The sequence below is a fragment of the Calonectris borealis genome, chromosome 17 (genome assembly GCF_964195595.1).
Source record: "Calonectris borealis chromosome 17, bCalBor7.hap1.2, whole genome shotgun sequence".
In the NCBI taxonomy this organism is placed as follows: domain Eukaryota; kingdom Metazoa; phylum Chordata; class Aves; order Procellariiformes; family Procellariidae; genus Calonectris; species Calonectris borealis.
The window spans coordinates 1,722,991-1,844,886 of record NC_134328.1 but is presented as its reverse complement, the minus strand read 5'-3'; the positions used below and the strand labels follow the sequence as shown (position 1 = coordinate 1,844,886).

The 121,896-nt window shown below is 51.1% G+C and overlaps 4 protein-coding genes and 1 pseudogene across 11 annotated transcripts in view; 1 reads left to right on the top strand and 4 right to left on the bottom strand.

Moving 5' to 3' along the window:
* The first annotated feature begins 417 nt into the window (after window positions 1-417).
* On the top strand, window positions 418-29,586 carry LOC142089593 (uncharacterized). 6 transcript variants are annotated; one of them, XM_075166247.1, is made up of 26 exons: window positions 418-575; window positions 1,602-1,658; window positions 2,354-2,436; window positions 2,915-3,080; window positions 3,800-3,906; window positions 5,211-5,435; window positions 6,027-6,123; window positions 6,613-6,711; window positions 7,693-7,854; window positions 8,169-8,347; window positions 8,795-8,977; window positions 9,915-10,059; window positions 10,324-10,470; window positions 10,656-10,886; window positions 12,946-13,139; window positions 15,314-15,441; window positions 15,646-15,815; window positions 16,597-16,776; window positions 17,897-18,031; window positions 18,365-18,508; window positions 18,958-19,089; window positions 20,535-23,888; window positions 25,800-25,916; window positions 26,339-26,452; window positions 26,620-26,667; window positions 28,528-29,586. In XM_075166247.1, exons 1-26 carry the CDS (start codon window positions 459-461, stop codon window positions 28,813-28,815), a joined length of 7,002 nt encoding a protein of 2,333 aa, XP_075022348.1. In that variant the 5' UTR covers window positions 418-458; the 3' UTR covers window positions 28,816-29,586. The 6 variants fall into 6 exon arrangements, with proteins under 6 accessions (XP_075022348.1, XP_075022346.1, XP_075022351.1 ...); XM_075166245.1 differs by having other exon boundaries at window positions 25,797-25,916; XM_075166251.1 differs by lacking the exon at window positions 418-575 and adding an exon at window positions 1,227-1,304 and having other exon boundaries at window positions 25,797-25,916.
* On the bottom strand, window positions 29,032-41,286 carry LOC142089595 (endoplasmic reticulum-Golgi intermediate compartment protein 3-like; annotated as a pseudogene).
* A 434-nt stretch (window positions 41,287-41,720) lies between these two features.
* On the bottom strand, window positions 41,721-65,194 carry LOC142089594 (centrosome-associated protein CEP250-like). 3 transcript variants are annotated; one of them, XM_075166252.1, is made up of 25 exons: window positions 65,082-65,194; window positions 63,988-64,044; window positions 63,210-63,292; window positions 62,566-62,731; window positions 61,740-61,846; window positions 60,206-60,430; window positions 59,520-59,616; window positions 58,932-59,030; window positions 57,787-57,948; window positions 57,294-57,472; window positions 56,661-56,843; window positions 55,579-55,723; window positions 55,174-55,314; window positions 54,758-54,988; window positions 52,505-52,698; window positions 50,201-50,328; window positions 49,827-49,996; window positions 48,866-49,045; window positions 47,610-47,744; window positions 47,133-47,276; window positions 46,552-46,683; window positions 44,694-44,813; window positions 44,158-44,271; window positions 43,943-43,990; window positions 41,721-42,082 (listed from the first exon to the last, which is right to left on the bottom strand). In XM_075166252.1, exons 1-25 carry the CDS (start codon window positions 65,178-65,180, stop codon window positions 41,885-41,887), a joined length of 3,537 nt encoding a protein of 1,178 aa, XP_075022353.1. In that variant the 5' UTR covers window positions 65,181-65,194; the 3' UTR covers window positions 41,721-41,884. The 3 variants fall into 3 exon arrangements, with proteins under 3 accessions (XP_075022353.1, XP_075022354.1, XP_075022355.1); XM_075166253.1 differs by having other exon boundaries at window positions 44,694-44,810; XM_075166254.1 differs by lacking the exon at window positions 46,552-46,683.
* Window positions 65,195-85,753: 20,559 nt separating this feature from the next.
* LOC142089592 (sacsin-like) lies at window positions 85,754-101,322 on the bottom strand. Its single transcript, XM_075166244.1, has 7 exons — window positions 101,244-101,322; window positions 100,738-100,825; window positions 100,439-100,541; window positions 99,996-100,142; window positions 98,295-99,627; window positions 97,963-98,051; window positions 85,754-97,317 (listed from the first exon to the last, which is right to left on the bottom strand). Exons 1-7 carry the CDS (start codon window positions 101,264-101,266, stop codon window positions 87,158-87,160), a joined length of 11,943 nt encoding a protein of 3,980 aa, XP_075022345.1. The 5' UTR covers window positions 101,267-101,322; the 3' UTR covers window positions 85,754-87,157.
* A 13,193-nt stretch (window positions 101,323-114,515) lies between these two features.
* The window catches only part of LOC142089591 (sacsin-like), a 14,624-nt gene continuing 7,243 nt past the window's right edge, over window positions 114,516-121,896 (bottom strand). The window contains exon 7 of the mRNA XM_075166243.1: window positions 114,516-121,896. This exon is cut by the window's right edge and continues 3,238 nt beyond it. Coding sequence (XP_075022344.1) covers window positions 114,975-121,896 — 6,922 coding nt within the window. The 3' untranslated portion in view covers window positions 114,516-114,974.

The following is a 121,896-nucleotide window of genomic DNA, read 5'->3' as shown; positions in this document are numbered from 1 at the left end:
ACGATTCAGGCGCTTCTCCTCATGCCCTGCAGAACCCCCCTGCAGCGGGTGACCGCCCCTCCCGATTTACGCCCTGTGCCTGGCGCGGCTCATGGCGGGCAGGTGGCACAGACACCCGCCCTGGAGCAAACCGCTGCCGGGCGGACCCTCCCCCGCGGCAGCACCGCAGCCCGGCGCGGCACCGTCAGCGAGGAGCGAGAAGGGAACCGCTGCCACAGAGCGGCCCCGGGCGAGCCCGGCTCTCCCGCCCCGCGGCCCGGCTCCCGGTCGCGCCCGGCGGGCAGGGTGAGCAACTCCGCCCGCCCCGGCAGGCGCCAGGCTGCGTCCCGGGGCCGCCTGAGCGCTGTCCGTCGAGACAGGCCGCGGAGCACCCCCCGCCGCAGGGCCCGTCAGGCGTCGGGCGGGGGCCGCGGAGGGGCGGAGCCGCGCGGGCGGCGGGTCCGGCTGCCGAGCCTGTCATGGCGACGGGGGCCGCGGAGGAGGCGCGGAGCCAGGCCTCTCTGCGGCGCCGGCTGCAGAGCTCGCAGGAGGCGCAGCACCGCCAAGCGGTGCTGGTGCGGAAGCTGCAGGCGAAGGTGAGGAGCGGCGGCGCCCGCCCGGGGGGAGCTGCCCGGGGCCGGGCCGCCGTGGCGGGGCCGGGCTGCCCGGGCCGCCCGCGCCGCGCTGAGAGGGGACCGGGCGGCGGAGATGGCGGGGGCGAACGCGCGGCCCCAGCGGGGCCCTCCTCGGGGCCCTCCCCGGCGCTGCCGCGGGCGGGACGACGCCGAGCCCGGGGCTCGGGGGGCCCCGGGAGCCGCCCGGCCCGGCCCGGCCCGCCCAGGCGCGCTGGGCGCCGGGCGCTGCCGCTGTGCCCCTGCCGCGCCTCTCGCTGGGTCGTTTCCGTACTCGGAGAAAGAGGCCTGGCGTGCGAACCCTTTCTCCGGCCCCGCTAGCAGGGGGCTGTCCCGCGGCAGGGGTCGGGCCGGCGGGGGTGGCTTTGGGCGGCCCCGGGCAGAGGCGGGCAGCTCTGGCCGGGTTCGCCCGGGGCGCAGGAGCGGCGGCAGCGAGGAGGGTGCCAGAGCCGGGCGGGGGGTCGGGGCAGGGGGGTCCTGCCCGGCCCGGTGCCCGACGGCGGGCACGGCGCTGCTGTCGGGTCCTCCTGCTTCTCTTGCCCGTGCTCGCCTTCTGCAGCTGAACGGAACTCCGCGTTCTGCAGCAGGCCTGGGGTCAGAACTGGCTTTGCTTGCTACGTACTGAAAAGCAATTCGGAAAACTCCTTTCTCCAACTTCAGTGACCCACTGGCCGCCTAGCCCGTTGCTTTGGGGTGCGTGGTGGCCGTAGGCCAGGCATGGCTGCCTAAGCCTGTCTCATCACTCTGCTTGCCATCGCTGTCTTAGGATGGGCAGAGCGCGCTACGCGTAAAAGAAACCCTGTCTCACTTTCTTTAATATTAGATAAGGTGAAGCTTCTCTATATCGTAACGACTTCTTGTTGACTGTATCAGCAGCACTGTGAGATGTACTGTGCTTGGGCTGTAAAGACTCAGAGAGAAGCTAATGCAGGAGGAGCCGAGGCTGTCAGAAGCTGCATTCGCTCATCTTCATCCTATGTATCCATCTAGGTACTGCAGTACCGGACCTGGTGTCGAGAGTTGGAGCAGCGGCTGGAAGCAGGAGGGGTGAGTGTGCAGGTTGCTATCTAAAGATAGTGTACGTAGCATTCGTTAACGCAGACACAAAGCTCCCCAAAGCAACGACAGAAGAACACAAGATTCTGCTACCCAAGGGTTTAAAGAAGCGCTGCAAGTTTGCCCATCAGTGTTTTGTCCAGTGGCCATTCTTAGAGCAGCCAGTAGTCCCAGAAATGCCAGTCCAGAAAACCCCATCAAGAAGGATTTTAGTTTTGTGAGAGAGTGCTTTATTGCTGGAGTAACATTTTGTCCGGGGTCTCAGGAGAGGGCTGTACTGCCTGTTGGATTATATGGCTGTCTCTGAAGAAGAATCGGTTGGAAGGCAAGAATGCTGGCGTTCGACACAGAGAGCTGGCTCTGTGCTTTTCTTGCTGCTTCACGGCTAAAGTAAACCTAGGAAACGAAGGGTAGGAGAGCATTCCCAGGCTTCAGGTGGAAGTGAGCACTCGCGGTCATGAGCTGAGGATACCCAGCTGGGCGAGTGCAACCGTGGGAGACTGAGGAGGGCTACTCACATGGAGTAACACCCTTCCCCTCCCTTCCTCCCCGTAGACACGAGACCGTTATGCCTGGAAGAAGCCACAAGCTCCTGAGATGCCCAACAAATGGAGGGAAAAGCGATGGATGCGAACAGTAGTGAAGGGAACCCAAGAATTTGACTAAACATTTCCTTTCTTCTTAAGGGATCCCTTCCGGCCAGGTGGGAAGCCCCAGAAGACCACAGCCTGGAGAAAGCACTGCTTCAGCTGGAAGAGGAGCAGCAAAGGTACAAGGGCGAAGCGTTCCCTCGTACTTGGTATCGTGGATGCTTGTGGAAGTGAGGGAAACCCTGTCAGTGCTACCTAGTCTCCCCAAGGGAAGCGGTTGGGCAAGCCGCTTTGAAAGGAGAAAGGTCCACAATCTGTTTTCTGTGGTGCAGTAGTAGTGTTGTGTGCTGAACGGCTCTGTTTTGAGCGGGGGGTGATTCCGGGTGACCCCCAAAGGTCCCTTTCCAGCCTAAATTATTCTATCGTTCAGTAGAGGAGCGACTCAGGACAATGCGAGAGAAAGGTGATGTGATCAAAAAGCAAGGAGAAGCAAATGAGTTTGCCATCACAGAGAGACCTTAGTTAATCCCAGAAAGCACTTTTACTGCCTCTCAGTTTGACAACAAAGTCCGTGTTGAGGGAGCTGGCAAATCATGGGGATGCTGCTTGTGGATGGCAGTTGTTCAGTGACCTCGTTGCTGTTTCTCCCTGTCCAAGGTGCGAGAATCTGGCAGAAGTGAACACTCTCCTGCGGGAGCACCTCGATAAAGCGAATGAGGTTAACGCAGCCCTTAAAGAAGATGTTGGAAAACTGACGGCGGATTGGATGAGGGCCCGGGAGGAGCTGGAGTTGAAGGAGAGTGAATGGCGCAATGAACGTGAGGTAAGGATAGGCTACGGGAATGTCAGACGTGATGCCCGAGTGGAATGAGAATGCATGTTATTTCTGGCATGGAGAACTTGCTGTGTGAAAGTTGTGGCTCGGTTGAGGATGTGTTGGTGTTGACGCGCAGAAGACGGCTGTGAGGTGGAGGAGTGTCAGCAAATTGTGGTGATGGCAGATGCCCACCTGCTGTGACCATACTGCTCGGTCTCAAAGGCAAATGCTTGCTGTTGCTGGGCTCTGTAGGGCAGTCACACAGGACCGCTCGCCTTTTTAAGAGTTCTTAACTCTCGTCTAGAGCAGTGGAGACCGCAGAGGTCTGTGTGTTTTCAGATTTGGAGTAGGAAACAGAAGATCAAGACAGGCCTCCCTTACCAACAGCCTGTTGTAAGCAAATCTGACCCTGGTCTTGGAGGGGCTTGTTTTTGTCTTCCTCCACCAAGACCGTTAGACACCTCTGCAAGGCGAGGTGATGAATCGTGATCAGTTTGCTTTGCTGATACCGCTCCTGCAGGAGAAGTGTGGATGTTCCCTTCTTTGAAGTCAGGTGGCAAGTCACTGAGGATGCTTCTGTGGTGCCTCTTCAGTCCCTGATGCCCCTGCTGGAATCGTTATGAAAGGAGACCTGGCGATGGTGGTTGTACTCTCTCGTATCTGAAAGACTTGTACAGTGACAGCGAAGGCTGAATTGGCATTTCTTTTTGTCTTTGCACGTTTAGCTTTATGACAGCTACTTAAGGGGTGAACATAACCGTCTCCTCAGCCTATGGCGTCAGGTCGTAACCTTCCGCCGTCATTTCCTGGAAATGAAGACTGCCACTGACCGGTGAGTAGAGGCTAAGGCTAGATCTCTTGCAGAAAAAAAGTAGCTTCCCTTCACACCTGCCTCTTGAGCCTCGATGTTACGTTAGTTGCGGCTAAAGATATGATTTCTCCTTCGACAGGCGGAATCAATGCCATTAAGCGTGCTTTAGGCCATTTTCAGAATCGTTTTGTTTGACGCTGGTTTTCAGATAAAACTGAGGGGCTCGGGCTCTCAGCAGTGCAGAGGCCCTGAACAGATGGACTTGACTATGGTGATGTTTGGGCATGTTAACACGGACACAGGCATATGTGGACACATTGGAAGAGCCTCACCAAAGCTATGCACGCAGCGTGTAGAGCAGTCCTTTTAATAGCATGATTAAAATGTGCCTCAAATCTCACTGAGTTTCTTTTCCCACTGCTCCTGATGGAAAGATCACTCGTGAATATATATATTTTTTTTTTCTTCTCATTTCCAGCTTACATTTGTTCTGGTCAGTTTGTATGCGCTTATTCCTGTACCAACATTGTTGAGAGAAAGAATAGCCTCTCCACCTGCATTTATCCAATTTATTTTGCTTAGTTTGATACCTCTTTTTCTGATTGTTTTCTTGTTCTTGGGCTCTTTGAGGTTCCTTTCTCACAGTTGCCTTCTACACAAACAAAAATAGCGTAGCCTTAATAGTACATTCTTCTGGTGTCAGCATGCAATTTCCAGCTCTGGGTTACTGTGGGCCATTTATCTTATTTGATTATAAGCTTCCCTTAGTGGGAGAGTATGCCTGACCTAGTAGTTAATTCTTGTATTATTTGAGCGTTTTTGTTACAACACTCCCGGCTTATTCTTACACCACCTTCCTGAAACGTTTGTTATGTAGATATTGTCACGAGCCTCTTAGCAGTCCAAGTGCTGATAATAATAGGTCACTTAAGGCTGCTCCCCTAGGTGTAAAAGCTGGGGACCTTGGTAAAATCCCTTATGTCTATTAATGATAATTAGAGTTAATGTTAATAAGATAGAGCAGGAGCAACAATTAATCAGAGTAATTAGCGGTCCCTGAAGCCTTCTGGCTGTGCCATACATTTCTTCTTATCTCTGAGGAGAAAACAGACTCATTCCTCAACTATCCAGTAGGCTCACTGCTCAACTGTCAAGACGTGTCCTGATCCCAAAGTGTCAGATAAATGACAACGAATGATAACATCCCCAACGAAGATGTCACCTTTCCTGCCAGCTTTTACTGTTGGACGATTACGTGCTTCAGAAGTGAGTCAGCTGGTAAAGATGGTGGTGTGAACGTTATCTCTTTCTTTTTTCTTCTGCAGAGATTTGTCAGAGCTGAAGGCAGAGCAAATGAGGCTTTGTGGATCTATACTTGTAAACTGCTCCTGCCTAAACTCTGGTGTACAGCTCTGGGAGTCCGTCACTCTGGGCAGACCCGTCCTGAAGGCTCAGGCACAGCAGGAAGCCCAGGAACTAAGCCAGAAGACACGGGAAGCCATGTACTTACAGGTCAAGGGGGACCAGGAGAAGAAGGAGCTTCAAGACAGGTAAAGGTGTTTTACACTTTGCTATTACCAATATTATCTTTTGTGGCTGCCTCTTGGATTCATAGACGGGCTGTGTTCACGTTTAAAAGAGACCCATTCTGCACAGCCTTGTTTCTGTCCCTAGTCAAACTATTGCCTTCAACAGAAAGGACAGAAAAAACCGTCTGACTGACAGCAGCTCTTCTGAGTAAGACAAGACTGGAAAAGAGATGGCATATTACAATGTTTTTGCTGCTAACTGATTCTTGGTGATAAATTGAGACCAGTGTAAAGAGAGCTCTGTCTCTTGTACAGCCCTTTTGCTACCCAGGGCTGTGCTAAAGGGAGATGGGAGGAACTCGCCCAGGACCATCATAAGCAATGTAGCACCTCTGTCCTGACGATTCCCTTGCAAGACTGAGTGCAGAAAGCCTTTGGGGCAAGAAGTGCCATTTTGCAACATCAAGCCTATTAACCTGTAGAGGTGAACGCTGCCTTTGGTGTATTTTCTGGGTTGAACTTTCTGTGCTATGCTTCTGGGAGCTGCTTAGCTCTTGAACAGGTGATGGTGTGCAATGCTTTTGGAATGGCACGTGGACCTTCTCTTCTCAGGGTGATGGAGCTCTCAGCCTTGCTTGTACAGTCTCAGAAGCAGAACGAGGAGAAGGAGAAGACCATGAAAACTCTTAACGACACTGTGGAGATTCTGGTATGTTTTACCTTTATCTGGGAGATAGCCCCGTGTTTGCTCTCCAGCCCTAGCACAAAGAGGTGTGGCTTCCTCAAGAGAAGGAGTGGTAAAGATGCTAACTGTATGGGAACATCACGCACGTTGCCAAAATATTCCGTGTGTGTTTGGCACATGTGGAGTCTGTCCAGGTGCAGGCAGTGTCAGGGGAGCTGCAGACAGTTCAGATGTTTTCCTCAGGGGGGCTGCACCAATGCTATTCTGCCTGTGACTTGAAGTCTCTAGGGATCAGAGTTCCTTGGAATTGACAGCTTCAGAGCAGTCTCTAAAAACTAGCTGTTGGTCTTTCTCTTCTTAGTTTTAGCGAAGAAGAAATGGAAGATGTGTGGGAAGGAGTATACTGGAATCGCTCGGGCTGAGGCTTATTGGCATGAGAATGCTACTGAGGATGGGAATGCTACAGAGGGGAGCAGCTCTTCCCTGCCCACCCTTTCCTTATTCTGTTTGCAGGAGGCAAGCTGCTTAGAGAAAGAATATGAAGCTTCATTGACTAAAAGTGCCAAAGAGGAGAATCTTTCCCTCCAAAAGCTGATAAAAGATATAACTGAGGTGAGTACAGAGTTGGGACCGCATCCCTGTAAATTGGATTTAGAAGTACTTGAGGAAGGCAACAGACTAGCCCAGGGAATAGATCTATATGTTGTATGCTGTCTATGTTAACTGCTACTGGCTGTTGAATTTTTATACCACTTTTCTGACCTAAAACCTGTCGTAACTTCCGAGTTGGCTGTCCTGCGACACTTAGCTGAGTCACTGGAAGTTTCAGTACCTTTGCCTTCGCCCGCTAAGGTCTCTCTTGGACTGTGCTTTCTGAGTTGGCTACTTGACATTTGTCTTCCAGTGTTGCCTGGGGGCTTCCCCCACCCTCCTTGAGCAATGACTCTGTTGTTCTTCCGATTTTTATAAAAGGTGACTGACTCAGTCGATGCACTTCACTCCACATTCACTGACCATTATCTCCCCAGAATCGCAACTGGTCTCACTGTTCAGGGGTGATTTTAACTTAGTACTAAACTTCACCCTGTGGAGGGGGGTTTAATCATCAGATCTTTTACACAGCCTCTCAAAGTCAGTTCTTTCCCCTTATGTAGTCATTTTTATCCTCTTGTGCTACTGCTCAGAGTAATTATAAACATTAGCTTTTTCACTGCAGTTTTCCAGTATTCATCAGCTTCCTTCTTCCCTGGGCAGCGTTAGTGTTTCCTTTCATTGCTGTTGCCAGTGTTGATCTGGTGCTCGTGTATGTGGCTCTAAGAAGCTGAAGGAGACCAAAATCATTCCTGAGGGCTTCAAGAAACTGAGCGTTCAGGCAGCCTCCAGCCACTTCACCCTTGTTTCTTCTTGTTTATAGAAGCTGTTTTCAGAAATCCCTGGAGTACTTGTGGCCACAGGGACAAAACTTCTTTGTTGGCTGAGGAAATGAGAGCATTGAGTTTTTAATGGCTCTAGGGTGAAGTGGGGGAAAAAGGAGAAATAGAGAAAGCAAGCCCAGTAGGATGAGCAGAGTAACAGCTTGATGTGGTCTTTCAGGTGGTGTTAGATGACAGTGACAGCACGGTCAGCGTTATCTGCACTGACAGTTCCCAGCATGCAGCGTCTGGCAACATCCTCTCTCGTCTGAGCTCCGTTGGTGCAGAGCATGCCTTTGTATTGGTTCAGGAAGCGCTGGCAAGGAGGCGAGGAGCAACACAGGTGAGAATTTCTGCTTGTCTTCACCACTGGCCACAGGCTCAGCTGCTAATGCCTCACTTAGCTTGAAACCTTTCCCTTGACTTAGCCAGGTTAGCCAGTTCTTTCTAGCCTTCCCACTCTTGGTACCGTGTTGCCTTGCCAGTCTCACCAGCTCTGTGTTCTGCTGCTTTTCTCTCCTTGACCTCCATCCCCTCATCACAGCTTTTGCCTTCAGGTGAGCTGCCTCTCTGCTTGCTGCTTCTGCCAGGTACCTGGAGCCATCTTCCCTGCTCCTTACTGCTTGTTTGTGCTCTTTCCCTGCCCGTTCCTTGCAGGCCCTAAAAGAAGAGCTTTCTGCCAGGCAGGACTCTATCAATTTCCTGCAGCACCAGCACAGACAGCAGGAAGAGAAGTGCAGGAAGCTGCAGCAAAGGCTTGAGCACCTGGAGGAGGAATGCAAGACGTCCAGCAGCCAGCGGCAGCACCTCCAGTCTCTGGCAGAAGCACTCAGAAGGTGAGTGTTTCCTCCTTCTGCATTCTAGAGGCAATCTGCTTCCAGTCCTGGGAGTTCAGAGGTGTTATGGGCAAGGACTCGCCTGCCCTGCCACGTGTATGCCTCTGTTTGGCACTTCAGCGTCCTCCTGTCACTGCTTTTCATGCTCTACTGGGAGTCCTAAGGCTGCCTTGGAGATTCAGAGCGATGTCGGAATACAAGGCGCCTCCCTCTCGACATGCTGCTTCTCTGAATTCGGTTCTTTGGGTGCCCTTTCCTAGCCACTGCTTCTCACTGAATGAAGGCAAAAGCCTGCCTTCCTTTCTCTTTCCCTCTTCAGTTACCTTGTGAGGGGAAGAGCAAGTTCTTCCTTCCCGTGCTCCCCACAACTCCATCCTGGAATGATGAAAACGGGGTCCGTGACTCTTCAGGCCTCATCATTCTTCTAACTGAGCCTTGTCTCTGCAGTGACTGTGCAAGCCTCGAGAAAACCAGGGAAGAGCTGCAGCAGCAGCTTGATGTAGCGGAGCAAGAAGCCTCGCGTCTGCGTCAAAGTAACGCTGAACTGCAGCTGAAGGAAGATTCAGCCCAGGGGGAAAAGGTGGAGCAGCACCAGACGATGGAGAGAGCGCGTCGTGACCAGGAGCTCCTGTGAGCGTTAACGCTTTCTCTGGGCAGGGGTGGGCGTTGCTGGACTTTAGGAGGCCCACCGTAAAAGGAGGAGTTTTGCACTTGTAGCATAGAAGGGTGAAGGGAGCAATGGGCAGGTCTAGCTACCTGCTGACATACAGCATAGCTGCCTCCTTGTGCTTTCTTTATGACCCTTTAAAAAAATCATTCCAAAGCTGACCAGAGTAGTTGATGACAGGCATAAGCTGAAACAAGAGAGGTTCAGACTGGATTTGAGGAGAACAAAAAATTGAACCGTGAAGGCCATCATGCAGCAGAACAGGTTGCTCAGAGAGGTGGTGCAGATTCCATCCCTGGACATTTGGAAGACCCAACGGGATAGAGCCTTGAGCAACCTGGACTGATCCCAGAGCTGACCCCAGCTGCTCTGAGCTGAAGATTGGGCTAGAGGCCTCCTGGGGTCCCTGCCAGCCTGAATCATGCTGTGATCCTATGATTATTGGATTGGAAATTCATCCCCATCTCCTCCCCCAACAGATTGCAGGCTCTTCTGTTTTTTCACTGCTGAAGGCAAGAGTGATTGTGGGAATATTAATTTGGACCTCAAAAGACTCTCTTACAAGACTTTCCAAAGTTCTTCTTTGGGTATCCAATGTACCAAAAAGAAGAGAGAGAACTCTCAGGCAGGAAGCTGTTAAGCTGAGAGTACCTGAACTTTTTGGAAACGTTCTGTGATTTCTGGAAGCTTGTTGTACTCTCTCAGCGACGAATGTTTCGCCTCCCTCAATGACAGAGAGTGATGCAGCTCTAGTCAGGAAATTCCAGCATTCTTTAGGTGTAAATAGAAAGCTGTTGGAAGTCATTCAAACTGTCATATCTGGGACATAGTATGTACTCTTGGTTTCGGAATTGAGAATGTTTTGACATACAAACTTGTTTGTCTTTCCCCTTCTCATAGACTGAAGGACTTGGCTGCACTTGAGGGACAACATTCATTGTTACAGAGTGAGTTGGTGGTCGCAAGAGAGGCCCTGGAGGAATCGCACCTTCAGAGGGATCTGCTGCAGCAAGAGAAACATGAGCTTAGCGTGGCACTGGAGAAGGTATGGTCACCCTATTCCTAGGTAGGACCTGTGATAGCACGACCACCGCAGATGCTGTTTCTGGTAGTAGAAGACAGGGACAGTGTTGTTCTCCTTCTTGGAAAATGGTGGTCCGACCACACAGGCTCTTTGGGCTTAGTCCCCACGTGCTCATTGGGAGCGCTGAGCGGGGAGTATGTCAGAGACACACAGGGGATGGGGAGTTGCTGCTTGAAGTCAGGGATTTTCCTGCCTTTGTGTCATGTTGTTCTTTTGTCTCTTCAGGCAGAGCAGTCAGTAGCAGAGTTGGCAGGGGCTCAGAATAAGCTGAGTACTGAAATAGCTGATCTACGCGTTGCAACAGCGAACATGAGCAGTGTCAATGAAGCTCTTGCATTGGATAAAGTGCAACTGAACAAACTTGTGCTGCAGGTGAGCAGAGTTGCCAAAGGTCTTGCCAGCGGTGCGTCTCCAGCTGCTGCTGCTTTTCAGTGTGAATGAAAATACTGATGGTATGACTGACCGAATATGGAAATGTTCCTTTTCCTGTCCAAGCCAAACCTTCTTGCTAGTAAATCTTACTGTCTTTTCTTTCCTCTGTGCTTCTGTGATTGTAGCTGGAGCAAGAGAATGAAGTTCTGTCAGGTAAAGTGGACGAGATGGAGAGAGCAAAGGTCTCTGACCAGGAGAAGCTGAACCTGTGTAAAAGAACAAAGGAAGAGCTCTGCGCAGAGAAAGCCCACCTGGAGCAGCTGCTGAGGAAAGCAGAGGAGCAGCAGGAAGGGCTGCGGGTAGAGCTGAGGATACTGGCAGAGGAGAAGGAGGAAATGCAAGAGAAACTCAGTGAGGTGAGACCAAAAACCTGCTGCTGCTGGGTGGGCATTTGGCTGCTTGGCTCAGTGAAGCTGTATCTGTTGGATTCTGCAGTGTTTTTGTCAAGGAGGCACTTGGTAGTGCTGGAGGTCAGAAGGCTTTGTTTACTTCTTTTTGGAAGCGTGTTGATGCCTTGCAGAGCTGTTCTGCAATTCTCTGAGTTTTCCTCTGCTTCTACAGGTTCTTCCACCTGTCTGTGTTGGCCTCTTTTTTGGCTTTTGATAAGCTGCAAAGAGATGATTGTGTTGTCCTTGAATCTGCGTGGGGCTACTACTCTCACATGCGGCAAAAGAAACAAACTGTGGAGCTCTGAATCCTTTTTCTGAGGCAAAAAACAGGGCTGCACGTTTCTATTTATGTTTTTTGTTGTGAAGTCTGCAACTCTCAAAACTCCATTTGTTTGAGCCTAGAGAGCGGGACAAAGCTGCAAGTCAATGTCTGCTGTCTTGTGCCGCTAAGAATGGGAATGACATCTTGAAATCGTTGAAATTGTATTTTAAGATGTACATGCAACTTTGTGGCTGGAAAGCTGCCTGGGGGAAAAGGACCTGGGGGTGTTGGTCGACAGCCGGCTGAACGTGAGCCGGCAGCGTGCCCAGGTGGCCAAGAAGGCCAACGGCATCCTGGCCTGTATCAGAAATAGTGTGGCCAGCAGGACTAGGGCAGTGATCATCCCCCTGTACTCGGCACTGGTGAGGCCGCACCTCGAATCCTGTGTTCAGTTTTGGGCCCCTCCCTACATGAAGGACATTGAGGTGCTGGAGCACGTCCAAAGAAGAGCAGCGAAGCTGGTGAAGGGTCTGGAGAACAAGTCCTATGAGGAGCGGGTGAGGGAACTGGCGTTGTTTAGCCTGGAGAGAAGGAGGCTCAGGGGAGACCTTACCGCTCTCTACAAGTACCTGAAAGGAGGTTGTAGCGAGGTGGGGGTTGGTCTCTTTTCCCAAGTAACAAGTGATAGGACGAGAGGGAACGGCCTCAAGTTGTGCCACAGAAGTTTAGATTGGATGTTCGGAACAGTTTCTTCACGGAAAGGGTTGTCAAGCATTGAACAGGCTGCCCAGGGAAGTGGTTAAATACCCTGGCGGTATTTAAAGGATGTGTAGATGTAGCATTTAGGGACATGGTTTAGTGGTGGACTTGGCAGTGTTGGGTTTACGGTTGGACTCGATGATCTTAAAGGTCTTCTCCAACCTCAATGATTCTGTGATTCTATGAATTGTTAGAGCCTCTTTAGGCTTTGAGGAAGAAGATGAGAAAGAGGGGATCACACAAGACTCTCCATTCCGGACTGATTTCGGTACCCTGGAAAAAGAGCTTGGGAGGATCATTTCACTGGAGGAGACTAGGGAGTTTGTCATCATTTAAATGTCAGTTTCATAATGTACAATCTTGGGTATTATGGGATAACTTTGAGAGAATTGTTGGTTTCTGATGGTCTATTCTCTGTCGGACGGTCTTAGTTTTGGAGTACGTGGTATGTTTGGGAAATACCCAGCAGAGGTGTTATACTGAAGAAAAAAGCTAAAAAATCACGGTTAATCTTCAAGCTTGAATACCAGCAAGGTATATTAGACAACTTCTTTGCGTAAGACAAGTCAACAGTATTGTTGGCATGAACTACTCTACAAACAGAGTCTACCATCTCTTTGGCCACATCAGCCAGACTTTCGTAAATCACGGAATGACACGGCTCACCGCAAGGGCTGTTGCCCTGCCAAGCATCACCTCATTGCATCCAACTGCTTTACACACTGGAGTAGGTGGCACTTTGAAAACACGTAGTCTGGGGTACGTACGTTTGTCGTGAAGGAGCTGTCTGGCCCCAGGCAAGGGCCTTACACATCACTTCCAAGTTAACAGCGCCAGCGCCTTCCGGCAGCCCAGGGTACTAGTGCGGTATGGAGCAGATGCCCTTGCCCTTTCAGCCCCCAGTACAGGATCTCTGTCTCCTCTAGCTGATGGAGAAGTGGCACCGGCTGGCTCTGCAGAGAGCTCCAGAGAAAGGACTCTAACTGTATTTTGTCCCGCTTTCAGGTTTACCGCCAGCAAGAGTCGGCTAGCAGTGGTCTGGAGCAGTTGCGCCAGGAGTCCTCTCGCCAAGGGCATGCACTGGCCAAGGTGTCCAAAGAGAAGGAATTCCTGGTGCACGAGAAGGCTGCCCTAGAGGTGCGACTGGCAGCCATGGAGCGGGACAGAGAAGGCCTTTCAGAGCAGCTGGCAGAGGCCAGGTAAAGGCAGGGAGGAGACCCTAGGCAGGACGTTATTTAATGTCTGTAATCATTACACGAGGATTTATTGCATCCTGTGTGCTTTTCCAATGTTTTCACTGTCCATGGACAGAACATGGAAGAATCTCGAGCAACAAAAACCCAAGAGCGTACCATGATTGGAATGTTATTTTTCTGACAGTTAAAGCTAGCAAAGCTCTCCTGAGCCTTGGGCTCATGTTTATGCCCCCTTGCACATTCCTGTGTGAAGTCCAAAGCAAGCCACTTGGCTCTGGATTGGGTAATGATTAAACTGTGCAGGTGTTTACTGAAACCTGAAGTTTCTCTCTGGTTTTGGTTCCTTGTTCTGTGCATTTGAACATAGATCTTTCCTTATCAAGTAGTTTGACGTGGGATCTTCAGAATTCAAGGCTATTACACACGGACGTTGTGAGTAGGACAATGCCATTTAGGGTGCAGCTAGAGGCTCGTGCTGAAAATCTTGAGGGCCTTCTGTTTCTAAGCTAACTCTTGTTAAGTGTGGTGCAGGACGTGGGGTTGGTTACAGCAGCAGCAGGGAAACCTCTTTTGAATTCTACCCGTCTTCGGGGATTCTTGCCCATCACTGATGTCGGGGTCCTGTACTCCGTACCAAAGGCTGTTTAGAGACAGACGTCAGGGAGAAGTTATACAGGGAGGGAACAAGATTCTGTGCTTCTGCTGTATCAGGCTTCCAAGATCAAATGTGACAAGTGCTGCTTTTCCAAAAAAAAAAAAAAAAACCACCAGTAAAAGAAAGAAAAGTATCGAGATGTTTGTCCTCCTCTTAGGTGTTTTTTGGAAGACTCGTGAACTTGCAGAGCTGTACAAATAATGTTTTAGAGATTGTTTGTCATGCTTCGTCATGCTTCTTGACTTTTACACTTTACCACTCCAGAGTGTGTTGTTAGCAAGGCTGATAAACCCCCTTTTGACGCAGTGTGTTTCTTGACAGCTGCTGCTGCTGAGAGCTGCTGCTTCTGAGCTCCAGCTTCTCTTATGTGATCCAGCTGAATTATGTTTGGTCAATTATTGGGCTGTTATTAAATTATTAAATGTTCAGGTCCTCCTTCTGTTTTTTTAACAAGAAGGATAAATAATTTTTCTAGAAAGAGATAAATTAGTTATGAAGAACCTTTGGCAATAGATAATGAAAAATCAGCAACTGTTCTTGCCAGATGTTGTTCTCCAGAGGCTTTAGTTGTCACAGTCTTGGACTGTGACAGAACTTTTCTGTTCTGTTTGCGAGACTGACTTTGATTTATCCTTAAAATGGAGCATATTTACTTTGGACTGCCAGGGATTGGCATAATCAGAAATATGTGCTTGTTCTCCTTCTTGAAGATACATCCTCCATTGTCCATCAAAGTAGTGAAATCCTTCTGTTGTGGGTTTTATTGTCGTACCACTCTGGTGCCCCTTTACCCTGCAGGATGTTATCCTGATTGCATCCCGGTACTAGTGAGGCAGGGCTGTGTATTGTAGGAACCTGGCACACGGGACGCTGTGCTAGGTCAGGGAGGCAACTGCAGCTCCTGGTTCCAGAATCCCGTGTGTCATACGCAGCAGTTGGTTGAAGTCTATGGACTTGTTCAGATAAAATCTAGTTCTGATTTCTTACAAATGCTGCTACAAGCATGAGACTTTGCTATATCGTCTGATGTATTTCTTTAGTCCCTTTTAAATATAGGAGTCTGGAAAACTACCTACCTATACCTACACTATGAACAGCATTAAAAAGTCACGCGTCAGCCAGGGAAGTACTCTTATTCTGTCTCCCTGCAGAGCAACTTGGAAGTGCTGATGGGATGAGGGCTGTGAGCAGAGGCTGAGCTTTTGCTTGCTGGCACAGACTTTGTGGGCACAGCTACCTGCGTGTCCTAGATCAGACAACAGCAATTTAAGATTTGGCTATTGAGATCAAATTCGGCTGGGCTTTCTGTGTTATGCTAGGTCATAAACAAAGCCTGGGCGTTCCCTCGGAGGGGCCTGCATTGCTATTTTAAACGGTAGAAATGTGTTTTCTGTACACAAGTTTCCGTGCAACCCATTCTCCGTGCTCAGGTGTAGGGATCTTGAACGACTTCTCACTGGAATAACTCCCTGTGGGCGTCAGGAGCAAGAAACTCATTTCTCCCCGTATTCACCATTTGCAGGTCAGTGAAGGAGACCCTGGAATCCAGCCTGTTTGAGGCTCAGCAGCACTTATCTCGGCTGGAGATCGCCAGGAGTCAGCTTGAAATCCAACTTCACGCAGTCACGCAGGCCAAGGAGGTGATACAAGGTGAGAGCCTCATGTTTTTGTTTCTGGGGATCCCCCTGCCTAGGGAAGGTGGTATAAAACCAGCTCTCTGTCCGCAGTGCTTCTGAGGAGTGAAGGAGCTGGAGGCAGATCCCTCCTGCACTGAAATTCAAATGGCTTAAGGTCAGTAAAGTCCGATCCACTGTTTGCGTAGGCTCTGAATCTTGCCATTTGTCGTGTTTGCAGGGGAAGTGAAGTGCCTTCAATGTGAGCTGGAAGCAGAGAGATCTCTCACGAAGCAGGAACGGGAAAACATGGCGCAACAGCTCTTGCGGACCGAAGAGCAGTATAACAATACCCTCAAAGTTCGGGAAACGGATCATGAAGTGGAAATAAACAGGCTCCTGCAAGACCTGGTAGGAAACAATATGCTTTTGAATTCTTCAAGCAAGCTTTGTGGGCTGGCTTTAGAAGAAGAACAGCCTGAGCGTGTGGAATGGCAGCAATCATCTGTCACAGGCCACACGTTGCTAGGCCAGGCAGCAGAGCCAATGGCTCGTACCTGAAGGCACGTGAAGACCCACAGGACTGGGCTGGGACAGCAAATGCAGCCACAGACTCAGTGTGGGCCTAAGACGAGTTCAGCAGAAGGTTGGGTGGTCCCCAGCCAAAGCCTGGCAGCAAAGGGGTAGGATCTTCCCAGACTCCCGTCTACCATGAAGTAGACTCCTAACATCGCTGCCAACTGCAGTCACGGAAACCTGGCTCCTTTCTTCCTGTCCTTTCACGGCTGATGGAGGTATTACTGTCTTTGGGCTTGAAGCGTATGGAAAAGGCCCCTTCTTCGTGGCCTGCCTTGTGACGAGGGCATCAGGGTGCAGGTCTCTTTCTCGCCCTGCAGTCCATCTGCACCTTTGTGTTGAGGAAAAGGGAGGTGAGCTTTGAAAGTAGAGACTCTGAGAACAGAGGAGAGAGGTGCTAGGAAACAGGCAGCCATCAGAGAGGGGAAGGTAACATCTCCTTTTCTTCCACCTGCTGACCTCCTTTTAAGTTCCGTGGCAGGACATGATTTATGGAGGGCACAAAGCCACTCCTGTGCACTGTTCAGGTGGGGGGTTGTGGGAGGGATGAAGCTTCACATTTCTTTGAGGAGCTTGGCTGGGACTTCATCTTGACGTCTTTTCCTCCCCTCATCAGGCAAGCGAGCGGGAAGGGCACCATGCAGAGCTGCAGGAGATGCTGGAGCAATGGGAAAAGGAGAAGGCAGAGACAGAAGGGGAGCACGAGAAGCTGCTGCTTGATATGAAGCAGAAAGTTGCTACCATGCAAGCTCAACAAGAAGAGGAACGAACCAGAGTCGAAAATGCCAAGCACGAGGTAAAGATTGTGGAAGGAGAATTTGGGTGGGTTTTGGCAAGGCTAGAGCTGTGGGAGATGGCTGGATATCGGGCTGTGAGGAGCATGCCCTACATGGCTTCTGCATTGAATTTGGTGAGGCGAAAGGCGTGCAGGGCTATCTTTGGGACTAGGAATGAGAGCTCTCCTAGGAAGCCGGGCAGAAATGTCACCTTTCAGTTTAGATTTTTGTGCTGCTATTGTAGTCTGTTTTTTTAAGACTTGCCTCAGAGTATCTTCACCGTTCTCTTAAGGGTCCTCTTTTGATGTTTACTGATATGTGTTTACAGCCTTAACGCCATTAAAGACCAAACTGAGTTTGTAGGACCGAATCCCCACGAGGACGGGGGTTTTTGTTGACAAAAGAAAAATCTTTTTAAAGACTACCCTGAAATATTTCTGAGCAGTAAAAGAGAGGTGTCTTCTGGGCTGTGTTTTAAGTCACTCGCTGGTGAGCTGTTTTGTGCCCCGATCTCCCGTGCCAAAGCAACCCTGTCGTGCAGTGTGAGTCTTCCTTGTGTCCTACCCAAAGTCCTGTTTATGCAGACTGCCTAGGGACAGCAGTCCCCCCAACTGTGTCCACAGGTATTGAAATGACAGGGCAGCGCTCAGAGATGGCAGTGTGTCCCCGTAACGTCGGTACTTTACCAAAGTCTACTGAGTACCTTAAAAGTGAAGTAATTTTCACCAAACCCCACTTGGAATACCTGAGTTTTCTGAAGGAGCTTCTAGCTTCAGCCCTCTGGCAGCCTTGCATTTTCTCTACTGCTAACTAGGTGCAAAAGTCGCTCTTGAAAGACAAACAGGACACAGCAGAAGACGAGGGATACCCTCACCAGCAAGGCGAGGCACTTGAGAAATGCCACACATTTTCCTGTTAGATGCCTAAGAGTTTGTTGGAGATTCAATCACAGGTGGACCGTGGATGGACCATGTTTATCCTGCCAATCTCACTCAGGAAGCTGTGTCTCCAAGAGGGCAGATAATGACCTAGGAGACCAGCAGCCTAGTGCTTTGAGAACGTGTGACCCATCACCCTGAGTCTTGCCACACAAATTTTGTATGGGAAGTTTAACCCCGTCTTCTCATTATTTCTGTGCAGGTCCTGCTGGAAAAGGAGCGTGAGAAGGACGCTTTATTAGAGACGCTACTCCAAACTCAGGGAGAGCTAAGAGAAGCCCGCCGGCAGCTAGAGCAGCTCAGGCAGGAGGTGACAGAGCAGCGAGAGGATGGGCAGGCAAGTCTGACTAGTAGGGCAGGTTGAAGGAACAGGCCGCTGGCAACTGGACGTAAGCTGAGAGAGAGGCCGAGAGCGGCAGGTAACAGAGTGCAGGGCAGTAACAAGGAAAAAAAGCATAAGTCCTGCGACTGAGGAGGCAAGGACTGCTGCAGGCACTGAAAGCACAGAGCCTGGTAAGCTCCAGAGATCAGCAACAGCAAGGAAGGGTTACAATGGAAGCAGAGCTGGGCAGAAAGAAGTGGCTGAATGAATGTGATTTTGAGACGCAAAGAGGAAAAAGCAGAACCTGATGGCAGGTCCCGGTAACTTGCTCTCCATTTGTGTTTCCAGAACATCACAGAAAAGCTGCAAGCAGAGCTGCAGGAAACTCGGAGTAAGGTCAAGGCAGTGGAGAAGAGGCACAAGGAAGAAATCCAAACCACCAAAGAGGAAATGAATATCCTTCTTCAGCAGAGGGATGCTCTACAAAAACAGGTGACTGAATCAGCAATAGCTACCCCAGTCATCAGACAGGTGGTCTCTGCCCTTGTTGCCTTGCCATTGCAGAGCAGGCTGGTGGGGGAATGCCTCTGAGTGCCATCATGCTGTGGTCTCCATCTCAGCTGGTCTGCAGGAGACTTAGTGGTCAGCTGCATCTCAGCTGCTGCCCTGGACAGATGGGCTAGTCCTTTTGCCTGTTTGCCAGCAATCATCAGAATGGATTTCTGCTGGCCTGTTCCTGCTAGCCTTGTTCTTTAAGGTGGTTTTTCAGATGAACATGGTGACCCCCTTAGATTTTTAAACGTCAGCTGTACCCATTGTGAGTCTGGTACTCTCAAGATAGGGTGAAATTCAGAGTCGTTCTTCCCCTTTCCTCACAGTACATGAGATGGCTGACAGTGACAAGCTGTAGTCTTTGACCGCTTTGTTATGTTTCACTTGAGGTGGAAGAGTTGACGTCTCAGCTAGCAGCCTCCGAAGAGTCTCTAAAGAAGGAGGCAATGATTCTACATCAAGAGGTGGCGTCTTTGGAAAGGAAACTCGAGAGCACTGACAAGCAAAGAAAGGATGTCCTGGTGAGGCTGGCAGATGCTGTGAAGGGCCATTTCTTACATAGTTGCTGGCCTTCTGTTACTAATTCTAAGGAGCAGCTTGGTTTTTGGTTTAACTTTTCCAGTTGTGTTCTTCTGAATAAGTAGGAAAAGTTCCCATAGTCACATAAAACTCCGTTGTGATTCAGGGTGCTTTTTTTCCTCACTTGTGAAGATTTCTGCCCTTGAAGCTTTAGTCAAAGTAATTTCAAACTTGTCTCTATTTACGTTGCATGGTTTGGGCAATTATTTGTGTCCAAAGCCATATTTAGATTTCTAGGTATCTGGATCTGGAAAAAGGGGTGAGAAGACCAAGTTTGCTAATAACAGAAAGCTGTTCAACATTGTTCAACATGGAGCAGACAGTAGGGAGAAAATAGGGACATTTGAGAAACAAAAGTGCTGCTCTAGCTAAATATGTGTGTCTGCAAGGGGAAAACTAGTCCTGATTTGAAACACAGAATGACAGACTGTGATCCGACCGTTCCTCCTTCAGGAGGGGACAGTGGGGTTCTAGAGGATGGTACCATGAAAACTCTACACAGTAGAGGTCCAAAAAAAAAAAAGGGAAATCAGATGTCTCTTCCCTTCCTCCCTAATGGAGAGAACATCATCATGCCACTGCCTAAATCATGCTTAGTCTGGACTTTAAATCCCGGCTGCAGTCCTGGCAGCTCCTCCCCAAAAGAACACCCTAGAGCCAGAAGAGGTTCAGAGAAGGGCGAAAAGGAAGATGGGACTGGCTGAGTAAGCGGGCAAAGACGCAACCTAAAGAGCGGCGCAGGAAAGGTCTACAACATCCCGAGGGGCCGGGAGAGAGGGGGCAGCGATCGTTCACTCTCTTTTCCAAGAGATGAACAAAAGCCCTCTGATGAAGGTAGTGAGAGCCACGCTGCAAGCAAGTGACAGGAGGTGGTATACTTACAGCAGCGCAGCCCTGTTGAACTCCTTGACAAAGGGTGTTGTAAATACAGCAAGTCTATATGGGGTCAGGAGGAGACTGTGAAAGTTCTCACAAGCTGAAACAGTGCTGGGGTTGGGGAGGGGACGTATCATGTAAGTCTATCCCACGCTCAGGCTTTCTTCCATGGGTATGCACTTACAGGCACCGTTACATACAGGACACTAGCCTAGACAGTTGAGCCAGTGCAGCTTTTCTTACATGTTCATATTTTCCCACTTGTCCATTTACAATGACTCCAAAAATCAGTTTTGGACAGAGTTTGATAAATACAGTACAGTACTCAAATCTTTTTTGAGTGACAGTAGAAAATTTACATCGAACAGGGAAACCAACTGAATAGCTCGAATTTTCTCCTAAAAGCTGAAACTTCAGCCCTTGCCTGCCGCTGGAGCAGGAGTTCCAACCTAGTATGAAAACAAAGCATATGTAGATGGAATTATTGACTCCTTTCCTCCCTGTTTTGCAGCATGAACGGGACAGACTGCAAGCACTTAACGAAAAACTCGTATGGGAGATAAAACTTCTTCAGGAATCAGTCACAGCCTCTGAAACACGAGCAAATGCAGCAACAGATATGAATCACTCCCTTGAACAAGAACTTCAAACTACATTGTCTATCTTAAAAATTAAAAATGAGGAAGTGGAAACACAGTGGGAGAAAATCCAGATGCTACAGAAAGAGGCAGCAGAGGTAAAAGCTTTGCAGGAGAATCTCACTCGTATGACTGCCACCCTGTCAGAGAGGGAGGGAGAAATGAAGTTATACCAGGAAGAGATGAGAATGCTGGAAAAGCAGAAAGAAATGCATAAAACTACTCTCGATCAGGTTATTAAGGACATAACAGAGAAAAACCAGAAGACAGAATCCCAGCAAGAACACATACAGGAGCTGGAGAAGCAGCAAGAAAAACAAAGGATTGCTGTAAGCAAAATGAACAAAGACCTGGAAGAGAGAGACCGGAAGATCAGATCCCAGCAAGAGCAGATACAGGAGCTGGAGAAGCAGCGAGAAATGCAGAGGACTGCTGTCAGCAAGATGAGCAAGGAGCTGGAGGAGAGAGACCAGGAGGTCAGATCCCAGCAAGAAGAGATACGGGAGCTGGAGAAGCAGCGAGAAGCACAGAGGACTGCGGTGAGCAAGATGAGCAAGGAGCTGGAGGAGAGAGACCAGGAGGTCAGATCCCAGCAAGAGCAGATACGGGAGCTGGAGAAGCAGCGAGAAGCACAGAGGACTGCGGTGAGCAAGATGAGCAAGGAGCTGGAGGAGAGAGACCAGGAGGTCAGATCCCAGCAAGAGCAGATACAGGAGCTGGAGAAGCAGCAAGAAATACAGAGGACTGCTGTCAGCAAGATGAGCAAGGAGCTGGAGGAGAGAGACCAGGAGGTCAGATCCCAGCAAGAGCAGATACAGGAGCTGGAGAAGCAGCGAGAAATGCAGAGGACTGCTGTCAGCAAGATGAGCAAGGAGCTGGAGGAGAGAGACCAGGAGGTCAGATCCCAGCAAGAAGAGATACGGGAGCTGGAGAAGCAGCGAGAAGCACAGAGGACTGCGGTGAGCAAGATGAGCAAGGAGCTGGAGGAGAGAGACCAGGAGGTCAGATCCCAGCAAGAGCAGATACGGGAGCTGGAGAAGCAGCGAGAAGCACAGAGGACTGCGGTGAGCAAGATGAGCAAGGAGCTGGAGGAGAGAGACCAGGAGGTCAGATCCCAGCAAGAGCAGATACGGGAGCTGGAGAAGCAGCAAGAAATACAGAGGACTGCGGTGAGCAAGATGGGCAAGGAGCTGGAGGAGAGAGACCAGGAGGTCAGATCCCAGCAAGAGCAGATACAGGAGCTGGAGAAGCAGCGAGAAATGCAGAGGACTGCGGTGAGCAAGATGAGCAAGGAGCTGCAGGAGAGAGACCAGGCGATCAAATGCCAGGAGGGGAAAATAATGATTCTAGAAGAACAGGGTACATCACAAGTGAGAAATCTGCTCGTGGATCTTGATCATATGAAAGGAAACTTGAAGGAGAAAAACGTAGAGCTTATGTCTCTAACTCAGCAGATCCAAGACCTGGAAAAGGAGAGCGAACAGGTGGAATCTCTGCATGCAAGCCTTGAACACCTGAGGGCAGTTCTTAAGGACAGAGAGAGTGAGTGTGATTCCCAAAGGGATCAGTTAAGACTCTTGCAGCAGTACAAGGAACAGCAAGAGGGGCACCTGCAAGAGCTTCGTAGTAAAGTAGAAAAGATGACACTTTCATTATCTAAAAAAGATCAAGAGCTTGAATTGCAACAAAAGCAAATCCAGGAAGCTGAAGGAGTCATGAAAATGCAGTTAAGGACTGTCCGTGACCAACTGGAGCAGACCTTAGAAACCTTAAAAGAAAAGGACAGACTCATAGACATCCTAAAGCAACAAACACGGAACTATGAGGACAAAACAGAAGAAGAGATGAATGTCTTAAATAGAGACTTAGAATACACTAAGGCAATACTGAAAGAAAAGGATTTCATGATTGAATCTCAGAAGCAGCTGATTGAGACCTTCCAAAAACAGGACTCTGAACAGCAGAAGGAAATTCTGCAGCATCTTCAAGTGGCACTAAGGGAACAAGAACAAGAAATTCTATCCCTTAGAAAGCAATGTGAGGTATGCAAGGAAAAGGAGGAAAAGCATGAAGCTGAGCAAACAGATCTTCAGGCAACAAAACTGACTCTGAAAGAAAGAGAAAAAAAGATAGAGGTTCTGGAGGAGGCTATCTCTAAGCTTCAACAGCAAAAGGAGGAGGCAGCGATGCAGACTAAAGCCATACTGCAAAACCTAGAATATGCTGAATCTTCTCTACAAGCTAGAGATCGAGAGATAGTGTCTTTGCAAGAGCATGTCCAGGACCTTCGAGAGCAGAAGGAGTTAGGAGGCAAGCAGGCCGAGAGCCTAGAGCAGGATCTAGACAAAATGAGCCAAATAGTAAAGAACGACCATTTGGAGTTCCTCAGGCAGACAGAGCAAATGAACATGTTCCAGCTTCGTGAAGAAAGCATGAAAGTAGCACTAAGGTCATGCCAGAAGCAAGTGAATCTGCTTGAGGAAGTGGTGAGGAAGAGAGATGAAGACAATGAAACTCTTACGCAAAAACTCCAGCGCCAAGAAGAAGAACTGAAGACCTTGCAGAATCTCCAGCTTAGGCTAACCGAGAAGAATGAAGAGGTTAGACACCACAGAGAGGAAGAGAAGCTCCTGGAAGAAGCCTTGCCTGAGAGGGAACGAGAGACCAAGGCTCAAGGTAAGCAAAAACAGTTAGAAGAGGAAATAAGAGGTCTTCGGGAAGATCTCCAGCATGTTCAGCAGACTCTGACAAAGAAGGATGAAGAGATCAAGTACCAGAGAGACAGAGTCAGGTATTTAGAGGAGACTCTGACGGGGAGAGAACAAGAGCTTAGGAGGCGGAGTGAACTCCTGAAACAATTAACATCAGCTTTGCGATGGAAAGATGAAGGGGAGACCCTAAAGAAACAAATCCAGAAACTCCAAAAATGGGAGGAAGAGGAAGCAGAGAAGAGGAAAGTTCTCCAGGAGAGAGACTGTCTCTTGAAAAGGCAGGAGGAGCTAATCCAACAATTGGAAGATAAGAGGAAAGCAAAGGGGGAAGAATTGGAACGTGTGATTGCTATTTTGAAGCAGAACGAAAGCGGAGAAATCGAATGGAAAGAGAAGGCACAAGCACTGACTCTTGCCCTTACCAAGAGTGAAATGGCCAATGGGTCTCTGAGGGAAGAAATAGCCATCCTGCAGAGTATGGTTTCAGAGAGAGACAAGGACCGGTTTCATCTTCAGGTAGGCACTGTGATTGATCATCAGCCAACTAAAATGTCTATAAAGGATTCTAAAAATGTTTCCCATAAAGATATGGGAATATATATTCCCATAAATATATGACCTGCTTGGCCAAAGAAACCATGATTGCAGCCAGCAGGCTTGCCTGTCTGTATAGCTTCGGCCAGAGACCATTCACCTGCTAGAAAGTTTTCTGTCAAGCCCAGAACTACAGAGCTTGCCGTTAAAATTAAATCAAGTGCAAAAGTTGGGGGTGGGTAATTGGTTCTTTCCTGTCTAGGCAAGTGTCCTGGTGTCGGCTAGGATAGAGTTAATTTTCTGCCTCGTATCTGGTATAGCGCTGTGTTTTGGATTTAGGATGAGAATAATGTTGGTAACACACAGATTAGTTATTGCTGAGTAGTGCTTACGCTGGTCAAGGACTTTTCAGCTTCCCATGCTCTGTCAGGTGCACAAGAAGCTGGGAGGGGACACAGCCAGGAGAGCTGACCCAAACTGGCCAGAGGGGTATTCCATACCATATGACGTCCTGCTCAGTATATAAAGTGGGGGGAGTTGGCTGGGGGGCAGCGATCGCTGCTCGGGGACGGGCTGGGCGTCAGTTGGCATGTGGTGAGCGGTTGCATCACTTCTGGTTTTTTTCCTGGGTTTTGTTTCTTTCTCTCTCTCTCTCTCGTCATTTAACTTTTCATTACAATTTATTATTTTTTTTAAATTTTATTTTATTTTATTTCAAGTATTAAACTGGTCTTATCTCAACCCACGAATTTTCTTACGTTTGCTCTTCCAATTCTCTCCCCCATCCCACTGTGGGGGGGAGGGTGAGTGAGCGGCTGTGTGGTGCTTAGTTGCCGACTGGGGTTAAACCATGACAGCAAGCTTAGCCAACGTGTCGTGGTTAGGATTTGGCCTGGGAAGGAAAGGGCACAGTTAGCCAGACTAATGTACTAAACTTAGTAGAATTTCATAGCGATGGCTGAACAGCAGCTACACTGATGGTGCTTAGAGGATGCTTTCAGGGATGTAGATTTCTGAGGTATTGTGATCTGTTGATGGGAAGCAGAGAAGTGTCAAGGGCAGGAAACGTGAAAACAATGGGCGATTTCAATTGCATCCATATAGTTCAGGTATGCAACAGCATTAGATCAGGTAATGCAGTTGCATCCATATAGATCAGTATAGTGCTGATAATCAAGGCTACATTTATAGATGCTGTCAGAGATTGCTTCAAGGAGCAGTTCATCCAGAAACCCACGAGAGGGGAGGTGGCTCTTGACCAGGTTCAGAGCAGGGCACAGGGCTTGGCTGATAAGGTGATTTTTTTCAAAGAGTAGTTCTGTAATGATGTAACAGGTAAAAGGAATAGAGAACAAAACTGCAGTATTTTATCACTGCAGAAATACGTGCTTCACCTACATCTTGCATATTGTTTGGTCTTCCAAGGACAGCGAGTAGAACCGTAGATAGGAGGATACACAGTGAAGGACAGAGAGGATGACCAAAGATGTTGAATAGCTTCCCTAAGAGGAACATGTCAGTGTGGAAGTCTTCATGATGGATGAGAAATGGCTGAGAGAGGGGGAGCTGGAAATACTACAGACCTTTGTCAAACCGTTAAGTGGCTGAATAGGAAATGAATGCTTCCAGTCTCTCTCAAAACCAGAATGGGGGACACTGAACAAAAGTAGCAGGAAGCATGCCCAGCACAAACAACTCCATTTCTTCAAGGTGATCGGGAGGAGGGCCCCTAGGAAAAGAGTGTGTTGTTTTAGCCTGTGGACCAGGAGGGGAAGAAGGGACTTGGCACTGTCCATTCCCGAGTCCGGTCACTCTCCCCGACGTGTTGATTCTGGCCCTCCTAACCTTTATGTGGCACCAGCTCACGTAATCTCCTCTCTGAATACCCAGCAGGCTATGGCAGAAGGGGAGCAGCGGCTGGAATCTCTGCAGCGAGCAGTTGCCAGGCTGGAACATGAGAAGGCGGAGCTGAAGCAACTCAATGCTGAGCTCAGGAGGACTCTTGAGCAGGTAAAACAGGCTTTCACTGCCTCTGCAAAGCCTCACGGTCCTCTGGAACACAACACGTTTCCACAAACAGCACTTTGGAGTCCTCTGCTTGTTTCCTTCCCTCTCCCACTTCCCCCTCTGGACACACACTTTGTATTTTCTCTCTTCTGGCACCCCATCGCCTTCACAAATGCACATTCGCTCCGGCACCACCCTTCTTGCCCCAGTGTCCCCATACATACACATTTGACTCTCTTGTGTCAGGAGCTGGTCCTCTTGCTCTTTCTCTTCCATGGCCTACAGCAAGTGCTTTTTACCCCCAACGTTCTCTGGTGCAACTAACGGTCTCTGAGCAGACATCTCCTTGCCTTGATGTCCAGAGGTCCTTTTGCTCCTTGTTTGGTGGCAGGTTTCTGTGACCCTTTCTCCTGTCCAACGTGCAGGTGGAACGTGAACGGAGGAGACTGAAGAGATATTGCAGGGGTCGGCCGCTGCCAGATGCGTGCGGATTTTCTCTCTCTGAGTCTGAGCAGCACAAGATGCCTGCTTCTAGACAGGTGAGAACAGAATCTTACTTGGTGGGAGGAGGCTCTGGCCATACGGAGGAACGAGGGCAAATCCCAGTGGCAGCAGCCCCCCAGGACAGACCTAATAGAAGGCGAATACAGATCACGGCCCTGACCAAACTGGAGACCAAAGAGAAATCCTTGTCTTTTCTCCACAGGAGGAGTCTCGCGCTCGCTGCAGTCGATTAGCTGAGTTACAGAACCAGGTGAGGAGCGGGAAAGCTCTCATCAAAAGCCACTCTGGCTGTACTGATGGGCACAACTTTGCATGATGCTACAGCCCGAGTTCTGTTTGGCTGTCAGGAAGTGAGTACCCCAGGCAGTGTCAGTCAGACACATCTGTTGGCCGTGGCCAAACAACATCATTCACCCTGGTCCCGTCTCTGACTTGCCTAAAGGTCAGGCAGGGTGGGAGAGGGATTGGAGGGAATTCAGAAAACTGGAACTCGCCTGAAAATAGAGAATATTCTAAGGATGTTCCCTTTGAGTCTTACTCATCCTGTTGACTGCGTCCATTGTCCCTTGACTTCATTAACAGTGGAGCTTGCATCGTATCAGAGCTCCAGGGATCTGAGGCAGTGCCAGAGCTTATAGCCCGCAGGCAATCGTTAGCCGCATATTGCTATGCTGTGCTAATCATGATCCCAGTATCGGACCGAGTCGGAGACCTAAGCACTGTATGGCCATTTGTGTTACCAGTGCAAGGATGTACGTTCCAGCTACTGAACCCTACCGCATCCTTTGACAGTGGTATTGGCAGCAGCAGCAGTCGCCAGACTTCTCTCCCATCTACTTTTATGGGTCTGGAACACCCTGGTCTCCCTGGGGAGGTGGATCTTCACAGGCGTTCAGGGCAAAATGCATATAATATTTATGTCAGTAAAGTACACGATGCTTAGCTCTGGCCAGTGAGCCGAGACTACTGCTGAAGCCATCAAGGTACATCTTGAGGATGTTTTCACCAGGAAGCCTCCGTGTCTGAAGTTCTGTTGCTACAGATAACTAACTGAACCCCCTTCCCCTTGCGACTGTTGTGTCTGCCTGCACTGTGGACCTACTTCAGCAGTTCAGCAGGAAAATGGAGGTGCTCTGCTCAAAGAATAGTCCTCAGCTGGCTCGTTAGGTCTGGGAAGCAGCGGAACTGGAACTTGATCTCGGAGATGCTCTTAGCAGCAGATGGCCACTTGTCCCACTCAGACCTCTGGGCTACCTACCAGAGCGTGGGAGGGTTTTTCGGGCTCCCAAGCCCAGTTTCAGAAAGGTGCCCGTATTATTTCAGAGAGAAGGTCAGATCTGTCCCTCTCTCCAGCGGTGGTGTGCCCTAGCCTATGCATAGCTGTGAAGTCCCCACCGTCCGTGTGCATCTCCTGCACTCCAGAGCAGGCAGAGGGCAACACGCCAGAGCCGCTGTGGCTGCACTGCACTGCAAACCTAACAGGAGGTGAGAGCAGCTGGGCCTCTCCCACCAAAAAGCCCAGCAGGCACAACCCCGTGTTGCCAGGAAAGAACAGAATTTGAGGAGTTTCAAGGCCTCAGCAGTCCTTTAAGGCTCGTTTTCCCCCGGGCTTTGCTCATCAAATTACGCTCTGCTCGTTTGCAAAATGCTCTCAAGTTAGGAAAAATGAGGGTTTGCTCCCTTTGCATGTGCTAGCTGTCAAGTTGTTAAACGAGACCACAACAGAAGAGTTCTTCACTACCTTGTGTAACCAGTAGTCCTCCTGCTGAGGAAAAAGTGTGGGGCACTAAGGTGTCAGAAGCCCACATCTCTCTTTTGAAAGAAAGAGTTGGGTTACTAAATCCTGTAGGAACCTCTGTCTTTAATATACGTGTAATGTCTCAGTGTTGTACGTGTGAATGGTACACCAGAAAGAAACTTGAATTGTTGATAATCTGAGTGCAGTTCAGGGTCAGTCTGGGAACCCGCTACTTCCCATTCCACAGGGACAAAGCGTCCGTCAGGGCTGGAGTCAGAGGGTGCGTCTTCTTCCCTGACAGCCGGTACCGTGGAGCTACGGATGGTCCTAACAGCGTGGGCTTGTCTGAGCTCGGCCTTTTGCCTCTTTCAGGTGTCCCTTCTGCAGACGCAGCTGGCCCAAGAACGAAAATACAAGCAGGACTACATTGAGTGCTGTGCAAAGACCAGCCAGGAGCTGTCAGACCTTCACCAGGAGCTGTCTTGCTCCTTAGCAGCCGTGGTCAGGGAGCCCAAAGCTGCCGTTCTGGAAGCAGAGACTCGGAAGCTGGATCGGTCTCTGAACCTTAACTCGGCACTGGTATCTCTGGACCATCAGTCTCCTGAGAGACAGCCGTTGCCTTCAACAGCCAGGCCCGCCAGAAGCGACGACCTGAGGTAACAGGACCAGTGTACAGCAAAAGGCCTCAGGAGGAGCCAAGCCGGGGACCTGCTGTAGCAGGTGACGTGTGGCAGGGCCTTGGTTCAAGGCATGAGTCCCGAAGTTAGATAGAAGTTCGGAGCACAGTGTTCACTGCAGGTTCCCCTGCAGAAGCAGTGCTGGGACAAAACTGGTGCTGGCTTGTGTGGATGGGGTCATTTGTTCCTTTACACAGGTTCAGCTTCTCCTGGTCAGAGACCTTTGCTCTCTCCATCTCGTCCACTTTACCTCACAGAACTTCATTCTCTTGCTCCAGCTACAATCACAGAAGCACAGAGGAAAGAAAAGACAGTAAGATTTACTAGCAAGAAGGTTTGGCTTGGACAGGTGTCCCAGTTTCAGCTAGGATAGGGTTAAATTTCTTCCTAGTGCTGTGTTTTGGATTTAGTATGAGGAGAATGTTGATAACACAGAGATGTTTTCAGTTGTTGCTAAGTGCCCTCCTAGTCCAAGGACAGCTCCCGTGCCTACTGACTGAGCTAGGTACACAAGGTGGGAGGGAACATAATCAGGACAGCCAGCCCAGCTGGCCAATGGGGTATTCCATACCATGTGACGTCATGCTCAGTATATGAATGGTAGGCGTGATCCAGGAAGTGCCGATCGCTACTTGGTTATCGGTCAGCGCGGGTGGTGAGCAACTGCATCGTGCATCACTCATTTTGTATATTTTATCATTATTTATTATTACTATTTTCCCTTTTCTGTTCTATTAAACTGTCTTTATCTCCACCCACGAGTTTTTCTCACTCTTACCCTTCCAATTCTCTCCCTGTCCCACTGGGGGCGGGGGGAGTGAGTGAGCGGCTGCGTGGTATTTGGCTGCCTGCCAGGTTAAACCACAACAACAGGAAAAGGAACATTTCCGTATTCGGTCAGTCATACCATCAGTATTTTCATTCACACTGAAAAGCAGCAGCAGCTGGAGACGCACCGCTGGCAAGACCTTTGGCAACTCTGCTCACCTGCAGCACAAGTTTGTTCAGTTGCACTTTATCCAATGCAAGAGCTTCATTGACACTGCTCATGTTCGCTGTTGCAACACGTAGATCAGCTATTTCAGTACTCAGCTTATTCTGAGTCAACTCTGCTACTGACTGCTCTTGTCTCTTCAGGCAGAGAGAACAATTTCTGTGACCTGAGATGAGGAATGAATAGCAACACATGCTAAAACATCTAATAATGATGAAAACTAGGATTAAATATGAACAAAGTCTATGCTGCAGAATGACTTTTCGAATAAAGTGCTCAGCCTCCAATGGTCAGCTGAGAAGAACATAGCATCTCCTTACTCATGAACCAGCCAAGAGGAAAAGCACAGTAGAAATCTGTCTTTTATAGATACAATAGGGGTCAAACTTTATCAATTCTTGAGACTTCCAGTTAGGTATATGGGAAATGTGAATATGGATGGATAAAAAGGGAATTAACCTAGCAGAGGCGGACCTTTCTCTTCAGTTACCTAAAGACAGAGAAACACCCTCCCTCAATTTCCAAATTACGCTTCCTTCTGGGCCTGGGGATTGTATTTAATGACTGTGCAGAACATCGAAAGAACATGAGACCAAACGTTGCATACAAGCATAGAAAAACATCCACACAAACAACAATAAGTGAAGTGAAATCACCTCACCGGGATTTCACATTCATGCAGGCAGAAATAAAACAAAGTAAAAAGGACAAAACTTCCTTACACATGGACAAAGTTCTTTTTTTTTTTTTTAAACACAGTTTTAATTTTCCAGCATTTCCAGTGTTTCTTGTTCCTTCAGAGACATGAATATCGCATAAAGACAGGGAGGAAAAGTGTTAAAACAAATGAAATATCCAACACTTACTCTGCAAAAAAAAAAAAAAAAAAGATTATCAGGAGACCATCAGAGGTCCTTGGGCATAAAGATTACCGTGGTATAAGGATCTTTAAGAAATAATTCTGGGGTCACATAAGATTCCTTTTTTTCTGATAAAGTCTGAGATGTTAGGGGCTTGATTTTTCATAAAAAACCCTCAGGACATTTAGAATGCCAACACAAGTGAAATGTGGTTTGAATCTATTTCAGCAGCTGTTACCCTATGACGAGATAACACACTTGCATCTCCTAAGAGCATGAGATTCATAGGCCATCTGTTTCAAAACTTTGATTCCCTTTAGTCAACATACATGTCTCTATTAAAACACATATACATACGGTATTGTCAATAAATAACTCAGAATATCCAAATGTGGTTGTAACTAATAAAACCTGAGAGTCAGTAGCTCTTAAGAAGGACCTTCATGAGGCTTACCCATTCACACAGTATTTAAAAATGAAAAAAATTGGAGAGCAGTCTGATTTCAGTGGCTACTCATTAGCATTCTCCTGATTAGGAAAGTAATTGAATTTAGCTAACGTTAGCAAACTTCAATCTTTTTTTCCTCGTCTAAACAGGACCTCTGATCTTCTCTGTCTTAATGGAAGGATTTCTGCCAAGCCAAAGAATCGAGGCTCATGGATGTGAGAAATGGGATGAACTCCTCTGGGCAAGGCCGTTCCCTGCCTTTTACCTATATTCCTCTCACATTCAGCTGGTGCTGTCAAACCTCACCTTACGTTCAGTATTAGAATCTATAAAGCAGCATTTCAGGCAAATGATTTCTGGGGACAAGATATGAGTATGCAAGAACAAAAACATAGGCAAGGACAGAGAACTGTGTATGGAAAAGGAAGCCCAAACAAGAAATGAATAATCCCCGAAAAGTAAGATTTCTCTGGGACACATCTATCCTAGGGCAGCTACGCAAACAAAATACAAGGACATAAAGATTGAGCTACACACAATTAAAGCTAACATAACTAAACAGAAATAAAATTGCACCTTATGCAGTGCTGGTTCTGGTTTGCACCTGTGTTAGCCCCATGTCTCCTCTTACTTCTTACTCTACTTTCTGAAAGAAGCCCTTTCAACTTGTTCTACCCAGGAGAGATGTTACAGTTTTGAAGATGTTAACACCACGCACACGACAAAAGTTCAGAAGCTCAGATCAGGATGACATTTACGGTCAGATTAATGAAGTGCTTCTGAACAGGACCTTCACACTGTCACAAACATGCCTGTGCAGACTCCCTCGCTGGAGACCTGTTAAACACCAGCAACCCTGACGATAAGGAGAGAGTAACAGCGCAAGAAACTGAAAAGCTGGTGTGCTAGATTCCGTATTTGAATAGCACCAACAAATAAAAGCATGGACTCGGGTCTAACCATCAGTTGTACAAACGTGGTATGGCTACTCTGACATGAGGCAAGGAGAGCGGTGCAATGGAGCGAACCTTCCCAGTACGGACATTCTTGTTCACCCCCCTACTCTCTACTGATTCAAATCGGCAGGGGCAGGAGCAAAAACACTGTCAGTCATCACAGTTTTGTGCCAAATAGGTCTAGTAAAATTATTCTTCTTACTGGACTGTTAATGTGGTTTATGATGATGATGGTTCAGAATATTCAGACTTCTCTTAGACATTCAACTTCATCCTGCGTGACATTCTGTTCAGTGTATCAGTAGAGGATTAATGTAGACCTTATTAAAGGGATCAAAAATCACATGCACATAAGTTCTTATGTGGAATTATGATCCAAATGAGCTATTTCCAGGGAAACTCACAGCGCTTTGACCAATACTGGTCTAGATCTTTATCTGTCATTAAAGGGGAAAAAACCCTCCTTCTTTCTGTAAACAAGGAAAAAAAAAAAAGATGGATTATGAAGAAGGGTTATACTGAGGCAGAAAACAGTCTCAGCTTCACGTACAAAAAAAAAAAAAGACCAGGCTCTGAGCTGTCCATTTTCTGCAGGGATCAGGGAAAACTCTTTGTGAATGGCTTCCACAAAGAACCATCTGCGCAAGCTGGGACTCTTCAGCGGCGGACAGACACGGCCCGTAGGCTGGCACAGGAAAAGTCTACGACATCCTGAGAGGCACGGAGAGAGCGGGCAGCAACCGTTCACTCTTTTCCAACAGAGGAACAAGGGCCATCAGATACAGCTAGCGGGAGCAAGGAGGAGGGGAGGTGTTTTTCCTTACAGCAGAGCAGACCTGCTGAACGCCTTGCAAAAGGGTGTTGTAAATGCAAAACGTCTACATGGGTTCGTGGTGAGATGGGAAAAGTACCTGAAAGAGAGCCACTGAGGGATCTCAATAGAGGGATCTCAAAAGGCTCAGGAGATCCCGAGAGCTGAAAACAGTTGCACATGGAGAAAAGCCTTTATTCCTCATTATTTAATGTGACAGAATTCCCAGAAAGTGGGAAGTTTGTCTGCCCATCATCCCTCCTCCTACTCCTCTTGACTGTCCTCAAAACAGTAATATTCCTAACTCTGCCTCCAAAAGGTTTGCAGTAACGATATAGTCCTTTCTGGTTTTTACCTGTATCTTCTCCAGTATAAGCCCTTCATTTTTCAATTCAGTTGTGCAAGACTTCGGGGCACGTGCAATTAGAGAGCTATCCTGACCTCACCCCTCCTCGATGTACGCAAAGTACTCGCTCTCAGGACAGCCAGCTTGCATTCCTGCCTATTACAGAGAAGAGATGCAATGCAGAGATGCTTCTCGTTAACTCAGATACATGCTGTGAAGGTGTAAATCCTGGCTGTAGGAAGGCTGCTGTTGTCATGCTAGTTTAAGCACATAAAGCAAGTTCTGGGGGAAGAAGTGAAATATTTCATCAGAACAACTAATACTGTGGGGAAAAAAAAGGCAAGTTTTTGCACAACAGTGCTTCTTCATTTCATCTTTAGAAACTGTGCTCAAAAGCTTGCTGGTTTTTCTCAAAATACACCAGCTACTCTCACAAAGCACATTCACATTCTCCCCCTGACCTTTGCCTCAGTGGTACCGGTTAAACTGGAGTGAATGATAGGAAGGGGAAAAAAATCAGACTGAAACTAAAGCTCTTTCTGAAACCTTCACTACAAACTTTACACTTCAAAAAGTTGATCAAGGGAACTGCAAACACTCCATTAAACCACCAATCTTCTTAACCAAGTTCCTGTTAAAGATACAAAGCATAAACTACCACTATTACTCTGGCCACTGGGCATTTATATGTGTACTTGCGGAAGTCCCTTTAAACCTACATGTTACTCTAAAAGTTCTGAATTGCTTTAAAACTCTTCTGAGAGACTCTCCAAAATATCCCTTCCAGAGATATTCAGGTCCTGGACTGAACACCTTACCTGAGGTTGTTTTACAGCAGAGCAGCAAAGTTTTATGGAACAAGTGGGACTGTTTCTGGCAGTCTCTCATTCTCCTCGAAGTTCTTCCACACCCGTGCGGCAGCACCTCCAGAAACCACTCTTCTATTTGTTCATGATGGTTCTAAACCTCTTCGACAAAACTTCAGCGACGTTCTCCCCACTGAAGCAGTCCTCTTATGGTCAGCAATGCAAAGACAGTCAAAGAAAACAGCCAGATACGCCTGGAAGCAAAAGGCCACAATAAACAGGAAAAGAAAACACCATGTACATGAGATTGTTGGAAACTTTTTCCTGGTGCAAAGTGAACATTTCCAGCTACCTGCAGGAGATAGTAATCTTTCACTAAAAGGTCTGAATCTACATAAATAAAGCAGTTGTGCTGGTGCTTGGATTTTTCAATTTTTGTTTAAACAAGATAGACGCCAAGCAACTCATTTTCTTAGGTGACAATATCAGCAGATGTTGTCCTAAAAGAGGTACGAATTTCCCCTCTTTCTCACAGGCAGTCATGTTGAAAGCCATAATGACATACTGACGCCGATAATAACTGTTTTATACAAATTATTTTAGCGCACATAAAAATGGGAAGAAGGAGGAATTGACTCTACTGGCAGGGAACTGCCTGTTGCTGCAGGAAATACAAAACAGTATCACAGAAAAGGAGTGGAGAAAGTAATGGAGAGGGAGAGTGAGCCGGGCAAAAAAACCCTTAATACAACAAACATCGGTGATCCAATGTATACACCCACGAAAATAAGCTGCATGCAAAAATAAAGCACTAAACCAACAAAACAAAACCCAAAAAGAAAAAGGTGGTTAAAACTTCATCCTGGAATTTGAAAGGGATAGGGATATTAGGTGCCAATCCTCCCTGACGCTTACTAGCAATCACACACACTCTCCCCTGGAAGACCTGAATGTCCCAAACTCACGTGCTACATGACACATTCAATGTCTGGGCAAAACTATTGCTGATGTTAACTGCACGCCTGATGAGAATGGAGATGCGCAAAATTCCAAGCGCATGACAACGGCCCTCAAGAATCTCCCCAGTGACACCCACCCTTGGACCCTTGCTACCTCCAGCGTTCCCCTTTGAATCTTTCCTGTTCATCACACTTTTTTTGACAAAGGATCCCATAATGGTTCGGTACCCATGATGATGCTCAAATCACAATGTCTGGCTTTGCGAGTAAAAGGTTTACTTTCCAGAAATAAAGACAGCAGTCTCCAGGAAGAGTACAGGCTTTTTTTGTAAAAAAAAACAGAGCCTGAATTAAAAAAAATTTAATTCAAGGGGGCCTGACTTCTAGAAGGCACTTGGGTACGCAATTTGCATGTCCAAGTGTTCTGGGTTTGGTAACCCTTCCAATTACAGGGTAGTTACACAGTTAGCTGGTATATCTTGTCCTACATTTTCATACACCAGTTGCAAAAGCCACCTCTCCGAGCATTTTCAGCTTTGACAACCAACTCCAACAGTCTCGCTTCCACTGTTTTTCTAAAGAACGTTTCACATCTCCAGCACCTCTGCTGGCAAGTTGTTGATTACTGTCATCTCCAGCACCCACTGGTGGCCTCTGTTTTAAGACTAGAAGGGCAGGCGGGACAATCTAACCTCAAAGCAGCTGCCTCTCCTCCTCCAGAAACCTCGCCAAAAAGACTCGCTAGCTGGACGGTAGGAAAAGCTAAGCTTCTCCAGCCGGCATGCTTCCCACCAGCCCACACAACGAAACACAGCATTATCCCCTTCCCACCGCTCTTCCCGACTCTCCTGCTGAACCCCTTCATGGCACAAGCACCTTGCTGAGCCCAGGGGTTGTTATATTACAGTCCTGTGAACACCTACAGCTGGAAAAGGAGAGGAACGCCCCGACTCTGCCTTTTCACAGTCATCACCATCATGCAGCAGGTTCACAGCAAAACCCGTCTCTCACCTTGTTGACCTCTAGGAAACCACACACTTGGCAGCCCGTGTTCTTCTGCTCCTGCATTTTCTGGCTAAACCCTTCCCTCTTGCACTGCTCTATGGCATCCGGGTTCTTGAAGGCCCAGCCTCGCCGCCTGTATGCTGCTCTGACGTCGTCACAAGTCTTACACCACCTGCAAAAGCACAAGCACCATCTTACCATCTTTATCGCTATAAAGAGATGCTCCAGCTCAGGACTTGAATCCCTGGCGGATTCTTCTTCAGCAAAGCAGTAAAGCAAACATCAGGGACTGGACCTTGAAAGTTGGCCTAACGCTCCTGAAGGAGCTCGAGCTTCTCGATGTACTTTTTGAGATTTTGGCATGAGGATGCAAGCTGTTTGAATGCAGTGCCTGAGTCTGAAAGGGCTTTGCCTGTCCATTGAGACAGTCACATCACTCCTCGGCAAAGAAATCTCCTACAAAAACGACATCGGTGTGCCACAGTTCTGAGTCGTAGTTTGGAACTTCCCCGTCTGAACAAAGCATCGGCCTGTTTCTGTTCCTCCTTTTCTCTGTTTTTAGGCCAAGACTGTCAAAATGGGAGGGAGGGTTAATGGCAAGCTTTCTTCATTACTTTTCTACCTCTGGGTAACACCTTGGTCACCCAAAAAAACACTTTTCCTTCTTGGTTCCAAGTTTTGCTGGGCCAAAGAAAAAGTTGAAGGCGGGAATCATGAATCCCTCAAGATGGAAACATCTCTGGGGAAGGACCCAACTTGACAGGTGGGACAAACCAAGTTACTAAAGAGACAATAGCAGCGAAGGATAGTCCGGAACCTATGGACTATCACAGATCCATTCTTAGCGGAATCTGCAGGTAGGACAAATGAGAAACACCAAATGACACCCGTTGTTTCTGTGAGCGATGAATGGCTGGTCTTTGCTCCCGTAAGGATGCAAACTGACTTGAGAAGGCAAGGCCATAACCAGGTTTTAACCCAAGACAGCTCACGTAACGGTGAAATAATTTACACAGTTCCTCTCTGGACACCAAATAACCCCAGAAAAGACACAGTTTGCTGAGATACAATCTTTGTGCCACCGCAAAGGCAGTGCAATTTGCCCTTAAACAGAAGGGCACGTAGACAATCTAGACAACCTAACTGCATGTTCTCAACAATCATGAGCGCAGCTTCCAAAGACGTACCAAAACCACAACAGTTCTCATCGTTCTCTGAACACGTGCCCAGGAGAATTTCATTGCACAGACCTTCACAGACATTTGGGAAAAAAACGTGCGTGCCACAGAACTGTATGAATTCAAGCGCTAAGAAGATACAAAAAGGTGTGAAGGTTACCGAATGTCCTCTGACTCTGCCCCGTAACAGCTCTCGCAGCGATCAGCATCCAAAGAATTTGGATCAAACGCTTTTTCTTCTTCTTTCCCCAGCTCCAAAACAAAAGAGGATTCAAAGTGATGAGGCATGTCTGGAAATGCTGTCTTGAACCCTTGTTTTGTTCTACGCACAGTAACTGTTCTACACATGAACGCAATGATTTTGTGTTGGAAGCTGTGCATCCTGCACCCAAAGCCCACCTGAAATGGTACGCATAGAGCCTGCTGAGGTGTGAAATAAGACCAATTAACAGAGCAGCATTTGTCGTCTCACGAACACCCTCCATAGAAAGAACTGGCCATCTGTAAGCCTTCCCGGAGCATCGACCAGATGTTACTTGCGCAAAGGCTTTGTTAAAACTTTCTCTAAAGTAGACCCAATCAGTACACTGTGACTGATACAGGACCTGGTACACAAAATTTTAAATAGTTTTTGGGCCCAGACATTCAACCTGTAATGCCACAACCTGTGAATACAGAAAGGCTGCTGAGTGACACGGCAGTAAGAACACTATCACCACATTCCCACGACAACCGGAGAAACCCTCGTACCTAGCGATTGTTCAGCTCTCGGCTTAGTTTAGCCTTTCACCTTCAACAACAGAAAAGTTAAATCCGAGTGATACAAATCAACAAATTTAGTTTCTGCTGATACACAGAACCACACTATGTCCCAAAAAAATGTAATAAGAAGCTCATGCTTTGGAAAGGAAAAGTCAGGACAGTATTACTGTTAGATGGCAACGCTTTGCCAGAATCGTTTCTGGTTTGTATCGAAGTACAATGATGAGTCATAACATGTAAAAAAAGGAGAGCAGAGTTTTATGTAGCCAAGGACCACTTACTACAACCTGTAACCGATAAATCAACTAAAATATATTTATCGGGTACGCATCAACACACACAAAGTAGATGCAGTAAGGTGCAAGTGTAGGCTTGAGAGTCGAGTCACTGGAGCCTTCCCTGGAGAGAGGCTCTTTCCTCCAACCAGGTCGTCCCATTTGTCAGCCTGCTGTGATTTGAAGATACAACCAAAGCCAAGTTTTGCCAGAACAGCTCCTTGATTTCTAGTAATAAAACACCATTAACTCAGCAGCTCTATTCCTGAAACGCATCCACGAGTCCTTGTCATAATTTCAGAGGGACTAGGCAAAGATTTGCCTCGCAAGAGTAGCAAGTATAATAGGAGTTTGTCTGATCTGCCAGTGTAATAGATCTGCGTGCTATAAACTCTCCAAGGGTTTATGGTGGTTAAATGCTTCTCAGCTGTCGCTCGTTCCCTGAATCTCAAAACAGGCATACAGTGATGGGAAGACTAGCACAGCATCCATGCAAGAAAGGCAGAATAGCATCTTACCATGCCTCTCGACCTCCGGAGTCACACGATGGCCAGCTTTGTCCCAACCTCGCTTAAACGGATTGTGCTCTACATCCAGCTGCTGCTCTCCTGCTACGTCCACGGCATCGATGCTCGAATCTGAAACCCAAAGGGCAAGGAAACTGGTCTATAAACACACATTTGTTATGGCCTGTGGCAGGCTGAGGAAGCATTCAACCAGTGAAAATACAGAATCTTTCAGCCAGGGGGATAAGAACGTGCCAAACTGGAAGAGTGCGTATGGCTGGGGCCAAGTGACGTACAGGAATAAGACGCACGCTGCAGCACCCTAAAAGACCCTTCCAAATAGGGGGTTTGGTCTGGTGTACAAGAAGGACTGTTTCCAACTGCCGCAGAAATCGTTATCCTCAAAGGTAAATACACTTAAGGCAAAAAACCCAAACCAAACCCCTCAAAGCCCATAACCATTTTCACAAACACTGCCTCAGGAGGTAAGCTTAAAATTGGTTGAAAGCCGCCTCCTACCTCTACCCCCTCACCCTTCCCCCTTCAACGCCAGCACATTTCCTTGTGATCCCTTTTCACAAAGAAGATCGAGAAGGTCTGTGGTCTCGGCCGGTACCGAAGCACCGTGATGCACTTGCTGGCTACACGCTCTCTTACAAGACTGACAGCTTCTCGCACAAAACAGCAGAGGCTCCCAGTCTCTCCGGTCTTCCCTTGCCCTTTTAAATGCGAGGAAGGCAAAGACCAATAATATCTCGGGCGGTCAGAAGGAAGTCAGACTCGCTACACGTAGAGCCCAATGCCTTACCCAGAGGAATTACTACAGCAGAACAAGAGGCAGGGAAGATTAGTGGACAGTCGGATAACGTGTACAGCAGTAATACCCAGTAAGACTTGCAAAATTTTCCGTCGCTTCATCCAGCAACTTTGTTTTGAATTTAGTTAAAAGGTAATCAGATTATTCAAGCTCATTCTGATTTTAAAGTTTTGGAGACAGGTTATCACGTGGCATTGGCATTACAGTCAGAGTTTAAGCACAAAAATCACGGAAAAGTTGTGCCTCGTCAAGTAACTTCCAAAGGAGACTCTAAAGCTTTTCAACAACAATACAGTCAAAGCCTGAGTGCCAAGTGAACTCTGTGCCAGCTGTTTCAGTGTTACTGAGCTCCCTGACAGAGCACACCACCACACAGAAATGTAAGTGGGTTTATATACCTTAGCCTCAGTTATAATCTAGAAAAATAAGACTGCCTGACTGGAAGCACTGGTTCAAGCGCCCAGCGGGCCTGGCTGGAATCACCGCGTAACCACAAGGGATCACCAGTTCCTCCCTGTCCGTGGCCCACGCAGCGGTGCAGCGCTCGGAAGCACCAGGCACACTGAGCCTGTCGGGCCCTCGGCAAGTATGGAAATTATCCCCAATATTCAGCAGCCTGACTCACAAGCACAAGGCACACGTGGAAAACTAACATCTAGGTTGATCTTCAGTTCGTGTCCCCTCGATTTGTCAACGTACAATTCCGGATGAACCTAGGAACAAAGGAAAAACAAAGGGTCCTGTCTCACTTGGAAGCCAGTCAAAAGGCCTCTTTCCCTCCACCGCTCTGGCTCAGGAGCTGATTTTTAAGACGTGGGATTTGCGAGACCCCTGAGCTGCTGCCTCCCACCCCTTCCACGGTAGCCAAGCGCTCGCTATTTGTAATACTTTTAAAAAAGGGAACAATTTGGGAATCTTAGAATTCGGGGTGGGGACGGGCTTCCTGCACTCGCTTTCTTTCCCTCGTACTGCCTGCTTCAGACGGCGAGAGGAGATTTGGAGACGCTCTCCTGCGACAGCCTCACGGGAGGCCACAAGCCAACCCCTGCGCCAAGCGGCTTTCGGGGGAGGGCAGCCCGCTCCCGCCGCCAAGGCGACCGGCTGGGGGAGAGAAAAACCCCCCGACAGACCTGCGGCGGGTGAAGCTGCTGCCTGGGCAGCCCGGAGGCGGCGGCGGCGGCTCGGCGGGGGGGCGGGGGCACGGCAGGCCGCCCCGGGCCGCGGGGCCGCCTCTCCGCCGGGGCACCGCGGGCAGGAGGCAGCACCGGGGGGCCGGGCCCCCCCCGCCGCCGCCGCCGCCACTCACCTCCTTGGTGAGGTAGTACTGCAGCTCCGAGAAGAAAAGCAGCACCGCCATGAGCCCGCTGACAACCCTCACTGCCGGGGAGACCAGAACCGCCGTCAGCCCCGCCGGCCGCGGCCGCCCGCCCGCCTCGCCTCAGCCCCGCCTCAGCCCGCCCGCCACCGCCCCGAGCCGCTGCCTCCCGCCGCCGAGCGCCGGCCCGCAAGGCCCCCCCGGCCGGCCGCCGCCCCACGGCGAGGCCCGGGCCCGGGCCCGGCCGCCCTCACCCCGCCCGCTCACCTAGCGCGCCCCCGCACGTCTTGACCCGAAAGTCTTCCGGGGTCTGGGGAAGGCATCGAACCGCTCCAGCCGCCACAGCGAGCCCATGGCGCCGCGCCGCCCGGAACCAAAGCCGCCTCCCGGGGCGGGGCCGGCCCGAAGCCGGCCGAGGGGGCTGCCGGGCAGGGGCTGGGGCTCACGGTCTCCTGCGGGGCGGGACGGTCCTCGCTGCCGCCTCGCCCCCTTCGGACCCTCCCTGCCGACGGCCCCCGGGCCGCTGAAGGACACCCGAGAGACGCTGACTGTGCCCACATGGCTTGGCTGGAAGGGGCTCGGTACCACGGCGAAGCTGCGGGGGAGAGCACTTCTCGCTCGGTTTGGCATCCTCCCCGGCCCATCCATTGCCTCCGACTTTGAATCCTTTGACCCCTTCATTTGGATAACACCTTCATTTCCCTCCCTCGTCACAGGGAACGGCTATGAACTCAAGAGTTAAATCAGACAACGGCTCCTAACACCTTACTTGTGCATGTAAAAAACGAGTACAATCTTTTCCTAAGCCACATATTTACCTACCGCTTGCTTTTTCCGACTGACAACATGCAGTCCTGCAACATTTCTTTTATTAAAAACATCTTAAAAATCACTGTCACTAGGAGATGCTTCCAAATGCAAACAGAACAAACGCACCCCCGTTTCCCACAGCAAAACATAACACATTTTGGGAAGGGCACAGGACAGGAACCCCGTGATGCTGCAGCCGTTCCTCTACAGGTTCAGAGACCGATCCAGCTTCCGAGTCTCTGCTTCCAGAACGGCAGCTTTGGGCTCCCTGACCACAGCTGCTAAGGAGCAAGACAGCTCCTGGTGAAGGTCTGACAGCTCCTGGCTGGTCTTTGCACAGCACTCAATGTAGTCCTGCTTGTATTTTCGTTCTTGGGCCAGCTGCGTCTGCAGAAGGGACACCTGAAAGAGGCAAAAGGCCGAGCTCAGACAAGCCCACGCTGTTAGGACCATCCGTAGCTCCACGGTACCGGCTGTCAGGGAAGAAGACGCACCCTCTGACTCCAGCCCTGACGGACGCTTTGTCCCTGTGGAATGGGAAGTAGCGGGTTCCCAGACTGACCCTGAACTGCACTCAGATTATCAACAATTCAAGTTTCTTTCTGGTGTACCATTCACACGTACAACACTGAGACATTACACGTATATTAAAGATAGAGGTTCCTACAGGATTTAGTAACCCAACTCTTTCTTTCAAAAGAGAGATGTGGGCTTCTGACACCTTAGTGCCCCACGCTTTTTCCTCAGCAGGAGGACTACTGGTTACACAAGGTAGTGAAGAACTGTTCTGTTGTGGTCTCGTTTAACAACTTGACAGCTAGCACATGCAAAGGGAGCAAACCCTCATTTTTCCTAACTTGAGAGCATTTTGCAAATGAGCAGAGCGTAATTTGATGAGCAAAGCCCGGGGGAAAACGAGCCTTAAAGGACTGCTGAGGCCTTGAAACTCCTCAAATTCTATTCTTTCCTGGCAACACGGGGTTGTGCCTGCTGGGCTTTTTGGTGGGAGAGGCCCAGCTGCTCTCACCTCCTGTTAGGTTTGCAGTGCAGTGCAGCCACAGCGGCTCTGGCGTGTTGCCCTCTGCCTGCTCTGGAGTGCAGGAGATGCACACGGAAGGTGGGGACTTCACAGCTATGCATAGGCTAGGGCACACCACCGCTAGAGAGAGGGACAGATCTGACCTTCTCTCTGAAATAATACGGGCACCTTTCTGAAACTGGGCTTGGGAGCCCGAAAAACCCTCCCACGCTCTGGTAGGTAGCCCAGAGGTCTGAGTGGGACAAGTGGCCATCTGCTGCTAAGAGCATCTCCGAGATCAAGTTCCAGTTCCGCTGCTTCCCAGACCTAACGAGCCAGCTGAGGACTATTCTTTGAGCAGAGCACCTCCATTTTCCTGCTGAACTGCTGAAGTAGGTCCACAGTGCAGGCAGACACAACAGTCGCAAGGGGAAGGGGGTTCAGTTAGTTATCTGTAGCAACAGAACTTCAGACACGGAGGCTTCCTGGTGAAAACATCCTCAAGATGTACCTTGATGGCTTCAGCAGTAGTCTCGGCTCACTGGCCAGAGCTAAGCATCGTGTACTTTACTGACATAAATATTATATGCATTTTGCCCTGAACGCCTGTGAAGATCCACCTCCCCAGGGAGACCAGGGTGTACCAGACCCATAAAAGTAGATGGGAGAGAAGTCTGGCGACTGCTGCTGCTGCCAATACCACTGTCAAAGGATGCGGTAGGGTTCAGTAGCTGGAACGTACATCCTTGCACTGGTAACACAAATGGCCATACAGTGCTTAGGTCTCCGACTCGGTCCGATACTGGGATCATGATTAGCACAGCATAGCAATATGCGGCTAACGATTGCCTGCGGGCTATAAGCTCTGGCACTGCCTCAGATCCCTGGAGCTCTGATACGATGCAAGCTCCACTGTTAATGAAGTCAAGGGACAATGGACGCAGTCAACAGGATGAGTAAGACTCAAAGGGAACATCCTTAGAATATTCTCTATTTTCAGGCGAGTTCCAGTTTTCTGAATTCCCTCCAATCCCTCTCCCACCCTGCCTGACCTTTAGGCAAGTCAGAGACGGGACCTGGGTGAATGATGTTGTTTGGCCACGGCCAACAGATGTGTCTGACTGACACTGCCTGGGGTACTCACTTCCTGACAGCCAAACAGAACTCGGGCTGTAGCATCATGCAAAGTTGTGCCCATCAGTACAGCCAGAGTGGCTTTTGATGAGAGCTTTCCCGCTCCTCACCTGGTTCTGTAACTCAGCTAATCGACTGCAGCGAGCGCGAGACTCCTCCTGTGGAGAAAAGACAAGGATTTCTCTTTGGTCTCCAGTTTGGTCAGGGCCGTGATCTGTATTCGCCTTCTATTAGGTCTGTCCTGGGGGGCTGCTGCCACTGGGATTTGCCCTCGTTCCTCCGTATGGCCAAAGCCTCCTCCCACCAAGTAAGATTCTGTTCTCACCTGTCTAGAAGCAGGCATCTTGTGCTGCTCAGACTCAGAGAGAGAAAATCCGCACGCATCTGGCAGCGGCCGACCTCTGCAATATCTCTTCAGTCTCCTCCGTTCACGCTCCACCTGCACGTTGGACAGGAGAAAGGGTCACAGAAACCTGCCACCAAACAAGGAGCAAAAGGACCTCTGGACATCAAGGCAAGGAGATGTCTGCTCAGAGACCGTTAATTGCACCAGAGAACGTTGGGGGTAAAAAGCACTTGCTGTAGGCCATGGAAGAGAAAGAGCAAGAGGACCAGCTCCTGACACAAGAGAGTCAAATGTGTATGTATGGGGACACTGGGGCAAGAAGGGTGGCGCCGGAGCGAATGTGCATTTGTGAAGGCGATGGGGTGCCAGAAGAGAGAAAATACAAAGTGTGTGTCCAGAGGGGGAAGTGGGAGAGGGAAGGAAACAAGCAGAGGACTCCAAAGTGCTGTTTGTGGAAACGTGTTGTGTTCCAGAGGACCATGAGGCTTTGCAGAGGCAATAAAAGCCTGTTTTACCTGCTCAAGAGTCCTCCTGAGCTCAGCGTTGAGTTGCTTCAGCTCCGCCTTCTCATGTTCCAGCCTGGCAACTGCTCGCTGCAGAGATTCCAGCCGCTGCTCCCCTTCTGCCATAGCCTGCTGGGTATTCAGAGAGGAGATTACGTGAGCTGGTGCCACATAAAGGTTAGGAGGGCCAGAATCAACACGTCGGGGAGAGTGACCGGACTCGGGAATGGACAGTGCCAAGTCCCTTCTTCCCCTCCTGGTCCACAGGCTAAAACAACACACTCTTTTCCTAGGGGCCCTCCTCCCGATCACCTTGAAGAAATGGAGTTGTTTGTTCTGGGCATGCTTCCTGCTAGTTTTGTTCAGTGTCCCCCATTCTGGTTTTGAGAGAGACTGGAAGCATTCATTTCCTATTCAGCCACTTAACGGTTTGACAAAGGTCTGTAGTATTTCCAGCTCCCCCTCTCTCAGCCATTTCTCATCCATCATGAAGACTTCCACACTGACATGTTCCTCTTAGGGAAGCTATTCAACATCTTTGGTCATCCTCTCTGTCCTTCACTGTGTATCCTCCTATCTACGGTTCTACTCGCTGTCCTTGGAAGACCAAACAATATGCAAGATGTAGGTGAAGCACGTATTTCTGCAGTGATAAAATACTGCAGTTTTGTTCTCTATTCCTTTTACCTGTTACATCATTACAGAACTACTCTTTGAAAAAAATCACCTTATCAGCCAAGCCCTGTGCCCTGCTCTGAACCTGGTCAAGAGCCACCTCCCCTCTCGTGGGTTTCTGGATGAACTGCTCCTTGAAGCAATCTCTGACAGCATCTATAAATGTAGCCTTGATATCAGCACTATACTGATCTATATGGATGCAACTGCATTACCTGATCTAATGCTGCTGCATACCTGATCTGCCTGCTGTAAGTATACCACCTCCTGTCACTTGCTTGCAGCGTGGCTCTCACTACCTTCATCAGAGGGCTTTTGTTCATCTCTTGGAAAAGAGAGTGAACGATCGCTGCCCCCTCTCTCCCGGCCCCTCGGGATGTTGTAGACCTTTCCTGCGCCGCTCTTTAGGTTGCGTCTTTGCCCGCTTACTCAGCCAGTCCCATCTTCCTTTTCGCCCTTCTCTGAACCTCTTCTGGCTCTAGGGTGTTCTTTTGGGGAGGAGCTGCCAGGACTGCAGCCGGGATTTAAAGTCCAGACTAAGCATGATTTAGGCAGTGGCATGATGATGTTCTCTCCATTAGGGAGGAAGGGAAGAGACATCTGATTTCCCTTTTTTTTTTTTGGACCTCTACTGTGTAGAGTTTTCATGGTACCATCCTCTAGAACCCCACTGTCCCCTCCTGAAGGAGGAACGGTCGGATCACAGTCTGTCATTCTGTGTTTCAAATCAGGACTAGTTTTCCCCTTGCAGACACACATATTTAGCTAGATCAGCACTTTTGTTGCTCAAATGTCCCTATTTTCTCCCTACTGTCTGCTCCATGTTGAACAATGTTGAACAGCTTTCTGTTATTGTATTCTGTTATTTGTCCTCTCACCCCTTTTTCCAGATCCAGGAATCTAGAAATCTAAATATGGCTTTGGACACAAATCATTGCCCAAACCATGCAACGTAAATAGAGACAAGTTTGAAATTACTTTGACTAAAGCTTCAAGGGCAGAAATCTTCACAAGTGAGGAAAAAAAGCACCCTGAATCACAACGGAGTTTTATGTGACTATGGGAACTTTTCCTACTTATTCAGAAGAACACAACTGGAAAAGTTAAACCAAAAACCAAGTTGCTCCTTAGAATTCGTAACAGAAGGCCAGCAACTATGTAAGAAATGGCCCTTCACAGCATCTGCCAGCCTCACCAGGACATCCTTTCTTTGCTTGTCCGTGCTCTCGAGTTTCCTTTCCAAAGACGCCACCTCTTGATGTAGAATCATTGCCTCCTTCTTTAGAGACTCTTCGGAGGCTGCTAGCTGAGACATCAACTCTTCCACCTCAAGTGAAACATAACAAAGCAGTCAAAGACTACAGCTTGTCACTGTCAGCCATATCATGTACTGTGAGGAAAGGGGAAGAACAACTCTGAATTTCACCCTATCTTGAGAGTACCAGACTCACAATGGGTACAGCTGACGTTTAAAAATCTAAGGGGGTCACCATGTTCATCTGAAAAACCACCTTAAAAAACAAGGCTAGCAGGAACAGGCCAGCAGAAATCCATTCTGATGATTGCTGGCAAACAGGCAAAAGGACTAGCCCATCTGTCCAGGGCAGCAGCTGAGATGCAGCTGACCACTAAGTCTCCTGCAGACCAGCTGAGATGGAGACCACAGCATGATGGCACTCAGAGGCATTCCCCCACCAGCCTGCTCTGCAATGGCAAGGCAAGAAGGGGAGAGACCACCTGTCTGATGACTGGGGTAGCTATTGCTGATTCAGTCACCTGTTTTTGTAGAGCATCCCTCTGCTGAAGAAGGATATTCATTTCCTCTTTGGTGGTTTGGATTTCTTCCTTGTGCCTCTTCTCCACTGCCTTGACCTTACTCCGAGTTTCCTGCAGCTCTGCTTGCAGCTTTTCTGTGATGTTCTGGAAACACAAATGGAGAGCAAGTTACCGGGACCTGCCATCAGGTTCCGCTTTTTCCTCTTTGCGTCTCAAAATCACATTCATTCAGCCACTTCTTTCTGCCCAGCTCTGCTTCCATTGTAACCCTTCCTTCCTGTTGCTGATCTCTGGAGCTTACCAGGCTCTGTGCTTTCAGTGCCTGCAGCAGTCCTTGCCTCCTCAGTCGCAGGACTTATGCTTTTTTGCCTTGTTACTGCCCTGCACTCTGTTACCTGCCGCTCTCGGCCTCTCTCTCAGCTTACGTCCAGTTGCCAGCGGCCTGTTCCTTCAACCTGCCCTACTAGTCAGACTTGCCTGCCCATCCTCTCGCTGCTCTGTCACCTCCTGCCTGAGCTGCTCTAGCTGCCGGCGGGCTTCTCTTAGCTCTCCCTGAGTTTGGAGTAGCGTCTCTAATAAAGCGTCCTTCTCACGCTCCTTTTCCAGCAGGACCTGCACAGAAATAACGAGAAGACGGGGTTAAACTTCCCATACAAAATTTGTGTGGCAAGACTCAGACTGATGGGCTCACACGTTCTCAAAGCACTAGGCTGCTGGTCTCCTAGGTCATTGTCTGCCCTCTTGGAGACACAGCTTCCTGAGTGAGATTGGCAGGATAAACATGGTCCATCCACGGTCCACCTGTGATTGAATCTCCAACAAACTCTTAGGCATCTAACAGGAAAATGTGTGGCATTTCTCAAGTGTCTCGCCTTGCTGGTGAGGGTATCCCTCGTCTTCTGCTGTGTCCTGTTTGTCTTTCAAGAGCGACTTTTGCACCTAGTTAGCAGTAGAGAAAATGCAAGGCTGCCAGAGGGCTGAAGCTAGAAGCTCCTTCAGAAAACTCAGGTATTCCAAGTGGGGTTTGGTGAAAATTACTTCACTTTTAAGGTACTCAGTAGACTTTGGTAAAGTACCGACGTTACGGGGACACACTGCCATCTCTGAGCGCTGCCCTGTCATTTCAATACCTGTGGACACAGTTGGGGGGACTGCTGTCCCTAGGCAGTCTGCATAAACAGGACTTTGGGTAGGACACAAGGAGGACTCACACTGCACGACAGGGTTGCTTTGGCACGGGAGATCGGGGCACAAAACAGCTCACCAGCGAGTGACTTAAAACACAGCCCAGAAGACACCTCTCTTTTACTGCTCAGAAATATTTCAGGGTAGTCTTTAAAAAGATTTTTCTTTTGTCAACAAAACCCCCCGTCCTCGTGGGGATTCGGTCCTACAAACTCAGTTTGGTCTTTAATGGCGTTAAGGCTGTAAACACATATCAGTAAACATCAAAAGAGGACCCTTAAGAGAACGGTGAAGATACTCTGAGGCAAGTCTTAAAAAAACAGACTACAATAGCAGCACAAAAATCTAAACTGAAAGGTGACATTTCTGCCCGGCTTCCTAGGAGAGCTCTCATTCCTAGTCCCAAAGATAGCCCTGCACGCCTTTCGCCTCACCAAATTCAATGCAGAAGCCATGTAGGGCACGCTCCTCACAGCCCGATATCCAGCCATCTCCCACAGCTCTAGCCTTGCCAAAACCCACCCAAATTCTCCTTCCACAATCTTTACCTCGTGCTTGGCATTTTCGACTCTGGTTCGTTCCTCTTCTTGTTGAGCTTGCATGGTAGCAACTTTCTGCTTCATATCAAGCAGCTTCTTCTCGTGCTCCCCTTCTGTCTCTGCCTTCTCCTTTTCCCATTGCTCCAGCATCTCCTGCAGCTCTGCATGGTGCCCTTCCCGCTCGCTTGCCTGATGAGGGGAGGAAAAGACGTCAAGATGAAGTCCCAGCCAAGCTCCTCAAAGAAATGTGAAGCTTCATCCCTCCCACAACCCCCCACCTGAACAGTGCACAGGAGTGGCTTTGTGCCCTCCATAAATCATGTCCTGCCACGGAACTTAAAAGGAGGTCAGCAGGTGGAAGAAAAGGAGATGTTACCTTCCCCTCTCTGATGGCTGCCTGTTTCCTAGCACCTCTCTCCTCTGTTCTCAGAGTCTCTACTTTCAAAGCTCACCTCCCTTTTCCTCAACACAAAGGTGCAGATGCACTGCAGGGCGAGAAAGAGACCTGCACCCTGATGCCCTCGTCACAAGGCAGGCCACGAAGAAGGGGCCTTTTCCATACGCTTCAAGCCCAAAGACAGTAATACCTCCGTCAGCCGTGAAAGGACAGGAAGAAAGGAGCCAGGTTTCCGTGACTGCAGTTGGCAGCGATGTTAGGAGTCTACTTCATGGTAGACGGGAGTCTGGGAAGATCCTACCCCTTTGCTGCCAGGCTTTGGCTGGGGACCACCCAACCTTCTGCTGAACTCGTCTTAGGCCCACACTGAGTCTGTGGCTGCATTTGCTGTCCCAGCCCAGTCCTGTGGGTCTTCACGTGCCTTCAGGTACGAGCCATTGGCTCTGCTGCCTGGCCTAGCAACGTGTGGCCTATGACAGATGATTGCTGCCATTCCACACGCTCAGGCTGTTCTTCTTCTAAAGCCAGCCCACAAAGCTTGCTTGAAGAATTCAAAAGCATATTGTTTCCTACCAGGTCTTGCAGGAGCCTGTTTATTTCCACTTCATGATCCGTTTGCCGAACTTTGAGGGTATTGTTATACTGCTCTTCGGTCCGCAAGAGCTGTTGCGCCATGTTTTCCCGTTCCTGCTTCGTGAGAGATCTCTCTGCTTCCAGCTCACATTGAAGGCACTTCACTTCCCCTGCAAACACGACAAATGGCAAGATTCAGAGCCTACGCAAACAGTGGATCGGACTTTACTGACCTTAAGCCATTTGAATTTCAGTGCAGGAGGGATCTGCCTCCAGCTCCTTCACTCCTCAGAAGCACTGCGGACAGAGAGCTGGTTTTATACCACCTTCCCTAGGCAGGGGGATCCCCAGAAACAAAAACATGAGGCTCTCACCTTGTATCACCTCCTTGGCCTGCGTGACTGCGTGAAGTTGGATTTCAAGCTGACTCCTGGCGATCTCCAGCCCAGATAAGTGCTGCTGAGCCTCAAACAGGCTGGATTCCAGGGTCTCCTTCACTGACCTGCAAATGGTGAATACGGGGAGAAATGAGTTTCTTGCTCCTGACGCCCACAGGGAGTTATTCCAGTGAGAAGTCGTTCAAGATCCCTACACCTGAGCACGGAGAATGGGTTGCACGGAAACTTGTGTACAGAAAACACATTTCTACCGTTTAAAATAGCAATGCAGGCCCCTCCGAGGGAACGCCCAGGCTTTGTTTATGACCTAGCATAACACAGAAAGCCCAGCCGAATTTGATCTCAATAGCCAAATCTTAAATTGCTGTTGTCTGATCTAGGACACGCAGGTAGCTGTGCCCACAAAGTCTGTGCCAGCAAGCAAAAGCTCAGCCTCTGCTCACAGCCCTCATCCCATCAGCACTTCCAAGTTGCTCTGCAGGGAGACAGAATAAGAGTACTTCCCTGGCTGATGCGTGACTTTTTAATGCTGTTCATAGTGTAGGTATAGGTAGGTAGTTTTCCAGACTCCTATATTTAAAAGGGACTAAAGAAATACATCAGACGATATAGCAAAGTCTCATGCTTGTAGCAGCATTTGTAAGAAATCAGAACTAGATTTTATCTGAACAAGTCCATAGACTTCAACCAACTGCTGCGTATGACACACGGGATTCTGGAACCAGGAGCTGCAGTTGCCTCCCTGACCTAGCACAGCGTCCCGTGTGCCAGGTTCCTACAATACACAGCCCTGCCTCACTAGTACCGGGATGCAATCAGGATAACATCCTGCAGGGTAAAGGGGCACCAGAGTGGTACGACAATAAAACCCACAACAGAAGGATTTCACTACTTTGATGGACAATGGAGGATGTATCTTCAAGAAGGAGAACAAGCACATATTTCTGATTATGCCAATCCCTGGCAGTCCAAAGTAAATATGCTCCATTTTAAGGATAAATCAAAGTCAGTCTCGCAAACAGAACAGAAAAGTTCTGTCACAGTCCAAGACTGTGACAACTAAAGCCTCTGGAGAACAACATCTGGCAAGAACAGTTGCTGATTTTTCATTATCTATTGCCAAAGGTTCTTCATAACTAATTTATCTCTTTCTAGAAAAATTATTTATCCTTCTTGTTAAAAAAACAGAAGGAGGACCTGAACATTTAATAATTTAATAACAGCCCAATAATTGACCAAACATAATTCAGCTGGATCACATAAGAGAAGCTGGAGCTCAGAAGCAGCAGCTCTCAGCAGCAGCAGCTGTCAAGAAACACACTGTGTCAAAAGGGGGTTTATCAGCCTTGCTAACAACACACTCTGGAGTGGTAAAGTGTAAAAGTCAAGAAGCATGACGAAGCATGACAAACAATCTCTAAAACATTATTTGTACAGCTCTGCAAGTTCACGAGTCTTCTAAAAAACACCTAAGAGGAGGACAAACATCTCGATACTTTTTTTTTCTTTTACTGGTGTGTTTTTTTTTTTTTTTTTGGAAAAGCAGCACTTGTCACATTTGATCTTGGAAGCCTGATACAGCAGAAGCACAGAATCTTGTTCCCTCCCTGTATAACTTCTCCCTGACGTCTGTCTCTAAACAGCCTTTGGTACGGAGTACAGGACCCAGGCATCAGTGATGGGCAAGAATCCCCGAAGACGGGTAGAATTCAAAAGAGGTTTCCCTGCTGCTGCTGTAACCAACCCCACGTCCTGCACCACACTTAACAAGAGTTAGCTTAGAAACAGAAGGCCCTCAAGATTTTCAGCACGAGCCTCTAGCTGCACCCTAAATGGCATTGTCCTACTCACAACGTCCGTGTGTAATAGCCTTGAATTCTGAAGATCCCACGTCAAACTACTTGATAAGGAAAGATCTATGTTCAAATGCACAGAACAAGGAACCAAAACCAGAGAGAAACTTCAGGTTTCAGTAAACACCTGCACAGTTTAATCATTACCCAATCCAGAGCCAAGTGGCTTGCTTTGGACTTCACACAGGAATGTGCAAGGGGGCATAAACATGAGCCCAAGGCTCAGGAGAGCTTTGCTAGCTTTAACTGTCAGAAAAATAACATTCCAATCATGGTACGCTCTTGGGTTTTTGTTGCTCGAGATTCTTCCATGTTCTGTCCATGGACAGTGAAAACATTGGAAAAGCACACAGGATGCAATAAATCCTCGTGTAATGATTACAGACATTAAATAACGTCCTGCCTAGGGTCTCCTCCCTGCCTTTACCTGGCCTCTGCCAGCTGCTCTGAAAGGCCTTCTCTGTCCCGCTCCATGGCTGCCAGTCGCACCTCTAGGGCAGCCTTCTCGTGCACCAGGAATTCCTTCTCTTTGGACACCTTGGCCAGTGCATGCCCTTGGCGAGAGGACTCCTGGCGCAACTGCTCCAGACCACTGCTAGCCGACTCTTGCTGGCGGTAAACCTGAAAGCGGGACAAAATACAGTTAGAGTCCTTTCTCTGGAGCTCTCTGCAGAGCCAGCCAGTGCCACTTCTCCATCAGCTAGAGGAGACAGAGATCCTGTACTGGGGGCTGAAAGGGCAAGGGCATCTGCTCCATACCGCACTAGTACCCTGGGCTGCCGGAAGGCGCTGGCGCTGTTAACTTGGAAGTGATGTGTAAGGCCCTTGCCTGGGGCCAGACAGCTCCTTCACGACAAACGTACGTACCCCAGACTACGTGTTTTCAAAGTGCCACCTACTCCAGTGTGTAAAGCAGTTGGATGCAATGAGGTGATGCTTGGCAGGGCAACAGCCCTTGCGGTGAGCCGTGTCATTCCGTGATTTACGAAAGTCTGGCTGATGTGGCCAAAGAGATGGTAGACTCTGTTTGTAGAGTAGTTCATGCCAACAATACTGTTGACTTGTCTTACGCAAAGAAGTTGTCTAATATACCTTGCTGGTATTCAAGCTTGAAGATTAACCGTGATTTTTTAGCTTTTTTCTTCAGTATAACACCTCTGCTGGGTATTTCCCAAACATACCACGTACTCCAAAACTAAGACCGTCTGACAGAGAACAGACCATCAGAAACCAACAATTCTCTCAAAGTTATCCCATAATACCCAAGATTGTACATTATGAAACTGACATTTAAATGATGACAAACTCCCTAGTCTCCTCCAGTGAAATGATCCTCCCAAGCTCTTTTTCCAGGGTACCGAAATCAGTCCGGAATGGAGAGTCTTGTGTGATCCCCTCTTTCTCATCTTCTTCCTCAAAGCCTAAAGAGGCTCTAACAATTCATAGAATCACAGAATCATTGAGGTTGGAGAAGACCTTTAAGATCATCGAGTCCAACCGTAAACCCAACACTGCCAAGTCCACCACTAAACCATGTCCCTAAATGCTACATCTACACATCCTTTAAATACCGCCAGGGTATTTAACCACTTCCCTGGGCAGCCTGTTCAATGCTTGACAACCCTTTCCGTGAAGAAACTGTTCCGAACATCCAATCTAAACTTCTGTGGCACAACTTGAGGCCGTTTCCTCTCGTCCTATCACTTGTTACTTGGGAAAAGAGACCAACACCCACCCCGCTACAACCTCCTTTCAGGTAGTTGTAGAGAGCGGTAAGGTCTCCCCTGAGCCTCCTTCTCTCCAGGCTAAACAACGCCAGTTCCCTCACCCGCTCCTCATAGGACTTGTTCTCCAGACCCTTCACCAGCTTCGCTGCTCTTCTTTGGACGTGCTCCAGCACCTCAATGTCCTTCATGTAGGGAGGGGCCCAAAACTGAACACAGGATTCGAGGTGCGGCCTCACCAGTGCCGAGTACAGGGGGATGATCACTGCCCTAGTCCTGCTGGCCACACTATTTCTGATACAGGCCAGGATGCCGTTGGCCTTCTTGGCCACCTGGGCACGCTGCCGGCTCACGTTCAGCCGGCTGTCGACCAACACCCCCAGGTCCTTTTCCTCTGGGCAGCTTTCCAGCCACAAAGTTGCATGTACGTCTTAAAATACAATTTCAACGATTTCAAGATGTCATTCCCATTCTTAGCGGCACAAGACAGCAGACATTGACTTGCAGCTTTGTCCCGCTCTCTAGGCTCAAACAAATGGAGTTTTGAGAGTTGCAGACTTCACAACAAAAAACATAAATAGAAACGTGCAGCCCTGTTTTTTGCCTCAGAAAAAGGATTCAGAGCTCCACAGTTTATTTCTTTTGCCGCATGTGAGAGTAGTAGCCCCACGCAGATTCAAGGACAACACAATCATCTCTTTGCAGCTTATCAAAAGCCAAAAAAGAGGCCAACACAGACAGGTGGAAGAACCTGTAGAAGCAGAGGACAACTCAGAGAATTGCAGAACAGCTCTGCAAGGCATCAACACGCTTCCAAAAAGAAGTAAACAAAGCCTTCTAACCTCCAGCACTACCAAGTGCCTCCTTGACAAAAACACTGCAGAATCCAACAGATACAGCTTCACTGAGCCAAGCAGCCAAATGCCCACCCAGCAGCAGCAGGTTTTTGGTCTCACCTCACTGAGTTTCTCTTGCATTTCTTCCTTCTCCTCTGCCAGTATCCTCAGCTCTACCCGCAGCCCTTCCTGCTGCTCCTCTGCTTTCCTCAGCAGCTGCTCCAGGTGGGCTTTCTCTGCGCAGAGCTCTTCCTTTGTTCTTTTACACAGGTTCAGCTTCTCCTGGTCAGAGACCTTTGCTCTCTCCATCTCGTCCACTTTAGCTGACAGAACTTCATTCTCTTGCTCCAGCTACAATCACAGAAGCACAGAGGAAAGAAAAGACAGTAAGATTTACTAGCAAGAAGGTTTGGCTTGGACAGGAAAAGGAACATTTCCGTATTCGGTCAGTCATACCATCAGTATTTTCATTCACACTGAAAAGCAGCAGCAGCTGGAGACGCACCGCTGGCAAGACCTTTGGCAACTCTGCTCACCTGCAGCACAAGTTTGTTCAGTTGCACTTTATCCAATGCAAGAGCTTCATTGACACTGCTCATGTTCGCTGTTGCAACACGTAGATCAGCTATTTCAGTACTCAGCTTATTCTGAGTCAACTCTGCTACTGACTGCTCTGCCTGAAGAGACAAAAGAACAACATGACACAAAGGCAGGAAAATCCCTGACTTCAAGCAGCAACTCCCCATCCCCTGTGTGTCTCTGACATACTCCCCGCTCAGCGCTCCCAATGAGCACGTGGGGACTAACCCCAAAGAGCCTGTGTGGTCGGACCACCATTTTCCAAGAAGGAGAACAACACTGTCCCTGTCTTCTACTACCAGAAACAGCATCTGCGGTGGTCGTGCTATCACAGGTCCTACCTAGGAATAGGGTGACCATACCTTCTCCAGTGCCACGCTAAGCTCATGTTTCTCTTGCTGCAGCAGATCCCTCTGAAGGTGCGATTCCTCCAGGGCCTCTCTTGCGACCACCAACTCACTCTGTAACAATGAATGTTGTCCCTCAAGTGCAGCCAAGTCCTTCAGTCTATGAGAAGGGGAAAGACAAACAAGTTTGTATGTCAAAACATTCTCAATTCCGAAACCAAGAGTACATACTATGTCCCAGATATGACAGTTTGAATGACTTCCAACAGCTTTCTATTTACACCTAAAGAATGCTGGAATTTCCTGACTAGAGCTGCATCACTCTCTGTCATTGAGGGAGGCGAAACATTCGTCGCTGAGAGAGTACAACAAGCTTCCAGAAATCACAGAACGTTTCCAAAAAGTTCAGGTACTCTCAGCTTAACAGCTTCCTGCCTGAGAGTTCTCTCTCTTCTTTTTGGTACATTGGATACCCAAAGAAGAACTTTGGAAAGTCTTGTAAGAGAGTCTTTTGAGGTCCAAATTAATATTCCCACAATCACTCTTGCCTTCAGCAGTGAAAAAATGGAAGAGCCTGCAATCTGTTGGGGGAGGAGATGGGGATGAATTTCCAATCCAATAATCATAGGATCACAGCATGATTCAGGCTGGCAGGGACCCCAGGAGGCCTCTAGCCCAATCTTCAGCTCAAAGCAGCTGGGGTCAGCTCTGGGATCAGTCCAGGTTGCTCAAGGCTCTATCCCGTTGGGTCTTCCAAATGTCCAGGGATGGAATCTGCACCACCTCTCTGAGCAACCTGTTCTGCTGCATGATGGCCTTCACGGTTCAATTTTTTGTTCTCCTCAAATCCAGTCTGAACCTCTCTTGTTTCAGCTTATGCCTGTCATCAACTACTCTGGTCAGCTTTGGAATGATTTTTTTAAAGGGTCATAAAGAAAGCACAAGGAGGCAGCTATGCTGTATGTCAGCAGGTAGCTAGACCTGCCCATTGCTCCCTTCACCCTTCTATGCTACAAGTGCAAAACTCCTCCTTTTACGGTGGGCCTCCTAAAGTCCAGCAACGCCCACCCCTGCCCAGAGAAAGCGTTAACGCTCACAGGAGCTCCTGGTCACGACGCGCTCTCTCCATCGTCTGGTGCTGCTCCACCTTTTCCCCCTGGGCTGAATCTTCCTTCAGCTGCAGTTCAGCGTTACTTTGACGCAGACGCGAGGCTTCTTGCTCCGCTACATCAAGCTGCTGCTGCAGCTCTTCCCTGGTTTTCTCGAGGCTTGCACAGTCACTGCAGAGACAAGGCTCAGTTAGAAGAATGATGAGGCCTGAAGAGTCACGGACCCCGTTTTCATCATTCCAGGATGGAGTTGTGGGGAGCACGGGAAGGAAGAACTTGCTCTTCCCCTCACAAGGTAACTGAAGAGGGAAAGAGAAAGGAAGGCAGGCTTTTGCCTTCATTCAGTGAGAAGCAGTGGCTAGGAAAGGGCACCCAAAGAACCGAATTCAGAGAAGCAGCACGTCGAGAGGGAGGCGCCTTGTATTCCGACATCGCTCTGAATCTCCAAGGCAGCCTTAGGACTCCCAGTAGAGCATGAAAAGCAGTGACAGGAGGACGCTGAAGTGCCAAACAGAGGCATACACGTGGCAGGGCAGGCGAGTCCTTGCCCATAACACCTCTGAACTCCCAGGACTGGAAGCAGATTGCCTCTAGAATGCAGGAGAAGGAGGAAACACTCACCTTCTGAGTGCTTCTGCCAGAGACTGGAGGTGCTGCCGCTGGCTGCTGGACGTCTTGCATTCCTCCTCCAGGTGCTCAAGCCTTTGCTGCAGCTTCCTGCACTTCTCTTCCTGCTGTCTGTGCTGGTGCTGCAGGAAATTGATAGAGTCCTGCCTGGCAGAAAGCTCTTCTTTTAGGGCCTGCAAGGAACGGGCAGGGAAAGAGCACAAACAAGCAGTAAGGAGCAGGGAAGATGGCTCCAGGTACCTGGCAGAAGCAGCAAGCAGAGAGGCAGCTCACCTGAAGGCAAAAGCTGTGATGAGGGGATGGAGGTCAAGGAGAGAAAAGCAGCAGAACACAGAGCTGGTGAGACTGGCAAGGCAACACGGTACCAAGAGTGGGAAGGCTAGAAAGAACTGGCTAACCTGGCTAAGTCAAGGGAAAGGTTTCAAGCTAAGTGAGGCATTAGCAGCTGAGCCTGTGGCCAGTGGTGAAGACAAGCAGAAATTCTCACCTGTGTTGCTCCTCGCCTCCTTGCCAGCGCTTCCTGAACCAATACAAAGGCATGCTCTGCACCAACGGAGCTCAGACGAGAGAGGATGTTGCTAGACGCTGCATGCTGGGAACTGTCAGTGCAGATAACGCTGACCGTGCTGTCACTGTCATCTAACACCACCTGAAAGACCACATCAAGCTGTTACTCTCTGCTCATCCTACTGGGCTTGCTTTCTCTATTTCTCCCTTTCCCCCCACTTCACCCTAGAGCCATTAAAAACTCAATGCTCTCATTTCCTCAGCCAACAAAGAAGTTTTGTCCCTGTGGCCACAAGTACTCCAGGGATTTCTGAAAACAGCTTCTATAAACAAGAAGAAACAAGGGTGAAGTGGCTGGAGGCCGCCTGAACGCTCAGTTTCTTGAAGCCCTCAGGAATGATTTTGGTCTCCTTCAGCTTCTTAGAGCCACATACACGAGCACCAGATCAACACTGGCAATAGCAATGAAAGGAAACACTAACGCTGCCCAGGGAAGAAGGAAGCCGATGAATACTGGAAAACTGCAGTGAAAAAACTAATGTTTATAATTACTCTGAGCAGTAGCACAAGAGGATAAAAATGACTACATAAGGGGAAAGAACTGACTTTGAGAGGCTGTGTAAAAGATCCGATGATTAAACCCCCCTCCACAGGGTGAAGTTTAGTACTAAGTTAAAGTCACCCCTGGACAGTGAGACCAGTTGCGATTCTGGGGAGATAATGGTCAGTGAATGTGGAGTGAAGTGCATTGACTGAGTCAGTCACCTTTTATAAAAATCGGAAGAACAACAGAGTCATTGCTCAAGGAGGGTGGGGGAAGCCCCCAGGCAACACTGGAAGACAAATGTCAAGTAGCCAACTCAGAAAGCACAGTCCAAGAGAGACCTTAGCGGGCGAAGGCAAAGGTACTGAAACTTCCAGTGACTCAGCTAAGTGTCGCAGGACAGCCAACTCGGAAGTTACGACAGGTTTTAGGTCAGAAAAGTGGTATAAGAATTCAACAGCCAGTAGCAGTTAACATAGACAGCATACAACATATAGATCTATTCCCTGGGCTAGTCTGTTGCCTTCCTCAAGTACTTCTAAATCCAATTTACAGGGATGCGGTCCCAACTCTGTACTCACCTCAGTTATATCTTTTATCAGCTTTTGGAGGGAAAGATTCTCCTCTTTGGCACTTTTAGTCAATGAAGCTTCATATTCTTTCTCTAAGCAGCTTGCCTCCTGCAAACAGAATAAGGAAAGGGTGGGCAGGGAAGAGCTGCTCCCCTCTGTAGCATTCCCATCCTCAGTAGCATTCTCATGCCAATAAGCCTCAGCCCGAGCGATTCCAGTATACTCCTTCCCACATATCTTCCATTTCTTCTTCGCTAAAACTAAGAAGAGAAAGACCAACAGCTAGTTTTTATAGACTGCTGTGAAGCTGTCAATTCCAAGGAACTCTGATCCCTAGAGACTTCAAGTCACAGGCAGAATAGCATTGGTGCAGCCCCCCTGAGGAAAACATCTGAACTGTCTGCAGCTCCCCTGACACTGCCTGCACCTGGACAGACTCCACATGTGCCAAACACACACGGAATATTTTGGCAACGTGCGTGATGTTCCCATACAGTTAGCATCTTTACCACTCCTTCTCTTGAGGAAGCCACACCTCTTTGTGCTAGGGCTGGAGAGCAAACACGGGGCTATCTCCCAGATAAAGGTAAAACATACCAGAATCTCCACAGTGTCGTTAAGAGTTTTCACGGTCTTCTCCTTCTCCTCGTTCTGCCTCTGAGTCTGTACAAGCAAGGCTGAGAGCTCCATCGCCCTGAGAAGAGAAGGTCCACGTGCCATTCCAAAAGCATTGCACACCATCACCTGTTCAAGAGCTAAGCAGCTCCCAGAAGCATAGCACAGAAAGTTCAACCCAGAAAATACACCAAAGGCAGCGTTCACCTCTACAGGTTAATAGGCTTGATGTTGCAAAATGGCACTTCTTGCCCCAAAGGCTTTCTGCACTCAGTCTTGCAAGGGAATCGTCAGGACAGAGGTGCTACATTGCTTATGATGGTCCTGGGCGAGTTCCTCCCATCTCCCTTTAGCACAGCCCTGGGTAGCAAAAGGGCTGTACAAGAGACAGAGCTCTCTTTACACTGGTCTCAATTTATCACCAAGAATCAGTTAGCAGCAAAAACATTGTAATATGCCATCTCTTTTCCAGTCTTGTCTTACTCAGAAGAGCTTCTGTCAGTCAGACGGTTTTTTCTGTCCTTTCTGTTGAAGGCAATAGTTTGACTAGGGACAGAAACAAGGCTGTGCAGAATGGGTCTTTTAAACGTGAACACAGCCCGTCTATGAATCCAAGAGGCAGCCACAAAAGATAATATTGGTAATAGCAAAGTGTAAAACACCTTTACCTGTCTTGAAGCTCCTTCTTCTCCTGGTCCCCCTTGACCTGTAAGTACATGGCTTCCCGTGTCTTCTGGCTTAGTTCCTGGGCTTCCTGCTGTGCCTGAGCCTTCAGGACGGGTCTGCCCAGAGTGACGGACTCCCAGAGCTGTACACCAGAGTTTAGGCAGGAGCAGTTTACAAGTATAGATCCACAAAGCCTCATTTGCTCTGCCTTCAGCTCTGACAAATCTCTGCAGAAGAAAAAAGAAAGAGATAACGTTCACACCACCATCTTTACCAGCTGACTCACTTCTGAAGCACATAATCGTCCAACAGTAAAAGCTGGCAGGAAAGGTGACATCTTCGTTGGGGATGTTATCATTCGTTGTCATTCATCTGACACTTTGGGATCAGGACACGTCTTGACAGTTGAGCAGTGAGTCTACTGGATAGTTGAGGAATGAGTCTGTTTTCTCCTCAGAGATAAGAAGAAATGTATGGCACAGCCAGAAGGCTTCAGGGACCGCTAATTACTCTGATTAATTGTTGCTCCTGCTCTATCTTATTAACATACTCTAATTATCATTAATAGACGTAAGGGATTTTACCAAGGTCCCCGGCTTTTACACCTAGGGGAGCAGCCTTAAGTGACCTATTATTATCAGCACTTGGACTGCTAAGAGGCTCGTGACAATATCTACATAACAAACGTTTCAGGAAGGTGGTGTAAGAATAAGCCGGGAGTGTTGTAACAAAAAAGCTCAAATAATACAAGAATTAACTACTAGGTCAGGCATACTCTCCCATTAAGGGAAGCTTATAATCAAATAAGATAAATGGCCCACAGTAACCCAGAGCTGGAAATTGCATGCTGACACCAGAAGAATGTACTATTAAGGCTACGCTATTTTTGTTTGTGTAGAAGGCAACTGTGAGAAAGGAACCTCAAAGAGCCCAAGAACAAGAAAACAATCAGAAAAAGAGGTATCAAACTAAGCAAAATAAATTGGATAAATGCAGTAACAGGGTGGAGAGGCTATTCTTTCTCTCAACAATGTTGGTACAGGAATAAGCGCATACAAACTGACCAGAACAAATGTAAGCTGGAAATGAGAAGAAAAAAAAAAAATATATATTCACGAGTGATCTTTCCATCAGGAGCAGTGGGAAAAGAAACTCAGTGAGATTTGAGGCACATTTTAATCATGCTATTAAAAGGACTGCTCTACACGCTGCGTGCATAGCTTTGGTGAGGCTCTTCCAATGTGTCCACATATGCCTGTGTCCGTGTTAACATGCCCAAACATCACCATAGTCAAGTCCATCTGTTCAGGGCCTCTGCACTGCTGAGAGCCCGAGCCCCTCAGTTTTATCTGAAAACCAGCGTCAAACAAAACGATTCTGAAAATGGCCTAAAGCACGCTTAATGGCATTGCTTCCGCCTGTCGAAGGAGAAATCATATCTTTAGCCGCAACTAACGTAACATCGAGGCTCAAGAGGCAGGTGTGAAGGGAAGCTACTTTTTTTCTGCAAGAGATCTAGCCTTAGCCTCTACTCACCGGTCAGTGGCAGTCTTCATTTCCAGGAAATGACGGCGGAAGGTTACCACCTGACGCCATAGGCTGAGGAGATGGTTATGGTCACCCCTTAAGTAGCTGTCATAAAGCTAAACGTGCAAAGACAAAAAGAAATGCCAATTCAGCCTTCGCTGTCACTGTACAAGTCTTTCAGATACAAGAGAGTACAACCACCATCGCCAGGTCTCCTTTCATAACGATTCCAGCAGGGGCATCAGGGACTGAAGAGGCACCACAGAAGCATCCTCAGTGACTTGCCACCTGACTTCAAAGAAGGGAACATCCACACTTCTCCTGCAGGAGCGGTATCAGCAAAGCAAACTGATCACGATTCATCACCTCGCCTTGCAGAGGTGTCTAACGGTCTTGGTGGAGGAAGACAAAAACAAGCCCCTCCAAGACCAGGGTCAGATTTGCTTACAACAGGCTGTTGGTAAGGGAGGCCTGTCTTGATCTTCTGTTTCCTACTCCAAATCTGAAAACACACAGACCTCTGCGGTCTCCACTGCTCTAGACGAGAGTTAAGAACTCTTAAAAAGGCGAGCGGTCCTGTGTGACTGCCCTACAGAGCCCAGCAACAGCAAGCATTTGCCTTTGAGACCGAGCAGTATGGTCACAGCAGGTGGGCATCTGCCATCACCACAATTTGCTGACACTCCTCCACCTCACAGCCGTCTTCTGCGCGTCAACACCAACACATCCTCAACAGAGCCACAACTTTCACACAGCAAGTTCTCCATGCCAGAAATAACATGCATTCTCATTCCACTCGGGCATCACGTCTGACATTCCCATAGCCTATCCTTACCTCACGTTCATTGCGCCACTCACTCTCCTTCAACTCCAGCTCCTCCCGGGCCCTCATCCAATCCGCCGTCAGTTTTCCAACATCTTCTTTAAGGGCTGCGTTAACCTCATTCGCTTTATCGAGGTGCTCCCGCAGGAGAGTGTTCACTTCTGCCAGATTCTCGCACCTTGGACAGGGAGAAACAGCAACGAGGTCACTGAACAACTGCCATCCACAAGCAGCATCCCCATGATTTGCCAGCTCCCTCAACACGGACTTTGTTGTCAAACTGAGAGGCAGTAAAAGTGCTTTCTGGGATTAACTAAGGTCTCTCTGTGATGGCAAACTCATTTGCTTCTCCTTGCTTTTTGATCACACCACCTTTCTCTCGCATTGTCCTGAGTCGCTCCTCTACTGAACGATAGAATAATTTAGGCTGGAAAGGGACCTTTGGGGGTCACCCGGAATCACCCCCCGCTCAAAACAGAGCCGTTCAGCACACAACACTACTACTGCACCACAGAAAACAGATTGTGGACCTTTCTCCTTTCAAAGCGGCTTGCCCAACCGCTTCCCTTGGGGAGACTAGGTAGCACTGACAGGGTTTCCCTCACTTCCACGAGCATCCACGATACCAAGTACGAGGGAACGCTTCGCCCTTGTACCTTTGCTGCTCCTCTTCCAGCTGAAGCAGTGCTTTTTCCAGGCTGTGGTCTTCTGGGGCTTCCCACCTGGCCGGAAGGGATCCCTTAAGAAGAAAGGAAATGTTTAGTCAAATTCTTGGGTTCCCTTCACTACTGTTCGCATCCATCGCTTTCCCCTCCATTTGCTGGGCATCTCAGGAGCTTGTGGCTTCTTCCAGGCATAACGGTCTCGTGTCTACGGGGAGGAAGGGAGGGGAAGGGTGTTACTCCATGTGAGTAGCCCTCCTCAGTCTCCCACGGTTGCACTCGCCCAGCTGGGTATCCTCAGCTCATGACCGCGAGTGCTCACTTCCACCTGAAGCCTGGGAATGCTCTCCTACCCTTCGTTTCCTAGGTTTACTTTAGCCGTGAAGCAGCAAGAAAAGCACAGAGCCAGCTCTCTGTGTCGAACGCCAGCATTCTTGCCTTCCAACCGATTCTTCTTCAGAGACAGCCATATAATCTAACAGGCAGTACAGCCCTCTCCTGAGACCCCGGACAAAATGTTACTCCAGCAATAAAGCACTCTCTCACAAAACTAAAATCCTTCTTGATGGGGTTTTCTGGACTGGCATTTCTGGGACTACTGGCTGCTCTAAGAATGGCCACTGGACAAAACACTGATGGGCAAACTTGCAGCGCTTCTTTAAACCCTCGGGTAGCAGAATCTTGTGTTCTTCTGTCGTTGCTTTGGGGAGCTTTGTGTCTGCGTTAACGAATGCTACGTACACTGTCTTTAGATAGCAACCTGCACACTCACCCCTCCTGCTTCCAGCCGCTGCTCCAACTCTCGACACCAGGTCCGGTACTGCAGTACCTAGATGGATACATAGGATGAAGATGAGCGAATGCAGCTTCTGACAGCCTCGGCTCCTCCTGCATTAGCTTCTCTCTGAGTCTTTACAGCCCAAGCACAGTACATCTCACAGTGCTGCTGATACAGTCAACAAGAAGTCGTTACGATATAGAGAAGCTTCACTTTATCTAATATTAAAGAAAGTGAGACAGGGTTTCTTTTACGCGTAGCGCGCTCTGCCCATCCCAAGACAGCGATGGCAAGCAGAGTGATGAGACAGGCTTAGGCAGCCATGCCTGGCCTACGGCCACCACGCACCCCAAAGCAACGGGCTAGGCGGCCAGTGGGTCACTGAAGTTGGAGAAAGGAGTTTTCCGAATTGCTTTTCAGTACGTAGCAAGCAAAGCCAGTTCTGACCCCAGTCCTGCTGCAGAACGCGGAGTTCCGTTCAGCTGCAGAAGGCGAGCACGGGCAAGAGAAGCAGGAGGACCCGACAGCAGCGCCGTGCCCGCCGTCGGGCACCGGGCCGGGCAGGGCGCGGCCTGCCCCGACCCCCCGCCCGGCTCTGGCACCCTCCTCGCTGCCGCCGCTCCTGCGCCCCGGGCGAACCCGGCCAGAGCTGCCCGCCTCTGCCCGGGGCCGCCCAAAGCCACCCCCGCCGGCCCGACCCCTGCCGCGGGACAGCCCCCTGCTAGCGGGGCCGGAGAAAGGGTTCGCACGCCAGGCCTCTTTCTCCGAGTACGGAAACGACCCAGCGAGAGGCGCGGCAGGGGCACAGCGGCAGCGCCCGGCGCCCAGCGCGCCTGGGCGGGCCGGGCCGGGCCGGGCGGAGCGGGGCGGCTCCCGGGGCCCCCCGAGCCCCGGGCTCGGCGCCGTCCCGCCCGCGGCAGCGCCGGGGAGGGCCCCGGGGAGGGCCCCGCTGGGGCCGCGCGTTCGCCCCCGCCATCTCCGCCGCCCGGTCCCCTCTCAGCGCGGCGCGGGCGGCCCGGGCAGCCCGGCCCCGCCACGGCGGCCCGGCCCCGGGCAGCTCCCCCCGGGCGGGCGCCGCCGCTCCTCACCTTCGCCTGCAGCTTCCGCACCAGCACCGCTTGGCGGTGCTGCGCCTCCTGCGAGCTCTGCAGCCGGCGCCGCAGGGAGGCCTGGCTCCGCGCCGCCATGGCCCCGCTCGCCAGCCGGGCCGGCCGCCCGCGGGGCTCCGCCGCGGCGGGGGCTGCTCCGCGGCTGCCCCGGCGGACGCGCTCCGGCGGCCCTGGGCCGCGGGGCGGGAGAGCCGGGCTCGCTCGGGGCCGCTCTGTGGGCGCGCTGTGCCCGCGGTTCCCTTCTCGCTCCTCGCTGACGGTGCCGCGCCGGGCTGCGGTGCTGCCGCGGGGGAGAGGCCGCCCGGCAGCGCTTGCTCAGCGAGTTCTGCTCAGAACGGTTAACGGCCCCCGGCAGCGTTTGCTCAGCGAGTTCTGCTCAGAGACGGTTAACGGCCCCGGAGAACGCTGGGGGCAAAAGGCGCTCCCGGTAGAGTCTGGGGGAGAAGGAGCGGGAGGAGCCGGTGCCCGACACCAGTGTCGGATGGGGGGCATGGGGACAGCGGGGCAGGAAGGGTGGGACCGCAGCGACAGCAGCAAAGGTCCATCGCACAGGGAAGCCAACCGAACAGCTACAACTTTCCACTAAAAGCTCAAACTTCAGCCCTTGACTGCCACTGGAACAGGGTTGCAATCTAGTACCAAAACCAAACATACAGAGATGGAATTGGTGAATCTTTTTCTCCCCGTTTTGCAGCATGAACGGCACAGACTGTGCAGTTAAAGAAAAACCGGTACGGGAGAGAAAACTTTAAACCTAGGACAAGGTATTTTGTGAATTAAGCTTTATTTCGTGGGCTCGTGAAGAAATACAGCAAACACACGTGACAAACGGGGCTCAGTCCCCTTTGCCCAGCCTAGTCTATTACGTGAATTCACTTCTTCACCACTCAAGTCACGAGGTTTCATAACTTATAACCCATAACTCTTAATTAGTGCACTTACGAGGAAGCAAAAAAGAATTAATTCCCTAGCCAAAGGTGAGGCTGCTCATGCTTCCTCCTCCGTCACGGTGCAGGCATCCCCCGTATCCCTCTGGCAAGCACGAAAGGCTTTTTGGGTAAGCTGATGTTTTATACCTTCCAGCTTGGAAGTTTGGTCTATACCATTTCCAAAAGTCAGCAGATTCTGACAAAATGTCATACCAATGATGTCCAACAGGTTGTTCAATTTCTGTGGTGATTCTGACAATCCGGCCAGTGTCGTGTTTGATAGCAATAGTCACTTGGTTTTGGTATGTAATAGCTTTTCCATAGCTGGCGCCTAAGGATTCCAGTTCTTCCATTTGAGAGTATACCGTGTCCTGTGTTGGTCCCAAGGGTACGGACCAAGTTGTAGGCCACAACTCCAGCAGCATTGATGTGAGGTTTGCTTTATGGTTTCTATAAAGTCGTCCACAAGTTTCTAGTGCTGTAACATGTCAGTGAGGGACAAGAACCAGTTTCATCTTCAGGTAGGCACTGCGATTGATCATCAGTCAACTAAAATGTCTATAAAGGATTCTAATGATATTTCCCATAAAGATATGCACATGTATCTTCCCATAAATATGTGTATGACCTGCTTGGCCAAAGAAACCATGACTGGGGCTGCCATAAGGAGCAAGTGGTGGTTCTCAGCAGATTAATTAACTGGGTGTTCTGTAGGAAGCCATAATCAAAGTAAAGGTAGTTATAGAATTTTGGTTTCATACAGGATCCTGGTTGGTTTGAGTCACCTAATATGGCTCCAAGCCTTACGGGTTTACCTGAACAACCAGATCCAGCACATACCAACCCTTTTACAGGAAATAGTTTACATGATTAAGATTTATTTGCAGATTATACTGCCCTATTGACACAACTACCTGGGCAATATTGGATATGTGGAGAACGGGCATTCAAGTATTTACCCGCACCCTGTGATGGGAAGTGTATTCTAGGTGCATCAATACCATCTGCACAGGTTAGAATCAATATCTCTTCTGCCTCTGTGGCTCATAACTACTGGTATATATGAAAAAAAGCATCACAACCCTGTGATAGCGCACGGCACTAAGTTCCACCTGCCTGTAAGCGCTTTTATCCCATGGTGAGGGGTTGTTGAACTACAAAGAGCTATCGCAAATGTGCCGATAGAACTAGAAAAAAGCCACTAATGAAACTGCAGACGGTATTATAGCGCTACAGGAAAAAAATCAAATTATTATCATCATGAATGGTAATAGAGAATCGATTAGCCTTAGACTACCTATTAGCAGCACAGGATGGAGTCTGTGCATTATTGAATAACAGCTGCTGGTTTTATGTAAATGCAGACCAGAAGAATGAAGCTGATAAAAACAAGATAAAGACACATGTAGAAGTATTACATGAAGTAAGACAGGGAATCTATTTGGGTGGTTAACCTCTTGGCTCTCAGACTTGGGTGTAGGACTGTGAGCTAAAAGGTTTTTGGTTGTTGTATTTGCTTTGTCATTCTGTATGTGTCTTTGCAGTGTTCTGTCACCTTATGCACTCGACTTAGTATTAAAATAATGGATAATATAATGTGACCCTGACGGTTAAAAGAAAAGGAGGGACTGTTAAGAAAATCCCCTTCCCTACCTCTTAGAATGATCAGTCTTTATAGTATAAAAGTGTTAATAAGTATTAGTTGTCAATATATATTATGTTGTATTATATACATATTAATATGTATTACGTTGTTAATATGTATTGGTTCATCTTACACACTGTAATGCAATGAGGTCGTGGAGTTTTACTGGAGGCTTTGGTATTGTTCATGCTCAAGTAAACCAAACCAGAGGACAGCCCGGCCCTGGAAAGAAGGACTTTAGAAGCACTTCTGTGCTCCTAACGGAAATCCCATAAATTCAATAGAAGTAGCATTAGTCAATTCTTGTACTTGATCTCTCAAATGTTGATATTTCTTAACTTTTTGTGCTGCTGCATCTGCCAAAGATGTTGGCTTACTCTCATATCTAACTGTGATCTCTGCTGTGATATCTACTACAAAGGCTTGATCTCCTTTAATGAATACCAAGTCTGGTTTGAATAATTCTTTTTGTTCATCCTTCAGCAACAGTTCTTGAAATACAACCCATTCTTTCTTTTTTGCCTCATTAGTCAATAATTCACAAAGTTGATTATGTCTTTTAATCCTAGCATCCTGCACCATAGGGCAATATCCAATAATAAGTGAACATGTCTCAATTTCCACTTGACAATGCCGACATGATTTAATTTGTGTTTCTTGTCTGCCCCTTGCTAAAAATTCTCTTGTGGGGTAGACATTAGCTCTCAATTGTAACGGCGTGAGGAGCTTTCTGTGGGGAATGCCTCTATAATATTCGATCCAGTTGTTACTGATTTTATCCTTCTCAAAGTTGGAAATCCCACGGCCCTGGGATAGCAGCTTGGTCCAGTTAGTAAATTCCTGTTTCCTCCACTTACAGGGTGTCGGAAAGATGATTTTTGGAGCGGGTACTTGCCATTCCGAGACTGATTCCTCCCCACTTAGTTCTGATATTACTATAACCGCCAAACAGGTGGAATTTTATCCTTATCTCCTCCTACTGCAATCCACAGCTTTTCAAATTCTTTCTCAATGCTCTCTTGTCGAGCTACTACTTTTATTGTCTCATCCGAAGACTGCGCAATTCTGTGTAGTCTTCATGCCTCAACACTAGGTATTAACTCCGAGAGCCTGGTAATACCCAAGCTATCATCTCAAGTGCTGGAATAGAAGATGGCATCACAAGAACTTGGCAGTAGATGTAGCCACCCCTTGATGACAGATCTAATAGCCAAATCAAGGGTTTCCAGGTACGTGACTCTGACATCAGCTTGGTCTGCTAGGTAGATCAGTCGTGGAATAGTATATCCCTTCAAGATGTCAACCTTCTGAAATGGCTTTAGTGCAGCCTTTCCAATCCCTTGTAACCAATCTTCTATCTTTTTCAGTAGTTCTGGCTTTGATATTCCAGTCCATGGATCAATACATAGACCCAAATACTTCTCAGAACTACCCGGTTCGATCATATTGAGGGGTGTTCTGTTAATTGTCCACAAAGGACAGTCATTGATGGTATATGAGTCCTTAGTTGGCTGGATGTAGAAGCCGTGGCACTTCTCCCCTTGTGTCTTGAGGCCAGTCAGTTCACAAAAAAACCTCCAAAATTTCAATATTTTTCTGCATTCCCTCCCAAGATCCACTCAGCAGTACCAAGTCATCTGCAAAGGCCATGGTGGTTATATTTTTCGAACAGTGCTGGACCCACTTCCTTCCTCCTCCAATTTACACAGTAGAGGGTCAATCAATAAATTAAATAGTATAGGCAACATTGGATCACCCTGTTTTACACCAATCCGAATCCCAATGGGATCCGACTGCTTCTTCAGGTCTATATACATGTTGATGTTATGGTACAAATTTGTTATCAGGGCAATAATATGATCGTCCACGCCCTTTTGTTTAAGAGCCATAATGATGTGAGAATGACTCACGATGTCGAAGGCTTTTGCTAAATCTACAAAGACTACACCCAGGGGTTGATGTTCCTTTTTTGCATTACAAATTAATAGTTGTAACAGTTTCAAATTTTCTGCACTGATGACTGTATAAATCCCCTTTTTCTTGAATTAATAGGGCATGCCTTGGTCAACCTAGCTGTTAAAATCCCTGAGAATAACCTCAAGACGGTTGATCCGATGGTAATTGGTCACCAATTATTGATGTCATTTTGGCGCTCTGGCAACACAGATTTTGATATTAATACAGTCTGACATTCTCTTATCATGTCCGGTATAGTCCCAGATACTAGCCATAAATTGAAAAGTTCCATTATTTGATCATATTGAGGATCGATCTTAATAAGATCCCTTAGACTCAGTCCTTCTGGTCCCAGTGCCGTGTTCTTACTCATCTCTTTGGTGTTTTTAGAGACTTCTTTAGCCGTGATCATGGCTTTGAATGCCGAATTGTCCGCTTGCCCAAAGGTCCTGAACGCACCAAGGCCTCTGAATGTTCCCGGCAATTCCCATCTCGACTTGAACACCTTGTGCACTTTGTCCAGCAGGATACTGCACCTCAGGGATTCCACATCATCCAGGATAATACCGGCCAGTTTTCCTCTATCTAGGTAAAACAGCTGCTGGAATCGTAGGAATTGCGCCCATTTCTTAGCCCTCTTCTGCATCCACTCCTTTGGTGGTTCGGAAGAAGGAATCTTGCGGGCCACTTGATGTTTCCGATCTTGGCTTGCTTTCAACTCACCAGACTTCTTAAACAGGCACAAATATCAATCCTCTATCACTTCATCAGTTACAATTGATGGATCTTCCTTCCCTTTGAGCACCTTTGCAAAACTCCCCCGGAGAATAGGCAGTTTTTCAGATGTCAACCAATCAGGAATCACTCTTCGATAATGGGACCTTAATCCCCCCTCCACATGTGATCCAGTGTCAGCAAAATGTTTTTCCTCCTCTAGGTGTCTTTTCCATTCATTATCTTTTTCCCTCTTTTTCCCCAGAAGCTTAGAGCTGTCCATGAAGGATAAAGGATACCCCTGCACAACAAAGGTAGCATCCCAACCCCTCTGAAACATCTTTGAAACCCTCCCAGCATCGTCTGGTGTCATCAGTCAGTAACTCCAGCAAGACTAACTCCAGGGATGTCTGGGTCGATAGACAAGCAGCAAGAATGCTGCAAAACTAGAGTTGCTTTACAAAGTTTTACTATGATTAGTAATCGGTAGTGTGGGTGTTAGTGATTAGTCATGTCATCTTTGTGGTGGTGCATTCACACCCCGCCGCCTTCTCCTGGGCCGCTTGTTGATCTGGGCCGCTTGTTGATCTCAGAAATTCCCATGAAACCTCGGCCTTGGTGCACTGAGTCTGGCGTACTGAGTGCTCCTTGACCGTATCAGGAACTCTGCATGGCTGAGGTGGGGAACGTGCTCCCACTGCCTGCCCGGGTGTCATCCCCTGATACCCTTATCTGGGTCGCAGCTCAAGTGTAACAACACTGAAACCTTGAGAGTCTTTAGTAATCACCATCTGGCACCGTGGCCAGGATGGAAATTTACGGAAGACTAAAGCCAACCATCCTGCGAACCTATACACAGCGGTCCTAAGTGAGGCCCTTTGAGCTCTCCTGGACCACAGCAGCTGCGCCCAGCATTTCCCTCTGAGCAGGAGCCTCTCAGAGCTCGCGACCTCTTGGGTCTGCGATATTCGGAGGACTGTCGCCGAAAGCTGACGATGGGACCTGCGCTGAACCCCTTTACTCCTCAAAGCTCAACCCTCGCCCGTTGAGAGAAATGCCGAGACATTTTACGTGAATATTCCTTCACAGAACTCGAGGGGTATTTTTAACAGGTACCTTTTGTACATTTATATATATATTTCTGTGTGTGTGTGTGTGTGTGAACTAATAGCAAGCATAATTTGTAATTAAGTCGTGATTGTAGTAGACTCTACTAACTTAGTTTGTAAATGTTAAATTAGTTAATAATTAAGTGCTGCTAAAATATTGTGAATCACCTTAAAACTGTGAATGAACCTTAGACTGCAGTTAAACACATAAAATCCCTTAGACATAAACCATTGGCAAAGTCTGAGACTAGGGGTAGATCCAGCCGCACCTAGACTCCTCTCTGAAAAGGAGTTTAGAAAGCAAGGGGGTCTGCTCTGAACCTCGTGACTCAGCGGGAGGGTCTCCCTTACCCTTTTCATCCTCGGTCTCTGTACAAATCATTGTAGCTCAATTATAACACGGTTTTCCTTTGTGTACTTCATTCACGTAGTAAGTGATAGAGTGAACTTTGCCATCGAACTCTGTTAAGTCGTGCTTTTATAAATCACTATTAAAATCACTTTCTGCTAATACCTTTAACGGTAATTCTTTAAGCAGCCTCTAAACAACTTATTTGCGACAGTCTTGTGCATGAACTTTTGAAGGGTATAAGAACCCTGTGTAAAACCACATTTGGGGAGCCCCAATTTGGCTGGGGCAGCTCATGCACAGGAATAAATATTTACCCTTGTAATTCTATACTTTGCATCCTCGCCTCTCTCCTCAGTCAGCACGGGCCAGTTGCGAATCTTTGTGACAGTAAGCACTGATCAGCAATAACTAAAACATAGGTGTCTTATCAATACTGTTGTCATTACCAATCCAAAACATAGCACCATACAAGCTACCATGAAGAAAATTAACTCTATGCCAGCTAAAACCAATACACACAGGCACTGTTATAATTAAAGGCACATACACACATTCAATTGCAGATACAGGCATAAAATATACAATTACAGATACAATTAGAGTCACAGACACCATAACATGAACAATTGTAGATGCAAGAAAAGTCACACAAATCATTACACATACAACTGCAGATACAATTACAGATAAAGATATAATTACACCTACAATTGCAGATACAAGCACACATTCCGCTACACCTACAACTACGGCTACTGCTCGTGATACCATTACCGATAGAGGTGCCATTAAACAGGTGCTGATCCAAATGCAATTGAAGATACACATAAAAACTCCAGTACAGATGCAGACATAGGTACAATTAGACATGCAGGTACCCATATAGATACCACTACAGACACTGATACCAACATAGGCAGAGACACTGATACGGGTACCATTAGAGATGCCATTGCAGATGCAGGTGACATTGTAGATGCCACAGCAGACGCAGATGCAGAAACACATACAATGTCAGATGCAATTGCAGATGGAGGTGCCATTGGAGATCCAGGTGCCACTCCAGATCATAGAATCATAGAACCACAGAATGGTTTGAGTTGGAAGGGACCTTTAAAAGTCATCTAGTCCAACCCCCCTGCCGTGGGCAGGGACATCTTCAACTAGATCAGGTTGCTCAGAGCCCTGTCCAACCTGACCTTGAATGATCCCAGGGATGGGGCCTCTACCACCACTCTGGGCAACCTGTGCCAGTGTCTCACCACTCTCATTGTAAAAGATTTCTTCCTTAAATCTAGTCTAAATCTACCCTCTTCTAGGTAAACCATTACCCCTTGTCCTATCGTTACAGGCCCTGCTAAAAAGTTTGTCCCCATCTTTCTTACAAGCCCCCTTTAAGTGTTTAAAGGCTGCAGTAAGGTCTCCCTGGAGCCTTCTCCAGGCTGAACAACCCCAATTCTCTCAGCCTTTCTTCATGGGAGAGGTGTTCCATCCCCCTGATCATGTTTGCGGCCTCCTCTGGGCCCGCTCCAACAGGTCCATGTCTTTCCTGTACTGAGATACTCTGCATGTGCCATTGCAGATGTAGACAAAATTGGAGATGCAGATACCCCTGCAGATAGAGACAGCATTGCTGATGCAGATACCATTTCAGAGGAAGGTATCTTTGCAGACGCCATTGCAGGTGCAGATATGATTGCAGATGCATAGACAATTGCAGATGCCCATACAGGTGCAGATACCATGCAGATGGAGATACCATTGCAGATACTGATACATGTACACTTACAGAAACCATTACAAGTACATGTGCACATGCAGATACCATTACCAATATAGAGTTACAGGTACAGTTATGGATACATACACAATATGAGATATAGATGCTGGTACCATCAGAGATACAGGTACTGGTACGATCACAGACACCATCACAGATACTGATATAATTACAGACACAGATACCAATTAAATATGCAGATACAATTGCAGATACAGGAAAGAAATATAAACAATTGACGATACCATTACAGACTCCATTGCTGATGCCATAGCAGATGCACACACCATTGCAGATGTCATTGCAGATGCAGATGCCATAGCAGATGCAGATGCCATTGCAGAGATCATTCCAGATCACATTGCAGATGCAGATGAAATTTCAGGTGGAACTACAGATGGAGATGCCATTGAAGATGTTGATGCCATTGTAGATGCCATTGCCAATGAAGATACCTTTGAAGATGCTGATGTCATTGCAGATACCATTGGAGATACAATTGCAGCAGCAGACACCATTGCAGAATCAGATGCCACTGCAGATGCCACTGCAGATATAGAGGGCCTTGCAGATGCAGATACCCATGCAAATGCAGAAGTAGCTGCAAATGACATTGCACATGCAGATAGTGTTGCAAACGCAGGTATCATACAAATGCCATTGCAATTGTAGGACATGCTCAAATACCGTTGAAGGTGCCCTTGAAGATACCATGCCAGATGCAGACACCACTGGAGATGCAGAGACCATTGCAGATGCAGAGACCATTCCAGATGGAGATACTCCTGCAGATGCAGATACCATTGGAGATGGCGTTGCAGATGCAGAGACAGTAGAAGAAGAACATTCAATTTGAGATAGATACCACTAAAGATACCTTTGCAGATGCCATTGCAGATGCAGATACCATTGCAGACACAGCTACAACTGCAGATGCCATTGCAGATGCATGTACAATTTCACACACAAATACAGATGCAGATGCCATTCCAGCTGCTGATACCATTCCAGATGCCATTGCAGATGCAAATACTATTCCAGATGGCATTACAGATTGGGTTCACACTGTGGAAACCATTGCAGATACATTATCAATACAGATACAGTTACAGGTACGGATACCGTTAGAGACAGATACTGGCATCATCAGAAATACAGGTACTGGTACTATCAGAGAGACCAGTATAATTACAGATACATACTCACATGGCATTGCAGATACAATTGCAGATGCAGGCACAAAATAGATACAATTTCAGATAGAGGCAGAATTACACATACAATTCAGGACACAAGTACAGTCACAGATACAAGGACACATTCCATTGCACAAACAACAGCAGATACAGCAAGTGATACCATTACCAACTGAGGTACGATGACAGACAGGGGAACCATTACACATAAAGGCATTGATACAAATACAGCTACCATTACACACAGATATGCTGTTACAGGTAGAGGTAGAGATAAATTTACAGATAACTACACAGAAGTCACGGATAGGGATATGGATGAGGATACAGAGAGGGATACCATTGCAGATAGCTTTGCAGATGCACAATCCATTTCTCATAACATTGCAGATGCTAGTAGCATTGCAGATGCAGATGCAGATGCCTTTGCAGATTGCAATACTATTGCAGATGCCAAAACAGCTGCAAATACCTTTGAAGAAGCCAATTCAACTGCAGATACAGGTACCATTGCAGATACCATTGCAGATGGCATTCCAGGTGCAGGTACCAAAAGAGATACCACTGCAGGTGAACGTAGTATTGCAGATGGAGATACCATTGGAGGTACAGATACCATTGCAGATACCACTACAGAAGCCATTGCAGTTGCAGGCACCCTTGCAGATGCAGATACCATTGCAGATGCCATTGCAGATGCAGATATCATGGCAGATACCACTGCAGATGAAAATACCATTGCAGATACCACTTTACACTCAAATACCATTGCATGCACCACTGCAGATAGCATTACTGATGCCATTTCAGATGCGGACACTGTCACAGATGGAGGTACTGTTACCAATGCAGATGCCGTGGCAGATAGTATTACAGATGCAGGGACTGCAGCAGATGCAGAGGATATTGCAGATGCTATTGCATTTCACATACTTGCGCAGATACTTTTGAAGATGCAGATACTGTTGCAGATGCCATTTCAGGTGCAAATGCGATTGCAGGTAACATTGCAGGTGAACATATGATTGCAGATGGAGGTGTCATTGGAGATGCAGATGCCATTGCAGATACCCTTGGAGGTGCCACTGCAGATGTAGACAAAATTGGAGATGCAGACGCCATCGCAGATACCATTGCAGATGCAGGTAGCAATGCTGCTGCATATACCATTGCAGCAGAATTTATCATTGCAGAGGCTATTGATGATGCAGATAATGTTGCTGATGCCATAGCAGATGCAGATACCATTGTGGATGTAGGCACCATTTCAGATGCAGATACCACTGCAAATGGCACTGCAGATTCAAATACCATTGCAAAAACCACTGCATAGACCTTTGCAGATGCACATACCTTTCCTTATAATGTCACAGATGCAGACATCAAAGCCAATACCATTGCAGATGCAGATGCCATTTCAGCTGCAGATACTACTGCAGATGCAGATACCATTGTAGAAACCACTGCTGATGCAAAGTCAGGTGCAGGTAACAACAGGAGATGCAGAGGCCACTGCAGACGCTCATAGCATTACAGATGCCTTTGCTGATGCAGAGACCATTGCAGATATCAATAACATTACACAGACCTATGCAGACACAATATCGTTACAGATGCAATTACCAATATTACAGATGCTGATACCAGTACAGATAGAGGCAGCAATAGTGTTACACACATTCCAAGACCAATAATGCTACAGATACCATTAGAGATACTGTTGCAGGTAGAGATAAAATTACTCGTACACATTCCAGAAACCAAACACACGTACACATACAAAAAATATTGCAAGTACCTGTGCAGATACAGATACCATTACTGATAGAGTTACAGGTACAATTACAGATACAGATGCCATTAGATACCACTAGAGACACAGATAGTGGTACCATCACAACTACAGGTACAACTACCATCGCCCATACCATCACAGAAACCCTTATAATACTTTCTCCCACCGAATTGGAGACACAATTGCAGATACAGGCACAAAATCTGTAAAGTTCCAAATACAATGACAGAAAAAGGTACAATTAACCCCACTTTTACAGGTACAAGTACAATCACAGACACCATTACACATACGATTGCAGATACAGTTACAATACAGATTCAATTACACATACAACTGCAGATACAAGTAGAGTCCATTGGAGGTACCATTAGAGATCGAGGTACCGTTACACATAAAACTATTGATACAAATAAAATTGCGGCTGCAGGTACAGATAACGGTACAGATCTGTATCTGCATTCAGATGCAGATACAAATATGGGTACAGATGCAGGTACTCATATAGACAGCGTTATACACACCAACACCAGTATAGACAGAGACACCAATACTGAGACCTGCAATTGCATCTGAAATTTTATCTGCATCTGCCATCGTATCTTCAATGGTAGCTGCATCTCCTATGGTATCTGCACTGGCATCTGCACTTCTCCCTGCATCTGCAATGACTCCTGCAATAGTACCAGCCTCTGAAATGCTATCTGCACCTGCAATGCCATCTGCATCTGCAGTGGTGTCCGACATGGCATCTGCATCCCCAGTGGTGTCTGTAATGGTATCTACATTGGCAATGGCATCCTCATCTGCAATAGCATCTGCTGTTTGTCCTGGTAGGTGGCAGGAGGAGGAGACACCACGGGCCACAGTGGAGAGGAGAGACCCGGCAATGCCCCTCCAGCCTGCTGCTGGCCAAGCAGCAGCTCCAGCTGAAGGGACCTCACAAACACCTGCCCAGCCATCAGCCTCCTGCTGGCCTGTCACCTGCAGGGACAGAGGTGACCTCTCTAAATAGCCAAGTCACGTGCCTGCTCTTATCCCATCAGCATCTCCAGCAGAAGTGACCTCACCAGCCCCCAGGACCTCACTGCTGACCCCTAACGTGCCCCCCAACCTGCCCTCCTCTGCCCTCCCGCTCTTGCCCCCAGCTCTCTGCTCTCTGCGCTATCATGGGCAGCGAGGGGCTCAGTGCCACATGATGCACCTCCTGTCTTAATCCACAAAGACCTTGTCAATGTTTGCTTTGTTCCAATGGGGTGGAATAAAAAATAAAACAAAAAGAAGCCAAGAATATTACGCAGAACAGCTTATATTCCAAGATTTTTTATCTTGTAGACAGGTGCAGATACCACTGCAGATGCAGATACCATTGCAACTGCCATTTTGGATGTAGATACAATTTCAAATGCAGGTACCATTACAGATTAAGATACCATGGCAGAGGGAAATGCCACTGCAGATGAAGATACCATTGGAGATACTGTAGCGCTTACCATTATGCCAAACTTTTTATATTCCAAGATTTTTTAACTTGCATCCAAGCTCTGTCCTCCCCAGAAGCTTTTTCTCCATCTTCTCCACCATTTCCTCCTGCCATCAGCCACAGAAGGAAGTCTGTCTTAGTAGCTTGAGTAATTTGACCAGAAGAAAGCAAGAAAATGTGTTCCTGTATTAAGGATGAAGGGCAGGAACTTGGGATTCTTTTTCATTTTATTACAATCATTAGGGATGATCATCCTTGCTAATAGATATTCCCTTTGCAACAACCGAATGAGAAGTTAGCTGTTTTAACAGGTTCGAAGGGGGGAGGGGATAAAACCAGGCTCACTAGAGAAGAGCCTAGGGACCGCACACCAATGTTGGGGGAGAAATCGGCAGCCCAGCTCAAGTGCATCTACACCAGTGCACGCAGCATGGGCGGCAAACAGGAGGAGCTGGAAGCCATTGTGCAGCGGGGTAGCTATGGCTTAGTCGCCACCACGGAGACATGGTGGGATGAGTCTCACGACTGGAGTGCTGCAATGGATGGCTATAAGCTCTTCAGAAGGGACAGGCGAGGAAGGGGCGGCGGTGGGGTAGCCCTGTACGTTAGGGAGTGCTTTGACTGTCTAGAGCTCAATGGTAGTGATGACGAGGTCGAGTGCTTGTGGGTAAGGATGAGGGGGAAGGCCAACAAGGCAGATATCCTGCTGGGAGTCTGTTATAGACCACCTAGCCAGGACGAGGAGGCAGACGAAATATTCTACCAGAGGCTGGCAGAAGTCTCACAGTCACCAGCCCTTGTTCTCGTGGGGGACTTCAACTTTCCAGACGTCTGCTGGAAATACCACACGGCAGAGAGGAAACAGCCGAGGAGGTTCCTGGAGTGTGTGGAGGATAACTTCCTGACGCAGCTGGTAAGCGAGCCCACCAGGGGAGGTGCCTCGCTTGACCTGCTGTTCACGAACAGAGAAGGACTGGTGGGAGATGTGGTGGTCGGAGGCCAGCTTGGGCTTAGCGACCATGAAATGATGGAATTCTTGATTCTTGGTGAAGTAAGGAGCGGGGCCAGCAAAACCGCTACCATGGACTTCCGGCGGGCGGACTTTGGCCTGCTCAGGACACTGGTCGAGAGGGTCCCTTGGGAGACAGTCCTGAAGGGCAAAGGGGTCCAGGAAGGCTGGACGTTCTTCAAGAAGGAAGTCTCAAAGGCGCAGGAGCGGGCTGTCCCCACGTGCCGCAAGAGGAACGGGCGGGGAAGGCGACCGGCCTGGCTGAACGGGGAGCTCTGGCTGGGACTCAGGGAAAAAAGGAGAGTTTATCACTTGTGGAAGAAGGGGAAGGCAACTCAAGAAGAGTACAGGGATCTCGTTAGGTCGTGCAGAGAGGAAGTTAGAAAGGCAAAAGCCCAGCTAGAACTCAACCTGGCCACTGCCGTGACAGACAACAAAAAATGTTTTTACAAGTATATTAATGACAAAAGGAGAGCCAAGGAGAATCTCCATCCTCTATTGGATGCGGGGGGGAACGTTGCCACCAAGGACGAGGATAAGGCTGAGGTACTCAACGCCTTCTTTGTCTCAGTCTTTAATAGTCAGAGCAGTTATCCTCAGGGTACTCAGCCCCCTGAGCTGGAAGACAAGGACGGCGAGCAGGATAAACCCCCCATAATCCAAGAGGAAGCAGTTAATGACCTGCTACGCTACCTGGATGCTCACAAGTCTATGGGGCCGGATGGGATCCACCCGAGGGTGCTGAGGGAGCTGGCGGAGGAGCTTGCCGAGCCGCTCTCCATCATTTACCAGCAGTCCTGGTTAACTGGGGAGGTCCCGGACAACTGGAGGCTTGCCAATGGGACACCCATCTACAGGCTGGTCAGCCTGACCTCAGTGCCGGGGAAGATCATGGAGCGGTTTGTTTTGAGGGCGCTCACGAGCCATGTGCGGGACAACCAGGGGATCAGGCCCAGCCAGCACGGGTTCATGGAAGGCAGGTCCTGCTTGACCAACCTGATCTCCTTCTATGACCAGGTGACCTGCTAGTGGATGAGGGAAAGGCTGTGGATGGGGTCTACCTGGACTTCAGTAAGGCCTTTGACACTGTCTCCCACGGCATTCTCCTAGAGAAGCTGGCGGCTCACGGCTTAGACAGGTGCACTCTTCGCTGGGTAAAAAACTGACTGGATGGCCGAGCCCAGAGAGTTGTGGTGAACGGAGTTAAATCCAGTTGGCGGCCGGTCACGAGCGGTGTTCCCCAGGGCTCAGTACTGGGGCCGGTCCTGTTCAATATCTTTATCAATGATCTGGATGAGGGGATCGAGTGCTCTCTCAGTCAGTTTGCAGATGACACCAAGCTGGGCAGGAGTGTTGATCTGCTGGAGGGCAGGAAGGCTCTGCAGAGGGACCTGGACAGGCTGGATCGATGGGCTGACGCCAATGTATGAGGTTCAACAAGGCCAAGTGCCGGGTCCTGCACTTTGGCCACAACAACCCCAGGCAACGCTACAGGCTTGGGGAAGAGTGGCTGGAAAGTGCCCGGAGAAAAAGGACCTGGGGGTGCTGGTTGACAGCCGGCTGAACATGAGCCGGCAGTGTGCCCAGGTGGCCAAGAAGGCCAACGGCATCCTGGCCTGTATCAGAACTGGTGTGGCCAGCAGGAGCAGGGAGGTGGTCGTGCCCCTGTACTCGGCACTGGTGAGGCCACACCTCGAATCCTGTGTTCAGTTTTGGGCCCCTCACTACAAGAAGGACATGGAGGTGCTGGAGCGTGTCCAGAGGAGGGCAACGAAGCTGGTGAAGGGCCTGGAGCACAAGTCTGGTGAGGAGCGGCTGAGGGAACTGGGGTTGTTCAGCCTGGAGAAGAGGAGGCTGAGGGGAGACCTCATTGCGCTCTACAACTACCTGAAAGGAGGTTGTAGTGAGGTGGGGGTCGGTCTCTTCTCCCAAGTAACAGCGGTAGGACGAGAGGAAATGGCCTCAAGTTGCACCAAGGGAGGTTTAGACGGGACATTAGGAGAAATTTCTTTACTGAAAGAGTGGTCAGGCCTTGGAACAGGCTGCCCAGGGAAGTGGTGGAGTCACCATCCCTGGAAGTATTTAAAAGACGTGTAGATGAGGCCCTTAGGGACATGGTGTAGTGGGCATGGTGGTGTTGGGTTGATGGTTGGACTCGATGATCTTAGAGGTCTTTTCCAACTTTAATGATTCTATGATTCTATGATTCTATGAATATTTTCTGACTTTCCCCATCTTTATGGAACTGGGCCAGAGCCCCCTCAACCTCAGCAAATGTTCAGGAGTAACATCAAGTTTATAATGTTGATTCATTTCTGCCTTACTCTGGTAATCCTTAATAAAGATGCAGAAAGACTCTCAAAACTGTGATCTCTTCGTCTAACCAGCCAAAATAGATTTATTACAATACAGATTCCTCCTCCATGGTCCACTTGTGCTGACCAGCCACTTAGTTCACAGGAATACGAAAACAGTTCTTCTCAGGAAAAAAAAGAACATCACACAACAAAACCCCCCCAAAACCCAATAGGAAAACTGCAGATCACCAGAAATGTTAGTTTTCAAACTGGCATTTTTTGGAAAAAAAAAACCAAACAAAACCAAAAACCCAAACCACTCTGCCTAGCAACAACTGTAAAAGAATAAGTAAATTAGGTTTTCCTTTAGTACATAAAATTAGAAGAACAAGACCGTCAATTGTGTTTTATGGCTGTTGTGCATGCTACATTGCTATGTTCACATATAAAAAGAGGAACAGAAACCTCTCTTAACTTGTTCAGAGGGATAGTCATTCTCACAAAGATCGTTCCAGACTGAGTCAACAATATCAGCCGCGAAATGCTGAGCAAATGCCCCAGCTGCAGTTTTCTTGGAGGGGTCCTCCTGTTTCTGCAGTGCTTGCCAGCCTCTTGCTGGCACATCTTTGACCTGGATTTGGAAGAGTAATCCACATAAAATCAAGACCCCTTCAGTCTCTGTTTACGTAAAAAATCAAAATGTTCCTATGAGGAAGGTTTTGAAAGCTGACAGTTTTCCTGGATTTTCTGCACTTTTCAGCATTCATGTTTTATATTCCGTTTGTTATAAATAAAGATTGAAAAAAAAATTGATAAGGTTGATGAACGGTGAATAATTATTATTATAAAAGCAGATAATTATTATTATAATGGTGACAATTTTTTTATTATGAATAAGATTATATTATTATAAATAAATACCATTTTAAAGAAAAAGGCTTGCCTTTTCTGTTGACTGCTGATTGGGTGGAATTCACAGTCTTGAGGGATATGGTCCAGGTGAAGAGTCGAGTCAGGGACCCTGAATTTTAGGAGAGCAACCTTTCAGTTGTTTAAGGACTTAGTGGCTGGGACCCCCTGGGACACTGCCCTCAGAGAAACGGAGCTGAACAGAGCTGGCAACTCTTTAAGGACCTCTTTCTCAGAGCGCAGAAAGCTCTTGATTCCCATTTGTAAGAAATCAGGCAAGACAGGCAGGAGACCGGCATGGCTCAGTGTCGTGGTTTAACCCCAGCCAGCAACCAAGCCCCACCCAGCCGCTCGCTCACTGCCCCCCGCTGGGATGGGGGAGAGAATTGGAAGGGTAAAAGTGTAAAAACTCATGGATTGAGATAAAGGCAGTTTAATAGGTAAAGCAAAAGCCGTGCATGCAGGCAAAGCAGAACAAGGAATTCTGCACTCCTTCCCATCGGCAGGCAGGTGTTCAGCCATCTCCAGAAAAGCAGGGCTCCATCACGCGTAACGGGCACTTGGGAAGACCTCCTGGTCAAACTAAAGTGTTTGAAGGAAAAACACAGGCAGTGGAACCAGGGACGCTGCCCACATGTGTAGGGATGGGATCAGGGAAGCTAAGGCACAGTTGGAGCTGAATTTGGCAAGAATGAGAAGAATTATAAGAAGGGCTTCTACAGGTGCATTGGCCAGAAAAAGAAGATTAAAGAAAATGTATCCCCTGCCACTCCCCAATAAATAAGAATAGTGACAACCAACAAGGAGAAGGCTGAGGTAGAATTTTTATTGCCTCAGTTTTCACTGGCAATCACTATTCCCACCTCTGTCAACTCCCTGAACCTCAAGGCAGGGTCTGGGGGAACAAAGTCCCTCCCATTTTAAGAGAAGATCAGAAAACCACCTGAGGAACCTGAACATACTGTCGTGGTTTAACCTGGCAGGCAGCCAAACCCCATGCAGCCACTCGCTCACTCCCCTCACCCCTGGTGGGACGGGGAGAGAATCGGAAGAGTAAGAGTGAGAAAAACTTGTAGGTTGAGTTAAAGACAGTTTAATAGAACAGAAAAGGGAAAATAATAATAATAATGATGATAATGATAGAATATACAAAATGAGTGATGCACAATGCAATTGCTCACCACCCACGCTGACTGATAACCAAGTAGTGATCGCTACTTCCTGGAACACGCCTACCATTCATGTACTGAGCATGACGTCACATGGTATGGAATACCCCGTTGGCCAGCTGGGCCAGCTGTCCTGGCTATGCTCCCTCCCAACGCCTGTTGTTTTGGTTTTGGTTTTGTTTTTTTGTTTGTTTGTTTGTTTTTTTTAAGCTGAATGTCCTTGACTAGCAGGGTACTTAGCAACAACTGAAAACATCAGTGTATTATCAACATTCTTCTCATGCTAAGTCCAAAACACAGCACTAGGAAGAAATTTAACTCTATCCCAGCCGAAACCAGGACATGGGATCCAATGAGATGCATGCCAGGGTCCTGAAGGAATCGGCTGATATTGTTGCAAGTCACTCTCCCTCATATTTGAAAAGTTGTGGCAGTCAGGCGAAGTCCCCAGTCACTGGAGAGAAGGGACTACCACTCCCATTTTTAAAGACGGTAATAAGGAGGACCCTGGGAACTACCAACCAGTCAGCCTCACCTCTGTGTCCAGCGGGATCATGGAACAGATCTTCCTGGAATATATGTCAAAACATATGGAAGAGAGGGAGGTGATTCAAGACAGCCCGCATGGCTTCACCAAGGGCAAATTGTGCCTGACTAATCTAGTGGCCTTCTACAATGATGTGACTGCATCAATGGACAAGGGAAGAGCTATGGATGTCATCTACCTAGACTTCTATAAGGCCTTTGACACAGCCTGCCACCCCCCCCGCCCCGCCGCCCCCCTGATTTATTGCTGCTAAGTTGGAGAGATAGGTGATTGATGGATGGACTGCTAGATGGATCAGGAATTGGCTGGATGGCCACATCCAAAGGGTTACAGTCAGCAGCTCAGTGTCTAAATGGAAACCAGTAATTACTGGTGTCTCCCAGGGGTCTGTACTGGGACCAACACTATTTAATACCTTCATTAGTGACATAGACTTAAGTGCACCCTCAGCAAGTTTGCAGATGACACCAAGCTGAATGGTGCAGTTGATATGCTTGAGGGAAGGGATGCCATCCAGAGGGACCTTGACAGGCTGGAGGAGCAGGTTCATGCAAAGCTCATGAAGTTCAACAAGGCCAAAAATGCAAGGTCCTGCACCTTGATCAGGGCAATCCCCACTATCAGTAGAGACGGAGGGGATAAATGGATTGAGAGCAGCCCTTAGAGAAGGACTTGAGGGTACTGGTGGACAAGATTTGAACGTGAGACTGCACTGTGCGCTTGCAGCCTGGAAAGCCAACCATATCCTGGGCTGCATCAAAAGAAGCGTGGGCAGCAGGTCGAGGGAGGTGGTTCTCCCCCTCTGCTCCACCCTCGTGAGACCCCCCCTGCAGTACTGCATCCAGCTCTGGGGCCCCCAGCACAAGACAGACATGGACCTGTTTGTTAGAGCAGGTCCAGGGAAGGGCTGCCAAAATGACCAAGGGCTGGAACACCTCTCCTATGAAGAAAGGCTGAGAGAGTGGTGTTGTTTATCCTAGAGAAGAGAAGGCACTGTACTGCGGCCTTTCAGTATATAAGGGGGCTTGTAAGAAATGCACAGAGAGACTTTTTACCAGGGCCTGTAGTGACAGGACAAGGGGCAATGGTTTTAAACTGAAAGAGGGTGGGGTTAGGTTGGACATAAGGAAGAAATGTTTTATGATGAGGGTGGTGAGGCACTGGAACAGGTTGCCCAGAGAAGTTGTGGATGCCCCATCACTGGAAGTGTTCAAGGCCAGGTTGGACGGGGCTTTGAGCAACCTGATCTAGTGAAAGATGTCCCTGCCCATGGCAGGGGAGGGTGGAGGGAGCAGGGTAGACTAGAAGACCTTTAAAAGTCCCTTCCAACCCAAACCATTCTATGTTTCTATGTATCATTTTTGTTCCTTACTGAGGGAGGACAAAACACTCTGGGAGATGCCTGGGAGGAGTCCCAGGGAGCTACCAGGTATGGACCTGCCTCCAACATACACAAAACTGCTCAGGTAGCTTCCTTGGAGGAGTCTGGGGCTGCTAAGTTTTCTCCCTCTTGTAGCAAACACAAGGCAATAGTTTTATGTTCCTGAGTTCCTTTGCCAACGTGGACTGCTGTCAGGACATGCTGCGTGGAACAGCCAACAGCTCTGGACTCATGACAGTATTGCAGCTGCGAAAGCTGGTTGTGTTAAGACTGCTGTGAGCAGGAGTCTGGACCTAGCCGTGTGGTGCCTGGTGACGGCTGCTGAATTGACATGTCCCTTTGGCAGTGACAGGCTGGAAAGCTCTTGGAATTTATAATACAACTTAACTTATAATTTCTAATCACCTAGACCCTCTGCAGATTGGCTGTTGCCTGCTACTTCATGCCCTCTTGAGTCACCCATGCTCCCTTTGACACCACCTCATCATCCTTCTATTGGGTTTATGTGGCAATGTTGTGGTAGCGGCAGGGCTGCAGATGTGGCTTCTTTGGGAAGGGGTAAAAACTGCTGCGCAACAGCAGCTGGGAGGGAGGAGTGAGAATATGTGAGAGGAACAACTCTGCAGACACCAAGGTCAGTGAAGAAGGAGGGGGAGGAGGTGCTCCAGGCGCCGGAGCAGAGATTCCCCTGTAGTGCATGGTGAAGACCATGGTGACGCAGGTCGTTGCCGCCCTGTAGCCCATGGAGGACCACAGTGGAACAGATATCCATCCTGCAGCCTGTGGAGGACCCCACACCACAGCAGGTGGAGATGCCCTGAAGGGAGCTGCAGCCCCTGAAGAGTCCACACCAGAGCAGGCTCCTGGCAGGGGCTGAGGCCTGTGGAGAGGAGTCCATGCAGAAGCAGGTATTCTGGCAGGACCTGCGGCCCCAAGGGGGACCCACGCTGGAGCAGTCTGTTCCAGAAGGACTGCACCCCGTGTAAAGGACCCGTGCCGGAGCAGTTCTTGAAGAACTGCAGCCCGTGGGAAGGACCCACATTGCAGAAAGTGCAGGATGTCTCCCATGGGAGGGAGCCCACGCTGGAGCAGGGGAACAGCGTGAAGAGGAAGGAGCTGACCCCAACCCACATTCCCCATCCCCCTGCGCCACTCGGGGAGGAAGTAGAAGAGTCGGGAGTGAAGTTGAGCCCAGAAAGAAGGGGGGGTGGGGGGAAAGTGTTTTTAGGTTTGTTCTTATTTCTCATTATCCTACTCTGTTTAATTGGCAATAAATTAAATTAATTTCCCCAAGTCAAGTCTGTTTTGCCTATGATAGTAACTGGTGAGTGATCTCCCTGTCCTTATCATGACCCGTGAGATTTTCATCAGATTTTCTCCCTGTCCTGTCGAAGAGGGGGAGTGATATAGCAGCTTGGTGGGCACCTGGTGGCTAGCCAAGGTCAACCACCACAGTCCTCTAAACCCCTTCATCGCCACCTTCATCTTCCTCACACCCCCAGTCGCCCATGACCTCTCCATGTTCCCTGACCACACTGTTAGTGAAGGGTCTACCAGCATTGTAACATTTATTATTGTACTTTATTTCCCCCGCTCTCAAGGCATGCCAACAGCACATGACTTTCAGTGGCCTAGGCCCTCTGTCTGCCCCCAAACCCCTCCTACAGTCCGGAATTGCCTGTGGCAGGTCTGTGGCAAGTCCATGGAGCATCCATGACAGGTCCATGGTGGGTTCCTGGTGGTCCTGTGGCCCAGCTGCCAGTGCCCCTTCTGTGGGGACATCCTCACATTCTGCCCACGTGGTCTTCCAGCCTCCCCAGCACTCCTTGCACCCGCTTCAGTACCTCCTCCTCATCCACACTGCGGAAGGCCTCGTTGGGGGTGATGGGGAAGGGGTGGTAACTTGGGTACTGTGTGGCCTTGCCATCAATGCCACAGCCATGCAAGCACTCCACCTCCTCTGCCAGGCCCCTCAGTTTTGGCTCCACCACCTCCAGCCATTGTGCCAGCCCCACCAGCCCCATTGGAGCCTCAAAGGCCTCACCATGGCAAAGTACGGCAGCCACCAGCGCCTTCTCCAGGGCCTGGTGCACCTTGAAGAGGACCCAGTTGGGGCAGCAGCGCCTGATGTCATTGTGGACTGCTTGCAGGTCACTCTTGGCCTGCCTCAGCCACCGCTGGGCCTCTGGAATGGATGGAGTCGCGGCCGTGGCCTCCTCATTGCACAACGAGGAGCCATGGCCTTCCTGTCCCCAGCAGTGGTGCTGGGCAACGCTTGCAGGGTTGTACTGGAGGTAGAGGTCCCGCAACACCTTTGGACGCTTGACAGCACACAGCTGCCACGAGGCTGCCAGGCTGTGATCCACATTGCCATTCACCTCTGGCACCAGGCTGTACCAATCCTTCCATGGCTTCCCCTCTGCCACAGCCTCCTCCTGCAGCCTCTTCTCCAGCTCTGGCTCCATCTCTGGTGCCATGACCTCCTCTGTCTCTGGTGCAGCACCCACCAGTGCCACATCATTCTCCTCCAGAACAAAGGCCACGTCCCGTGGCTCCTGGCAGACCAGCATTTCACGCAGCACTGACAAGGCGGGTGCCTCCAGCTGTCCACCCAGGATGACATTGATCTCCTGTGCTAGCGTCTCCAGGACCCTCAGCTGGTGCCGGTCCAGCACCGTATCTGCATGCCGGATGTAGAGGAGCCGCTGGGCACCACCAGTGAGGCACACGTGGATTACCCGTGACTGGGAGCTGCCCTCCACCTTCGCACCAGAGTGGACCAGCACAGTGCAGATGTCCTCGCAGCACTGCACTTTCAGCTGCTCCACTGCAAAGCCACCAATCTCCTCCATTCTCATCATAGCTCTGTGGCTCTGCCACCGGAGCAGGGCCTCCAGCCCCATCCTAAACCATGGTGATACCAGAAGGGTCTGCAGACGCCTCTGCCCAGGGCAGTGAGAACCGTAGCGACACGGCCGCAGACTGCCCTCCACCAGCTGCTGCTCTGTCACCTCTGAGAGTGCCCGTGGCCGCAGGCGCTGTGGTAGCATTTGCAGCAGCCACCAGGCATTACACCCGATCCCCGGCAGTTCAGCCATAAACACAAAGGTCTTCCCCAAGGCCCTAGAGGCACTTGAGGACACGCAGTCGTTGAAGTACAGGCTGTGGGATGACTCTAGGCAGTCAGCAGTGCTCAGCAAGTACAGCTCAGCCACAGTGGAGAAATCAGGGGGCTCCAGTGCCTCCTGCAGCAGCTGGAAGAAGTGCCGTGTGGCCAGCAGGACTGTCTTCTTCTGATTAGTATTGAGGGTCCCACTGTCACGGCTCTCCTGGTGGATTTGGGCCAGGACACGGCTGTAGTGAGTCAGTGTGGGGAGCAGGACCACGCCAAGGTGTCGCAGGAGGTCTCCATAGACAGCCACGTGGGGGTCAGGCGTGAGGAGATAGGGGTAAAAGTCAGCCTCGTCTGGGAGTGATGTCACCACTTGCCATGGCATGGCCATGTCCCCTGACTTGGCCAGCACCACAGGCAGCTCAGCGAGGCGCGCTGTGTCCACCTCCTTCAGACGGGTCTGCAAGAAGCTGTACACCTTCTGGAGCACGCTGGCCCGTGTGTTCACCTGCTCTGGCATCTGGCAGGCTACTCTGCACACCTGCTCCAGGTTGGCCACCACCAGGGCGGTGGGTATCTCTACAAGGACTCCCATGGCCTCCAGGAGGTCCTGCTTGAGTGCAAAGTACTTTGGCAGGATGGTGGCTGATGTCCACAGGAGCTCAGCCACATGTTCTTGGCAGTGGTAAATGCTGCCCTTCAGGGCCACGGGCTTAGTGCAGGCTGCAAAAGGGGGGTGGAGGTTCATCAAGTTTGGGGGGATGTCCAGTGGAGGCAGGAAATGGATTGAGGCAATTTTCCCCAGGAAACCCTCTGACAAGGGATTGTCCAACAGGGTGCGAAGCTTGTTGAGCATCTCTTGCTGTCGTGCCAGCAGGTTTTCAGTGTGGCACCTCGCCTGAGTGGCTTCCTGCTCTATCTCCAGGGCCAGTGCCTCAAAATCCTCCACAGAGAGGCTGGTGCGGACACCTGCCTTAAGCAGGAAGTCCTCAGCAGCTTCCCTCTTGTAATCTAGGTCCTTAAAGAAAGACTCGGGCACAAAGTGGTGTTGGAGCCGCAGAGTGCGGAAGGAGGGCGTGTTGTCATAGAAGTAGGAGGCCGGGCGCAGCACACCATGGGCATCGGGTATAAAGGGCACAGTCTGAAAAGCTGCCACAACATCTTCCTTGAACTTATGTTCACTACAGCCATCATAGATGCGTCGCAGGGCAAAGCGCACAGTTTCCATAAGCTCTTGCACTGTGAGCTGGGACAGCCGGGGCAGCACCAGAGTCATAAAGAGCTGCTGGCCGTCTGTGAGCTCCCACTGCAAATCCTTGGCCAGCTGCTGGTGGATCTCGTCTGCTGTGAGCAGCAACGTGCCCTTCTCCAGGTTGTGCAGGGCTTGGGCACCCAAGGGCAGTTCTGGGGACTGGCTGCTGAGCAACAGCACCCGGTGGTAAGGTGCCACAGGTACATAGTCCCCACCATACTTCCGAAAGAGAGGCAGGAGCCTGAGCTGTTTCAGTGCCTGTGAATCCAGTTGTCCCAGCACAAAGTGCAGCAGGACAGTCACATCCCATTCTTTTAAGTCCGTCCAGCGGAGATCAGCTCTGGTGTTTGCCAGCTGGGCCACCACAGCCCTGGGCTTTGTGTCCTGCAGTGCCATTGTCTTCAGGCAGCGGTAGGCAAACGTAAAAGGCAGCAGGGACTGCTGGAGCACAGGGATGCCCAGTTTGTGCAGCACCTTGGCCACGTTTGTCTCGCAGTCAAAAAGAACATTCGGGAGGGAGGATAGCGGCAGTAGGCTCTTCGAGCCTTTCTCATCCCCCTGAACAGGTAGCACCTCCACATCCTGGAGAGGATCCATGAATAACTTCCTGCCTGCCTCCAACTCGTCTTTGGCCTTTGTGTCTGAGTAGACCACAGTACTGAAGAACTTCCACAGCTCCTTGAGCCACTTCTCCCCCTCTGTGGTCCAGTTCAGCTGACCCAGCTCCTCCTGGATGAGTGGCGTCGCCTCCAGGAGGCCAAGCTCCTTCACAAAGCAAGGCAGGGTCAATTTAGAAATTGACTTGTCGGCAAAGCGGTGGCAGTGGTGGGGGAAGAGGTGGGCAAAAGAGCTGTGGAAGACTGGGTGACGGCTGCTGAGGGCATTCAGGCGGCCATCTTGTGTGGCCAGCAAGGGCAGGCCTTCCAGTTCTGCCTTGTCCTTATCCGTGGGCGGCAGGCAGTATTTCAGCAGGATGGAGCAGTTCTCCGGGGTCCCTAGGGGTGTCTCAGCCAGCATGCAGGGCACAGGGAGTGCCAGGGCCTTGAGGAAGCACTGGAGAGAGGCTGGATCCAAGGCAACAGCCTTCACATGGGCTTCAGTGAACCCCTTATAGATCTGCCGCAGGTGTCTGAATGCCGGCACCAGGTTCATGTTCAGGTGCTGCAGCACCTTGTGGAGAGCTGCCTCAGGCATTTCCTTGAGGAAGTATGGCTCTGTTAGCACATCTCCACCACCTGGACATGCCCAGGTCACTGTCACCTTGCTGTCAGGTGGCTTCATGTGGTACACAGGCACCAGGGGTAGGCGTGCATGACTGAGGTGCCCATAGACATCCCTCACGAGGTCCTGAAAGACAGGTAGGGAAGAGGTGACAGCAGGGAAGAACCGAAGGTAGTGGGAGGCCAGGTGCTTCTGGCAGTCCTCCAGCGACTTGAACTGGAGCCCTTCAGGCCCCAGAGCTTTCTGCTGCCTGGTGAGAAAGGCACAGTATAGTGGAGCCACCAAGCGCCGAAGCAAGAAGCCATTCCAGGCTGCCTCCGTGCTGCCTGGGTCCTGGCGGAGATTGCGTCTGGCCGCATCCACAGAGAAGTTGGCATTGATGTGGACAGGCAGCCCTGTGGTCAGCGGCAGTGGGAGGGTGCAGAAAGCTCTTCCCATGACTTTGTCCAAGCCCAATGGCTTCAGGCAGGCAGCCACAGCCCCATAGGGCAGCCGCCCAAGCGCCGGAGACTCCTCAGCCCCCTCCTGCACTCCAATTTGGGAGATCACCCTCCACATGGTGCTGGCCTTGGCCTTGCTGGTTTTGACTGTCATGTCGTAGGAGACAAAGGTGGGGGTGTTCCCATCCATGGCTTGGCTCAGTCTTGCTTGAAAAATCTGTCTCAGCTTTGCATTACCGTCTGTCAGCTCTGTGGCCACCCGCAGCTTCTCTAACACCTGCTCCCCATCTGGGGGGATCTCAGAGAAGACCACGGTGCGGATGTGCCGGAGGAAGAGCACCAAGTTCTCACCTTCCTCAGCCAGTACTCTCTCCACAGCCATGAGGTCTTGGTCCCGCACAACCATGTCAGACAGTTTGGAGATGGCAGCCCCAGCTGCAGTGCGGAGCGGCAGCCGGAAGAGGACACCCTGGTTCAGGTTGAAAAGGGAGGGTAGGAAGGTGCCATAAATGTCTGGAAAGGTCCTCTTGAACTCAGGGTTGACAGCGAACATCCCACCAGGCCTCTCAGTTGTGGCTCCGGGCACATAGTAGAGATGGGGATCAAAGACACACAGGGCACTGTCTCCAGTAAGGAAGGCTGGGCAGTCAGTAAAGTGGAAGACAGTGTTGAAGCCAAGGCCATATTTGCCTGTGACATCCTGCCGGCCTTCCTTGCCACCCACCCCCAGACGCTGAATGCCTTCAATGTCCTTCTGCTGGAAGGGGCTGTCATTGTAGATGCAGAGGGCAGGGCCCTGCAAGACCTTCCAATCCTCACTGAAAGTGGCATCCACTGGGTGCTGCCGGCGGTCCCACACGAAGTGCACAAGCTCTGCCCCAGCATCGTCCGCATTCTGGAGCAACTCTGTCACAATATCACAAGCGAATGCTTGGTACTCACCCAGGATGTTCTTCAGCCGTGTAGGCAAGTCCTCATGGGCACCAAATGGCTGCGCCCAGAGGCTCAGATCTGACGTGAACAGTCGGTTCCTCTCCAGTGCCTGGTGGCGTGTGGTAGGCACCTCACAGTGCAGGGCTGTGACTCGGGACAGCTGTTCATGGCACAGCAGGACATCTTTGTCCACTGGCATCCATGGTGTATCATTGAAGCGGAGCTTGTCCCGTGGACGCAAAATGCCCTTCTGGTCAGGCAGGAAGAGTTGCTGGGTCTGGTAGGCATCTGGCTTTTTGGCATCTTCCATCAAGCCACAAGACACCAGCCGCAAGGCCAGAGCCAGCTCTGTGTCAGGCAGCGGCTCTCCAGCATGCATCTCTGCTAGGATGCAGAGCACTTGGGCATAATCATCCCAGGTGAATGTGTGGCGCAGCCCCACACACTCCCAGAGTTCGCTGTAGGGCCGGTACTGCTCTGGGAGCTGATGAAGATAGGGGACAGCCTCAAATGACAGTGTCTTAGCCACAGCCATGACCGGCACAAAGTGGGAGCCCACCAAGATGAAGGGCTCCCCTTGGGCCACTGCAGAAGCCACCTCATCCCAGCTGGAGTGATCTCTTTGGAGCAGCACGTGCAGGTACCTGTAGCAGCAGTGGGTGCTGTCTTGCAGGTTCTCCAAACGGAGAGCGTTGGAGCTACAGCTCAGTGCCTGCAGCTGCTCAAGGACTGTAGCTGCTGGTGGCTGCCGGTCCAGCCCCAAGAAGGATTCAACCTCCTTGGGGAGGCTGAAGTTTTCTCCCAGCATGTTAGGAGCCAAGATAGGGTGGATGAGTCCAACTAGTGGGGCATGGAGGTGATGGTAGAGCTGGGCAGCTGGCAACAGCACATGTTCACCAGTGGGCAGTGTACCAGGGAGGAAGGGCACAGTCTGGAAAGCTGCCTGCATGATGTTGTTCACTCTCTCCTCCACTGCATCGCGAAGCAGCTCAAGGATGCAGGCAGCCCTCCGGCAGCCCTGGGCACGGTCCTGGGTCCAGATAAGCTCCACTGTCTTTGCCCGCTCCAGCAGCTCTGGCAGGGTCATTGTGTCCTTAACCATGCCCAGCCGCTCCAGTTGGCTTAGTCTTTCCGGGGAAAGGAAGGCATCCCCAGTGGGGAAGCGCCCATCCTTAGGGTCATATAAAGAGGCAGTGCGGCCTCTGGGATGCACCAGGCAATTGATGAGCTGCAGGTGGCCATGAGGGGTGGCAGGAATGCAGGGCACTGTCTGCAGCACTTTGTCCACATCATCATGGGACATATCCAGTGCATGGAGAAGCAGTGGGTCCCGGTCAACAACAGAGAGGTCTTCCAAGTTGGGAAGCACAAGTTCGCAGTAAAAGCGGGGCCAGTCATAGATGCCAGCATCCAATGCCTTCCCGAGGCCCCTCTGCACCTTCTCTGGCAAGGCCACAGCTAACAGGGGATGGGGCAGGGTGGTGGCAAAGACACGCTTCGCCATGGCACCCAACTTGGGGTGTCTGACCACAGCCTGGTGCAGGAAACGGGCGTCCCGCAGTGAGCACCATGAGCGGCCATCAGAAAAGAGCCTGGGGCCATTCCTGGCTGCCACAGCCTGGTAGAAACCAGTCACAGCCTCCGTAAAGGGGTAACGGGCAGTGTTAGTGTCCGGCCAGAAGACATGATATTCATAGCTCTTCAACTCACCTGCCTCATGCATGGTGCGGAGGTGGCCCAGTGCCCGGAGCCAGGCAACCGGCACGGCATTGCGGAGCAGCACCCGGTTCCACTCACCCCGCTCCGCCGTGTCCCACAGCCCCTTGCGGTTTGAGAGGATGCTGAAGGCCCCATGCACGTGGATTGGCAGCCCTGAGGCGATTGGCATGGGAAGGTGGCAGAAGACTTGCCCCTCCTCGGCACCCAGACGCGGCACCCACTCGCCATCTGCAGTAAGGGCAAGGGGAAGGGCCACACCAGCCATGGGAGGCAGAGGATGGAGCCCTGCCTGTGTGTTCCGGTGAAACAGTTCCAGCAACTCCCCATCACCCTGACACACCAAAACTAGGTAGTGCCATGTGGTCTTGGATGCCTCCTCGCAGGCTGTGAGCTGCTCGATAGCTGCCCAGCTTGGGGGGTCCCCAGGGGCCCCCAAGTCTCGGATCTCCTTTCGCCGCAGCGTGGCCAGAGACATGGTATCCTCCGCAGAGGTGGCCATGTCTGGCAGCATTGCCAGGGACATCTCCCTCATCCTCCGCAGGAAGAGCAGCAGGAGCCGGTTAGAGCCAAGGAAGCTGGTGCCAAGGGACTGGATGCGCTCTGTACCAAAGGCCTCTGAGCAAATCTGTGACGTCACAGCTTCCTCTTCAGTGCGAAAAGGCAGGCGGAAAAGGCTCCCTGGAAAGGGTCCTGGCTCAGGCAGGCGGCACCCAAAGATACCATGGTAGGGCCAGAACTGCTCAGCAAAGGCACGGAGGATGCGTGGTCGGCTGGAGAAGTCCAGGCGGATGCCAGGGCAGCCGGCCCTGGGGATGTGCTTGCCCAGATGGGTGCCATTGGGATCAAAGATGAGCAGTGTCTCTCCGCTCAGCACTGCCGGCACGTCTGTGACACGGTAGACAGAGCTGAAGCCCAGCCCAAAGCGCCCAATCTGGCCTGCCTGGCCCTCCTTCGTAGCAGCCCCAACCCGTGTGATGTTACGGAGGTCATCCTCGGTGAACAGGGCATTGTTGTAGGCCCAGAGGGCTGGGCCATGGCAGGCAGCCATGCCAGGGTCTAGCAGCCCAGAGGTGGTCTTTCTGCAGCGTCGGAGGTCCAGGAGGAAGCGGCACACAGTAGCTCCAGCATCCTCTGCATTCTGGACGATCTCTGTGAAGAGGTCACCCTCCTCGCCGTACTCCCGGAGGATGTTGCGAAGCCGTAAGGTGATGGGCTCTGAGGGGCCGCAGGCTGTGAACGGCTCTGGCCCCAGCACCCGCGTACTGAGCAGCTCCGCGCCGAGGAATATGGCTGTGCTGGATGGCACTGCCTCATGCACCACCTCCTGAACATCCTCCTCTGCCTCCAGCTCCATGTCCAGGTAGACAGTAGAGGCAGCTGGGCGGAGGGCAAAGCCCGAGCCCTCCAGGGTCCTCACAGGAACCGGCACCGTGCCCTCGCCTTGGTGCCCCCGGCTCTTAAGCCATTCCAGGACAGCTACAGCCACCTGCAACTCTGCTGCAGTGCCAGCTCTGGAGCTGCGCGTGTCTATGTCCTGCCCCAGGCAGCGCAGGGCTGCAACCGCCCTCTCCTCACTCACCCTCTCCTCCACCCCCCAAGCCCTGAAGAGGCAGCTGTAGGGCAGGAAGTCAGGGGGCACGCGGGGCACCAGCATCCCCAGCTCCAGATCCTCAGGATAGGCCAGCACGGCATCACACGGCAGGGCAAACCCAGCCCCGGTCCACACCACAGCATCGTCTGGGGCAGCCCCAAAGGTCTTCAAGTTTTCCTGCATGTGCCGGTAGACAGGCCGGAGCGCGGGACCTACCTCACCCATGTCCCTGCACCCTGCCAACTGTCTCAGCTGCTTCCACACTCTCTTTGGCGGTGGGGTCTGGCTGAGCCCCAGCTTCTTCTCTGCCTCTGGCACAAAGGTGCCGGTCAGGTGCATGGCAAGCCCCACCAGGGGCTGGTACTGGGTGGACCGCAGCTTTCTGGGGGACAGGAATGGTTGCCCAGGCTTTCCAGTGCACTTAGAACGAGGCACCCATGGCAGGGCCTGGAGCTGCTTAAGGTTTGCAGCGCTGAAGCCAGCCAGTGCCTTGGGGTGGTTACAGACCTCGATGAGTGCCTGAGCCCTGTCCAGAGCCGCTGCGTCACCCTGACTCACACTTGCTGCAGCCTCTAGGATGTCCGACGGCACCAGGCACCCCTCACCGTGCCGCAAGCCCAGGGCTCTCAAGGCGTGGAGGACAGGCGGACTGCGGAAGGCGGCAGGAGGAAAGCGCTCAGGGCCCAGCAGTGCCTGCAAGGTCCTCTCGCAGGGATCGTAGAGGTCTCGTGGGCATGTGGGGCCGTTGGGGGTCCCCAGGAAGGCCAGCCTGCTGCAGGCCTCCTGGAGCGAGGGGCTTTGTGCAAAGAGGATGTCTCCATGCTGCAGCACCCAGAGCAGCAGAGCCTGTGTCTCAGCCGCCCGCCCTGCATAGGCGCCCCGGGCCACGGCTCTGATGGCCTCCAGCGCCACGTCGGCTGCACTGATGAGGGACCTCTGGAGCCTCCCCAGGAGCCGCCGGTCAACTTCATCCCGGCACTGCAACACGGCCTCTGGCAGCACCACATCTCTGGGCAGCTCCAGCTCTGGCTCCAGCGCTGGGGTGGCACCGGCCGGTACCAGCTCCGTGGGCTGTGGGGTGGCCAAGCAGGGCAGTGGCATGAAGAGGGGCAGAGCAGCCAGTGTGTCCCTGTCCTCCTTTGTCAGGGATGGGATGTCTGCCAGGTAGAGCCGAAGGGTGACCACATCCGCAACAGGCAGCGAGGCCAGGTGGGAGGCCACAATTGCAGGCCCCCGCCTGCCCAGGGCCCGCAGGGCATTGAGGGGGGATGGAGGCAGGACATAGCGGGTCAGGGAGCGGTGCCATGTGCCCGGTGGCACCACTGGGCAACCCAGGACTTCCAGGACAGAAGCCACAGCAGGTGGCAGGCACTGGTCCTCCCATGCCTGGAAGATAAGACTGGACTGGGGTATCAGCGGAGCCAGACGGATGCTGGGGGCACCCAGTGGGGACAGGGGGATGAGAGGGAGCCCCTCCAGAGGGCCCAGGTCTTCCACGTGGTGGGCCAGGAATTGCCACAGGGCTGGGAACCAGGAGGCTGGGGGCTGGGGAGTGCCTTGGGCCGGGCACCAGGTCACTGGGGTTGAAGGCTGGGATGTCCAGGTGGGGGGCAGAGCCAAGCGTAGGGTCTGGGCAGTCACGGCTGGGTCCAGCAGAACCAGGTTGGGGAAGAGACCTGTATGCGGGAGACAGAGGCTGGATGAGGAGTATGTGGGACCTGGGACCTGGCAGGGGGACCCAGGATGTGGGGGAAAGAACCCAAGATCTGCAGGGGATGGGGGATCCCCCATACTGGGGATGGGAGGACCTGGGCTCTGGAGGGACATGGATACCCAAATAGGAGGAACAGGGGAACCCCAGATTGGTGGGGATAGGGGAGATCTGAGAGGGAAAGAAGTGTTAGGGGGACCAGTATTGGGGGGCACAGAGGTCCTCAGATGGAGAACACAGGGAGACCCAGGATCCGAGGGAGCACGGTGGGGACAGGAGAATGTGGGAAGAAGAGCAAGGACAGGGGAGTCCCCAGAGACACGGAGATGCAGGATAGGAGAGGTGACCCTGGGCTCAGACAACACACCCCAAACCAGAGAGAGAGAGTGAGACTTGGGATCTACAGTGCTGCTGAATGGAGGGGGGAAGCCCAGAGAGGGGCCTCAGACAGGGATCAGGGACACCAGGTGTGTACAGGGAGTATCAGCGTGGTACAGGGGCTATTGGGGCCGCAGAGGAGCCCAAGGGTGTACAAGGGTGCCTAGGGGCGTTGGGGTTTAGAGGGAGAGCAGGGGACCCAAGGGTGGCCCAGGGACCCCCCGTCTCTTACCCGCCTTGGCAATGCCTCGCAAGAGGCTGTCCAAGCCTGGCTCCAGGTCCAAGGGCAGGAAGGACCCGGCCAGGCCAGGCAGGAGCTCCCTGTGGGGACAAACGGAGCTGCTGGGGGACTAGAGGGGTAATGGGGGGCAGGCAGCTTCCTGGACACCTGGCTCAGCTCCCACTCAGTGAGACCCGGGGAGAGGAGGAGGGCGGTGAGGCGCCCAAATGTCCAGGTTCGACCCTGGCCTCCCTTTCAGCTCAAGAGTGGGAGCTGCGCCCTGGACAACCAGCTCACCTGCCCACTCCCTCAGGGAATGGGGCTGCCTGGGGCCGCGGGCTCACCTGGGGCAGTCGGACGTGTCCACGTAGACAACGGCTGACGCAGTCCCAAAGGCCACGAAAGTCCCATCGGCGCGAGGCAGGAGGGGGAGACCCCGCAGCTCAGCATGGCACCCATCCCCGGCCACGTAGCGCAGCAGGGAGAGCCGGTCGGTGGCCGGGAGATCTACGGCCCCGTGGTGCCGCAGCACGTCCCGCACGTGGCCCGCCGTGGCCTCTCGCACACCCTCCGCCATCCCCAAAGCCAGCGCCCTCCGGACGTGGGCTGGGACCTCAGCCACTGGCTCCCCGGCTGCCACCAGCAAGGCTTGGACCACCCGCCGTGTGGCCATGTCCCCTGCGGCCTCCGGCAGCAGCACAGCCTCGGGGCCCCGCAGCCGCCCTGCGGCCCCCTCCGTAGCTGGCACCAGGATGGGGGCAGCTGCCAGCTCGCAGCAGACACGGGTCACCAAACTGCGGATGCGGCCACAGCTCGGTGTGCGCTCGGGGTCCGGCCAGATGCTGTAGGCGTCTGCGCCAGGCAGAGCCATGGCCACGGCAGCCATGTGGCTGTAGACCCGCGGCAGGAGGCCAAGGAGCAGCAGGGCGTTCCAGCGGGCATCTTTCTCACCCTCCTCGCCCTCCTCGGGCCAGCGGAGGTGGCGGCGGTCGTCGGAGAGGGCGAAGGGGGCGCTGGCGTGGACGGGCAGCCCTGTGGCCATCTCGTCTGTGGCTGGCAGGGGTAGGAAGCAGCACAGCCGCCCTCGGCAGGGCCCACGGATGGGGTGCGCCAGGCTCAGCTCGGGGCAGCACCCCAGCCCTGCGCCCAGTGCCACGGCCGGCCCCTCTGTGGCCCTGCCCGTGGCCACCAGCCATTCGCTCCTGTCCCCCACCCCATCCCCGTGCAGGGCCACCAGACACCATGCCAGACTCAGCCCCTCGTCCCCTGATGGCCCTGGGACAGGGAGAGGCTGAGAGGATGCCACAAGGGTCCCCATGAGGGTCTGGACCCCATCAGGGGCCACGTGGTACAGGGCCACGCGGCGGATGTGGCGGAGGAAGAGGAGGGCAAGAGGGGCCTCGGTGAGGAAGGTCTGGAGGAGGCTACGGAGGCGCTCAGGATCGGAGACCCCTGCAGCGATTCCCGAGGGTTGCCGGCGGAGCGGGAAGCGGAAGAGGGTGCCCTGGGCAGAGCCACGGTGCTGTCCCACAGCTTCCAGCCCAGCCCAGAAGGGCTCGAAAAGGCCAGGAAGGTCCTGGGCTGCAGAGACGTCCCAGCGGGCACCGGCACCTGACAGCACCCGGCATTCGGGGTCCAGCACCCCCAAGGATGGGGGGCTCAGCACACCTGGCAGGTCTGGGGACATGGGAACCATGAGGCCACAGGGATGGCATGGATACCACTGCCTCCCCAGATCATCCCAACCTAGCAATGCCCCAAGTGCCACCCAGTACCCTCAAGTTCAACCCCACAGTGGCTCCCGTGATCCCAGGTTTAATCCCAATTTATTAGTCCTCCCTCAGCTTTCCCCTGCAGCCCTGCTCTCCATTGCCACCCAGCCTCCCCCCAGCCTCCTGGTGCTCCAGGTTGCCTCACTTCAGACACAGCCCTCCATTTTGTGCCCCCTCAGTGCCCCCCTCGGTCCCCAGCACCTGTAGTTCAGTGCCTCCAGTACAACCCATATCCCCAGTTCAATTCCAGTTGAGGCCCCCAGTGCCACTCACCGGTGAGGTGGTAGACAGAGGTGAAGCCCAGGCCGAAGCGCCCCACAGTGCTGGGGTCCTCCCGCTTGTGCGACACCCCTGGGCGCAGGAGCCCTGTCCAGTCCCGGGGGGACATCAGGGCATCATTGTAGGCCAGGAGGGCTGGGCCTGGGGGGTCGGGATCATGGGTTAGGGGAGACTTGGGACATGTAGGGGGGATTGCGACCCACACTCAGTATCCCCACAACCTCAGTCCCCCCTCCAGTCCCACAAAATCCCCCTCAGTGCCCCCAGTACCACTGAGTCGTCCCAGTACCCTCAGTGCCCCCAACATCCCAGAACACCTCATTGGTTCCAGTTCCCCCAGTCCACTCTGATCCCTCTTCAGTTCTTCACCAGTATCCCCCAATCCCTCCCAGTACCTGCCAGTGCCACCCTGCACTTGTGCCCGTAGCACTTCTCACCCTGGGTGCCCTCCAGCCCCCCTCCGGTGACATCAAACTCCCGTTCGTCGGACACAAACACGACCTCGTTAGCGCCAGCGTCGTCAGCATTCTGCACCAGCTCCTGGGTTCAAGGATCAGTGCCCAGAGAATTAGGCCCCCACAGCCCCCTGAGAAAAGCACCGACCCGCTCTCCCAGCTGGCCAGCAAGGTCCAGGGGCTGGTGCTGGGCAAGGACCACCACCCACCGCAGCCGCCTGCGGTCTGTCTGCCCAGCTGGGCCAGAGAGCCCAGGTGGCTGGGTTCCCTGGGGGTCTCACCTTGAGGATCTGCCCCCCGTCGGGGTACTTCTGCAGGATGCTGTGCAGGTAGTCAAGGAAGATGGGTGCCCGCTGGCAGAAGGCCTCCCTGCAAATCAGAGAGAAGGGGCTGGGACGAGGGCAGGGCTGGCCTCCATGGGTAACCAGGACCCCCATGTCCTCCTCAGATCCCCCAGGATGTCCCCCTCCTTGGGGAGGTCAAGGACCCTATCTCCTCCCCGGACCCACTGAAACAACCACCTCCAAGCCCCCCCACCTCCCCAAGGCCCCCATCTCTTCCTGGGATCCTCCGGCAACCCTGAAACTTCCCCATATCCCCCCAGCAAGCCCTGAGCCCCCCATAATCCCCACCTCCCACAGTAACCCTCCAGGTGTCCCCACAAACCCCTGAGCCCCCAGTCCCACCAATAGCCCCCAGTGACCCCCGGAATCCTCCAGCCATCCCCCATGTCCCCCCATAAAACCCCAGTAACACCCCAGTGCCCCCCCCCGCCGGCGCCACTCACGCATTCGGCTGCTGGAGGGCCATGACGGACGCTGCAGGGGGACGCCCGGGTCCCCGCCGATGAGCTGCCCGCTGCCGGATGCCCGGGTCCCCGCCGATGAGCTGCCCGGAGCCGGACGCCCGGGTCCCCGCCGATGAGCTGCCCGGAGCCGGACGCCCGGGTCCCCGCCGATGAGCTGCCCGCTGCCGGATGCCCGGGTCCTCGCCGATGAGCTGCCCGCTGCCGGACGCCCGGGTCCCCGCCGATGAGCTGCCCGCTGCCGGACGCCCGGGTCCCCGCCGATGAGCTGCCCGCTGCCGGATGCCCGGGTCCTCGCCGATGAGCTGCCCGCTGCCGGACGCCCGGGTCCTCGCCGATGAGCTGCCCGCTGCCGGACGCCCGGGTCCCCGCCGATGAGCTGCCCGGAGCCGGACGCCCGGGTCCCCGCCGATGAGCTGCCCGGAGCCGGACGCCCGGGTCCCCGCCGATGAGCTGCCCGGAGCCGCTGCCGGACGCCCGGGTCCCCGCCGATGAGCTGCCCGGAGCCGCTGCCGGACGCCCGGGTCCCCGCCGATGAGCTGCCCGGAGCCGCTGCCGGACGCCCGGGTCCCCGCAGCTCGGTGGCCCCGCCCCGCCCCCCTGCCCCAGCAGTTTCGTTTCCCCGCCGCACAAGCTTCTCAGCTCTTCTTTAACTCAAAAATTGCAGCGGGGGAGGGGGCAGGGAGACACGGGGCCAGGAGGACACAGCGGTGGCTCGCGGGGGGGCCTGGGGCCCGCCATGGGGCAGGGACGTGGGGATATGGCTATGGGGCAAGGACCATCAGGCCATAGCGATGGGGATGTGGCTATGGGGTGGGTGACATTGGGCGACAGGAGTATGGCTATGGTATGGGGGCAGCGTGTGGGTATGGCTATGGGTTGGGGACCGTGGCAATGGGGCAGGGGGCCATGGGGATATGGCGAGAGGGATGGGGCCACTGGGGTATTATGGCAATGGGTCAGAGATACATGGGAATATGGCTATGGGGTAGAGTACGATGGGACCATGGCCATGGGGCTGGGGCCGTGGAGCCATGGATCCATGGGGCAAAGGCCTTGGGGCTGTGGCTATGGGGCAGGGGCCATAGGGATATGGCTATGGGTCAGGGCCCGCAAGACCATGGCAGTGGGATGGGGTCCATTGGGGTATGGCAGTGGAGCAAGGGCCATGGGGATATGGCTATGGGGCAGGTGGCCATGAGGCCATGGTAATGGGGTGGGAGACATGGGATACAGCTATGGGGTGATGCAGTTACATGAGACATAGCTATGGGGTGGGATTGCTGTGAGCAGTGGCCCATCACTATGGCACGTGGGGACATGGAGACATAGCTGTGGGGTGGAATTGCTATGGGTCAGGGAGACACTGGGATGTGGCTATATGCTGGGGGCATGGAGGACATGGCAGCGGAGTGGGGAGGACATGGATACATGACCTGGAAATGAGGTAGGGAGGATGTGGAGCATGTATATGGGGTGATGGGTACATGTAGGACATAGCTATGGGGTAGGGGGTGACTTTGGGACATGTCTGCAGGATGGGATTGTTGTGGGGTGGGGGGGACATGGGAACATGGCCGTGGATTGAAGGCTGTGGAAAGATTGATGAGATCCAGATCATCATCGGAAATATACTCGGTCTTAACCAAGGGTCGCAGCGAGAGCGGTTCTAATTTCTCTACTTTTTCTCTTGCTGCCTGCAAGTTGTCAAAAGGATAACCAGTTTCTGATCTTGGGGATATTTCCTTGTGGGCAGTGCCCACAAGGAGTTGCTCCTTAAGAGCAGTCTGCAGATGTTTCACCTGGTCTCTCTCTCCTTCAAGCTGTTCTTTTAATGCCGCCACTTGCCCCTGAAGGGACCGAACAAGGTTTTGGAGGGATTCAACAATTTAAGATTCCTCAACGCGACAGCGCTCCCTCGCCTCTACAGCAGCGGCTAAACCGGCACTGAGAACAGCACAAACAATCGCTTTTCCTCTTCCAGATCTCACTCTCGCATCCTTTTGCAAAGCACTCGTTCAATCAACCACACTCTGTAAATTATACCGATTTCCCTGAGCCCAGTCTACCCCGGGCACAGAGGGTCGTGCATTATGTTTTTCCAAAAACTCAAACAAAACTTCTCTCCCCGAAGGGACAGTTTTAGTATCACTCGTCTTATATAAAGCGGGGAAGCGGTTGTCTCAGGAAGGCAGCACCTAAGTTTCAGTCCCGCACCCCTTACTTTCCTGAGAGGTCTCACATAAAAAAAAGTACGGCACTCTCGTCTCAAGGGATCCTGTCCGTAACGCCAATTTTAATGTCCCGATCCAATGTCGGGAGAGGTTTCGATGTGATCCCAAGAGTGAGATTAAGACACAAACGAGGTCAAATGCCGCACATCCTAAACAACTTTTTATTATCAAAAGTAAAAATTAGTAGCGATAGGATAGATCAGAACAAAGAGAGAAATCAAGCAAGCATTCGGGACAGAGTTGCAAGAATAGTCACCGCCGTGGATCCGTGGCGTCCCGGGGGTCCAAGTCTTTCGGTGTTTCGGCGGTGGGCGGTCGCGGCGGGGTGGGCAGTGGGGGATCGCCCTGGGGTCGGCGGTGGGTGACGACACCTGGGTCGTCTTGTGAGTTCCTTTTATTCCTGTTCAAGGGCTGCAGTTTCCATGGCAACAGCACGTTGCTACATTCCTGTGCTCAACCGAGTCTTGCACACAGCGCAGCCCCTGCAAACCGGAGGTCTCCATGGCCTTGCAAGCCACTTCTGATCGTATTCAGAGCAATCTTTGAGATAAGTGTTCTACAGCTCAGTCTTTCACACGTATTCAGAGGATTCTTTGCTTAGATAAGCAATCTTTGAGACAACTGTTCTACAGTTCAGTCTCTCGCATCAGTTGGGCACAGAGCTGGACCTATGGCCATCTATAGGGGTTTCTGGGGTGAGGTAGGACCAGGACATGTGTCCAGGTGGGACAATATGAGCCAATGGAATGTGAGAATGTGGGAATGTGAGCCAACGAGGAGAGGTGCTATGCTGGACCTTGTTCTCACCAACAGGGAGGGGCTGGTGGGGAATGTGAAGCTCAAGGGCAGCCTTGGCTGCAGTGACCATGAAATGATGGAGCTCAAGATCCTTAGGACAGCGAGGAGGGTGCACAGCAAGCTCACTACCCTGAACTTCAGGAGAGCAGACTTTGGCTTCTTCAGGGATCTGCTTGGTAGAGTGGCACGGGATAAAGCCTTGGAGGGAAGAGGGGCCCAAGAAAGCTGGTTAATATTCAAGGATCACCTCCTCCAAGCTCAGGAGCGATGCATCCCAACAAAGAGGAAGTCAGGCAAAAGCGCCAGGAGGCCTGCATGGATGAACAAGGAGCTCCTGGACAAACTCAAACACAAAAAGGAAGCCTACAGAGGGTGGGAGCAAGAACAGGTAGCCTGGGAGGAATACAGAGAAATTGTCTGAGCAGCCAGGGATCAGGTTAGGAAAGCTAAAGCCCTGATATAATGAAATCTGGCCAGGGACATCAAGAGCAACAAGAAAAGCTTCTATAGGTACGCGGGGGATAAAAGGAAGACTAGGGAAAATGTGGGCCCTCTCTGGAAGGAAACGGGAGACCTGGTTACCTGGGGTATGGAGAAGGCTGAGGTACTCAATGACTTTTTTGCCTCAGTCTTCACCAGCAAGTGCTCAAGCCTCACCACCTAAGCCACAGAAGGGAAAGGCAGGGATTGGGAGAATGAAGAGCCGCCCACTGTAGGAGAAGATCAGGTTCGAGACCATCTAAGGAACCTGAAGGTGCACAAGACCATGGGATCTGATGAGATCCATCCACGGGTCCTGAGGGAACTGGCAGACGAAGTTGCTAAGCCACTATCCATCATATTTGAGAAGTCGTGGCGGTCCGGTGAAGCTCCCACTGACTGGAAAAGGGGAAACATAACCCCCATTTTTAAAAAGAGAAAAAAGGAAGACCCGGGGAACTACAGGCCAGGCAGTCTCACCTCTGTGCCTGGGAAGATCATGGAACAGATCCTCCTGGAAGCTATGGTAAGGCACATGGAGGACAGGGAGGTGATTCAAGACAGCCAGCATGGCTTCACCAAGGGCAAGTCCTGCCTGACCACCCTAGTGGCCTTCTATGATGGAGTGACTCCATCAGTGGACATGGGAAGAGCTACAGATATGACCTGTCTGGACCTCTGTAAGGCCTTTGACACAGTCCCCCACAACATCCTTCTCTCTAAACTGGAGAGATACAGATTTGATGGGTGGACTGTCAGGTGGATGAGGAATTGGTTGGACGGACGCATCCAGAGAATAGTGGTCAACAGCTCAATGTCCAGATGGAGATCGGTGACAAGTGGTGTCCTGCAAGGGTCTGTACTGATACTGTTTAATATCTTCATCAATGACATAGTGGGATCAAGTGCACCCTTAATATCTTCATCAATGACATAGCGGGATCGAGTGCACCCTCAGCACGTTTGCAGATGACACCAAGCTGAGTGGTGCAGTTGACATGCCTGAGGGACGGGATGCCATCCAGAAGGACCTGGACAAGCTCGAGAAGTGGGCTGGTGTGAACCTCACGAGGTGCAACAGGCCAAGTGCAAGGTGCTGCACCTGGATTGGGGCAACCCCCGGTATCAATACAGGCTGGGGGATGAAGGGATGGAGAGCAGCCCTGCCGAGAAGGACTTGGGGGTACTGGTGGACGAAAAGCTGGACATGAGCCGGCAATGTGTGCTCGCAGCCCAGAAAGCCAACCGTATCCTGGGCTGCATCAAAAGCAGCGCGGCCAGCAAGTCCACCTCTGGGGAGGTTTACACGGCACCGGGCCTGCTGGGGGCAGATGGAGTTCAGCTGTCTCACAGGGGGAAAAGGATTCTCGCGTATGAGTTGGCGGGGCTCATCGAGAGGCTTTAAACTAGGTTCGAAGGGGGGAGGGGATAAAACCAGGCTCACTAGAGAAGAGCCTAGGGGCAGCACGCCAATGTTGGGGGAGAAATCGGCAGCCCAGCTCAAGTGCATCTACACCAGTGCACGCAGCATGGGCGGCAAACAGGAGGAGCTGGAAGCCATTGTGCAGCGGGGTAGCTATGACTTAGTCGCCACCACGGAGACATGGTGGGATGAGTCTCACGACTGGAGTGCTGCAATGGATGGCTATAAGCTCTTCAGAAGGGACAGGCGAGGAAGGAGAGGCGGTGGGGTAGCCCTGTACGTTAGGGAGTGCTTTGACTGTCTAGAGCTCGATGGTAGTGATGACGAGGTCGAGTGCTTGTGGGTGAGGATGAGGGGGAAGGCCAACAAGGCAGATATCCTGCTGGGAGTCTGTTATAGACCACCTAGCCAGGACGAGGAGGCAGACGAAATATTCTACCAGAGGCTGGCAGAAGTCTCACAGTCACCAGCCCTTGTTCTCGTGGGGGACTTCAACTTTCCAGACGTCTGCTGGAAATACCACACGGCAGAGAGGAAACAGCCGAGGAGGTTCCTGGAGTGTGTGGAGGATAACAACTTCCTGACGCAGCTGGTAAGCGAGCCCACCAGGGGAGGTGCCTCGCTTGACCTGCTGTTCACGAACAGAGAAGGACTGGTGGGAGATGTGGTGGTCGGAGGCCAGCTTGGGCTTAGCGACCATGAAATGATGGAATTCTCGATTCTTGGTGAAGTAAGGAGCGGGGCCAGCAAAACCGCTACCATGGACTTCCGGCGGGCGGACTTTGGCCTGCTCAGGACACTGGTCGAGAGGGTCCCTTGGGAGACAGTCCTGAAGGGCAAAGGGGTCCGGGAAGGCTGGACGTTCTTCAAGAAGGAAGTCTCAAAGGCGCAGGAGCGGGCTGTCCCCATGTGCCGCAAGAAGAACGGGCGGGGAAGGCGACCGGCCTGGCTGAACGGGGAGCTCTGGCTGGGACTCAGGGAAAAAAGGAGAGTTTATCACTTGTGGAAGAAGGGGAAGGCAACTCAAGAAGAGTACAGGGATCTCGTTAGGTCGTGCAGAGAGGAAGTTAGAAAGGCAAAAGCCCAGCTAGAACTCAACCTGGCCACTGTCATGAGAGACAACAAAAAATGCTTTAACAAGTATATTAATGACAAAAGGAGAGCCAAGGAGAATCTCCATCCTTTATTGGATGCGGGGGGGAACGTTGCCACCAAGGACGAGGATAAGGCTGAGGTACTCAACGCCTTCTTTGTCTCAGTCTTTAATAGTCAGAGTGGTTATCCTCAGGGTACTCAGCCCCCTGAGCTGGAAGACAAGGACGGCGAGCAGGATAAACCCCCCATAATCCAAGAGGAAGAAGTTAATGACCTGCTACGCTACCTGGATGCTCACAAGTCTATGGGGCCGGATGGGATCCACCCGAGGGTGCTGAGGGAGCTGGCGGAGGAGCTTGCCGAGCCGCTCTCCATCATTTACCAGCAGTCCTGGTTAACTGGGGAGGTCCCGGACAACTGGAGGCTTGCCAATGGGACACCCATCTACAGGCTGGTCAGCCTGACCTCAGTGCCGGGGAAGATCATGGAGCGGTTTGTTTTGAGGGCGCTCACGAGCCATGTGCGGGACAACCAGGGGATCAGGCCCAGCCAGCACGGGTTCATGGAAGGCAGGTCCTGCTTGACCAACCTGATCTCCTTCTATGACCAGGTGACCTGCTAGTGGATGAGGGAAAGGCTGTGGATGGGGTCTACCTGGACTTCAGTAAGGCCTTTGACACTGTCTCCCACGGCATTCTCCTAGAGAAGCTGGCGGCTCACGGCTTAGACAGGTCCACTCTTCGCTGGGTAAAAAACTGACTGGATGGCCGAGCCCAGAGAGTTGTGGTGAACGGAGTTAAATCCAGTTGGCGGCCGGTCACGAGCGGTGTTCCCCAGGGCTCAGTACTGGGGCCGGTCCTGTTCAATATCTTTATCAACGATCTGGACGAGGGGATCGAGTGCTCCCTCAGTCAGTTTGCAGATGACACCAAGCTGGGCGGGAGTGTTGATCTGCTGGAGGGTGGGAAGGCTCTGCAGAGGGACCTGGACAGGCTGGATCGATGGGCCAAGGCCAATGTATGAGGTTCAACAAGGCCAAGTGCCGGGTCCTGCACTTTGGCCACAACAACCCCAGGCAACGCTACAGGCTTGGGGAAGAGTGGCTGGAAAGTGCCCGGAGAAAAAGGACCTGGGGGTGCTGGTTGACAGCCGGCTGAACATGAGCCGGCAGTGTGCCCAGGTGGCCAAGAAGGCCAACGGCATCCTGGCCTGTATCAGAACTGGTGTGGCCAGCAGGAGCAGGGAGGTGGTCGTGCCCCTGTACTCGGCACTGGTGAGGCCACACCTCGAATCCTGTGTTCAGTTTTGGGCCCCTCACTACAAGAAGGACATGGAGGTGCTGGAGCGTGTCCAGAGGAGGGCAACGAAGCTGGTGAAGGGCCTGGAGCACAAGTCTGGTGAGGAGCGGCTGAGGGAACTGGGGTTGTTCAGCCTGGAGAAGAGGAGGCTGAGGGGAGACCTCATCGCGCTCTACAACTACCTGAAAGGAGGTTGTAGCGAGGTGGGGGTCGGTCTCTTCTCCCAAGTAACAGCGGTAGGACGAGAGGAAATGGCCTCAAGTTGTGCCAGGGGAGGTTTAGACTGGACATTAGGAGAAATTTCTTTACTGAAAGAGTGGTCAGGCCTTGGAACAGGCTGCCCAGGGAAGTGGTGGAGTCACCATCCCTGGAAGTATTTAAAAGACGTGTAGATGAGGCCCTTAGGGACATGGTGTAGTGGGCATGGTGGTGTTGGGTTGACGGTTGGACTCGATGATCTTAGAGGTCTTTTCCAACTTTAATGATTCTATGATTCTATGATTCTATGAATATTTTCTGACTTTCCCCATCTTTATGGAACTGGGCCAGAGCCCCCTCAACCTCAGCAAATGTTCTGGAGTAACATCAAGTTTATAATGTTGATTCATTTCTGCCTTACTCTGGTAATCCTTAATAAAGATGCAGAAAGACTCTCAAAACTGTGATCTCTTCGTCTAGCCAGCCAAAATAGATTTATTACAATACAGATTCCTCCTCCATGGTCCACTTGTGCTGACCAGCCACTTAGTTCACAGGAATACGAAAGCAGTTCTTCTCAGGAAAAAAAAGAACATCACACAACAAAACCCCCCCCAAAACCCAATAGGAAAACTGCAGATCACCAGAAATGTTAGTTTTCAAACTGGCATTTTTTGGAAAAAAAAAAACAAACAAAACCAAAAACCCAAACCACTCTGCCTAGCAACAACTGTAAAGGAATAAGTAAATTAGGTTTTCCTTTAGTACATAAAATTAGAAGAACAAGACCGTCAATTGTGTTTTATGGCTGTTGTGCATGCTACATTGCTATGTTCACATATAAAAAGAGGAACAGAAACCTCTCTTAACTTGGTCAGAGGGATAGTCATTCTCACAAAGATTGTTCCAGACTGAGTCAACAGTATCAGCCGCGAAATGCTGAGCAAATGCCCCAGCTGCAGTTTTCTTGGAGGGGTCCTCCTGTTTCTGCAGTGCTTGCCAGCCTCTTGCTGGCACATCTTTGACCTGGATTTGGAAGAGTAATCCACATAAAATCAAGACCCCTTCAGTCTCTGTTTATGTAAAAAATCAAAATGTTCCTATGAGGAAGGTTTTGAAAGCTGACAGTTTTCCTGGATTTCCTGCACTTTTCAGCATTCATGTTTTATATTCCGTTTGTTATAAGTAAAGATTGAAAAAAAAATTGATAAGGTTGATGAACGGTGAATAATTATTATTATAAAAGCGGATAATTATTATTATAATGGTGACAATTTTTTTATTATGAATAAGATTATATTATTATAAATAAATACCATTTTAAAGAAAAAGGCTTGCCTTTTCTGTTGACTGCTGATTGGGTGGAATTCACAGTCTTGAGGGATATGGTCCAGGTGAAGAGTCGAGTCAGGGACCCTGAATTTTAGGAGAGCAACCTTTCAGTTGTTTAAGGACTTAGTGGCTGGGACCCCCTGGGACACTGCCCTCAGAGAAACGGAGCTGAACAGAGCTGGCAACTCTTTAAGGACCTCTTTCTCAGAGCGCAGAAAGCTCTTGATTCCCATTTGTAAGAAATCAGGCAAGACAGGCAGGAGACCAGCATGGCTCAGTGTCGTGGTTTAACCCCAGCCAGCAACCAAGCCCCACCCAGCCGCTCGCTCACTGCCCCCCGCTGGGATGGGGGAGAGAATTGGAAGGGTAAAAGTGTAAAAACTCGTGGATTGAGATAAAGGCAGTTTAATAGGTAAAGCAAAAGCCGTGCATGCAGGCAAAGCAGAACAAGGAATTCTGCACTCCTTCCCATCGGCAGGCAGGTGTTCAGCCATCTCCAGAAAAGCAGGGCTCCATCACGCGTAACGGGCACTTGGGAAGACCTCCTGGTCAAACTAAAGTGTTTGAAGGAAAAACACAGGCAGTGGAACCAGGGACGCTGCCCACATGTGTAGGGATGGGATCAGGGAAGCTAAGGCACAGTTGGAGCTGAATTTGGCAAGAATGAGAAGAATTATAAGAAGGGCTTCTACAGGTGCATTGGCCAGAAAAAGAAGATTAAAGAAAATGTATCCCCTGCCACTCCCCAATAAATAAGAATAGTGACAACCAACAAGGAGAAGGCTGAGGTAGAATTTTTATTGCCTCAGTTTTCACTGGCAATCACTATTCCCACCTCTGTCAACTCCCTGAACCTCAAGGCAGGGTCTGGGGGAACAAAGTCCCTCCCATTTTAAGAGAAGATCAGAAAACCACCTGAGGAACCTGAACATACTGTCGTGGTTTAACCTGGCAGGCAGCCAAACCCCATGCAGCCACTCGCTCACTCCCCTCACCCCTGGTGGGACGGGGAGAGAATCGGAAGAGTAAGAGTGAGAAAAACTTGTAGGTTGAGTTAAAGACAGTTTAATAGAACAGAAAAGGGAAAATAATAATAATAATTATGATAATGATAGAATATACAAAATGAGTGATGCACAATGCAATTGCTCACCACCCACGCTGACTGATAACCAAGTAGTGATCGCTACTTCCTGGAACACGCCTACCATTCATGTACTGAGCATGACGTCACATGGTATGGAATACCCCGTTGGCCAGCTGGGCCAGCTGTCCTGGCTATGCTCCCTCCCAACGCCTGTTGTTTTGGTTTTGGTTTTGTTTTTTTGTTTGTTTGTTTGTTTTTTTTTTAAGCTGAATGTCCTTGACTAGCAGGGTACTTAGCAACAACTGAAAACATCAGTGTATTATCAACATTCTTCTCATGCTAAGTCCAAAACACAGCACTAGGAAGAAATTTAACTCTATCCCAGCCGAAACCAGGACATGGGATCCAATGAGATGCATGCCAGGGTCCTGAAGGAATCGGCTGATATTGTTGCAAGTCACTCTCCCTCATATTTGAAAAGTTGTGGCAGTCAGGCAAAGTCCCCAGTCACTGGAGAGAAGGGACTACCACTCCCATTTTTAGAGATGGTAATAAGGAGGACCCTGGGAACTACCAACCAGTCAGCCTCACCTCTGTGTCCAGCGGGATCATGGAACAGATCTTCCTGGAATATATGTCAAAACATATGGAAGAGAGGGAGGTGATTCAAGACAGCCCGCATGGCTTCACCAAGGGCAAATTGTGCCTGACTAATCTAGTGGCCTTCTACAATGATGTGACTGCATCAATGGACAAGGGAAGAGCTATGGATGTCATCTACCTAGACTTCTATAAGGCCTTTGACACAGCCTGCCACCCCCCCCGCCCCGCCGCCCCCCTGATTTATTGCTGCTAAGTTGGAGAGATAGGTGATTGATGGATGGACTGCTAGATGGATCAGGAATTGGCTGGATGGCCACATCCAAAGGGTTACAGTCAGCAGCTCAGTGTCTAAATGGAAACCAGTAATTACTGGTGTCTCCCAGGGGTCTGTACTGGGACCAACACTATTTAATACCTTCATTAGTGACATAGACTTAAGTGCACCCTCAGCAAGTTTGCAGATGACACCAAGCTGAATGGTGCAGTTGATATGCTTGAGGGAAGGGATGCCATCCAGAGGGACCTTGACAGGCTGGAGGAGCAGGTTCATGCAAAGCTCATGAAGTTCAACAAGGCCAAAAATGCAAGGTCCTGCACCTTGATCAGGGCAATCCCCACTATCAGTAGAGACGGAGGGGATAAATGGATTGAGAGCAGCCCTTGGAGAAGGACTTGAGGGTACTGGTGGACAAGATTTGAACGTGAGACTGCACTGTGCGCTTGCAGCCCGGAAAGCCAATCATATCCTGGGCTGCATCAAAAGAAGCGTGGGCAGCAGGTCGAGGGAGGTGGTTCTCCCCCTCTGCTCCACCCTCGTGAGACCCCCCCTGCAGTACTGCATCCAGCTCTGGGGCCCCCAGCACAAGACAGACATGGACCTGTTTGTTAGAGCAGGTCCAGGGAAGGGCTGCCAAAATGACCAAGGGCTGGAACACCTCTCCTATGAAGAAAGGCTGAGAGAGTGGTGTTGTTTATCCTAGAGAAGAGAAGGCACTGTACTGCGGCCTTTCAGTATATAAGGGGGCTTGTAAGAAATGCACAGAGAGACTTTTTACCAGGGCCTGTAGTGACAGGACAAGGGGCAATGGTTTTAAACTGAAAGAGGGTGGGGTTAGGTTGGACATAAGGAAGAAATGTTTTACGATGAGGGTGGTGAGGCACTGGAACAGGTTGCCCAGAGAAGTTGTGGATGCCCCATCACTGGAAGTGTTCAAGGCCAGGTTGGACGGGGCTTTGAGCAACCTGATCTAGTGAAAGATGTCCCTGCCCATGGCAGGGGAGGGTGGAGGGAGCAGGGTAGACTAGAAGACCTTTAAAAGTCCCTTCCAACCCAAACCATTCTATGTTTCTATGTATCATTTTTGTTCCTTACTGAGGGAGGACAAAACACTCTGGGAGATGCCTGGGAGGAGTCCCAGGGAGCTACCAGGTATGGACCTGCCTCCAACATACACAAAACTGCTCAGGTAGCTTCCTTGGAGGAGTCTGAGGCTGCTAAGTTTTCTCCCTCTTGTAGCAAACACAAGGCAATAGTTTTATGTTCCTGAGTTCCTTTGCCAACGTGGACTGCTGTCAGGACATGCTGCGTGGAACAGCCAACAGCTCTGGACTCATGACAGTATTGCAGCTGCGAAAGCTGGTTGTGTTAAGACTGCTGTGAGCAGGAGTCTGGACCTAGCCGTGTGGTGCCTGGTGACGGCTGCTGAATTGACATGTCCCTTTGGCAGTGACAGGCTGGAAAGCTCTTGGAATTTATAATACAACTTAACTTATAATTTCTAATCACCTAGACCCTCTGCAGATTGGCTGTTGCCTGCTACTTCATGCCCTCTTGAGTCACCCATGCTCCCTTTGACACCACCTCATCATCCTTCTATTGGGTTTATGTGGCAATGTTGTGGTAGCGGCAGGGCTGCAGATGTGGCTTCTTTGGGAAGGGGTAAAAACTGCTGCGCAACAGCAGCTGGGAGGGAGGAGTGAGAATATGTGAGAGGAACAACTCTGCAGACACCAAGGTCAGTGAAGAAGGAGGGGGAGGAGGTGCTCCAGGCGCCGGAGCAGAGATTCCCCTGTAGTGCATGGTGAAGACCATGGTGACGCAGGTCGTTGCCGCCCTGTAGCCCATGGAGGACCACAGTGGAACAGATATCCATCCTGCAGCCTGTGGAGGACCCCACACCACAGCAGGTGGAGATGCCCTGAAGGGAGCTGCAGCCCCTGAAGAGTCCACACCAGAGCAGGCTCCTGGCAGGGGCTGAGGCCTGTGGAGAGGAGTCCATGCAGAAGCAGGTATTCTGGCAGGACCTGCGGCCCCAAGGGGGACCCACGCTGGAGCAGTCTGTTCCAGAAGGACTGCACCCCGTGTAAAGGACCCGTGCCGGAGCAGTTCTTGAAGAACTGCAGCCCGTGGGAAGGACCCACATTGCAGAAAGTGCAGGATGTCTCCCATGGGAGGGAGCCCACGCTGGAGCAGGGGAACAGCGTGAAGAGGAAGGAGCTGACCCCAACCCACATTCCCCATCCCCCTGCGCCACTCGGGGAGGAAGTAGAAGAGTCGGGAGTGAAGTTGAGCCCAGAAAGAAGGGGGGGTGGGGGGAAAGTGTTTTTAGGTTTGTTCTTATTTCTCATTATCCTACTCTGTTTAATTGGCAATAAATTAAATTAATTTCCCCAAGTCAAGTCTGTTTTGCCTATGATGGTAACTGGTGAGTGATCTCCCTGTCCTTATCATGACCCGTGAGATTTTCATCAGATTTTCTCCCTGTCCTGTCGAAGAGGGGGAGTGATATAGCAGCTTGGTGGGCACCTGGTGGCTAGCCAAGGTCAACCACCACAGTCCTCTAAACCCCTTCATCGCCACCTTCATCTTCCTCACACCCCCAGTCGCCCATGACCTCTCCATGTTCCCTGACCACACTGTTAGTGAAGGGTCTACCAGCATTGTAACATTTATTATTGTACTTTATTTCCCCCGCTCTCAAGGCATGCCAACAGCACATGACTTTCAGTGGCCTAGGCCCTCTGTCTGCCCCCAAACCCCTCCTACAGTCCGGAATTGCCTGTGGCAGGTCTGTGGCAAGTCCATGGAGCATCCATGACAGGTCCATGGTGGGTTCCTGGTGGTCCTGTGGCCCAGCTGCCAGTGCCCCTTCTGTGGGGACATCCTCACATTCTGCCCACGTGGTCTTCCAGCCTCCCCAGCACTCCTTGCACCCGCTTCAGTACCTCCTCCTCATCCACACTGCGGAAGGCCTCGTTGGGGGTGATGGGGAAGGGGTGGTAACTTGGGTACTGTGTGGCCTTGCCATCAATGCCACAGCCATGCAAGCACTCCACCTCCTCTGCCAGGCCCCTCAGTTTTGGCTCCACCACCTCCAGCCATTGTGCCAGCCCCACCAGCCCCATTGGAGCCTCAAAGGCCTCACCATGGCAAAGTACGGCAGCCACCAGCGCCTTCTCCAGGGCCTGGTGCACCTTGAAGAGGACCCAGTTGGGGCAGCAGCGCCTGATGTCATTGTGGACTGCTTGCAGGTCACTCTTGGCCTGCCGCAGCCACCGCTGGGCCTCTGGAATGGATGGAGTCGCGGCCGTGGCCTCCTCATTGCACAACGAGGAGCCATGGCCTTCCTGTCCCCAGCAGTGGTGCTGGGCAACGCTTGCAGGGTTGTACTGGAGGTAGAGGTCCCGCAACACCTTTGGACGCTTGACAGCACACAGCTGCCACGAGGCTGCCAGGCTGTGATCCACATTGCCATTCACCTCTGGCACCAGGCTGTACCAATCCTTCCATGGCTTCTCCTCTGCCACAGCCTCCTCCTGCAGCCTCTTCTCCAGCTCTGGCTCCAGCTCTGGTGCCATGACCTCCTCTGTCTCTGGTGCAGCACCCACCAGTGCCACATCATTCTCCTCCAGAACAAAGGCCACGTCCCGTGGCTCCTGGCAGACCAGCATTTCACGCAGCACTGACAAGGCGGGTGCCTCCAGCTGTCCACCCAGGATGACATTGATCTCCTGTGCTAGCGTCTCCAGGACCCTCAGCTGGTGCCGGTCCAGCACTGTATCTGCATGCCGGATGTAGAGGAGCCGCTGAGCACCACCAGTGAGGCACACGTGGATGACCCGTGACTGGGAGCTGCCCTCCACCTTTGCACCAGAGTGGACCAGCACAGTGCAGATGTCCTCGCAGCACTGCACTTTCAGCTGCTCCACTGCAAAGCCACCAATCTCCTCCATTCTCATCATAGCTCTGTGGCTCTGCCACCGGAGCAGGGCCTCCAGCCCCATCCTAAACCATGGTGATACCAGAAGGGTCTGCAGACGCCTCTGCCCAGGGCAGTGAGAACCGTAGCGACACGGCCGCAGACTGCCCTCCACCAGCTGCTGCTCTGTCACCTCTGAGAGTGCCCGTGGCCGCAGGCGCTGTGGTAGCATTTGCAGCAGCCACCAGGCATTACACCCGATCCCCGGCAGTTCAGCCATAAACACAAAGGTCTTCCCCAAGGCCCTAGAGGCACTTGAGGACACGCAGTCGTTGAAGTACAGGCTGTGGGATGACTCTAGGCAGTCAGCAGTGCTCAGCAAGTACAGCTCAGCCACAGTGGAGAAATCAGGGGGCTCCAGTGCCTCCTGCAGCAGCTGGAAGAAGTGCCGTGTGGCCAGCAGGACTGTCTTCTTCTGATTAGTATTGAGGGTCCCACTGTCACGGCTCTCCTGGTGGATTTGGGCCAGGACACGGCTGTAGTGAGTCAGTGTGGGGAGCAGGACCACGCCAAGGTGTCGCAGGAGGTCTCCATAGACAGCCACGTGGGGGTCAGGCGTGAGGAGATAGGGGTAAAAGTCAGCCTCGTCTGGGAGTGATGTCACCACTTGCCATGGCATGGCCATGTCCCCTGACTTGGCCAGCACCACAGGCAGCTCAGCGAGGCGCGCTGTGTCCACCTCCTTCAGACGGGTCTGCAAGAAGCTGTACACCTTCTGGAGCACGCTGGCCCGTGTGTTCACCTGCTCTGGCATCTGGCAGGCTACTCTGCACACCTGCTCCAGGTTGGCCACCACCAGGGCGGTGGGTATCTCTACAAGGACTCCCATGGCCTCCAGGAGGTCCTGCTTGAGTGCAAAGTACTTTGGCAGGATGGTGGCTGATGTCCACAGGAGCTCAGCCACATGTTCTTGGCAGTGGTAAATGCTGCCCTTCAGGGCCACGGGCTTAGTGCAGGCTGCAAAAGGGGGGTGGAGGTTCATCAAGTTTGGGGGGATGTCCAGTGGAGGCAGGAAATGGATTGAGGCAATTTTCCCCAGGAAACCCTCTGACAAGGGATTGTCCAACAGGGTGCGAAGCTTGTTGAGCATCTCTTGCTGTCGTGCCAGCAGGTTTTCAGTGTGGCACCTCGCCTGAGTGGCTTCCTGCTCTATCTCCAGGGCCAGTGCCTCAAAATCCTCCACAGAGAGGCTGGTGCGGACACCTGCCTTAAGCAGGAAGTCCTCAGCAGCTTCCCTCTTGTAATCTAGGTCCTCAAAGAAAGACTCGGGCACAAAGTGGTGTTGGAGCCGCAGAGTGCGGAAGGAGGGCGTGTTGTCATAGAAGTAGGAGGCCGGGCGCAGCACACCGTGGGCATCGGGTATAAAGGGCACAGTCTGAAAAGCTGCCACAACATCTTCCTTGAACTTATGTTCACTACAGCCATCATAGATGCGTCGCAGGGCAAAGCGCACAGTTTCCATAAGCTCTTGCACTGTGAGCTGGGACAGCCGGGGCAGCACCAGAGTCATAAAGAGCTGCTGGCCGTCTGTGAGCTCCCACTGCAAATCCTTGGCCAGCTGCTGGTGGATCTCGTCTGCTGTGAGCAGCAACGTGCCCTTCTCCAGGTTGTGCAGGGCTTGGGCACCCAAGGGCAGTTCTGGGGACTGGCTGCTGAGCAACAGCACCCGGTGGTAAGGTGCCACAGGTACATAGTCCCCACCATACTTCCGAAAGAGAGGCAGGAGCCTGAGCTGTTTCAGTGCCTGTGAATCCAGTTGTCCCAGCACAAAGTGCAGCAGGACAGTCACATCCCATTCTTTTAAGTCCGTCCAGCGGAGATCAGCTCTGGTGTTTGCCAGCTGGGCCACCACAGCCCTGGGCTTTGTGTCCTGCAGTGCCATTGTCTTCAGGCAGCGGTAGGCAAACGTAAAAGGCAGCAGGGACTGCTGGAGCACAGGGATGCCCAGTTTGTGCAGCACCTTGGCCACGTTTGTCTCGCAGTCAAAAAGAACATTGGGGAGGGAGGATAGCGGCAGTAGGCTCTTCGAGCCTTTCTCATCCCCCTGAACAGGTAGCACCTCCACATCCTGGAGAGGATCCATGAATAACTTCCTGCCTGCCTCCAACTCGTCTTTGGCCTTTGTGTCTGAGTAGACCACAGTACTGAAGAACTTCCACAGCTCCTTGAGCCACTTCTCCCCCTCTGTGGTCCAGTTCAGCTGACCCAGCTCCTCCTGGATGAGTGGCGTCGCCTCCAGGAGGCCAAGCTCCTTCACAAAGCAAGGCAGGGTCAATTTAGAAATTGACTTGTCGGCAAAGCGGTGGCAGTGGTGGGGGAAGAGGTGGGCAAAAGAGCTGTGGAAGACTGGGTGACGGCTGCTGAGGGCATTCAGGCGGCCATCTTGTGTGGCCAGCAAGGGCAGGCCTTCCAGTTCTGCCTTGTCCTTATCCGTGGGCAGCAGGCAGTATTTCAGCAGGATGGAGCAGTTCTCCGGGGTCCCTAGGGGTGTCTCAGCCAGCATGCAGGGCACAGGGAGTGCCAGGGCCTTGAGGAAGCACTGGAGAGAGGCTGGATCCAAGGCAACAGCCTTCACATGGGCTTCAGTGAACCCCTTATAGATCTGCCGCAGGTGTCTGAATGCCGGCACCAGGTTCATGTTCAGGTGCTGCAGCACCTTGTGGAGAGCTGCCTCAGGCATTTCCTTGAGGAAGTATGGCTCTGTTAGCACATCTCCTCCACCTGGACATGCCCAGGTCACTGTCACCTTGCTGTCAGGTGGCTTCATGTGGTACACAGGCACCAGGGGTAGGCGTGCATGACTGAGGTGCCCATAGACATCCCTCACGAGGTCCTGAAAGACAGGTAGGGAAGAGGTGACAGCAGGGAAGAACCGAAGGTAGTGGGAGGCCAGGTGCTTCTGGCAGTCCTCCAGCGACTTGAACTGGAGCCCTTCAGGCCCCAGAGCTTTCTGCTGCCTGGTGAGAAAGGCACAGTATAGTGGAGCCACCAAGCGCCGAAGCAAGAAGCCATTCCAGGCTGCCTCCGTGCTGCCTGGGTCCTGGCGGAGATTGCGTCTGGCCGCATCCACAGAGAAGTTGGCATTGATGTGGACAGGCAGCCCTGTGGTCAGCGGCAGTGGGAGGGTGCAGAAAGCTCTTCCCATGACTTTGTCCAAGCCCAATGGCTTCAGGCAGGCAGCCACAGCCCCATAGGGCAGCCGCCCAAGCGCCGGAGACTCCTCAGCCCCCTCCTGCACTCCAATTTGGGAGATCACCCTCCACATGGTGCTGGCCTTGGCCTTGCTGGTTTTGACTGTCATGTCGTAGGAGACAAAGGTGGGGGTGTTCCCATCCATGGCTTGGCTCAGTCTTGCTTGAAAAATCTGTCTCAGCTTTGCATTACCGTCTGTCAGCTCTGTGGCCACCCGCAGCTTCTCTAACACCTGCTCCCCATCTGGGGGGATCTCAGAGAAGACCACGGTGCGGATGTGCCGGAGGAAGAGCACCAAGTTCTCACCTTCCTCAGCCAGTACTCTCTCCACAGCCATGAGGTCTTGGTCCCGCACAACCATGTCAGACAGTTTGGAGATGGCAGCCCCAGCTGCAGTGCGGAGCGGCAGCCGGAAGAGGACACCCTGGTTCAGGTTGAAAAGGGAGGGTAGGAAGGTGCCATAAATGTCTGGAAAGGTCCTCTTGAACTCAGGGTTGACAGCGAACATCCCACCAGGCCTCTCAGTTGTGGCTCCGGGCACATAGTAGAGATGGGGATCAAAGACACACAGGGCACTGTCTCCAGTAAGGAAGGCTGGGCAGTCAGTAAAGTGGAAGACAGTGTTGAAGCCAAGGCCATATTTGCCTGTGACATCCTGCCGGCCTTCCTTGCCACCCACCCCCAGACGCTGAATGCCTTCAATGTCCTTCTGCTGGAAGGGGCTGTCATTGTAGATGCAGAGGGCAGGGCCCTGCAAGACCTTCCAATCCTCACTGAAAGTGGCATCCACTGGGTGCTGCCGGCGGTCCCACACGAAGTGCACAAGCTCTGCCCCAGCATCGTCCGCATTCTGGAGCAACTCTGTCACAATATCACAAGCGAATGCTTGGTACTCACCCAGGATGTTCTTCAGCCGTGTAGGCAAGTCCTCATGGGCACCAAATGGCTGCGCCCAGAGGCTCAGATCTGACGTGAACAGTCGGTTCCTCTCCAGTGCCTGGTGGCGTGTGGTAGGCACCTCACAGTGCAGGGCTGTGACTCGGGACAGCTGTTCATGGCACAGCAGGACATCTTTGTCCACTGGCATCCATGGTGTATCATTGAAGCGGAGCTTGTCCCGTGGACGCAAAATGCCCTTCTGGTCAGGCAGGAAGAGTTGCTGGGTCTGGTAGGCATCTGGCTTTTTGGCATCTTCCATCAAGCCACAAGACACCAGCCGCAAGGCCAGAGCCAGCTCTGTGTCAGGCAGCGGCTCTCCAGCATGCATCTCTGCTAGGATGCAGAGCACTTGGGCATAATCATCCCAGGTGAATGTGTGGCGCAGCCCCACACACTCCCAGAGTTCGCTGTAGGGCCGGTACTGCTCTGGGAGCTGATGAAGATAGGGGACAGCCTCAAATGACAGTGTCTTAGCCACAGCCATGACCGGCACAAAGTGGGAGCCCACCAAGATGAAGGGCTCCCCTTGGGCCACTGCAGAAGCCACCTCATCCCAGCTGGAGTGATCTCTTTGGAGCAGCACGTGCAGGTACCTGTAGCAGCAGTGGGTGCTGTCTTGCAGGTTCTCCAAACGGAGAGCGTTGGAGCTACAGCTCAGTGCCTGCAGCTGCTCAAGGACTGTAGCTGCTGGTGGCTGCCGGTCCAGCCCCAAGAAGGATTCAACCTCCTTGGGGAGGCTGAAGTTTTCTCCCAGCATGTTAGGAGCCAAGATAGGGTGGATGAGTCCAACTAGTGGGGCATGGAGGTGATGGTAGAGCTGGGCAGCTGGCAACAGCACATGTTCACCAGTGGGCAGTGTACCAGGGAGGAAGGGCACAGTCTGGAAAGCTGCCTGCATGATGTTGTTCACTCTCTCCTCCACTGCATCGCGAAGCAGCTCAAGGATGCAGGCAGCCCTCCGGCAGCCCTGGGCACGGTCCTGGGTCCAGATAAGCTCCACTGTCTTTGCCCGCTCCAGCAGCTCTGGCAGGGTCATTGTGTCCTTAACCATGCCCAGCCGCTCCAGTTGGCTTAGTCTTTCCGGGGAAAGGAAGGCATCCCCAGTGGGGAAGCGCCCATCCTTAGGGTCATATAAAGAGGCAGTGCGGCCTCTGGGATGCACCAGGCAATTGATGAGCTGCAGGTGGCCATGAGGGGTGGCAGGAATGCAGGGCACTGTCTGCAGCACTTTGTCCACATCATCATGGGACATATCCAGTGCATGGAGAAGCAGTGGGTCCCGGTCAACAACAGAGAGGTCTTCCAAGTTGGGAAGCACAAGTTCGCAGTAAAAGCGGGGCCAGTCATAGATGCCAGCATCCAATGCCTTCCCGAGGCCCCTCTGCACCTTCTCTGGCAAGGCCACAGCTAACAGGGGATGGGGCAGGGTGGTGGCAAAGACACGCTTCGCCATGGCACCCAACTTGGGGTGTCTGACCACAGCCTGGTGCAGGAAACGGGCGTCCCGCAGTGAGCACCATGAGCGGCCATCAGAAAAGAGCCTGGGGCCATTCCTGGCTGCCACAGCCTGGTAGAAACCAGTCACAGCCTCCGTAAAGGGGTAACGGGCAGTGTTAGTGTCCGGCCAGAAGACATGATATTCATAGCTCTTCAACTCACCTGCCTCATGCATGGTGCGGAGGTGGCCCAGTGCCCGG

What these genes read in the sequence shown, in the direction of transcription:
- LOC142089593 (XM_075166245.1), top strand. Translation starts at nt 459, where the DNA reads ATGGCGACGGGGGCCGCGGAGGAGGCGCGGAGCCAGGCCTCTCTGCGG. An exon ending in TCGAAAATGCCAAGCACGAG is followed by an intron (nt 16,777 to 17,896) that starts GTAAAGATTGTG and finishes ATTTCTGTGCAG; the next exon opens with GTCCTGCTGGAAAAGGAGCG. An exon ending in AGCAAAGAAAGGATGTCCTG is followed by an intron (nt 19,090 to 20,534) that starts GTGAGGCTGGCA and finishes CCTGTTTTGCAG; the next exon opens with CATGAACGGGACAGACTGCA.
- LOC142089594 (XM_075166252.1), bottom strand. Translation starts at nt 65,180, where the DNA reads ATGGCGGCGCGGAGCCAGGCCTCCCTGCGGCGCCGGCTGCAGAGCTCG. An exon ending in GAGCAGCTGGCAGAGGCCAG is followed by an intron (nt 50,329 to 52,504) that starts GTAAAGGCAGGG and finishes CACCATTTGCAG; the next exon opens with GTCAGTGAAGGAGACCCTGG. An exon ending in AGATGCCTGCTTCTAGACAG is followed by an intron (nt 43,991 to 44,157) that starts GTGAGAACAGAA and finishes TTTTCTCCACAG; the next exon opens with GAGGAGTCTCGCGCTCGCTG.
- LOC142089592 (XM_075166244.1), bottom strand. Translation starts at nt 101,266, where the DNA reads ATGGCCCTCCAGCAGCCGAATGC. An exon ending in ACGGGGGGCAGATCCTCAAG is followed by an intron (nt 100,542 to 100,737) that starts GTGAGACCCCCA and finishes CCTTGAACCCAG; the next exon opens with GAGCTGGTGCAGAATGCTGA. An exon ending in GGGGCTGGAGGGCACCCAGG is followed by an intron (nt 100,143 to 100,438) that starts GTGAGAAGTGCT and finishes CCGACCCCCCAG; the next exon opens with GCCCAGCCCTCCTGGCCTAC.